The following is a 144,179-nucleotide window of genomic DNA, read 5'->3' as shown; positions in this document are numbered from 1 at the left end:
AAGGTTCTGTTACAAATGCTTTTAACTCATTCATTAATTGGATAACATGCTTGTTGAGATTTACAACATGTAAAGTCCAGTGAGACAGTAATTAAGCTCAAGACTAATGCTTTTGTATTGAATTATGTTTATTCAACATGTTTAACTAAGGAGAGGCTTTAGGTAAAATCAGCAAATTTCAATAATCCTGGATATGCCTTCATCTTCAAGATTGTTAACCCATCCAACCTTTAAGCCCCTTACAGTATTGACTTACCCAGTGCCCTATTGTCTTCTGTCATACATGAAATACCATCTCTTACTATTGTTTCTTTATCAAATTTCTTTCTCCTATTCTTACTACTTTCCACTGCTTCACTGCATTTCTGATTATGAACACAAAGGAAGTGCCCTCTGTACACTTTGGAATAAAACCAGATGAACACAGAAGAGGGGGGAAAAAAAGCCTGGCTGCAAATTAGGTGTGAAGTGAAATAAACAATACACTGTGCACAGTGCTGAAGGACATTAGCAAGGGAGGTGTTTTCCTTTATGGGCCCCAGCAGAAGTGCAGTTGGCTTGGGTGGTGGGTGTAGGGGTCTCAGTTACGAGGCCTCCCCTGTTGTGCTTACTATGCAAACGGCTGCACTCTGCACCAGATTCAACAGCTGAAAAATATGTGTCTTGGTTGACACTTCGTAGGCCTGTTTTCTCTGCAGCACAGAGGATATTGGAATGTGTCCCACAGCTGGAAAACTACAGTAGATACTAAAGTATGTAGGTGTCCGTAAATTCCCCCCCCCCCCCCCCCCCCCCGAGTCGCACACACATTTACATCCTCAATATAAAACGAGTACACCTGCACTACTTGACTACTCCAACTAAATTCTAATGAGACTTTTAATAAAAAAAAACCAAACAAGTTAACTGTATTAAAGACGTGTTCTGAAAACCTCATAAATCATGTTTGAACCTATAATCAGCAACATTCTTTAAGCAGGCACCGTAGCCAGAGTTTTGGTCAGATTTGGCTTGAAACCTTCTGCAGTTGTGGCCACAGATAAATATTTTCAGATTTACAACCATTCATTAATGGTCACAAACATTGTGTTGACCCGGCAGAACATTGTATGTGCTGCAGTGTGCAGATTGTTTGGGGATTTCTGCAGCTCGGTGCCACATCTTTCAGCCTGCTTAGTGAAAGTATCGATTACACTGAGCACATATGTACATCGGGGCTATTTCAGCAGTCACTACTGATGGTGAACTAGGTTTAAGACAGGTACAGGATTTCACAAGATGGTCTTAGAACAATACTGACCGACGACAATGATTGATTGCCTATAAGTCTTCTCTACACACTGACCCAGAAGCTTTTCCTAGTCCAAAATGTAATCTTATGTTCAGCTTGTGCTCATATAAAACTTCAACCATCAAACTAAACAAAAGTTTTTTTGTTTTTTTTAAAGTTATAGTCTATTTAAAACCTATTTCCCCTCAGCCACCCTCCAACCCCCAGAGTTAATCCCAGTTACAGATACAAGTAGCTTTTGACATTGGAACCAATGTTTTACTCATTTTTTTGCAAACACAGTGAATTAGAAATGGCACAGAAAAATTGGTATGTTGGACATGTATAGTCAAGCATAGACTAATGCGTGACAGGTATTTGTTTTATGTTATGTTTATTAATATACTGACCCTACTGACATTGAATTGCAGCTCACAGCCAACTGAGGTCATTTCTGAGCAAGAATCAAGTTTCAAGTAAACTAATTCTCATTCCTCCTTTTAGCCCTGGCTCTGCCACTCATCCTTTTGTGCAAGTGAGATAACAAGCAACTACAGATGAGCTTGCTCTAACACCAATACCCTCCCATTTTCAGGTGTAGAGATGAATAAAAATGTACAATACAACTGCAGTTCCAGTTTGTTACATATGCCAGTTGAAATGGTCCTAAAATATGCTGAGAAATCATTGAAGAGTCATTCAGTATCACATCAGTGAAAGAAACAAATATGACAACTTCACAGCCTAAAGGTTTCTGAGGAACGCTGCACAAACTGTTAAGAGTTTGTTAAGAGCTGCCAGACATCCTGTTGTTAGGTACATGTGTGTTTTGGGGGTAAAGCAGAGAACAGCAGTTGTATCTGTTGGGAATGAAAGTGGGTGATGGGCGGAGGTGGTGGAAGCAGTATTGTCTTAGTGACTGTTTCAGTGAGGGAAACATGATTTCCATATGTGTGATGCCTCTATTTGGATACTAACGCATGTGCTCACACATAAACAACTAAAGAAAAGAAAAAGTGTCCTAAACAGAAATGACAGCGGGTCGCATTGGTTGTTCAGCAGATAACTCCAGAGTGGCAATTCAGAGAGACATCAAACAAACGCTTGCATCGAGACATCTCACCAGAGACATATGGAAAGTATTAAGGAAAAAAAAGGTTTGCATTTTTAGAATAACACCCAGTCTTACAGGACAACCCATCTGGGGAAAGTCAGCTGGGCAGCCATATCAAAGACAGAACGCTCTGTGTACAGCAGCAGCAACACATGGACACACTCTAGCTCTGGATTTAATTAGAAATGTGTGCAGTTACTTAGCCAATGCAGCTCCCACTGTTAACTTAATGGCACATGGTAGGTAACACTTGTTCTAAGAGTGTTCAGACCTCACATTAAATCACTGACAGAACAACACATCGTGCACCCATATTTTATGGCCAGTTTAAGCAACACTGTTTTCCATTTCCTCCACTCATCACTAAGGCAGACACTACCTCTCTTTTTATATCTTCTACTGTGAGCAGGTGTGGGACACAGAGTTGGAGCGCACAGCAGAGGAGTGGGCCGAGACTTGTTTGTGGGAGCATGGTCCTGCTGGATTACTGCCACAGATTGGACAGAACCTGGGAGCACACTGGGGAAGGTAGACAACAGCTATTATGTACTGTAAGAGGGTAAAATGTCAAGTTTTTAAAGTCGGGGTCTCTCTGCGTATGTAACTTGAGGATGTTTCTGTGATGTTTTGTCTTGATCTCGATGACCTTTTGTTTTCTACACTCACTGGATACTTTATTAGGTACACATGTACAATCTAATGCAATCATATACAGCAGCTCTGCCATGAATTCTACTTTTATAATGTTACACTTGACTTAAACCCAGTACAAACAAGCATGTGTCTCAGGGCCTGTCGCATGTTACACTACAGAAATGGTGACGTGCATTTGTTCGTCAACTCACTGTTCTGTAAAATGACCATAAAACAATGACTTGTTTTCCTACATTGCTCTTATATGATAAAGGTAAAAAAAAAAAAATCATGTGTAATGATGTAAAAAGTGCTAGTTACTAGGTCTCAATATGTTCATTTCTGTTAGGTGTTACAGTTGTAACCTACCACTGTAGATGGCATCACCTTAAGCTGCCACACATGTCAGCTAAGTAGAACCACAGATGCTGTTACACGTGTTCATTTGTTTGTTCCTCTCATGTCTCAGTCCTTTCACGGAGCATCTGAAAACACTACTGTTGACATAAGAGACCCTGGTTCCACTTCTAATCATATCACTTCACAGTAAAGATTTCCACTTGATTGTAATCAGATTAACTAGAAACAGCCGGTGTCAAATCTGCTTGCTGTAATTTAGTCACAGGTTTGATTTCCAGTCAGAGGAAGCCTAAACAGCCTAAACATAGGTATTTATATGGCTGTGTACACATTTGAATCATTTTTATAAACGGTGTCTTTTGGAAAGAATAATGTGATTTACAAGGGTTGGTTTGTACTTATTATTTAAATATGCTTAACACTTAAGTGTATGGATGTCGGGTACAGCACAGTTCTTGTACCCGCAGCCTGAGTTGCTTAAATACAACTCCCACAGCTACAGGGACACAATAAGACAATTGAAATGCTCTGTTGAACCTTGTCATCATAGCTCACGCATCTCTCCAGGTATCGTCCACCCACGTTCCATGTGCAGGCTTGGTATGATGAAGTGAGAGACTACTCCTTTCCTTACCCTCATGAATGTAACCCCTACTGCCCCTTAAGATGCTCTGGCCCAGTTTGTACTCATTACACTCAGGTAACTAGGTCTGGATCGTACCATTTCATCAGTATTATAATGACTTAAAGGCTGTACAATCACTGCTGTATTTTAGGGTTAATGTGTGTCTGTCTGACTTGTGATTCTTTTGTAGCTGGTCTGGGCCACTAGCAGCCGGATAGGCTGTGCTATCAATTTGTGTTACAACATGAATGTGTGGGGACAGATTTGGGCCAAAGCCATCTATCTTGTCTGCAACTATTCACCAAAGTAAGTTCACTTTTTTGTCATGTACTGTCACCAATATGTAACAGCACATTACAGGCTCTTTCATTTCAATGTGACATTATTATTTGATAGTGTCGTTTTGTACATTTTAATACTTATAGTTGAAGTTTAAAATCGTGACGTGTCACAAGCCCTTTATTGTTAATGACCTAACAGGGGAAACTGGTGGGGCCATGCACCTTACAAACATGGGACCCCATGCTCTGCTTGTCCCCCCAGCTATGGAGGAGGCTGCAAGGACAACCTCTGCTACAAAGGTATAGTAGGTGTGGGCAAAATTAGAAAGCGTTTGGCATGGATGGATTACTGGACAGGCCTATCGGGCACAGGTCCAGCATCCTCCTGGAATCTCTGTCTACAGGGGCCGTTAACATTTTTGGTTAGAATGCCATACTTGCAAGATCACAAAGAAACACACAAACTATTATGAAAACATGTAAAAGGACAAAACAATGAATGCAATACAAGTAAAAAGAGATACAAATTGACTGCAAACAAGAGATAATCTGACTATAATAAGTATAAATCCTTTAAAGTATAAAGGAGGGATGGGTGACCCTACATGTCAGTGCCTTTAGGCCCTTTGTCTCATAATCTGTCCATGGTTTAATGCAAAACCTGCAATTTTTACCTTGTTTTGTTTTCTTTACTCCAAGATGACAGTTCCTATCCTCCACCAGAGGAAAAGGAAGAAAACAACTTCATCGAGCCAGAGTCCCCCCACACTCCACAGAAGCCCCAGTCCCGTGCCTCAAGGCCGGATGCTCCCAGTATCCCCACCCCGGCCCCTGACATGCCCCCCACAGACGACCTGCAGAAGAATGAATTGCTCAACACACAACAGATGTGTAAGCTTCCATTTGACTGTTTATTCTGGATCTAGTTTCATCTCAAAATTGGGGGGTGTCGGATCTGGTTTTAGGAATGGGAGGTGCAGAGAATGGTATGAATTATAGGACAATCTGTATTGTAAAGAAAACTTTCCTTTTTTAAATTAGGTCAAAACCCAGAAACCTGAGGATAGATGCTTGCTCAGCGCTGAACAAGCAATAATGGATAAAAAGTGCCTAAAAAAATAAAAATAAAAATTGCCTTTGACCGGAAATATTTTTCTTGCAATTTATCTCGAATAACCTTGATCTGTAGCCTTTATCTGTCATCTCCCTGATTAACCCTGACAGTTTCTGAAGTGTGCTTAATATTGCAAGTCACTCTTTAGAGAGAAAGGGGGTCTATTTTTGCATGTTCCCTTGAGTGTATGTTGCTTTTGGCTGACTGAGAGGGGTGAGAGGGGCTCGTTGCGGTTTTCAAATGGCTTCCTTTCTGCAGTGCAAGGGGCCTGGGTTTGTAAGCTGAGACAGGTCCCCCGGTATTGCTTACCACCCTGAACCTTGTTGCATGAATTCTTCTCTTTGGTTCCTGAACATCACAACAATAATCATCTCTGAATTTCACTCACCTTGGGCTTTTTGAAGGTAGTCGTCTGCATCAGTTCCTGTGAAGGCACTGAAATGCCTTTTTGTGCTTGTGTGTTTCAGCTCAGCTTGTGACCTGTGACACTAAACTTCGAGATCAGTGTAAAGGAACACCATGTAATAGGTACAGATAAGATTAAACACACACACACACACACACACACACACAAACATAAAATCACCTAATGTTTTGTACTAATCTACAGGTATGAGTGTCCAGCTGGGTGCCTAGATGCTATAGGAAAAGTAGTTGGATCAGTATACTATGAAATGGTAAGTCCACAGACTGAGTAAACCAAATTGTATTGTTGTCAAAGAACGTGCAAGAATCTATAATGCAAATTTCATGAAATAATTGTTTTGAATTTTTTGCAGCAATCTAGTGTTTGCAGAGCAGGTCTACATGCTGGTGTCATAGATAATGACGGAGGATGGATGGATGTAACAAGGCAAGGCAGAAAGGACTTTTTCATCAAATCTTACAAGAATGGAGTTCAATCTTTAGGGTGAGATGAAAATATTAGAAAACACATCTCTCTAAATTTGTACTGATGATATTTGATGGAGAGTTTGGTAAAATATTCCTAAATTACATTAAGTTAAAATAACGTTGTGTTTCCTCTTGACAGAAAATATCAAAGTGCTAATTCCTTCACAGTTTCCAGAGTCACAGGTTAGTTTGACAACGATGTGACATTGCAGCTATAGATGTTTGTTGTTGCGACTGACTGTGTTTCTTTCCTACAGTCAGAGCCATCACCTGTGAGACCACAGTTGCACAACTGTGTCCTTACGAAAAGCCTGCAAAACATTGTCCGAGGTATGATGTGACTGTGTGTCTCGCTGTTTGCATGTAATTATATTTCATAAAGACTAGACTAGTGTGTATATTTCTAATCATTACCCATGTGCATTTGTTGTTTTTGTAGGTTATACTGCCCAAGAAGCTGTTTAGAAGAGAACCCTCACATATCCAGAGTAATTGGCACCAGAATATACTCTGATGTAAGACCCACTTTATAAAGCTGAATAGGAAAAATCCTCCGAGTTTTTTTTTTTTTTTTTAAGGAATATAGACACAGAAATGAATCAGCATTTCTCATATTCCCTCTTTTATGTAGAAGTCCAGCATATGCCGGGCAGCAGTCCACGCTGGAGTCATTAAAAGTGATGTGGGTGGCTACATTGATGTGATGCCAGTGGACAAACGCAGACACTACATAGCCTCATACCAAAATGGCATTTCTTCGGAGAGGTATGTGATGGCTCATTACATGTAATTACATGTTATTGTTTTGTATGAGTCAGGCTTGAATGTAGCAGCACATACTGAGCTCCAGGGCCATTTGTAGATTTAGCCAAACTAGAAGCGTTTCTTCATTTTCATTTATATTTTACAGTTAAAACCTGATTGCACAGAAAGTAGTAATAAATTAATAAACTGTAAAATACATTTATCATCAGATGATTTTGCTGAGAGATTCCTTCTCAGATGTTTGGAAAAGTGTTAATTTGCTGAGGCTCAAAGAGGAGGAATGAGAAATCAATGGCTCCCAAGTGGAGTGATATTTATCCACTCTGCCCTGCCTTGTTGACCTAATCTTGTCAAGATGCAGTCTGTTCATTACATCTCCCATGCAGTGCACATTAGGGGGTGATTAGCATTCTTACAAATACATTCTTAAAATTATTGTTTGGTTTTTTTTTTTGTTGTTTTTTTAAATAATCCAAAAAGGAAAATAACTGGACAAAGGAGAAATACTTAATGGTGTGGCTCAGATAAAAGGGATGTAAGAACTGGAAAAAGCCAAAACATGTTGAGGAGACAGGATCTCACTAGCACCTGATGCACTGGGTCTTAAGGTTGTGTTAATTTTTTGACAGGCTTTATATGATTCATACAATATAATAATAAAAACATAGGAAGCAGACACTTGAATGTAAATAACCTGATCCATCAGCAAAATTTTCCAAAAGATGATTTTAAAAAGTATTTCATTAAATAAATGGATGAAAGACATGTAACCTTAATGACCACTGAAGCTTTGAAAGGGTACTCTACATTACTTTATTATTCACAGATAAAGGGAATGGTTCATTGTCAACTGGGACCCTAATAGACTATCTGGACCAAATGTAGGGACACAGTCTCTGAGGTCAGTGTGGTTATGTAGACCCCAAACAAGCCGCTTTGGTGCCATGTGCCCAAAATGTAGAAAACAAATGACATCATTGGTTTGTACAGTGGTCACTGGAATGTTAAGATGCTTAATCACTTAATAAAATCTGAAAATGCAAAGCTATCCCAAGCGTAGGAAGTTCACATATTCATAATCACCTTTTGATGTTGTCATTTTAGGCACTACTGTATGTAATGAAACCTAAACCGGACAAACTTTTATTGTTGACTCTGCCATAACTCTACTCTCATTGTCAAGTAGATGTTTGGTGCCATGTCCCTATGAAATGAGCCCTCAGTGACTGAAAGGCAATGACCCCTACAAAGAGATTGTTATTGCTTACAAAAGAACTAATGCTAATCAAGTGGGGGCATGTGTTGAATCGTTGCTGTACTAGTTTACCAGCCTGTACGTGAAGCTGAAAGTGACCCACATGCTCTGTAGTGTGTTGCAGTCTTTTTCCACCAGCTGTGGTCTGCAGAATTAATCGTTAACATGACCTGCATACTGGAGATGAGACACACACACACACACACAGGCATAGTCTCATTTATTCTACAGTCTTCCCTCGCTCTCTTTCTATGAGCCGCTCCCTCTCTCGTCTTTCTTCACTACATTTATCTTTGTCACACTGCTGCGATGCCAGACATCTGTTAGTGCCCATCATTTGTCAGTCCTCTCTAACTTCACGTCTGTCTTTGCTGTATTAACATATTAAGTCCCCTGTGCGTATGTGAAATTGTGTGTTTTTTCAGTTTTCTCAGCCTCTGTCTGTGTCCTATCTGTCATCAAAGTGTCAGACAACACACTGAAGTAAACATTTCAGTGTAAAACCTGAAGTCTGTTTGTGTGTGTCTGTCATCTGCATTTCAGCCTGGGACATGTTCTGACTCTGACACGTGCCACACCCCAGACTGCCTCTCTCTCTTGTGTCTCTCTTTCCCTGCAGCCTTCAAAACCCTTCTGGAGGGAAGGCGTTCCGGGTGTTCGCTGTGATTTGAGTGCCCCGCAGAGTGGCTTCACCAAACAGAAAAGCGCATTTCAACTGTTGAATAGGAACTAATCAAGCCCCGTTGTCAAACTCAATGACTGAAATGTTTATGGCTTTCCTACACTCCCGGGGTTAGAAGTCGTCTCCATGCCGGCCTAAACCCAGCAACAAAGACTTGTCACAGTGAGAACCTGCCTGCACTCACTTGTTTTTGTCATCATTAGCAGGAAATCTGCAAAACTGTAAATGTCTCTGAATGGAACGCTAATATTTAGTTGTACATATCTGTTGATAGTATTATACTTGTCTTTGTGCCATTGTCTTGCCTTAAACAAATAGCTGTGTATGAATACTGATTATAGAAATCCTATGATTTATTTTACAAGGGCACTAATGCTGAATATCGTTTTTATTGTCTGGCACATTTTTACTGGTGCTCTGGAGAGGTGTCTTGTCATATTTTGTACTTTTATAATAATTGGGAAACAGATTGCTATGCATTTATTTTTATATGATTATGCTTTTTATCAATATGATGCTGCTATGTGTTTTTTGTTTTATAATTGTGATTGCCAGTGTGATAAGGTTCTTGCAGATAATGTGGTTTAGTTAAAACTCCCTGCAGGTCGGGAAGTACACTCATCCCTTAGAGTTATCATTTTCTAAATCAATATGACCAACTTCATTATGCATTGTATTTTCCAGAATGTTCCAAACATGTTTTTAAGGTCAAGTCAATACATCTCTCTGACAGTGATAAGCAGGAACAATACTAAGCAATATCAGTTTTATTCCACACAGAATGTTTGCAGGGGGATGGTAATTGTAAACCAGCAAATATACATACTCATCTTTTCTTCCATTTCTCTGCTTTCCTTCAAGCTGCAATCATAATAATGGGCAATTAAATGTATTGTTGTCTCTGTTTCTCTGTGCATGATATATTTCCTACCTCAGATTTTTAGGAAAAGATCATTTTGCAATAAAATATTACACCAAGCGTAATTTTCCCAGACTAAAGCCCTAACTAAGGAAACTGAACCAGTGGCTATCTAGGTATGAAAGCAGAATCTGTTCTTCATCCACTGCCCCAAAAATTGCAATTCCATCAAATGTGATGTTTATTTTAGATTTGCCAAATGTCTTTTTCAGACTAATGTTAGTTTTGGATTTCCTGCTGTAAATCTGTGGTGGCTGTGTGGATGGGGATGTGCTCTATGTTTATTTCTATTCTTGATGTTTCCTTGTACATGTAAGTAACATCACTATAACTCGGACAAATGTTTACATAACTGAGTTATCCCAGCCCCAACACCATAGTGTCTCCGATTCATTTCAGCAGAGCTGTACACAGTTACACATCCAACAAAGATGAAATGTGAGGTCTTGAAAAGAACACATGAACAATATTTTGTAGTTAAGGACTTAATCCACAAATCATCTCTTAACAGTCTACAACTGGAGAAGCTGCACATAACACACCCTAAATGATATGAGTACTTTTCCTCCAAAGACTGTCAGTGTTCTTTGAACACTTCACCTGAAATGGGTCAATTTGCACTAAAACTGCAATGGCAATGAGTCAAATCAATTTTACTCTACTGCAATGGATACACAGCCAAAGCACCGAAAGTTAAATTGGCACAGGGGCCTAGATGTAGACTGAACCTGCTTCCACATATTTTCATGTCTTCTGTTCAGTTTTAGACAATGCAGGCCTGGACTAATGATATGAATGTCTCTGAGAATAGAACACCCCCCTTTTCCAGTTGGTTCATTTAAGTATTGTCATTTATCCACATCAAGGATTTCATTGTCTTTGTTGGTCCCCTGGCTAACAAAAGCTTATCTAAACTTACATTATACGCTGAATATGTATCCAGGGGCCTAGTGACACCTAAGTGACTATAAATGCAATCTTGTTGAAAAATATTCTCTGTGTGGGGTTAGTTATTACGTCTTTACTTGTCTTGTCAAATCCTGAAGAACATGGTACCTGGCCCCCAAAACATATGGAGAACAACTCATTGGTCCTAAACTATGGAACAAGGGAGATATTGTGCTTGTGTGTGTATGTGTGTGTGTGTGTTTCTGTGGGTCTCCAGAAGGTTGACAACTTCTGTTACTATTTTCACATATGGTCAGCATAAGGATCATCAAGTTCAAATATATGTTGTACTTGCTCAAATGGTCATGTACACAGTCATGCATGCTCTGAGACGTCATGTCTACATCGCATCCTGATCATTTGTGATTGGCTGAGCTCTGCAGGAGAATGGGGTTCCGAATGATTAATAGACTGTCTATGTGCACTCAGGTCCTGTGAGAGAAAAGAGAGCGGTATAAATCAGACAGGTGTCAAAATTCACAGCAATGTGCAGGAGATAAAGGCTCTGAAGAATGAAACACAAAAGGATGAAGAGGAGAGTGAAGGGAACATGCAGAACAGAGGAAACTGCAAAAAGATAACCTGATGGACAAAGAAAACATCACCTACATAGAGGTTTGGATTCTTCATCAGTGTGACAGTGGGCAGAGCGTCTCAACTTTTTTCTTACTTTTATATTTGTTTATAAAAACAAATGTTATGAGCATGATAGAGAATAGAAGTTTCATAAGTGAAAGTGCTGCATGATCAGTTTTACAACCTTGTCAAATGACAAAATGCAGTTGGTTTTAAATAATTAAGGAAAAAGTCCAACAAACGTTCATATTCGAAGATTGTTAAGTGCCTTCGAATGCCACCCATCTGACACAAAGGTGCACTGGGCACAAACTGACAGATCAACAGCAACAGGCTCTTTACATCAAGGGGACTGAGCACTGTGAAGACAGATGGGATGAAAGACAAGCTTGCAGCTAGCAGGGTCTGCATGGTGCCACTAGTGTTTTCAGACTGTCGTTTAAAATAAGGAAGGCCATTAATAACCCCCTCATAGTGCTCGGCTCTGCTGCACTCTGGTACTTCTTGCAGAGCTAAATGTGGTGCTGCATGGCAGCAGACTGGCAGGCTGTGTCAAAGAGACCATCTACCTGAGGAGAGGGAAAGAGTGAGAGGAGAGAGGCACGAAGAGTTTGTATGTGCTTCTGCATTCATTTGGGATATATATACTGTATGTGTGTGTGTGTGTGTGTGAGTGTGTGTGTTTCTGCTGTATATTTTGGTTTAATTGTGTTTTTTCACTTCTCACCTATTTGTTTATGTGCTGTGTCTGTGCTGCCTGTCCCACTATGGTTGGATGGGGATCAGGTAGCAGCGCTGCAGTCAGGGAAGCCGTCAGCACTGTGGTGAAAAGTTATGGTTGCCAGTGGTAATGACTGTGTTTCTTCTTGTCAAACCTTTACTTTGGCAGATGAACAAAACATTACATAAAACAGGGAGTGGGTTTTTCCCTTCATGATCCGAAAATATTACATGTACATAGCCACACTGTACATGTGTTTTTGCTGAGTGGCAAGGTGACTCATATAATTATTGAGTTATTTTAGGCCTTGATGCTTTTAAAACAAACCTCTGACAAATCTTAGACATTTGATTTATAATAACTATTCATTACCAACCGCCTCTCCAGTGACTAACCCACCCAAATATAATTTGAGTGAAATAAAAAATCTTAGAGCACGTGTTCACCTGCTCAAGCCAGTTGGTAAGTTGGTCAAATTTATTGTAATGGCAGCTATTTATAATAATACCCAAAATGAATAAACCAGTAGCCAATAGCTGCACTGTTCTATTATGTAAAACAAAACAAAAAAGAATATTCTACTTTCCAACTATATATAAGGGTAATGTTCTGTCATGATCTCTCTGCATCCACGAAATGTGTGACATGGTTCTTTTACTGGTCCATAAGGTAAGAGACCTAATGCTGTCAAACCAGATTTAGTGGTGCAAACTGAATCCTAGACCAAAATAATGCTATTAGAAAGTGCAGCTACACGTCAACAACTCAGACTTGGCCAATGTGTGGTACCAGGTAGTTGCAGTAGGTTTAACAGATCGAGTATCGGTCTGTTTTTCAGTTCAACACAAATAAAGGAGGCTTTCCAACAGAAGAGGTCCCTTTGTTTGATAGAAAATTAGGAAACACGTGAGCTTTGCTGCTTCCAGATTATTGTTTTCATATAGGCCTGCTCCATATTCAGGTGAGGAAACAGTGACTAAATGTTTGAAACACCTGGCAACAGCTTATGCTAAACACAATAAAGTTCTGCATACGTTTTTATTGTGCTGCCTCTCGCTTGCTTACTCTTTCTCGAACACTTACATCTCTGATAATTTAGAATTCTGTTAAAGAACAGCCAGGTCCACTGTTGCCCCGTCCACACATGCAACAAGTATTAACATACAGTATAGTCATCTTAATTCTGTCATGATAGGCAGGACTACAGTCATATCTTAACCAGGGGGACCTACACATCAGACAATCTATTGTCAGCAATTTGCAAACATAAGATATTGTGTTCCCTTTTGTATAAATGGGTGTCACTGAAGCAGTTTTATTTCAGCATGCCACAAGCCTTTCCTAAAACAAGCACTCTGGAATAGGGAAACACGTGCTTACAGTTCTTCTCCAGGATGGGCTGGCTGCCTCCCAGACTGCTCTGCTGTTAGATCTACCGCTCAGAATAAATAATGACAAGTCAGAATCAAACCTGGGCATTTAAAGAAACTATTTCAGATCTTCCTTTTGTGGAGGTGTAACTCGGCTTGCATGGAATATTCTCAAGATACATCAGAGGAGCAATGCTTCATTGCAGACTTACTTTTACAGAGGACTTATACTCTTGAGCTGTCTAAATGGGCAGATGTCTCCTGTTTATCCTCCAGATGTGTATCAGTTAAAAACTGTGTTATAATATATACTTGCACAGTAAAAACAATACTACACCTCAGGAATGTGGAATTAATCTTGACACACAAAGCCAGAGATAACAGAGGAAATGGACTGAGTTTCAAAGAACCCTTTCTATCCAAAGTACAATCAGAGGACCTGCGTGTAAAACAAACACTTGTTTGCAAAGGAAAGGAAAATAAATCTTGAGAAAGAAATGGAACAGAACATAAAATGCCTGGCAATACAACAAGGAACAGACCGAAAAGCTACAAGCAGAACACTTAAAGGTCACACACAAAAAAGGACATGCATGGCAGATGGGCACACACACTGCTTTGGAGTCAGTCATAATAAAACAAAAAGGAAGTGGGAGAGTTTTGGGCTGAGGACTTGAGGGCCCTGGGGTAGTGAAGGCAGAGCACAGAATGAAAAATGAAAAATATAAGATAAAATGGAAATGGAAAAATACAGTTAAAGTACATCAAATGGATTCCCAAAAAAAGGTTTGTTTATATGTTCCTATGCAAGTCAGCAAAACAAAAATCTTTTTGTAGCTGCCTGCAACACAGTAGACAGACTTATGAGCAAGAGCCATATACCAAACACAAATTCATGACAGAAGCATACCACTGCATTTATATTGGGATCATGGTGAAGGTACACTAAGTGCAAAGTATAAAGAACTACAACAAATCAGGCGCCGATGATGGGCCACAAAATCATGGAGGAGGTTGTCCTTGGCTTCTGACGTCATCACTGACCTTTCGTGTATTTACAGAAGAGGTTTGATTTTCACTCTTTTTTCCATGCTCACACATGAGCCGTTGTGAAGCGAGGCCTGAAGGTAAAAGAGTAGCTTTGTCCCTACCTGGATGCTCATCTCGGGAGTCGTGTGCTTCTGCCAAGGCCTGAAGAAGGACCCACAAGCCACGGCCATTGAGAAAAGCACAAGCATCACCTGTTTTATATTAAATCTGTCTGATTAAACAGGCAGACCAATAACCTGCAGCGCTCAAGTTGCTGTCTTAGCAGAAACCGACCCAATCAAATCCAGATCCAATCAAACTTGTTCAAAATGTTTTCAAACTCCCTGGCAGCAAATTACAGAAACATTGTGCACTGAAATCTATGAATCTGCATCTGACGGTATGATGCACTCATATTAATAGGAGATGTAATAAATGTATTTCACAACAAAGCATCGACAAACAGCCAAGCATGTTAGTTTCTCTTTGTTAGTTTTGTGGTTTAAAATGAGTATATACTCAAATGTGTACGTGCTCTGTGAGCAATTTTTGTTTAATTGCAGCAACATCCTACTTATATAATGCTCACCCGATATTGATGAAATTACTGAACATCTTGTTAACATACAGTGCAAACATGAAGCCATTTAAACTGCCTCTTTCAAAATCTTCCCCCTCACACCGCAGACAATATTGCCATCTACAGGGCATACATATTAATCATGTTTTCCTATCCACTTTTTTAAGGAGGAGAGGAGACAACATGTGACAGTGAATGCATAATTGCACAGTGTTTAATGAGATGGAGGATCTGGTGCTGCAGAGCACTAAAGTGAGGAGGGAGCCTGTCCTACAGCCTCAAAAGCCCAGATTCACATGTTCTATACTATGTGCTGCTGGGGTTCTTTAAGCTTTAGACCCCACTAGTTTAACATGTGGTGCTCTGCAGTTGACCCTGACATTTGACCCTACTCTTAAGGGTACGAAAATAAAGGCAATAAGCCTGTGACATTGCCATTAAAAAGTGTTTAAACATCTACAACATACGGAATCTCAGCCACATAACATTAAATCAATGAGTTGTTAGGTATAATAATGTGAAATGTAATTTAAAAATTGGTTTAGAAGGCTGATCAAAATAATTACCCCAAAAGACCTGATATGAATTCATCGCAAGAGCACGAGCTGTAATTTAGTAAATGTCTCTGAGCATGAAACACACACACACACACACACACACACACAAAATCATGGCCCTGACCTTGTTGGCACCCTAGTTTTTGTGTTGACACCTCCTCAATGTTTTATAGCAACCAAACTTGAAGTAAACACGCTGTATAATACGTAAGTTTTTACTTATTTGTTAAATTTGACAAATCTCTGTGATATTCTAGAGCACACACACACACACAGACAAAATACAATCGCAAATATACTGACCTTAAGATACAGAAGTAAAGTCACATAAACTGCTAGTGGAAGACAATTCAAATGCCTGTTGTCATTCTTGTACTGGAGTGGAGTACAGCCAATATTATTTATGTTTTTTGAAAAAGCATGTGTCTTGGTTTCATGTCCTATTTATTAGAAAAGTATAAGCGATCAGATAAGTATGCTAATAGGAATATTATGCTACTAGGTACTATGCTTACTTCAAAGAAAGAATATTATGCATTTTGCTATAGACACAAATGTGTAGTGAAGGCTCACCAGTTTGTGGAACTGAGACGCATATAGGATATAGGGATTCTCTACATTCAGAAAATTAAAATTATCTACGATGCTGCTGTAATGTCTGTGTGAAATGTGACTTGCATTCTGTACTTGTTTGTCTCAGTTAGAGTGTGTCTGAAAACTGTGATGTTTAAGACAAATGTGTTAGAGCACCAACACTGTGATGCTTAAGAAGATGGAGCTGCGCTTGGCATGTGCCATGTGGGTGTCAGGAACCTCAGCTCCTGTGGCAGGACATTATGAAAAGTGGTGCAAGCCCTAGAGAAACTCCTACAGAATGTCCTCTATGCCACAGGCCGGGCGTGACTGAGATGGTCAGTCCAGGACCTGCTGCTACTATGATTATTATTGAATTCAGCTTCTCGACTCGAATTAGCTGTGTGACACGAAAAACTGATAGAAGACATAACAGATGTCTCATCGCTCTTTCTGGAGCTGAGCGAGGAACCTGTTTTATCCTCCATGAGAAGCTGAGTGTGATGAACTGTACATTCAGCTTCTCTCGGTTGCTCTCTGTGAAATGCCACAGCGGCAGAACAGCTAAATCTCCAGCGATCCAGCCCAGGGGTCATCCTCACTGTGACAAAAGATAGACCCCAATTTAGGACACAAAGACTGGGTCAAAACGGCGGGAGGTATAGCCTTTCTCAGAGAGTTATCCATTTCTTTCTCTTCAGTGTGTTCATGCTCTTGCAATAAACTATGTTTTTGTATTTTCCTCTCCGCTTCACTTTCATCTGTGTGCATCTGCTTCCTCATTTACTCTCACTCTCTTTCCTTCCCATTCATCCTCCTTCATTAGCATAATGATCATTAGTGCTGTACCTACAGAGTTTACCTCTCAAGTTTGTTTTCTGACTCATGCACCCAATTATGATTAATGCACAGATCTTACACAAATGCAAATATACACATTACCTCATTTTTTAGGATTTAAAAGGGACCACCGCGACAGGTGTATCTGCTAGATTACGTTGGAAATTAATTTCCACAAACATTATGCTGCCAAACCAATCCTCAGGTCTTCTGATAAATTTTGGTAATGCGAGGAGTCCTTGAAATAGCACTAGTACTAGTACTTAGTATATACTTAGAAATGACTGAAGTAAAGGACCCTTCTGAATGGCCCACTCCTATGACTCACCTTCTACGAAAGGACAGAGAGGCCCTCCAACCATGTCTGCTTTTAACTGTTATGGAGTAAATCACAAACATGCCATGGCCAGATCCTCTGGGAATACACACAACCTTAGCTGTCCTGTACTGTGTGACTAACCAACGTCCTCCTTGCATGGCCAAGGACCCAGTGAGCCCATAACACACCACATCTCTTATTTTTATTCTAAGAAATGTATCCCACATAGCCTCCTTTTATGCAGACACACAATCTTTTCACTCTTGCTTTTTCCTCCAGGCATTGACATTTAATCAAACCCAAATCCCTGTGTGCCTATTAACATATCAAGCTGATATGGGATGCTGTAAAAAGCTTGAGTACAGGAACATTACCATAACTCTGTCTCTGTGATCTCTGTTTTCTCTACACCACCCACATGTAAAAATGCTTACCTGGCAAACAATTAAGCATAGAGAGGCATTTCTCCTCCCCCCCCCTTCAACTCATTCACCCCTACTTATCTTTTTAGAATGTGTTAATTATTTAGCTGTTTGCGCTTGTGAATGTTTGCCAAATAGCACTGAGACAACCTGAAGCAGCTAATGCAAAAGCAATTTTAACATTTCACCAGACCATCAAAATGATTTCATGTTTGTTTTGGCCTCGCCTGTGACTAAAACAATTCAGGGTTTTTTTTTAGGAATGCTTAGTGCTTTAATGGATGGCTCTCCGTGAGGAGTTCAGTCTTACCAGGCTTAATCATCATAGATGTGGAGGGACTAGTGATGCAGAACGTCTATGAAAAATGGCGATAATTATGAGGTCAATACCTAATAAATTGCCATATTTGACAAGAGTTGTTCTCTACCGCTCAGCAGATATTGGCTGCTTCGCTCGTGACCTTGGTGAAGGTCTCTCTGCTTTTGAGTGATTTTTAACACAGCTGACCCTGTTGGCAGCCGTTCATGTATGTCTGGACCATATGTTTGTTTGTGTGGCAGACTGCATACTGAGCTTTCCGGCTTTTCCCATTCTACCTGAGACACACAGAGGCCAAAATGGTGCTAGTACAGCAAGCAAATACTTCCACAAAACTAGGACAGTTCTCGGTACTGACAATCACCAGAGCACAATATTTAGTGGAATGAAAAGACATTGTTGCTGTCAGCATTGTTTTCTTAGAGAGAGGATGACAAGGCAGCAGGAATGGAACGAGGCCATGTTTTACAAAGAGGATTATGAAGACAAAACAACTTTGACAAGTCTGAAATTTGAGGACACTTCCAGGGAGATATGAAGCCTATCAAAGTCAAGCTGTTTGTTGAAGGGGTGGCAGCTTGCTGTTTTCTGTGCCCTTGTGATCGAGATGAACCCACAATGGAAAATTCAGACGCTGAATTTTGCATTTGGATTCGAAAAGCTGACACTTGACTAGCACTTCTTAAAGTTGGAGCTGTCTGTACAAAGCTCCCCTCTTTCTCCACAGAGGATATTTTCTTTAACACAACAAATAAATAAATTAGTATGAGCAAAAGGATAATTGTGCAGAGCTGCAAAAGACAGACTGCGCTGGAACATTCACATCCTCATTTATAAAAGAAAATCTGTTTTCTGACAATGCAAGATTAATCTGTGTTGCTCTTTTACTTTTAGAATAAAACATGGACAAAAAGGACTCTGTGAGGTGGTTTACTGAAAGTAAAAGACTGATGTTCATGTGATTATTTATAGAAGCGTTGCACAAGCCCCCTGTCTTCTTCACCCTTTAATCAACATAAGTAATGGCTGCCCTACACATCACTATACCTGATCCATCTGCTGTCTATTATTTCCTTTTTTCCTTTTTGCTATGGACACGTCTCAATAAATGTTATAGATTTGGTAGGATTTAAAAAATGCTTCTGTTCTTTAAGTTTTTGTGTTTGTTGATTGGCCATCGCAGCATCTTATGAAGCAGTATGGACTGTATGTATGTTCAGTCAGTTTAGTGTAGGAGTAGAAAATGTGCCCAGTGGATATATGGCAGCATCAGCCAATACCCAGTGTCATCCCCTAATTCTTGGCTTCTATAGGAATCATCAGCCACCTTTTGGCACAGTTAACTGTGTGTTGATAACTGTCAATATAGAAGCTGCCTTTACTGGCTGTGCGCTTTGTATAGTCAAGTTTGCTAAAAAATTGTATTTGATCTTTTAATTAAGCACTGGGCTATCTGGTTTTATGATTTAGACATCAAACAACAACAGTTCAAGGCGGCCCTATTATGATGTTCACACACTTGCATTCTCAAATTGTATTTCCTAATTAAGAAATACAATTTGAGATTGAGTCCGGTGAAAAATATGGAAATGATATTCATACACAGGCAGGTAATAACCAAAAGGCAAGGTACAAAATGTGTTGCAAATTAGTCTGAGGACGGAGCTCAGTTGTACATTTGCATATTTTCTATGAACATATTGTTGGGGGAGAATGTCCAATATTCCATGGCCGAAATCTACACATGCAAGGAATTTGCTGATCAATCGGCTAAAATGTAAAATTAATAATCTAGTAATTTAGTCTATAAAATGTTTTTCTAAAGCCCAATATGACAGCTTCAGATTCCCTGTTTTCATCAATACATAGCATTTATGCTCAAAACAATAAATGATTTTAAAATATTTGCCCACTCATGTGTTACCTATTGACCAAAAAAAATTGACTTGAAGATAATAACCATATTATCACAACATTACTGCATAAAAAATAAGAAATAGCAAATACTATGTGATTATATCACTAATTCTGCACTAATAAACCAGTTAGTCACTAATATTTTACACTATTTAAAAGTAATAGCATGAACAAATTCTTGAGTGGGTCATAATCATGGAATAAAGAAAATCTTTATACTATTAGATTAGATTAAGTGAGTATTATGTATTTTACAGACAGGTACAGGAATTCTAAAAGTTGTCAAGTAAAGATTAAAGAAAGCTTATAGTGTACTGAACAGCAACCATCGTAGGTTTTAGACCTACTGGATAATGCTAGATGCTAAAGTTTCACAGCAGGGAATAAATACTCAAACTTGAAACAGTTTCAACTGTCAAACTTTTGAAAAAAAAAACAGTTATAGAGCAAATAGCCTCTCAGTTAGCCATTAAAATGCTTACATTAATTAATTCAACCATGTTTACCTTGAAAAAAATCACATGTAATTAACAAAAGAGTGCTACAAGACAACCACACACATCACACTGCATCAGCCTCGTCAGTTAGAATCAGCATTGTGTTAGAAGAGTCACATTTCTGCAGCTCACAAATCCTGTGTGTCCTGAGCTTATTTCCAGCTTTCTTGATGTGACACCAATGGTTCATATTTTATTTTTAAAGGCCTAGTGCAGTTATGGCTGTGGGCATTTGGCAGTGTGATTTTACAACATCAGTAGAGTAGGCTAGAATTAAATCTGAAAAATTGATATGATCATAAAAACTGCTCCACAAAACTTGTGCCCATCATGTCCTCACTCCCACCCATTCCAGCTCAACCTGGTGTACTTGTCACTTACTACAAAAACACACTGCTTTGAGCAGCTAGCTCTCATTAAAACCCAGCTGGTTTTCTTAAACATTCGTTGGCAACTCAAATCCTGTGGACAACTGGAGTGCCTTTGCAAGAAAACCTGTCTCACTGTACACATCCAACCCTACAAAGATCACTTTCAGAAACTGTAGCTCAGGGGGCGGCTGTAGCTCAGTTGGTAAGACAGTCCCCGATCCCAGCTATATGTCGAAGTGTCTCTGGGCAAGACACTGAACCCCTAACAGCCCTTTCCCATCCCCAGCTGTGCAGTGCCAGTGCAAGTCCGGTAGAAATTGGGGAGGGTTGTGTCAGGACGGGCATTCGCCGAAAAACTGTGCCAAATCAACATGCGGGCAATGACCCACTGTGGCGACCCTGAACTCACGATAAGGTGAAAGGACAAAAAAAAAAGAAGAAGCCATTAATGCAGCACTGTCCACCCACTATTCCAGCATTTCACAGCCGACAAACACAATGCCTTTCTCACCTTCTTCCATTCCATCATTGACTGTCTTTAGTCAGTCCAGAGTCTCCACTGCCATCACTTATTACCACCCATTGTTACCAAACACACCACTCTCCTGTTTTTCTCCAGTTAAATCTAAGTTAGCTCATTTAAATCACCATCCCTTCCTTTCTACACTCATTAACACTCCTGCTCTCCTCTGACCGTGGCCACCTCAACATCCCTATCCTTCTTGACCTCAGCGCAGCATTTGACAGCATTGATCCTTCCATGTCCCATCTGCAATCAACTCTAAACGTCATGGACACTGCACTCTCTGTGAAGACAAGACAAGACTTTCTTTGAGTCAACTACTGTTCCTCCTCCAATGCTACACTCCTTTGAACAGTATGAGGGTCAAATGTTGGCCCCTCCATTTTTATCGGCTACATATTTTCACTTGGAAATGTCAACAGAAAACATGGAAGCAACTTTCACTGCCACCCAGCTTAAAATCTCTACCAAATCCATAAACTTGTTCCACTCCCTCCGCACTCAGTATCTGTCTGGAAGAGATAAAAGCATGGATGCATATCTAATCAAACTCAACAAATCCAAAAGAATTATTATAGGTCCCAAAACACTCACAAAACGCATTTCAAATACCTCTCTCACTATCTACAATGCCACTGTTTCCCTATCTCCCAGATCTGAAATCTAGTCATATCTTTAATGAGCCACTCTCATTTGAGAGCCATATTAACCAGTAACACCTGCTTTATACCATCTCAAAAACATTCCACATATCCAGCCATACCTACAAACTTCTGCTGCTGGAACTCTGATTCATGGTTTTGTCACTTCCAGACTAGACTACTGTAACAGCATACGCTCAACAAACTGTAATTTACCCAGAACTGTGCTGGTCATCTACTCAGTCACTCACTCAAGCTCCTGTGGCCTTATCATGGCCGTGCATAAAGAACTGCACTGGGTCCACATTCCTCAGCAAATACAATCCAAAATCCTACGGCTCACCTACAGAGCTCAGCACAACATGCAACCCCCACCTCATTGAGCTCTTTCACCACCATACCTCCACCCTCACTCTGAGATCTGCAACCTCTAACCTTGTAACACTGCCCCAAAGGACCAAGCACTGAACCTGGGAAGACAGAGCCTTTTCCATCTCAGCCCCAAACCTCTGGACCTGTTTTCCCTTGACATCAGAGACATTCCCACACTCAACAGATTCCAATCAGCAGTCCAAAAACAGCTTTTGTAACTTTGTCCCATCTACTTTTGTTCTCACGTTATTACCTCTTTGCCTCTTATGGTAGTATTAAAGGGAGTATTTTAACTGCAGATTTCAGTATTAAAAAAGTCCTTTCTGTCAGGATAGGAGTTGTATCTAAGGAGTATACACATATTATATTTTAATCATATTATCCTCCGATACCAAGTGTCACACTTCCCATATCTTACAAAAGACAAGGTGAGACAATTCAGCTAATATCATAAAATGTTTTGACATCACATTTGTGATGTGTGTGGGATTTAGATTATGACATAATTCATGTCAAATTACATTTTTTTAACTCCAGACTCCAGGGCTGTCAAAGTTCAATCTAGAGATTTGAAAAATATGTCAAAATATGAGTTGTACCAGAAGTATCCACCTTCATATTTTAATCATATCTTGAAAAACTTGTCATAAGATTGTTGGTAATTACTTGAAGTATCCATCCTATAAGATGAGAGACAATTATGAAATATGCCGTGTGTGTGTGTGTGTGTGTGTGTGTGTGTCTGATTTCGAATATGACACGTGTCATGTCACTGTCTTAATACCTGATTTCAGTAGTAAGAAAGTCAGATTCAGAGATTTTAACGTACAGCACAAAAGAAGCCCAATAGTCATGTAAGTAAAATGTCAGTGGACTGAGGTGAGTAATGTCGCCCCTGACTGTCAGCTACTGTTTTCAGCTGAGTCTCATGTACAGTAGCCTACTGACAAAGTAAAAAGAAAAACGACCTTTAAGTGCACGCATTTCTGTTTAAAAAGGACCCCTCCCACCCACTTCAGCCCACTAGCCCCCACCCCCTCACTGTTCCTGGATGGTGTGGTCCAGGAAGCGCGCCTCTCCTCTCTCCTCTCTCCGGCTGAAGTCAATCAGCTGACGAGTGCTTTCTCCCTCCTCTCCCGGATGGATCGCGCTGCTGAAGCCGGCCAGCCTGCGCGCTGACACCGGAGCAGGTTGCTCGCTCGCCTCCCTCTGGATGTCGGACCGACCGAGCCACAAATAAAAAGATTTGGCGCATCAAACCTGAGGTTACTTTGTTTAATTTGACACCTCGGGCTGGAAGCTACCCGCTTGCCCTCACCATGGCTTCCAACTTCAACGATATAGTCAAACAGGGATACGTGAGGATACGGAGTAAGAAACTGGGGGTGAGTATTGTTGCACTTGCTGTTCATTGCGCGGTGGAGGAGGAACAGGAGGAGGAGGAAGAGGAGTTACAGTTGTTTGCGGTCTTTTAGCATCAGGGGCTGGATCAGGAAAGAGGCTGTAATTTGCTCTATAGGCAGCAGTCCTGCAGTGATCTTCAAGAGTAAAAACAGGGCAGATTTTCCCAATGCAACGTGGACAAATACTTCTGCACATGTCAAGATGATAGTAAAGTCTAAATAACAGCTGGTGTCATGTTTCTGTAGTTGAACATCATATTCCCCTTTTGTTTTCAATGTCGATCCTGTAAGTACTTTGAGAAAGTTGGACTGTATCTAGGTTGCAGACAACTAACACAGATGATATGAACCAGTAATTATATAAGAGTAAAGCAACTACAATTAAAAACTCAAAATATAACGTTCTACAAAAAGAAACCAATAATATCACTTTTGAGTGACTTTTCATTCACAGATTTTCACAGCCCCATAGCAAACCAAAGTCTAACGTGACCCATGGTTAGAACTAACGGGCAGCATAATGGGAATACTGGACATGTCATTTATCATCACACAGATCATCCTATTATCCTGTTATCAGTCGGCACAGCTTTTCTGTTCTTGAACTCTTTTCAGCTTCTTCATATTATTTACAGTGCTGAAAAGTCTTAGTGAAATCCAGCTGATTCGGTGTGATGGCAGCTCCTCAGTGCCTTATGACAATGGATTTTCATTGAGATAAGGGGAAAACAATTGCATGACTGATATATTTTCAATTTTGAGCGCCTTACTGTATGACTCATAAAGCCGTCTGCTTTTGTTCATACTTCCAGCCCATTACGCTAACGGATCAGGCACACTCCTTCTCCTCTGATGAACTGTGATGATGGAGGCTAATAATGTCTGCCTCCTCACATCATCACCTGGTTTCATCAACACTATTCTAATATTGTATTCTGCTGTCTTTGATTACTGTAAGACGAATCGTTGTTGAGTAAGAAGAACCTTAACTGCCCTTAAAGGACTTGGACAACATAATCCTGATAAGTCAAATGAATGCACATGAAACGTGCTGTTGTAAACATGCAAAATAACTCGCCCCTTATGCAGATGGGTCAGTTTATTGACTTCTTTCATGTGCTATTAGGTGGATGCATTGAGAAAAAAAGGCAGGATGCATTTGGAAAGCCCATGACTTTGCAGAGCAAGTGAGGATGCATGCTGTTTTGGCTGTGCTCAAGGTATGGATGCCATATCTCTGCCAGCTCCACGTCTCATCCTGCTGTTTGTGGAGAAAAACAGTTTGTGTCCTAATCGCCCACTCCCTCTGCCCTCCACTGCTTGCTGCTGTTTCATCATAGAAAAGCCATGCTGCAATGGCCTCAGAGGACCCCCAGTGTGGGTAGACAGAAAGTATTTATCTGTCCATGCTAGGGTTAGTTATTCCAAGCCAATCCTTATTCTGAGCCAGACAGAGAAACATTAAATATCTGTATGCCTGAATCAACAGCCTCTGATACATCCCTGTGTTTGTTCCTTTTGTGTGATTACTTTGTCTGTCAGCAACAAAGCCGATTGGCAAATTTTAAAGTGTTTTGTGTTTGTTTTGAGAGAGGTGAAAATCCAAATGTGTAATACATGCGTGGGCAGACTGGAAAGATACACATCTGGGCGGAATGGAATTATATTCAGATTTGGCACATGTCCAGAAAGTGTTGTTTCGTATTCAATTTACAACATGAACCCACATTTATATTCATTTATTTATTTATTTTTAGCATTTGTTGATGACTCAACAGCTCAATAACATTTTTGGCTGTGAAGAGAGACTTCAGCCATCATTATCCCGATATGCCATACAGAGTGTCGGAGCAGAAGGATAACTGGATACATGCAGACCTAGATTCAATAACATGGAAGGGGAGATAGCCGGGGCTCTATGTTTCATTGTCTCTTCTGTTACAAGGCCCAATTGTCAGTTTCAGAAACAATATTGTCATTTATGATATCTTAGTTTCCTTTCTGTTAACTTTTTTTTTTTTTTTTTTTTTTACAATATTCTACTTTGTACAAATAAAAATTTATACAGATTCCTTTTGCACAATAAACCAAATAAAGTCACAACAAAACAATAACATTATTTTGTTATTATATTCAGTTTATTTCTTCACTAACTGATTGGTTTGGTCTATGAATGGCCACTACAAGTTCTCAGAGCCTAGAATGACTTTCAGATTTTCATTTTCCAACAAACAGCATTAAACCCAAAGACATGCAGTTTACTAAAAAAAATCTTCACACAGACCAGCAGATCATCATTATTGGTGATTTCTTTTCAGTTTGGTTAATAATTAATTTAATTCAGCTTTAAGACTTTAGCTTTAAACCTAAATCTTTTTAACACATATGCAAAAACCATCATTAAGCCTAAAGAACTTAAAAGACAGTTTGATGATTCATCAATAGGCAACTGACTAAATGTTTTGGCTTTGCAACTTTTTAGTTTTTGATAACCTGAGCTACAGACTTGGTACCAAATAGACGGTTCAATGCACATCTTCAGTCGTTAGAGAAACTGGATGTACCTTCTCAGGCTGTTTCCTTTGTGATGGTTAGTTAATTTTTTTTTTTAGTGTTTAAAGGTCTCTGAAATATCACTTATCAAAACTTTGAATCTCAGTTGACCTTCTAATGCTGCCACCTCAGTCTCTATTGTACTGCTGTGCCATTTATACTATGCATTATGTTTCAGTAGAAAGTAGTACAGTTGAATGGTTCTCGTTGTGCAGTATGTATTAAAGTGGCCACGCCAACAGAGCTTGGGCTAAACTCATCAGCGTCTGAAAGTATGATTGGCTCATTTCCAGAAGCCATCATGTGTGAAGGTTGGGGCCATGGGGTCAAGTCTGTGTTCTGCAGAGTGATCAAAATGACTTTCCTGTCTTTTTAATCTTCCCAGAACATTGTGGGTTTTTTTCCACAGTTATGAATAGCCATGATTTCCTACATTAAGCAACTCCTTTGTGTTGGCAGAGGAGACAACGGTGCAGTGTTCTTGAATGCCAAAGTAATCTCTCTCTCAGTTCCTTTCTCACATTCCCCTCCTCTTCCTCACCTGTCCACCTATTCTCTCACATCCCACCCCCTGCGCTTCTCACCTGTGCTCCCCACACGGTGTCTGTCTCATCTCTTCTCCCCAGTGTTATCTCTCTTCCTCTTCCCCTTTATCTCCATCACATTACCCCCCTTTCTCTCACCTTTCTCCCCTTCAGTGGTTTGCAGACAGTTGATAGACTGAACACAAAAGCGTCCTATTCATCACCCCATACTGCACCCTCCACAACCTCAACAGGCTATTCCCCCTGACACAGTGCAAAGGCACATACACACAAATTGGCTTGGTTCAGCATTGAGGAATTGGCACACACATGCACCTGACAAACAAGTTAAAAATCTGCTGCCAGAGAGCAGTGTGTGGATTTTAATCCTGTTGCTTAGTACCATACATTTTTTTTTTTATTCATTAATTTGTTACAGACAAACTGAATGCTCATGAGCCAAAAACAAGTGTCCCCGCAAAGAGAAGAACATAAATTCTGTGTGAGAAGCAGCAGCAGCAGCAGCAGCAGCGATATAACTGCCATCATCTGTGTGGTTCTTTCTTCTTTTCAGCGGAAAAAGCCTGATGCTATCGGTGGGATGGACACTTGGAAGGCTGAATAACATGACCTTTGAGTAGTTTCTGTGTTGGTCTCAGTTCAGGCACATGTTTCGCAGGTTTAGGAATACTCTGGTAAATAGAAAAGGTCAGTTCTTGAATATTTTCTCCCCCACCTGGCCAACTTCTTCTTCGAGCATTAGCAGAAATGGTCACTTTAAGTTTGCTGCAGGTGGAATCCTCAGTCTCCCCATTCACAAACATGTTTTGACACTTCAAAGGAGCAGTAGTTCAGATACTGGCTCAGAGATAGATATGTAATTCTTTTTATGGTTTACTCAGAGCACTTCACACACAAAATGTTATTTTACACCACAGTAGCACCACAGCCTTTTCACCAAGTAAATGGTTAAAACATGAAACTCGATAAATACACAAAAATGTTCAGTATGATTAGGAGGCTTTTATTTTACATATTTAAAAATGCTGTTATACATTTTGCCTATTTACATTGAAGATTATTTAACTATGTGTAACATGAAAAGGTTTTGCTTGTAATGAATCCAAAGACATTTCAGCTGTGAAGTAGATTACAGCGGCTAATTGTTATCGCTTCTTGGCTCAACATCTTAGTTTTAGTACATTCTAAAGGCATTTTCAGCGTTGTTTTCCAACATTTCAAAACTATTAAAAAATCTAATTTAAACCAACTATATACAAACTAGCCATCCACCCAAAATTCTGTTTCTATTCAATAAAACTGCAGATGCATCTTTCTGGGGAACATACAGCCCTCCTAATTTTTTTTATCGTTGTGTTTATACACTCCCACCACTTGGTTACAGATAAATAAAGATTGAGGTCCAACTTAATTGAGGAAAAAAAATTACATGTTTATTTTTGTTTAAACTACACAACAATCTCTCTCTAACCCTAATCTGAGTGTTCTACCCTTAACTACACTCACGACTCTGGAGTCAAACTCAGGTCCATAGGATGACAGGCCCACTCTTTGCTACCTCATCACCTGTCCCAACTACATCCTTTTCTTTGCATTGCTAAATTTAACACTTTCCTATTCATTCAAAAATATGTTGCATTGAAAAATAATAATCCAAAGTTATCTGTTTCCAAACACCAGACCTCAAGAGGTAGCAACTAGCTGGTGAATGTAGGTGTATTTTGATCATGTCAGTTTCTGTTTAGTTCTACTGTAGTTATTTTGACCAGTGTGTCACATGGTTTTAGGTGAGATTTTATTTATTGGACTCATTTCTGTTTTATTCTAGTTTATTTTAGTTTCAGTTTTAAGTTCAGATTTTTGTGTCCATTATCAAGGTCAGTGAGTGTACCTTTATTTTGTTGGACAATTCAACAAACTTTTGTCCTCTGTTCTTTTAAATGCAAACTCAAATACAGTTCAAATCCACAAACGTAGGTCTTTAGAATAAATAAATACATAATGTAAGAATTTTATATTAATACACTGCTAATGCACTGTAATTTGTAACCGCAAGAATGAAATTGAAATGGACATAATTGTACTGCACCGTCGTCTAAGTGCAGTTATGAGGGTGCCTTGGCCAAAGTAGAACATTAAATGTCAAAGTAGAAAACACATTAAAAATGCATTACGTCTGGCTCAAAATGAGGAGGAGTGAAAATACAATCAGCCAGAAGTGTGGATGTAAACAAATAATCAGTAAACCAATAATCGGGGCTACAGATGGAGAGTTTAAGTTATTCATCATTCTAATACAAGGATATGATTTGCAAAAAGAGGCTACAATCCATTAATAGATTTACAGAAGTTATTTGTGGTTTTAAAATTACTTTTTTTTTGTTTTTTTTTTTTTTGTTTTTTTTTTTACAAGTGAGCAATTTCACAATCTTGGGTGAGCAGTTTGTTTTAGGACAAATAACAATTAAACTACAAATGAAAAACAACATCTGTTTGAGCACATTGAATGACATGGTGTAATACTCTATGGATCCTAATTATGAATATGTACACATAAGATGAATGTAACATCCATTTATCTATTTATCCATCTTTTCACTAAAGGCAAAGAAGCAAACAATGTAAATACTGCAGTTGGAGAACAATCTGCTTGGAGCTGAATGTCATACAGTAGTTTCAAACTTTAATCAACTTGTCGAGTAACAGGAAACTACAGAAGCCGAGAACGGCTATGGATGCTATTATATTTTATTGGGCCGTTATGTAGTGATACCGGGATAATTATCTTGTTATCTCAGGTTAACACCTTAGTTTTATATATATTATTAATATTATTGCGGGATAATGAGAAAAAAATGATACAGTTCGCTAAGTTTTTAGATAATTTTTGGCAGTGCACCAAATCGACAAACTGCCACTTTTCTTTCTCCGAGTGTGGAGAGTATGTGACCGTTTATGTGCAGCTCAAGTCCTGCCTCTCATTCATCAGCAGTAGAAGCTTTATCCACATAGATATAAATTTAAAAAAAATTTCATGGTAGAGGCAGCAAATAGCCCAAAGGTGCAATGACTGTGAAAGCCAAGAAAATAACTTTTGGCATTAACCAATAATTGTTGTATTTTTATTTTATTTTAATATTTGTTTATTATTGTTGTTGTTGTTCTTCTTCTTATTATTATTAGCCTTCTAGTCTTTCATGTCGAACAAGCACGCCGAAACTGCTCTCAAGCATTTCAGAATAAATTGGGAATTGCCGAAAAACTGCTAAAAAAGATTTAAGGGGGTGTTGAGGCACGGCATTAATGAGCCTCTGTAATCTGTTCCTTTGGCAAAACAGACAATAAAGTGTGAGGCGAGAATATGAGTTGAGGTGTATTGTTGTGTATTGTTTTTTAGCAGCTTGGTGTCATTTGCACGTGATTGACCCTAATCAAGGTACATGGTGGGTTGAATTCAGCCTGCTCTCTTCACAACGCATTATCAATATATTGATGTTTGCAGGACATTTGTGCTGTCCGTGGGTTATGGAGATCAGAATTTGAAGTGCATGGCTGTGTTCCAGAAGATCATAATAATAATGTCAGAATAAGAAAACGGATACACTTGACAAATGTTTTTAAAGTTGTACTTGACAGCACCACAGTGATGTGAGAGAGAGTTGGGGGGGTGGGATCATTCGAGCCCTTTTTATCTAGGTAGTCTAATAATTTAACCACCATTGTAAAACATTAATACAGTCATGTGGAATATCAACTAGCCCATAGTCCATGTTGAACCATATCAAAATCACATTTTATTAAACAGACAACTAGGATAAGGTGATAAATATGCTCTACTGTGACAGAGACTATTTGGATTTTGTACAATTATCTCGAGAAAACGAGCTGTGTTTTCCCGAGATATTAACTCGTTATCATGAGAAAACAAAGTTGTTGTCCTAAGATAACGAGATAATTATCACGTTATTGTGAGATAACGGCACAAAAAAGATGAAAGCATCCATGGCTATTCTCAGCTTTGGTAGGAAACTGCAATCATTTAATTAATTATTTTCCTTTATTTTAAGCAAACATTCCCCCGAAAATGTCTGACTCATTGTTTATGAATTGTTGTTTTTCTCTGTTTTCTACTATTAATTAATATTGTTTGCTTTTGGAGAGATGGTCGGACAAAAAAAAGCTATTTGTAAAAGTGACCGTTAGCTTTGGGAAATTATCTTTTTTTTTTCACTTTTTTTGATATTTCACAAACAGTTCAATAACTTGGAGATGAATCTGCAGATTATAATCTTTTTTGGGGAAGACATAAGGTCCAAAGCATATCTTAATGTGGAAAGCCACCAACTTCTTTAGACTGAAGAAGCTACTTGGATGAGTTGTGAAATGTGTCAAACAGACAGAAAAACATCCAGGGACTCAACTTCTAAATAACAGTTGTAGACTTAATTTCATTACACTCTTTGGTTTGTCGATTCAAGTCTAAACACAGAATAATTTAAATTCTGTCCTAACTTTTAAGGCATTTTGACTTCAGCATTTATTTTTCAAGCAACAATAGTAAGCAGCGTCCAAGGTATTTTTTAAATAATTAAAGGCAATTTACCTCTGAATAAAAGCCAATTCAGTAATTCAGTAAGGATGACTCAACTTAGATCAAACAATTTAAAGTCCTGTGAGAAAATGCTGGATCTAATAAGGCTGCCATTAAGGGGCAGGAATAATGCATACTGTTTGTTGTGTGTTGTTTCCAAGCCTGTTTGTGAAGAGCTGATTAAAATTTAAATGTATGTAGATAGAAAATATACCAAATAAATCATTTATTTTACATCTTTTATAATTGAATCTGCTGAGACGAGAAGACAAGAATTATTACTCTTACGGTACCGTTCCAGGGCCTGAGGCTCCTCATCTCATCTATGTCACTGTTAACAGTAAATATCATTTTTTTGGTCTCTTTCAGCTGTTTTTGACTTACAAGTGGATATTTGTGTCCAGCAACCATCGCCCTTTACAGCCTGTTTTCTAGTGATGTGTGGGCTGGTATGTTCCCCCCTCGTTGGCGCATAAGCACCCACCTAAGCAAATGCAAAGAAGTGCAGAACAATGTGTCTGTTGTCCGCAATAAGATTGGATCTTGCCACTTCCGTGCACTCACCATTAACAATGACAGATCAGCCAGAACGGTGGATGTCAGGGGAGTTTTCATCCCAGGAACTGTACTTTTCAGTGGAGTGTAGAAACGACACAGTCAGCTGTCTCAGCTGCTCTTGGAGCAATTGAGACTTCCAAGCAAAATGGATAAATGTGACTAGTGTTGTGCAAAGAAATCAGATTACATCGTTTAGAAAATCATTACATTCGTACATCCCGTGGCCATGATTATCTGTGGTTTTCATTTTTCTGATTGCCAAACAGAAACTAAAACTGTAGCGGATAGGAATTTTTTAATATGCCCCATTATTTTCCCTGTGCCTTGTGGTTGCATGTAGCCTATTTTGAGCACGTAATAGATCTTTTTGGAGTGTGCATTAATTCACGGATATGCAGGGCTATACGTTGCGTGGTCATTTCCTTTTGGTTTTCATCAGCTTCCTCCATCAGACAAACACCTGAAGACAAATCACCGGCTCTTATTGGTCCTGATGAATTGCATCTCTAGCAGGATATGGGAACAACAGCCCAATAGCCGTTATTCATGGTGAAAAATGTGCCTCTATTATATGGTCGCTTTCATAAATAAATCTCTGCCTGGACCTCACTTGAACATTTCACATCATTGATTCCCGCTGTTCCTAATTATCAAAAAAGCTTTTTTGTTGTGAACAGGGACAAATGTTATCATTAGTAGTTACTAATGTCTAAAACAGTTGATTAAGTAATGCAGCATAAAAAGACTGAATGCTAGTAGTGCCCCACCGTGACAACACACTCTCCCTTTGCCCTCACACAACGTAATGCTCTTAAAATCCTGGACAGAACTTTAATTTCAGTCCCCCTTTTTTTTTCCTCTCCCTAGTTGTCTAGCTTTTCAGTTCCTCTGCCTCAAATCAATTCACAGTCATGTTACACTAAGTCCCAATGTTTTCTGATGAGCCGCTTTGTAAAGTGCAAAGATGTCTAATCCCAGTGGGGGAGAAGTCACAGCTCAGTAGAAGAGGACTCTCTTCATGGCTATTTAATCTTTCCATTCCCAGCAGACCCTGCATCCTGTCCTGCTGCTGGTTAAATAAAAGTGCAACAGTGAGCAGCATTAAGATCAAATACACAAAATACAGTGCTTTTATTTAGCAACATTGTAGCTACATTTCTTAATCAGAAAATTGTCTGATTAGGACCAAATATACCACTTTCCGACCTTTTTTCAGGTCTGTAAGGATTTAAGAACCAATCACTGTCTGTACTATCAGTAAAGTTTTGTCACAGAGACACTTTGCTCCACCTGCTTCCTGACAATTAAACAAGGACAGACTGTAGACTCACAACATTTACTCAAGCTGTTAAATAGGGTACATTTCAGCAGCAAGCCTACAGTCATTAACATACTGGATGTTTCTGCTGAATTACTCTAAATCCTGCTACTGTTGTCGGAAAATTGGTCATACATATGTGGAATCTTTGGTGTGTTTCCAGGTTTAATGAAGATGGTTTAATTAAGTTAGAGAAAACAGTTCAGTTGTTGAGCTGATTCTCCTTATTGGCTCTTATTACTCATGTTTGCTGTGTGATTTTTAAAATGTGATTATATTTTGTTCCATATTCAAGTCCATCTGATCCACATATTTCACCTCCTACGCAGGGCTCCGGCTTCACAGTTCTCTGTGGTATTGTATTGCTACATTGAGCAGACACACCAGAGACTCACCCGTAAAACATACCAGGCATACAGGAATCTATCATAGCTCTATTAACACTTCTGCTTCATCCTCCTCTCTTCACCTTCCTCCCCTCATTAATCTACAGACCAGCTCTCAGGGCCGTACCTAAGCTCACTTTCAGTTTGTGTGTCTACGTGTGGGTGTGCATACACAATGTGGCCATTGCGCTTATGTGTATTTACAAATGTATGACACGCATGGTTGTTTTCATGTGGCTCTGTGTGCAGAGCCACATGAATTGACTGCTCCCACAGTCAATTTAGTTAATGTAATCAGGAAAAAAGTATTTAGTTGTCAAAGCTGACAATCTCAATTCTAGTCAATGTATCACAAGTGCAAATTTGTAAAAAAATAAAAGTTTAAATCACAGACTATAATGAGCTCTTCCCCTGCTGTTACCTTTCATCAGCCTGCTTACCAAGCACATTCAGCACAGTGCGTAGCTAAAGATAGCCTCAACTGTGTGCATATGTGTGTTAAGGGGTTTGTCTTTGTGCCTGTGTTCTTAATCAATGCAGTATTTGGGTAAACATTATTAAGGTCTTGCTAAATAAAATGCAAATGTTACACCCGATCTGGTTTAAATGCCAGCAACTAGCATTGTTGATTAATTGAAATTCACCCAAGCTGTCACTTAAATACGTTTTTGATTTTGATTTTTATTAGCACTAATTGTTAGCCAATATGCTATTAGTTGGTGGTTAAAAAAAACATGACCTTGTTGTATCATGTAAATGACGAGGGAAAAGCAGTGAGTTCACGGGAGATGTGTGTGTTTTCATTATTTGGAGATGAGTTTGTACACTCTCCTGCCCTGACTCTATCTTTCCCATAGGACTGTTTCCTTTTTTTTTTTTTTTTTTTTTCTTATAGCAAGGAGGCGATAGTTTACCTCTCGCTGAGCACTGGGGTGACACTTTGGTACCTGCTCAGCTCTTCATGAAACACTGCAGCGGACTCAAGTCACGTTGCATGCAAACCCTGCCTACTTTTTAATTTTTCACTCCATTATAATAAGCCCAAGTGTGGGCCATGGGAATATGATCTCCTTTCTTTTTAACAGCTTTTAATATTTCCCTAAGAATTATTGTTCAGGGAATGAATGTATAATAGAACAAAGAGAAGTTAATATGGCAAACTTTTGACCCATCATGAATCACTGTGGGTGCCTAATACAGCAGCAGATTAAGATTTAACTAATTTAACAAAAGGAAGCTTGAAGTTGAGAGGAGCCATTGGGGTCAACATTAACTGGTGTTACAGTACACCCCCTCCCTCTCCACTCATGCACACACCTCCCTCTGGTTCCCTCCCCTCTTATGTTCTCATTTCAGAGAAATGTCTGTTGGGCGAAGTGATAATTGCATTCCTCAATGATTTCATGCTGAGACACACAGTGACACTGAATCGCAGCCCACTTATTCCAAGGGAGTGTGTTCTTTGGGAGGAAATGAGACAAAAACAATATGACAAACTCCATCGGACCCCTTTCTTTGACATAAAAGTGCCTTTCACTTCCTTGCGCGCGCACACACGCACGCACATACGTGTTTATCCCCTCAGCGCGCTCTTTTGAATTTCAGACCAAATGTGGCTGTTAGTTCCAGGAAGCACAAATCTCTGCTTTCTGGTTGTGAGGGAGTAGTTGTTGCAGACACAGAACCCGCTGCTTTCCCAGCTAAGCATATCAGAGAAGCAGCCTGTACATCAGTGAGCGAATACCTCTTTAGAATTAATCCTCAGGGGGGGAATGGCTTTTCCACTGCATGGGGATTACTGCTTTTAGGGCCTCTGATAAAATTCAAATAACAAACACTTACACAAAGTGTCCTGGAAAACGTTCAGTGTTTTATAATGCCCTGTTGAACATGCAAATATTTGTGGCTCGTTCAGATTTACTGTCTTTATTGATACGATAATAATGTGGTCAGCTAATGGTAATTGAGCTATTCAACTGGTGGTGTTGCATCATGGCTGTGGGCAGGAGCTTCCTTTTATCCTCTTGCTTTACATTCTCTTCCCACAGAGGCTAGTCGGTCACTTCTGAGGCACCGCATTCGGGTTTCCATGTAACAGCCCCTCACCTGTTGGCCTAGATGCTAATTTTGCTCATTTGGAGGCCGCTGGCAGCACAAGCACCAACATACTAAAGTGTAAAATGAGGCTTTGCCTACAATACAGATGGAGTTTTGTGCATTCAGACCGTTCTTCTTCTTTTCTGCATTTAGTTCAGTTTAACATTCAGCCAGACTAGATACACTGTGGTGAACAACTCATTTTAGACCTATAAACAAAATAACACTGCTTTGTATTGTTGCTCTGTGTTTATGGTGGTCTCAGTATGCTTGTCAGCAAGGGTATTCTGGCATAGCCAGATCCTTCTTTGTCTGCGTGTTATTGTCTGTGAACGCTTCAGCCTTGTACATGGATTAAATGGAAATTGCTCTGTATCTGTGTGCTGGGGATTGCTGAGTAAAGCTGTAATACATAAAGAGGTTTGGATGAGGGATGCTTTAAAGGGCAGACAATTGTCATAATGGTGACTAAAAGTTAAGTTGTTGCATCATAAACATGTTTTACACTTGCACCCAGGTTCACAACAATATTGCAAACTTTAGCCAACAGTGCCAGCTGTCCAATGTTGGGACACATGAGGTCAAATATGTGAAGGAATAACCTTAACACACTAGAGCAAGCAACATAAAAACTGTTGTGGTAGATTATGGGATTATGATTGCGGTGTAATCCTTTGTCCTCTCCATTCCTGTAAAAACACAGTGTTTCCTCTCTCAGCCTTTGTCAATTTGGCCCTGTCCATGTCCCATGCTTGAGGTGGATGTATCTAAGCTGACACGAGCAATATGCCACCCTGTTTACACCATAAAAAAGTCCCCCCCTTCTTCCCTCCCTGCCCCATCTTCCTACCTTGCCCACTCTCTCACACCTGACCTACATCTCCTTCAGAATAATTTGGCTGCTATTTTTGTGCAGGGCTTAAAAAAAATGCTCTGCTACAGTAGCCGTGATGGCTGGGTCTGCACAGTGTGTGACATGTTAACTAATGTTTTCCTGCTCAAGGCATCACTGCTCAGCATGGGTCAGACATCCCCCTTGTCTATCTGACAGTAATAGGAAACAACAGTAGAAATATTTCCCAGTGCTCTCTCATGTTATTTGCATGATAATTATAAGGAGGTTTATTTTAAAGACTTTGTGAGCTTTACATGTTGTTATATTTGAAATTTGGGGTAAGGGGGAAAACAAGTTGGTTTGAAATAGACAGAAATTGCAATATACTATATCCTCAATGCTCTGGACAGTCTATTTAAAACCCAAATTTATCATAATTCCTAATTGAAGGCCGCAGCTAGTTGACTTTATGGCTGTGGCCTATCCCGACACTCTACTTTTGCAACAGCTGCTTCCACCACCTCATAATTATTTTCACTTCTCCACACTTTCTCTTAAGTAAACTTTCTTTCTCTCTATTGGCCTCCTTTTTCTGTCTCTATATTTTCTTTCAGGATCTTTTTTTATTTCTCCTTCTTCCTGCCTTTCTTGTGCAGTCTTTTCATTTTGGGTACATTGACCATTTGGTTTTGGCAAAGAATCAGCTGGAACCTGTTGCCCATTATATTTCATTCCACATTGTGACTGAATTCTCCGCGTGTAATACCACCCAGTCACAGCTAAGGCCTTAACAAGTAAAATAAGGGTTACTAATAGTGTGATATTACATTTCTGCACCAGGTTGGCTCATGAATGTTTGATGAGAATATCCAATCATGCATAGACACAAGAAGGAGATGAGGAATGGGAGAGGAGAAATTTAGAAGAGACAGAAGGGCAGAAGGAGAGACTGAGACAAATCAGCCTTAGAGAGAAAGTGAGGAGGGTGTGTGTGTTTTTGTGTATGTGTATTTGGGATAGAGTAGGGGGACCAGTGATTACTTGCTGCTGAGGTAGCACTGCATTACACATGAGGATTTGGAATGGCCCAGATAAAGTAATCTATGATTAACCGGGGTGCGGCTGGTTCGCTGGCCTGCCAACAGCTGTAGTCAGGGGTGAATTACAAAATTATGGGATGTCTAAACATTTTAGATGCAGTGAAAATTTATTTCAGTACATAGGCGAAGAAGGTTGTGTAGGATTGGAGTAATGTATGACATCAAAGGTCACAGTTGACAGCTAGGAAGAAGAGTGACAGAAGGAGCAAGGCTGCAATTAAGACAAACTTTTGTAGCTGTTGCATTTGGCAGCGTATAGTTGAGATGGTAGAACAGTCCCGCGAGGATTAGGGGAGGGGAGCCAGAGGCTGGGGTCGTGGTTGGCGGAGTGATCGTTGCAATGATTGCTATAACAACTGTCTGACGGGATAACAAATCAAATTATAAAGATGGACACAGTGGCACAGACCCCGCCGCTGTCTGAAATTGATTGCCAGCACCAGGAGCTGATATTGCCGGGCCTGGTCTGTCATAGTCCATCAGGCGTCATTATCACCAGGGGAACACTAAACCTTATGCAGAACTGAACAAGGAGGAAGATATGCACTCTACTGCTTGGAGTCTCACGCGCGCGCGCGCGCGCACACACACACACACACACACACACACACACACACACACACACACACACACACACACACACACACACACACACACACACACACACACACACACACACACACACACACACAACAGAAAACATTACAAGCAGGTAGAGAGTCTTTATGAGCTGTTAGTTATTTAATATTTTCATTGCAAGGTTAGCAAAGACTGAGAGCCGAACAGCCAGCGCAGATGGTTTAAGATTTATGGTGATATTTCATGTTTAACTATTGAACTGCAAAACATTGCACACGCTGCAGTGTCACATTTGATCTTGTCAGGTTGTACTCAGTGTGCTGCTTTGAGCTAAATGCTAATGTCAACATGCTGAGATGCTTTCATGGTTGTGTGTAGCTTTGTGTTGACCGTTGTCCCCATCCTAGTTTAGAGTGACAATGTGCTAAGACCACAGCTTATGACTTTTACAGGTTTTGTGTGTGGACATATATATATATATATATATGTGTGTGTGTGTGTGTGTGTGTGTATGTGGGGCCAGAGGAAAAGTGAGAGAGTCACTAGGATTCATTCTATATTAAATATCGCTTTCAGTCTGAATCAAAGTAGTGGCCCAACCAACCAGCATTATTTTCACTTTAGCCAGCTGCTAGCTTTGCTAAAAATACCTTTCTATTGTTCAGGATCTTGTTAAAAATAGCTCTGTTCTCCACATGCTAAGAACCAGTTAAATGCAGTGTGTTACCATCATGACTGAGTGTTGCAAGACCAACTTGATTAAAGTGCTCTCATGTTTTGTATTTCCAGTAAGTGCAGTAGCAATCATCTTTAATCATACTTTGGAGGACAAGCGAATCATCAAGAGGTTACAAACCTTTTCCTCATTTGTCCCCCTTTTTTATCAAATTTTTGAAGAATAATAATGCATCTGCGCCTCTTGGGAATTACAATTGTGTTTCAATACTCACTAGGGCTCCAGAGATTGTAACAGATGGCTATTTTTATTCTGCTGTGTGATTAGTCATTTACCTGAAGCAGGCTGTCATTGGAAATCATTTTCATGTCTTTAGACAGTTCCTCAGTTCATCCAAATGACGAGTGATTCTGCCAGTGGGGGGAATAGGGTCCATATTTTATTGAGAAGTGAGACAGTTTCTCAATAATACCAGAAGTTTGATAATGCTCTGTGAAGTGAATAGACTTTATGTTTGAGGTCGTTTACAGAAAATGACTGAGGCTTCAGAGGTGGCTCATTACTGGGGTTCACAAGGACTTTATAAATTCTCCAGACTTACTTCCAGTCCTGCTTGTCAGAAACACAGTTTGGACGTTAAGTAATTTATAGTTAAATTAAATGTCACTACATCATCACTACACAACACAACATATTATTATATGTTTATCATATGTATTATATGTAAATTTATATGTAGACAGATAAGTTAATTAGAGCGCATCTAATAATCTGCTTCCATCTGTCTGTCTGTGATCATACTTTGGCTCTAATACTTCTTTTATCCCCCTTGTACAACAGTCTCAGTATGGTTGTCTTAGTGGAGCTGGTTTTGATGAACTAGCTGCACCTTGCCAAGTCTCTCCTGAAGTGTTTTCTCTGCTACAGACGGACCTCCCCAAAAGTGAAGGGATTGCCCTTGAAATGTTCTCTCGCACGCTGCTTTTGATGATGCATATTTTACTTTCTATGTGCTATGGTTCGAAGTGTTCTTTAATAGTGTTGACACACACACACAAAGATCCATTTCAGAAGTGAAGGATTGTCATTTCCGCATCTTGTATAATCAACCTGTTGACCTTTCTTAGCTTTTGTGATGCCCTACCCAGGGCCATTTCAGTGGGCACAGGTTTATGAGTTTCAACCTCCAAGTTTGTATGTTAAGACTTATTCTTTCCTGTATTCTTTCAAGAGAAAGCAAACAGTTGATGCCACAGTTCTTCTTGGAAGCTTTCGTGGATTAGGAGCTTAACCTTGCTTTTTCTAGATATAGAGTTTTGCATCCTAAGTGAGGAGTTTGGTCTTTGTCTCACCTGGCTTCTCAATATTTTTGCTTCAGAAATATCCCACGTGGCTTTTTTTGCACAAATCTTGGCATTTGTGTGTGTGTGTCTTCCTTTCTTTCATTTATACAGCCTGGATTTGACCAGTGATTTCCAACTAGATTTAACCCCACTGTAACAAAATAGAGATTTTAAAAGGAAAACCTGAACCTGTTTGCGCAGGTTGAGGGTAGAATAGCAGAAGAAAGGGTCTTAACTTGTTTTAAATTCTTTAGTTTACTGCTCGAACTTAATTCATCCACATATTTTTTAGAGGTTGGAGATCTTCCTTATACTGTACCATACTGTTGGAAAATGTTTTGTTTTTTTAATTTTAATTTTTTTATATAGACACACTAAGTGCAATAGGGGTGGCAGTGGCTCAGCTGGTAGAGTGGACACCCACTGACTCTAGGGCCGGAGGTTCACACCCCGCTCTTCTCGACCACATGTCCAAGTGTCCCTGGGTCATCCCAAGCCGTGCAGTGCCGGTCCAAACCCTGGTAGAAATTTGGGGAAGGTTGCATCCGGAAGGGTATACGGTGTAAAAACTGTGCCAAATCAACATGCTGTGGGGACCCTAAACTTATATAAATGGGGTCAAGCCGAAAGGACCAAAAATAAAAAATAAAAATCACACGCAATGTGCGACATGCATGTGCCTGTACTTTTTCAAATGTTTTCTTCTGAGTTTTGTCCAATCAGCTGAAAAAGTCACACACTACCACCTCGTACCACTGCTAATACTCTTTTCTCTTTTTTCCAGTAACATTAAAGTTGTCAGTATGACTAAGGCTCAAACTGGAATAAGTTGGCACATGTGTGATGATTAGCTTCAAATAATATTACTGTTTTAATTCACACACAAATATTCTGTTCATGCACAGAAATATATTTAATCAATCCTAATTCTATGATTCTGTTAATGAAGTGTTAAATATTAATGAACCCAACCTCATTTAGATTCCAGTGGCCCTGTGGGTTCATCCCACCTCTGAGAATTTGAATAAATACACAAAAAATGAGTGCCTTGAATCTTCATAAAAGGCTTCTCTTTCTGTTGATCCTCTCGATCTGCTGGGTTTTGTTGTTCACTGTTCGACCAGTGAATCACACGAATGATGTCCTTAACAGGTTTAAATGTGAAGGCTACATTTGACCTGTCAAATAGTGCTGAGATGGTCCTAAATGTCTGTGTCTCTACACAGGTGTGTGCTGAGTGAGGGCTGTGTTTTGGTGAAGGAGAAACTCTTCTCTGGCCACACTCATTATTCAGACTCTATGATGGAACCTGCCAAGACTCTAGTGCTTTTATGTGGCCTGCTGAGAAGCTGCTTAAATCGGGCAGAAACAGCACATGGTGATTGGACCTGCTGCCTTTTGTTTTACTTATTGTATAGAGCAGATACCACAAGAGAGAGGAGCAACTGTGACCCCAGGATTTGTTCTTTTAATGTCGTCCTGTCCACACGAACTTAGCTTTTGAACTTAGCTTTAGTGGGACCTGATCCTAAACTGGTTTAATTATGCTACTCATTTCGCTTCACACAATACTTATAGGCCCTGATGGAACTGACCATAACTCTGTATAATCTTTGACTATGAACCAAGCGTCAATATTTAGCAGTTATGACTACTTTAATGTTTGGTGTTATGCTCTATAAAATAAATTAATCATTAATTTATGTAAAAAGTCATTTACAAAACTAATAATAATGGTTATATAAAACACCTCTCAGTGTTGTTTTTACTGCAACTATAGTATTGATGATTTTAGCTGGATAATATTTAAATCATCATAACCGTTGCATTTCTCTGTTGTTTTGCCCTTTGACACCCCTACCAACGCCATAACCAGGATCTTCTCTGCTACTAACTATTGGCTTTCAAAGCACCTGGCCAAAGGGTTCTTGCCAAATTCTGGACTGCGGGAGTGTGATGTTTTTTTAATTAATTAATTAATTTATTTTATATATTTATTTTGCCAAGGGCGGTAGTGGCACAGTTGTTAGAGTGGCCACCCACTGACCATAGGGTCGGAGTTTAACGCCCTGCTCTTACCGACCACATGTCAACCACAAGTGGCCCTGAGCAAGACACTGAACCCCCAACAGCCCATCCTCATCCCCAGCCATGCAGTGCCAGTCCCATGCATGGTAGGAATTGGGGAGGTTTGCATCAGGAAGGGCGGTCTGTTGCCAAATCTACATGCGGACAAATGATCGGCTGTGGCGACCCTGAACTTACAGAATAAGTCGAAAGGACAAAAAATATATATATTCATTATTTTTGCCAAATTCTGTGTGGTTAAACTTTGACATATCCACTTTGTGTTTTTATCCAAAAGAGGAGTTGAAAAACTCACTTTTTTGTATTCCAACCATTCTGGCATTAAACGAGCCACACGAAAAGCAGCAGAGAGTCCCACTCATGTCTGTGTAATTACAATCAGTGTAAGAGCGCCTGTGAATAAGACCCACCAGCAGAGCAAGAATAGGACTGCCTTGACAAAGCATTGACAACTGTGGAACAGGAAAAATTAAGCTCTCTCCATTCATACACCCAAGTTCTTATTATGCACTAGCTATCTAACTGAGCTTGCTTTTGTACCAATATAATTACTTAATCTGTGCACTCCTAGGGTGAATTACTTTTTGTGCAGAAAGCAGGCTGCATTGCTTTGACTCCAGCTCCCAAAGGAGAATTGAGGCTAGCTTTAATTTTACTTTTTTAAAGTCGCAAATGTGGTAATGTCCATTGTCAAAGGGGATTCACATCTAATCCTGCATTTATCTCATAGCAGCAATTTTGTTTCATTTATTTAATACATTATTATGGAAATAAACACGGTATGTTCAATTTGGTTATTCCCTTCTTCTTTAAAGCGTTTTATGGATGGGGTAGAGAATGATCCACAGTGCATTAAAGAGTGTGGAGAGGACTATTCTGTGCTGTTTGCTGTTTATAATGGGCCCATCAAGGCAGGCCGATAAGGACCTAGGGATCCACTCTAGTCAATTACTACAAAGTGCCAAGTTCAACTCAGTGGGCCTTTTTATGAAGTACACCAACTGAGTAAACAAATTAATCGTACGTTCATGGTTTCCCAACACAACCATGTGGCCCAGGGCAATCATACATCAGGTGGAGTGATAGTGGCTGTCTCCACCAGGAAATAGAAGGGTCGTATTAAAGATAGGCAACCACAGAGGACTCATGAGTTGTTGGCCATCACACGTATTCTACTTCTCAACCACGCTGTTGTGTTTGTGTTAGGTTTTTATGCCTTGACACTGGTTGAATGAAGAGGGAGAACGTGTTTTGGATTATTGGATTTTTCAAATGTGCTGAACATATTATAATAGAGCAAATAGCGAACAGCTCCAACTACACATGTTGCTGAACTAATAAATAAAGTATGGAAGAAAAATAGTGAGAGGTGTTTTTAATGAGTAACCCATATTTGAAAAAACAAAGGTTAAAAGGGACACGCATGTATATTTAGTGAACAGTTGAAAAAGGAGAGAAATTAAAAGACTTGTGGTTTATATGGTGTGTGTGTGTTTATGTGTGCACTTGTGTCTATGCTGTAACCTTGAAGTTGTGAGACAACCTGAATTTTTGTCATCTTCAGTTGGTGTTTTGGCCTGACTGTTCTCTAGTAATCAATACAATGTACAGAAATCCACTGGACCAAAGAGAGACCTCTGTGTGTGTGTGTGTGTGTGTGTGTGTGTGTGTGTACGCGCATGTGCAAGCACATTGTGTATTTTGTGTGTGGCAAAATAAAGTGAAAGAGTGTTAGCTCCACAGCCTTTAATAAGGCATTACTTCAGGTTGGAACTACGTTATAATGTTGTTAAGCTTATACAGCAGAGCACAGTTTGTTCAGAGAAAACACTCATTTAGTGATTTTTTTTAACACAGTTGTGGGACAATATTGGATTGTGTATGCACACATATTCTAAAATGCAGTTCAGTGCCAGCAGTTTCAGGGTATATTTACCTTGACGTACTGTACATAAAACAGGCCATGTATTGACAAAGAGTTGGAGAATATTAATTAGTAATTTTCAAAAGTTATAGAGTTGGTTTATTTACTAACCCACATTCCTCCACAGCAAAACATGTTTACAAATTAAATATCAATTTCTCCTACGTCTGTTCTATTTTTTATATTCACTATGCTGTAGAGCACTTTAGGTAGACGGGGCTTTAGGAATAAGGACAGATTTCTAAGACTTTTTGGGAACTAGATTCATAGCCTATAACGCAAAAGTGAATCAGAGGAGACAGACTGCTTTCTGTGTTATTTGTATTCAATTTAAGCTCGCTCGCTTGCTTGGTGCTATTGCTTTAACTTGCATGTGAGAAATTCATTACTCCCACTGTTGAATATGGCCGATTGAATCTTATTTAAATCCCCAGCCCTCCATCGCTGTTTTGTTGTACAAAATACCCTATATATGCATTTCATCAAAGTTATTTATTAGAGGATGTTTGCTTTGATGCTTGGTGTTCTTACTTAAAGTGGACTTTAGTGGTTCAGTAGTAAGTTAACTGATATCTCTGCTATAACTGCTTTAGAATGGCAGGAGTAGATTTTTATGTTCCATTAATTTGACTTAGGCTATAGTTTCCCTGGTCTGTTATTTTGTGGTCACCAGGTTTCAACCTCTATGGACAGTCAGGTTGTGTTTTCCCGTAGTCTCTATCTCCAGTTAACATAATGCATTTCTGTGCTCCGGGGGAGCTGTGTTTCAGTAACAAGGCTGCCACGCTTCTCTGTTGTCAGATCTTCCGGAGGTATTGGCTGGTGTTTAAAAAGGCCTCCAGTAAAGGACCCAGACGGTTAGAGAAGTACCCAGACGAAAAGGCAGCCTACTTCAGGAGCTTCCACAAGGTAAAAACATGGACGAAATGCCAACAGAAATTAGTCAGTGTAGGCTACAATGAAAATACTGTTGTATTAATCTGTCAGTTGTTTATTGATTCATCAATTCTTCTACTTATAAATTGTCAGGAAATGGAGGACAGTGCCTATCACATTTTCAGGATCTTTGGCCAAAAGTCCAACACCCCAAAGTTAAATTTACTGTATGAAATCAAACATTTGTTTGGACATTTTATGGACCAAACCAATGAATTAAGAATCTAATGGAATTTGGAAATTAACAGAAAATAAATTAGACCCACATAAAAGAAATTATAGTGTAAAGCATTTTTCTTAAGTAAGGGTTCATAGTGCATCATTGTAAAAATGTGTTATATGCACTTTTATGGATTTTAGTTTTTTGCATGCTATAGGAGCCATGTTTCACCAAACCATGAGTTCATATAAACTACATAAAAATGTTGTTGCTAGTTTCTAATGTCAGTCAGTCGTTAGTATCAAGATAATGCTGAAGGCCCCTTAATTAAAAATCATGAGTATGATTCATAAGGATTTGGTATCTCCTTGACATTTTGCCAAACCACCGCTACACAAGTGTTTAATGTGAAGCCTGATGTCTCTGATGATGGATTTGACAAACCATGTGTGACATAAAATCGTGAATGTATCTTGAAAGTTTGTCTTTGTCTTCTTGATTACCAAAAGGAGATTAAACAATGTACGTCATTCACTAGAGAACATGATCTGGCTGAGTGCTACAGACATCAGCATGCAGAACACATTTACCAGAGTTTCATTTTGCCATTTGGCCAGCTGGTGGAATTAATTAGATTCAGCTAATAAAATCTGATGTTAATGGTCGCCCACTAGAAATGGGAATCTGGGAAATGTATTTAGGCTCAAAATGAGTTCTTTTAGATATTTTAGAACAGTTAAAAATATTACATCTATGGAATGAATACAGTCACTAAGCTGAGTTACACATACACATACAAGAACCTAATTATTAGCTCCATAAACAGGAGAAAGTTGTATCCACTGGCCAAAGATGATGGAGTTAAGGACCCATGAAGAAGACCCATTTTGTAACTTAATCTAGTCCTCTGGAGCCTTTTCCCTTCCATTTGAAAATAATAATCCAAAATAATATCCCTCCTTAAACTCTATCAAATACCTAAATTATAACTCATTATCATGGTGGGGAAAGTGTCTCCCTGCCTACTACATCAAACTGTCACACGGATCGTCCTGTGTGGCTTTAACCCCCCCCCGCCTTCCCAGAGGCATCTCATACTGCCAGTGCTATAGTGAGCGATGAGTGCACACATGCACCAGTGCACCTGGTAATGCATCGCCACAAAGATCAAGAAAGGTCCCATCTGAGGGCTTCATTCAACGCTGCAGTGCTTTGGGAGGAAATAGGCTGCACTGGTAGCTGATTTACAGAATCAACACAAAAGAGGATTGGCTTTTTTTTTTCTTCCTCTCTGTATCCCCCCCTCCCTTCTCTCTCCCACATTTTCCCTCTCTCCCTCTCTGAGCAGTACTCGTCCACACAGTAAGACAATCCCTGAATATTTTTAGTGATATTTTTAGCCCTCTGAAAAAAATGTTTTTTTTTCTTCTTTGCACTTTTGCTTTCCGAAGCTCTGACTGGAGACAGTTAAAGTGGAAAGATAGAGCTGTGTTTACATGGCTAAATACAGTATGTGCATACGGAAATGGAAATAACCAATAAAGCTTAGACAGACATTATTTCTTAGCCATGCGGGTCCTGTCAGGTTGCTGATCCACCACTTTTGTTTCAAGTGAACTATCTCAACTTTACTCAGACCTTCATTGACCCCAGAAAATTAACCCTAATGACTGGTAGCTGGTGCCACCATGAGGCTCCCATTTTTGGTTCAGAGTGTAAAAGGCAAATTCATGAACACGGTAAGCATAATAATATCAGCATATTGGCAAGCTGATATTAGCATAAAACTCACTGCCATGTCGTAGTTCAGCCTTACAGAGCTGCTAGCATGGCTGTAGATTTCAGTCTTCTTAATGAGCTTAAACCTGCACCTTCGAACAAAGAAGAATCAACAGCTGGAGAGGACGGACCAGATGAGATATGGAATGGGTCTCATTGCTGATGATTCACTTTGCTTGGACTCCTGCACCTTATGCTGGAATTGCCCCCAAAATCTCTCCCTATTCCACACAGCTACACACACACACACACACACACACTTACGCATACACAGGCTAAAGCATGTTCATTTACAAACTAAGCACAGAAAAAGAGATGAGAAGTTGGTGGAATTTACGTCTCAGAAATTCCCAGTTTTGATACTCGTTTTGTATCAGTTTTATGTATGACTAGTCTGCTCGAGGGCAAATAGCTGCATACTGTATTTTCATAAGACATAAAAACCTAATTTCATCTCATCTCTTATGAAACATTTAGATACTATCATTGTAGGACATGAGAAATGAAAACGCTAATGAAAATGTATCCTATCTTTCAATATCCACGTCCATCTCCTCTCCCATTTTTAATCGTTTTGTATTTCCTTATTATACTGTTGAAAATGCTGCTCTGAAGTTGTGCACATGACTTGAATGCTGAGCAAAGGATATCCGACAGAGGCAAAATTTATTATGTGTAATGTTATCGAGCAAAGAAATCTGTGGTCCACATATAGTGTGCGTTATTAGGTCTGCTCTTTTAACCTTAAACAGTCAAGCTTTACTATACGGGCAGTGTGCCCAGCTAATTCATTCCCAACAGTCTGGCAAAGGGCCCACAGTTAGCACACAATGGACTACAATAATGTAATGGGCCTTATCTCCCAGATAGAGTGAACACAGAGAAGACTGTTGAACAAAATGGCCTGTAAATGCGGGTGATATTCAATTAAATGTAATCTTCTCTTTTTTCCATTCATGATCAATCTCTTGGTAAAGTGATTTGGATGTTTTTGATTGCACCCCGCTTTTATTGACTGGAAAAACAGTTTTAAGTAGAGCCACTTGAATACTGGATGCAGAGTGGAGGTAGTACTCACACCAGGTCACATTTGTTCATAAAGTGCTTTTAAAATAAATAGCACTGCACTACATACTACATACTCCCGCTACACTGCAGCAGGGACCATGCTGCAACTAGCTGACATTGTAGATGATTTGTTACGTGGAAAGAGCTTTTTGTCAGCAGCTGAATAACCATAGTTATTTATTAATCCCGTAAAACATGCCACATTTCTGTTTTACTTTGCCATCCTTTATTTCTCTATGATTGCACTTTGAGCAAAGCAGTTCAGGATGACAATTAGGCTGTGATGCTGCTGCTGACTGCTCCCATGCTCTTCCACCCGCCTAGGTCACTGAGCTCCACAACATCAAGAACATTACCCGGATGCCACGCGAGACCAAAAAGCACGCCGTGGCGATCATCTTCTTTGACGACACATCCAAGACATTTGCCTGTGAATCAGGTAAGTGCTTTTTTTTCTCCATTAATTTTTGGAGCAAGGGAGTGGAAAGCATTTATCTTTAGGATGCTTTTCTTTCTCTTTTTTTTTTTTGCTTGCAAGGGAATGCATATGGGTTGGTAGGTGTCGGATTAGGACTGTAGGGGTGGAAAGTTTGCCAAGAAGTGGAGGAAGATTCAGCAGTGAGAGGCAGAAAGAAGGAGGTGAAAAAAAGCAACAGAGTTGGAGTTTAGCCAAGTGATGCTCATTTGCCGCTATATTAAGAAGTGGGAGGATCTGTTCCAAAATATTGATTTTCATACTGCAGGTATGAAAAATGATATCGGGTATCATTTGCGGTATGTTTCAACCCAATTATGGACTGTGAAAATAGAGATTGCTTCTAATACGTGGACGGGAAGCCAAAGAGGCATATGATCAGCACATGTTTGCTTGAGATGCAACAGTCCATTTTTAAGGAGAGAAGCTCTCTCTAACCTCACTACTTTCCTCTTAACTCTCTTTTATGCCCAGAGCCTTTCCCTTCAAACAATCGTATACAAGCTTTATCACTCTGTGTCTCATGACCTCCCATAGTCCTTCGCGTTCTAAAAATGCTTTACATTTACAGCCTCACTGCTTAGACAATAAAGAAATATGTGACATTGTTTTTGTTTTCTTGAAAATTAGGTCTTTTGCTGCCTATTAAGGAGTTTTGTTATCGTAATTAATAATTAAAAATGTATTGCAGAGCTGATTATGCCAGGTCCAGCTGGGTCAGGTTACAGGAGAGCTCACCTACATCGGATGCTAACTTGGCAATAAGCCTTTCCACCACAGCGCCATGTCAATGGGAGCTTGGATCTGAAAACTGAACCTGGCAGTTGGAAGTTGGAAAGCAACCCTGAAACTTATTTCAGGGCTTCTATCCAAAGAAGCCAGACAATTTTGTGTTGGCTGTTTTTTTTTTATAAGAAAAAACAAGTAATTAGGCCTCATGATGATCTTCTGGTTTTATTTTTAAAAATCACACTTTGATGCCTCCACCCAAGCAGCACCATGTTGTTCAGTGTGCTGTCAGTGAAACAAGGAACTGAACTAAAGACAGAAACATTTTTGACAGTTGTGTGCTTTGGGTGCATCTGTCAGACATTCACTATAAGCAGAAATCAGAGTGTGACCTGCAGATTGAGCAGAGAGAGATATGAATAGAACAAAGTGTGCCAACTTCTTAAATTACAAAACTAAATCCGGTCCAAGACATTATGAAAACAACTTTATACATATCTCTCTGCATAACCGCAGCCCGCGGCAGAAAGAAACACGGAGGATCCTGACTGTCTGCTGATTTGATTTCTGCATATTCTCTGACTCCAGCCCCATTTAAATTGTCTCTTGCATGCTCAACCACTGTGGTTCTCTGTGCTATCCTGTCCAGAGAGAGACCTCTGACCATGTTTCCTCATGCATGGCACACAGGCTAGCAAGGCTGCCTCTGTACGGGTGAAGTGTTTGTTTGGCTGATTTTCCACTCAGTGGCCTTAGCAGTGTGGGAGTTTAGAGGTACTTAAAGGCCATAGTCACTCTGAATGAGAAAAGCTGAATCTGGGAAGACATGAGTTGGGAGCTAAAGTGCACAGCAGGATTTGCCTATGGATGTGTGTGTGTGTCTGCCTTTTTTTCTTTCTGTGGCATGACAATGAAGTGCTTCAGGCAGCAGCAGACCTTTCCTTCACCCTGCAAAGTTGTACAGATCTGTCCCATTGGACACTACAGTTGATGTGACAAACAGGCTGTCTCACAGCGACTGAATGAAGGGACAATACCTCCTAACACGCGTATTACACAAGCATGTATTGACTCAAAAGAAACAGAAAGATGGCGGCATTTCCATAGTTCCATAGCTGTGTCCGTACACACCACTGGGTATAGTTCCATATCGCAGAATTCCACTGGGTTTGGTGTTAAGGAGGTTCACAAAGATAAACAACTCTCATTTCATGCCTCAGTAGCTCTCACCAAAAGCTCACACAAGACAATTGTACATTGTAAATAAAGACATTTCTGACTTAATGTAAAGGATAGTTGGTATTCACAAACAACAGGCTGTCACCAAAACAGAATGGGTTCCTTAAATAATTTGTCTCCACTTAAAGCCAGCAATTAAAAAAAAAAAATCAGCTTTATAATGAAAATCCTTTCTCTTTTCAGTGCCTGCTAACATGTGTGGTAGATGTCACTTTCCCCAGTTCTTAAACTCACACTCATGATCTGATAACAGTTATCTATTCAATGCAAAATCACTGAAGGAACTGGGTGGGCAAAGTACGTCATTAATGCTTTGGACTAAGTGAAACCAATAGATGTTTTTACCTTAAAAGCTTCCAACAACACTACTTGTAATGTAGCAGTTTATTTTATGACTACATTTCTGTAGTATTATACAGTCTAATGTCGTAAACTATGTCAACGTAGTGTATAAAATATTCTACTTTTCATCTGTATCTGCTGTATATAACTACATTCTCTCCATAGGCATATATATCTATAAAAATAGATACGATTAATTTTTCTTCTTTGCAAAATATTTTTGAATCTTTTGTCCATACACTAAATATAACCACTGCCAACAGCCTGTTAGCTTAATCAGTCTCCTGTAAAATGGCATTGTTCTTTTCTGAGTGTCAGATTAACAGATTTGTTCATCTGTTTCTACTAAACTGAGACACCTGGCTGCTGGTGGATGATGGATTCACATGTAACACAATGTAACATTGGTTTTGATTTTCTCATGTTTGAGTAAACACACATATTACAAGAAAGTTAATACAGCGTGAAGTTACTTCAGCCATTCACAATTTTTGAAATATTTCATTTCGTTTCTAGACATTAACAAGCTATAACTAAAATGCTTTTACAAGAAGGGGAAAAAAACCTAGTGTGTACTGTACAAATACTGTACAATGGCTTATAACTGTTATTGTACAGCTTTGGACTGACTAGTGGCGAAGGAGGGAGCAGAAACCTTGCATGTATCTGTCATTGGCTGTTGCTGAACCCATAGTCTCTTTTAATCTGCAGTGAATCAATCAGATTGATTTTTCTTCCCCTGGTTACTGTTATCTGTATTCATGTCTTGTACTGTACATGCAGCATTTTATTCAAAAATTCATCGCGTGAATTATGTGCATGTGTATGTGCATGTGTAAACACAATAAAGCTAAAGCAGTTGAGGCAATATAATCTGGACAGTATGTTTTATTATGTCTGCAGTGTTCGATATGGAAAAGGTGTGTGTGTTTGTGGTATTAATATTGTGCCGCTGTGTGCAGAGCTGGATGCAGAGGAATGGTGTAAGCTTCTGTGTGTGGAGTGCCTGGGGAGTCATCTCAATGACATCAGCCTGGGAGAGCCAGACCTGTTAGCAGCGGGCGTGCAGCAGGAGCAAAACGGTGAGTGTCCAATTTGTTCCTGCTAACACAGACAGCCATTCGGGGTCAATGTATCTCATTCAGCCCACCACCAAACAGATAGTAGCTGCAGTTTGGGTCCATATGTGGTAATGCAGTGGAGCCCTTAGAGGGTTGGAAGAGCAGATCAGCCACTGTCCATTTAGGCCTGTCTAATAAGGGCCATTTTTGTCAATATCTTATCTAAAGTCTGCTGTAACATTTTTTGGTATCATTAGCATGTTAGTTTAACGGCAGAAGTGCATTTGAAAGCCTGTGAGTTCAGGGAAACCTGTGTGTCTGTGTGCGTGCTTGTGACTGTGTGTGTAAAGCACAGGTCACAGGCTGTGGTCGGGGCTCTGTTCCAAGCCTAATGAGAAGTGCTGTGCATCACTGGCTTCCCTCATAATGAAGCTTGTCACAGAGATGGATGAGATTATGGCTCCTAAAGCCATGTGAAATAAATGTGCTTCCCCACATATTCCACTCACAGGAAATGGAAATGGGGGGAAAAAAAAGAACAGACAACAGGGTGCTGCTATCACAGTGGAGCTCATTCTCTGTATAATTTGTAAACTCGCAGAGGAAATCGAAAAGGCAACAGGCAAAGAAGTGCAGTTTAAAGCTGTAAAAGGGCAAGTAATTGAAAAGAATCTGCCATCATTTCAACACATTTCATCTCACTGCAGCGAAAGTGAATACAGAATAAAGCGAAACTGTATCCTTTACCCAAAACTATTTTGGCTTATTTATTGATATATTTTATTTGTTTAAAAAACATATAAACAAATCAACATTCATAATGACAGTATATATATTTACATTAAAAACTGGATCGTTAAAAACAAGTGCAACGATCTTGGAGTATTGTTTGTAACAGATTCTTAAAGGAAAAGCGCGGGATAAAAGAGCTGAGCTTTAGTTTGTTGCATAAGATTCCACTCATTTGCTGCAGAAAACAGAAAGGAGGTGCGACCAAAGGAGGTACGGGCTCCTGGAATGTCGAGGTTAATTAAACTACTGGAATGAAGACTACGACCAGCGTTATGAATATTGAGAAGTGAGCATAAGTATGAAGGGGTTTTACCAATGAGGGTTTTATAAATGAGCAGAAACCAGTGAGTCTGTCTGCGGGAGTGAAGCGATGGCCAAGGCTTCATCTATTTAAGATATTAATACATATGTTTTTGATTTGGCTGCGATGAACTAGCTCGACTTTAATAATGCAGCTCTGCTCTCTTTTCATGTGACTGTAGCCCTGCTGTTTGGTGAGCATAGAAAGCGTTTACCGTTGTGTTATGGAGACAAACTGAGCCAGCACCTCTCTGCCGCCTGTATGAGTGACTGATGCATGAGGCCTGGGCCTCAGCAGGGGCCGATAATTAGATCAGAGTTCATTTTCAATGTCCCTAAAAATAAGCCTCACTATGACATTGCCGTTTTCTATCAACTGCAGATATATGGCTTATTTTGAATCATTAAGCGTAATTAGTGAGAACCAATTTAGATTATGGAGAACTGTCTCCCTCTCTGTCTGTGTGACTCAGAGAGTTAGTTTAAGGTGAATGAACTGATTCACCCAGCTCCGTGAAAAAAGGATCTGTGACCGTGCAACTTCAACGATTTAAACAGTTACATCCCAAAATGTGCAGCTGATTGCATGTGGCTTCACTTTTTACAAAATAAGACTCAATGATTTTCGCGGAAGTTGTTAAAACCCCTGCTTCCGTAAGCTGCTCTGAATACGTCCGGCTACTATTTGGTTTCAGTACAGAAAAACTAATAAGTGATAGCTATGAAACACCATCATCTAAATGTGTTTTGTCTTCCTTGAAGGTTGATATCTATTCCCTGAAAACTCTGAAATTGTGTTTATCGTCTTAAACGCAAATTGACGCCAACTATGAGAAGTTTAGCTCAACACAGGTTGCGAGCAGGTGCGGTCTACCAGGACCTCTATACCGAATGCAGTGGAATGCACATGGATGTTATTTTGAGAGCTCTGGCAGTACTGAAAGGCATTTTGTCACTTTGGACAAAGCCTCTTTTCTGTTTCCAGGCTTTGTCCTAAGCTAAGCTAAATAGCTGCTTGGTGTACAGATTGATTTACCTATTATCCTCCCAAATAACTCCTGCTTAAATATTTGCAGACACAGAACAATGTACTAGATGAGGAAACTGTTTTATCATAATTTAAATAATGTCCTATTTTAACACTGGTAAAAGTATGTTTTTGCAGAGTTTAACATTTTTCTTCACTCTTGTTCCAGTTAAATTCCACAATATTAAGTGCAGTGTGAATCTTTCCAGAACGTTTCAACGTGTACCTGATGCCCACCCCTAACCTGGACATCTACGGGGAGTGCACCATGCAGATTACGCATGAAAACATCTACCTTTGGGACATTCACAACGCTCGCCTCAAACTTGTCATGTGGCCTCTTAGCTCCCTGCGCCGATACGGTCGAGACTCCACTTGGTTTACTTTTGAATCTGGAAGGTGTGTGTGTGTGTGTGTCTGTGTGTGCATTCACATTTGTGCTTGTGTTGTTTGTGTATGTCAGTGGGATTGAAATATTACCGGTGGGAGGGGAAAAAAACTTTTTTTTTTAAATTGTCATAAAAACTTTAACAAAGCAGGTCTGGATATCCAAAACATCCCAGGATATCAACATTTGCCGCAGAGCCCTTCAGGCAGTAGTGTGACAGGCGCCTCTGTGTGTGTGTGTGTGTGTGTGTGTGTTTTTGTTCTAATACTGTATCTGCTTGCTCAAGTGTGTGTGTGTGTGTGTGTGTTTGACTTCAGTGAGCTGTTCCATCAATGTGTCTCTTTGTAAATGTGCATTCAACAATACACATTTGTAAGAATGAGCATGATCAAAGTGTGTGTACTTCCCTCTGTCTCTGTATGTGTTCTTGGAACAGGATGTGCGACACAGGAGAGGGTTTATTCACCTTCCAGACGCGGGAGGGGGAGATGATCTACCAGCGGGTCCACTCGGCCACGCTGGCCATTGCTCAGCAGCATGAGAGGATGATGGAGGAGATGGAGAAGAGCTCCCAGGTACATTTTTTGTTGTTTATCTCATACCCACTGCGGTGCACAACTAATCCAACAAGTTATGCACGGCAACGGCTAATAATGAGTGCGGGTGTCAAGACAGCATTGTTTTAGGAATAATTACCTAATGTGTAAATATTGTGCATGTGGCAATACACAAAAGCCCTGTGCAGGTTTTTGTACAAAGAATACATGCACATGGACACAAATTTAAAAAATAAAAATATCATTGTTTATATAATGTTGCTTTTGTAATGCAGTTGTTAGTTTTTTGTTGTTGTTTTTTCACTTAGGCAGATCAAACAAGCTTATCATTAAGGCTGTTCTCTGGATTAATTTTAGAAGTCAGTGAACACACAGGCAGTAAGTCCTGATTTTCTCTGGAGCAAATGAAAATACACAATCCTCTGTAGATATTTCTGTCTGGTTTCTCCTGAATGGAGATGAGAGGAAGTCACTCCATTGTATACACGTATTTCAAGCAAGCAGGCTTCTTAAGTGCATGCAAACTGTGTTTTCCAACCACCGAGAAACAAACCGGTTTACTTAAGTGCATGCGAAAGCATGTCTCAAGTCACTGAGGTGGGAGTCAAGCAAGTTATGTTGAGACCCTGCTATAGGTCAAGCATGTCATATCATACGAAACGATGATGATCTACTGCAGTTTCCACACTTAATTCAGTTAAAAGACACTGGTCACAGGAGGCATTGATGTCCCCCTCCAGAACGCTCACACACTTGGCTCTTAACATCCAACTGTTGTTTCGCCGCCATTTGCTTCCCCTACTTTTGGGGGTAATATTATATACCTAATAAATATGAAGTATAATAAAAACTCCTCAATATCTTGAAAAATGCAGACATTAAATTTTATTAGATCTTTTATCAGTGTTCGTGAAGCATATCTGGACTCGAGTCTCTCGGAGAAGTGCTGCCGTGGGCGAGGAGCCCTCTCCGACACCCCGTGGTCTTGGCCTCCGCTCCCTTCTTACATCACGCTCATCCATCCCTTCCTTCCTTCCTCCCTCTTTGCTATCATCTGTATTTTTTATTTATGTAGGCCTGCCTAGTGTTTGATGAGCCTTGACCATATGGCCCCGCTCTTGGACCCCCCCATTTGGGAAAACTTCCAAATGCACATTTACCCTCGGCTCTGTAAATCAGATGGGTATCTACACAAAACGGACTGCTGACATTTGCAGAGTAGTTGAAGTAGCGTAGCTACCACTAAGTAAATGTATATTTCTTCAGTAAAATATTGACATATGTCATACATATCATGTTGTCTGGCTTTAGTTTCACCCTTTAGGCAAAAATCTAAAACACATCATCCAGTGGCAAACACCATGATATAAGACGAATCCTCTCTTTCCCTCTGTCACCCACCAAACAGCTATTTAAAGTGGAGACTTGCCTTTTAACCGCACTACTTATTTATTGAAATACCCCGAGTTATTAGCCCTGTGGTGAGTAAGTGACTGAGAGTTACAAAAAGTGAATGACTGACTGTCTGTTTCAGATCCACTCCAGAGAGATGCTAACCAAGTCCATCTCCCTGCCGCGCAGCGCCTACTGGCAGCACATCACACGTCAGAACAGCGTGGGAGATCTCTACAGTTACCAAGGTACAGGCACAAGGTTATTAATTATCATTCACAAGTTGTTGCTGTTTCTTTACCTGCCTGTGTGAGTAGTCATGTGTGGGACACTTTGGAGAAGGTGAGGGACAGACAGGTGGAGAAACAGCAGAGAAATATATTGTGTCCTGCAATGATGAAAGGAAGAAAAGGAAAAATGGCACTTTACATTCAGTGACTCTCATTGCTCTGGAACAGGTATTATCCTGTGCCAGGAATTACAAAGTGAACTAAATGATCCTTCCTGTGTTTTTACATGCTTACGTTAGCTGTCACATACAATCAACTCAGCCAAGAAAACAAAAATATCTCCATCCATTTGTTATGGTCTCGGTCTCTATCACTGGACAAATGCCATGAAGTATTCACAAGAATAACCCTTCATATACAGAACTCTGACATACCATGAACTGCGTGTACATTTTGCTTTTTCCTTTTTTTAACTTTTTTTTCACTTTACCTTTTGTATATTTACAGTTTAATATAAGTGGAGTTTTCCCCTCTTAAATGTGCCATTTTTGTAATATTTCTCTTTCTAATTTGACATGGTCTTTTGGCCCAATCTTTGGAGCTTTGAGCTTTGATTTTCTGAACCTGTGAATGATTGACCTTCTTCACATGATTCACAAAAGGAAATTACATTTCTTTTACTAGAGGCAGGCTGCAACAACCATTTAAAAGGGCACAGATGTTTTTATTTGATGTCTTTTTTTATTTGTCATGTATCGGTTGTTGCATTTTAGGATGTTCATCACTTACTGATGTTATAATTGCTTTAGTGGAAAGATTTTTTTTTAATGCAAGTGAGGTTTAAAGGTAAAACAGTGGTTTCTTCTTAACATTCAGGCTCAGCACTGTTTGTCCTCTGTGTGCACTTAACATACATATACATGCGAGAACACATGTGCGTGCTAGTGTCTAGATGTAGACCAGAAGCAGAAAGGTGATTAGTGAGCTGATGAGATTACTCTCTGTTCATGGTATTAGTTGATTAATAGACTTATTGGAGGATTATGGGCCTTTTGGCTTTCACTGATAGAGCAAAACAGAAAGCCAAGCAAAGATGAAAGCTGCACTGACGTCACACTTCTCTTTAGAAAAGCTTTTTTTTTCATTACCATTTAATTGTGGCCTGATAAGCTTAAAAGCAAAATGTTCCAAATATTACCATGTTTTTATTCATACAGTATAACAGAGAAGCCTCCACCTAAGGGTCATTATTTATAGGCCCACTCTCTGTAAATTCTTCATTTAAACTCTTCTTTACCAAGCTTTGGTGAGCAGAGGAGCTTCTCTCTCATCCATCACTTTGGCATTTCCACTGCTCCTCCCACACTTTCTCCGTGTGTCTGTCCAATTTGGAACAACCTTCCACCTTCTTGTGCTTATACACATTCAGCACCGCCATTATCTGCGCTCATTTCCCATGAATAAATTGAATGCATCAGCGTGTTTGAGGACACAGCAAAAGGTCTCGTCAGACAAGGAGGAGGACAAGGTGATTCTGCGAGTGACAGGAGTTAAACTCTTGTTGGGACACGGGATGTTTGGACTGTGAAAGGCATGTCAGGAGAAGCTCGCCCACGTCAGGTGCTGGGGCTGCTTTTAACGTAGCAGCAGCCCGTTTTCAGATGACAATAGCCGTATACAGTAATTGCATCGATTCCTCGTTGGCGTGTGTTATGTGCTGCAGGAAACGAAGCGGTTCTCAACCTTTTTTGTGTGACGCACCACCACAGCTATGTCAGATAAACCCAAGTCCCCCTTCAGTGAAACCACACACCATGTTCCCAATGTTTATTTCAATTGGGTTTATCAGTTGATGTGACTATTGATCTATATATTGAAGTGGAAGATTTTCATACAGCTGTTAGTATCTGGTCCTTTTTGTCAAGTTTGAATTTGCTCTCTTAGCACCACCTCTTTCAGCCTTTCATAAATGTTCAACAGTTTAACTGTTTAAACTCTTTACCTACCGCTTTAGCATTTATTTAATTACTTCTAACATTTTTAACTATCTATACTGTTTTAGCACTTTCAATTAAATGTTCGAGCACTTTATCCGTTTAACTAAGAATTTACATTATTTGTTATTTTTAGCAAACCACTTGCTTGTTGTTTTTTATGCACAAACACTGGTGTTCAGGTGTTAAGCTTGTTTAGTATGTGAATACATTTTCATAAATCTTAGTTCTTGTTTAAACTAAAAAGTTTTTTCAAAGCGGTTGAGGTAATGCACAACCCATCCACATACACTGACAGATGCAAACACGGCCTTATCTGGGATCCAGAGTTTGTAACTGTGGAAGATGATCTGTATCCGAATAGACGTAAAGAATCAGGAATTTTGACCATGATGGCTGGCTGTGTTTGCTCTTTGGCTGTATCACTGTGTGCATGATGAATATCCAGTCAGCACAGTCAATTTGCTGAGTCATGCTCGGGTGGCTTTCAAATACCCTGCGGGGGCAGGGGAATAATTAAGTAACACACTTTCCTGTCCCGTTGAGGTTTATTCACCTATTTGTTTATTTCTTTGCCTCAGTTAGGGGACCTGGCAAGTGAACTACTGTAATTCCTTTTTATAATATGAATCATATCTGCTTTTAATTTAGCTGGAAATGTCTCAAAAATACATCCCCAAAGCCTTGTTTTCCATAATTGAAAGTAATAATTGTAAAATGTGTTGTGTTTAAAAGAAACTGAGGGATGTGGTGTAGAAAGCAATCACCGCGCTGTGTAGGCAATCACCTTTCTTATAAACCCTGAGACAGATTGTTTTAATCTCCAGAAACTATACACTAAGACAATGTAGCTACTTCATGCTGCCTCCTCTTCTACCCTCCTAATGTTATTCACTCTTTTGCATTTGAGTGGAACCGAGTTTTCTAATGCATCGAAATAAGTGCACTTTAAAGTTTTGGAGTAGAAAAAGCAAGGCGCCACGCCTGTTGGAAATGCCTGGAAATGGTTCAATTACTAACTCTAATATTGGAATGGAAGAGGGACGAGGATGCTTGTCTTTTTTCTTTTTTTTTTTCTTGGACCCTTTTTTATGTTTTTTTTTTATTCTTTTTTTTATTTTGTGCCTCTTTTCCCCCCACTCTCTCTCCATTTCGCTGTGTTTCACAGCTTAGTGATGTAGCATTAGCAATTCTAATGGAAATGAGCCCTGTTCTTACTTTGATCGGCTCGGAGTGATACGAGGGGATGTTACAGAAAGGGAGCAAGTATCAAAGACACAGAGACAAGATGATAGGAGAACGGGATGTGATAACGCTATCCGATCTGCAACAGGCACAATGGAATATAGTAGATGTAGATGCAAAATCTGAATGCCATGAAAAATTCATTTGACCAGGTAAAATGGAGTTCAAATGTTTTAGTGTCTTTCTGGTGGATGCTCGGGAATCTCGGTTAATCTCGGTCATAATTGTGCATATTCTGAAGGCAAAATGAAATAAACTAACCTAATCTTAAGTGTGAACTGAGCCAGTATATTGCTGCTCCTGCATGACTCCACGAAAGACTCGAAGCTGCATGTCAGCACTCTTGCATAATCTGGAGTTTGTGGTATAGGCACCCTCTCTTTCTCTGGTTACAGCTGTTACTAGGAAGCCATCTGGGTTATCGCACTGTGAGGGAAGGAAGGTGCTGAGGTGTGTGTGTCAGCATGCGCACATTAAAAGCTGCCTGTGTGTCTGGGGCCAGCATTGTACCTGTCGTTGTGTATGAGTGCCCTCCCTTCCTGTCCTGTCTGCTCTGGCCCAGCAGCTGCCACCCCAGGCCAGATAGGATGACATGACCTTCCGTAGTAATGAAAAGGCACTGACAAATCATTGTCTGCCTCTCATAGGAATAGGAGAAGAGAGGGTGATGCTGACACCATCCTCTTTCTCGCTGTGTTTTTCTTCTTCTTTTTTTGTGCCTACAGTCTACATTTGTGTCCCCTGTCCAAAAGCGTGGCACTCGTCAGGGCTCTGGCATCACACAACAAACACCCGTGTTTGTAACCAAGGAGATGATGAGATCTCCTTCGCTCTCTGTCTGCAGTGGGCTTCCTGCCTCTTTTTTTGTATTTTTTTTTTTTTTCCTGAACCCAAATTGGCCTCGGTTGAGGAGAGGGATTGTCTTGGCAAAGAAGTGAAAAAGATATGCCTAGTTGCGCACCAGTTAGTTCAGCAATCTATTAAGTACAGCAGTGAGGGGAGAAAAAAACTGTTCCCCCCCCCCCCCACCTTTTTTTTTTAACCTGCAGTGTTTTTTTAGAACATGGACTGAGCCCGGTGCTCTGGCCTTATTTCATTTTTCTTTGTTCCAGGGAGTGGTGGCAAGGACTTGCAGGCAGAGGTGTGTGTGTCTGTGTGTGTCTGTGTGTGCGTGTGTGAATGACTCACCTGTTATGGTTGGTACTGTTTTGGTCTCATCCTCCCACCCACACCTGCCCCTCTGTGCTTCCTGCTGCAAGCTGTTCCCTTAACTCACACAGGAAAATGCTCTGTTTTTCCCTCTCAGTGTCTTTCTCTACTTTTGCATCAGTTTTCTTCACATTATTATTTTTTTTAAACCAGACTCCATTATCTCTCTCTGTGCCTCTGACATGCACTCGTACCTCCACTTGACATTGATTGCCCTGCTGACAGGGTCATGTTTTATATTCCAAGTTGTGGTGCGTCTCATGGTCTGAGCCCCCCATTCCCTTTATTGGCAGCATGACTGGCACCAATGGCTAAACACACAGCTGAGAAAGTGTGTGTGTGTGTGTGTGTATGTGTGTGTGTGTGTTTCCACTATTATTCTGAATGATTTGCACAGCTTAAAATCACATTTGCCAATAAGTATTTGAGCACCAACAGCAGCAGAGCAAATTATCTGTTTGTCAATTTTGTCAGTATAGCCAGGAAGAAAACAAAGTCAAATTTTAATTTGGTAATCAAATTTTAGTTAACCTCTGTAGGCTTATTGATTTAAAATGTATGAAATATCTCAATGCAGCAACTTCTCCTAGATGGCTAGATGAGTAGGTACCATATATAATAGGAGGAGTTGATTACAGTATTGTTTAGGGTTTTGCATCTCCTGAAATATGGCCTTTTCCTCTGTGGTCAGTGCATGATCAGCAGCCCACCAGCCACTTTATCATCAACCTACTTCAGCATGCACATCTCCAAACAGCATCCTAATAAATTATTAATGGCCTCACTGTTGCACAGAGCATCCCTCCGCCCACAAGCATCCATTACCCCCTTACAGTGCAGTTAACCAATATGAACTTCAGAACAAATTGCTCCAATTAATTAAAATTAATGTGGAGACAGAGAAAGTAGGGATTGAAAAGACAGCAGTCAGTCTGTAAAGATGAGGCAGTGACATGAGGTTGTTTCTCTTACTGTTGCAAAACTTAAGGCGTATAACTGTAATCAGAAAGTTTTAAAAGACCATTTTACCTAAATACAAAAAGCTAGAAATATTTTTGTAATCCTCATTTCCTTCTAAAGTCACCAGCATCAACAGAACCTAAGCAACATGTTCAAACAGGACATACGATGGGAGGTAAATGTTGTGTTTCGTTCCTCTGAACAAGCTGTTCCACTGACTCTTTCTTTGCTTCTTTTTTTTTTTGCCACAGAAACTGGCCTGACAATGACTTTTATCCCCCGAGCACAGACATTCTCCAGCTTTTTGTCTGATGAGCCAGAAGAAGAGAGGCAGCACCAGGAAGTGGCACCATCGCCCCTTAGTGGCTGTGAATCCAGTTGCAGCCTGAGACCCCTTCAATGACAGAGAATTGCGGAACCAAAACTGGACACTTGACCCACTATTGTAGAGAGGATGTAGAAATATGTATAGTGACTTGTGTAATATATAATTTCCTTGTGATACATAAACTATAGAGTCAACTGTAGAGCGAGTGCAGTACACGGAGAGTTGTCTTGACAAGAATGATGTCCTTTTTTTTCCTATGTTGTTTGACAGCAGCAGTAGCGTCAAAGATTGCACCAATATTTCTTTATGTAGTTTTAAAGTGTTTTATGTTGTCATTTTGCTGTTAAAACAAGCATGAACCCACTTTCTGAAATCATCGTACTGAACCTTACAAGCAGTTCAAAGGACTAAACTGAGATCTGCTGTGAAACAGTCGTAAGAAAGGATTTATTTCCCAAAATGATCAAAATCACATACAGCTCATTGCACTAATGTGCAGCTTCAGCAACGATTACAAAGAAGTTCCGCCATTTTTGACACCTAATCTACACACACATTATTTCCCAAGAATGTAAAATTGATCAATGCTTTAACACAAAACCCACTTGATTCTGATGCCAATGATGAATCAGCACAAACCTAATTTGTTAGTCACCAAAAAGGAACAAAAAAAGTTTCAGAACTGTGCTTCAAAGGTATAGAAGTGGACTGTCACTCCTGCCTTGACTAGCAGAGCAATTTGACTTTAATAGCTTCCTCCCTCTTCTCCAGGCTCATATGCAGGATTTGATAACTAGCAGCGAATGGAGAGAGACGCTGGTGACTCAGTGGGGTTAGTTAGGCCAGGCAGAAGTTACTTTGGTGAGCTCAGCCCTTGAAATTTGTTTATAGAAAACGTTTTTTGACGGCTTTATTTCCTCTTGTAATGCCACTACAGAAGCGAGAGAGGTTGTGGCTGACGTGTTTTATTTATACTCCATGGTGTCATTCACAGTTACTCACATCACTTTCAGTAGTGTTTTTCTGCTTTCTTGGTCACTGTTAGAAAAGAAGATTGATTTCAATCTTGTCTTAGCTTAACACAAATAATTCAATTGATTTTAAATGTGTTACTATCCACCCAAATTGCAGCTGTCAAACCACAATGTCATTTTTCAGTTTAATTTAGTGCGTAGTTAGTGCAGATTAGCTAATAACATACACTGACTACACGACATCTTCGTATCGTACTTGCCAAGAAAAAAAGTGCATTTCCCAACATGATTCTGTCTGTTACGACAAATTAATGTTTACCTCATGTTTTAAAACACCTGTTTCGTACTGTAAATGATCTTTTTAACGGTTTACAGTCCTCAAACATTCTTCCATTGGCCATTGTCACTAAAATAGCCAAAAGCAGCTGAAATCACTTATATATAGCATGTGAGTGAAAGGTATCACTGAAAGAGGGACCGCTGTGATCATTTTCTCCAGTGAGAAGTGCCTTCAACGCAGAGTGTAAGAGTTGCTGTGATCTTTAAAGCGATGTCTTCTGGGCTACGGTAGCTCTTCAAAACATGATGACAAGGTTCAAGTGGATCTCGTACACTGCAGGTCCAGCTGTGAAATGCCATGTCGTACTGGTGACAAAAGCTAATCATATTTTCCAGAAAGTGGACTATGGCCCAACACTTACTTGTGACCCTGTTTATATTTTTATGCTTTTTACACCAAATATAAATGACTACCAAAACAACACTCTTGCGGTGGTGGTCTTTGACAGTAACTAATGCGCCCGGATGCGTCACCTAATAAGGAAACTAGTCTGACTGTGTGTCGCATGATAGCAGAAGCTACACAGCAGCAATGAATGTGGTCTGTGGTACTGTTATCTGCTGTATGGACAGATGTGAACAGTGATGGGTCTCAGCTTTTCAGTCACCCGAGAGGCATTTTAAACCCAAGTGTAAACGGGGTCAGTGATTCATCTTTTCAAATACCTGCAGTAAATGCCTGTGCTTATTGGAGCATCTTCAAGAAATGTATGAATCTTTCAAATCCACCAATTAGAGTATCGCTGAAATAAAAGGATTTTATGTCATTCTGAGACATGGGCTCAAATCCCATATGTTTTTGGTGTTGCTGATGTTTATTTTTATAGAAATACTGTCCATACTTGAATACAGAGAACTGGATATAAAACTTCATGCACTTATTTTGTGACTTTGTTTAATATTTTAAGAGAACTGAACCTTCTTATCAACGTGAGCCTCAAAGTGCTCAGTTTGGGCTACAGTTTTGTGCTAGTTGGTCAAGTGTGGTTGATACCTGGAGTGCTGAGCTGAGCTACATAATATGACTGGAGAAAAAAAAAATTGTCAGCAACATGTATCATTTGTGATTTAGTTAGGTTTTTTTTGTAGCCATTTACTTGTAGTATGACATGCCATCATACTTGTTTCTATGATTGTGTTTGTGTTCTGTTATTGTCAGGTTACATGTTACTAGCACTTTGAATACACTGAGTGTAGGAATACAGTTTTACTAAATGTACATATGTAATGTTTTTGATGATTAAAAAGGGTAATAAATTGAATGTTCTATCATGCGCTTGTGTTTTTCTTGAAGTTCCATGTATGGCTGGATGCATTTACTTCCTCTATTTGTCTCTTCAGTCTCACTACGTCCAGTCAGAAGATGCATAACCCTCCGCATAACCACCTTTTGGTCCTGATCACACAAACCAGCTTTTACAACTATAAAACAAAAATGTGGCTTTTTGAATGGAATAACTAAAATACACATGATTGGGAGTTGTAGAGGAATTAATAGGCACTTTTAGTTTCATTTGAAGAGACACGCCAGCTTTTCACATTCTGTCTATAACATAAAACATCTTATCTCAAGTAGTAAGTAAACCACTGTGGATCATTGGATACATAGAAGAAGTTTTCAATCTGCACTTATTCTGTTGTTTCAGTTTCCTCTTATCACGCTCCTGCACACCAGGAAATAAGTGAGGAACCAGCTATTACGCAGTCTTTTATTTTTACCATATGAAGCCATTAACAGTCACACACATCAGTTTCAGTAATGCTAGTCACACAAACAGTATAACAACAATCATACGCAAATTTACAGTTGCAGAATCTACTGTTGTGTCAGGAACAGCAAGACGATGAAAGGAATGTATAAAACTTGTTATTCCCAACTATATTGTCCTTTTAAGTTCCACATATCTCTTGTTTTCTAGCGGAAAAGCCGCATATCCATTACTGCTTCTGCCACTGCCTCCATTTCTATGGAGATAAATTATTCACATTAAACATAGACAACAGAGAGCCTAACAGCAGTAGTATAAACTTTAAATATTGATTTACAACAAGTAAATCAAGTTTAGAAAATATAAAAATAATAAATAGAACTTGCGAAAATTGTGACAGTTTATCATAGTTTTTTTTTTTTTTTAGCAGACTTTTATAACAAAGAAAAATAAAATAAAAACATTTATCAATAAACAGGAGATCCACTGAGCTATAAACTAAAGCACAAGATTAGCTAATTAGAGTTTAGCTTTCATAATAAGAGTGTGTGGTAACCAGAATGCAGCCATCCCAGACAGAAAGCCCTTTGGGGAAAGGAACAGTCTCAAGTGATGGTACAGTGCTGAGCGACTGCTTTTCTTTTCCGTTAGATGATTAGACACTATTGTCAAGCTTTGAATGCAAACCAGGAGGGATGAAAGTAAAAGGAGAGCAATTACACAGGCTTTTGTCAATCGTTTTACTCGGGGGTTAGGGAAGTGAAAAGAATGATTATACAGGCTTTTGTCTGCTCTTTCTGCTTGACAGTTACTGTCAAACATTGTTTTGCCCAAAACAAATATTTTCTCAACAGTAATTATGCAGTACATACCACATTTAATTAGAGGGAGCAAGGCTGGACCCAAACAAAGCTGTCAGCTCTCTGAGACTTACACAACCACCAGCTTGTTAACTCATTTCAAACCCCAGTATGAGTTTTAATTAGTGTCAGTGTTATCCCTGCAACACATTAAAAATTCAAATAAATAACCGTAATCAGTTGTCAGTATACTTTTGGCAATGTCATTTTTGCTCTTATACACATGAATCTGCTTTGTTGGTGGAAAGCTGAGGGCACACTGACAGCTGGGACAGATGAGAGCTTCACATTCACATTCAGCACTGTATCATATTTATGTAGGCTCATTTATCATGAGGCTGATGTCTGGCTTGGTGTGATCGCACAGTCGGTAGGTTAGCGTACACAGGGCAGTTTCTAATCTGCCTGGACTTCTTTTTAACCCTGGGACACATGGGGATGTTCTCATAGAAGTTTGGCTGTTGATATGTGGTAAAGTCAATTAGTATTTAAGGGGTTAGACAAGGACATATGGCGTGTGAAAATGTAATAGCTTATAGTGCAGCAGCTTGGCAATGAATAATAAAAAGTCCCACTAAATGGGGTTTAAAGCCTCTAAATCTGAAATATGTTTTGACAGCAAAAAATGTCATTGTCACACAGCTGTTAAAAAAATCATTAAAAGTAAAAGACATTTTATTCAATATAAATTTACTCAGTGTAATTACGTATTACATGTTTTTGTTTAAAAATAGACAGACTATAAGGGAAATATCGGTACTGCTACAAGGTAGAATTAAAATACAATATTACATTTTAAACAAATTGAAATTGTTTTTCTGAATTTGTATTAAATTTTGACAAGCTGCTGTATTTAAGCTATTATACACTGTTGTTGCAAAGCAGCATTAATTAATTCCAGAAGAATAAATGACATTTGAAGACCTGATCTAATCTGACAAAAAAACGTTCAGATTAGAAGATCAATAATCAGATTAATACGAATGTGCAATGCTACTGTAATTAAGAGCATGTCTGATGAGAAGGTAGGGGAGTGTCTTAAAAGTGTCAAAGGTAAACATAAAAGTGGATATAACTAAAAAAGCAATGCTTACCTGTCTCTGAGATGGGTGAAGTTTGACTCTGTACTCCTCTCTCATGCTCTTCTTCCTTCTGGAGACAAAAATAACCAAACTTTAGTCCTGAAGATGCTAAACAATCACTAAAGCTCTGCATTCATTTCCATCACCGTACAAGACCTTTTAAGCAGGAAATATCAAGACACGCTCTCTGTGTGGTTGCATACCTGGCTAATAAATTCTGATAACAAAGATTAATTTCAGAGGGTTGTTAACTAAAGATGCATGAAAACATTGTTTGGGATCTTACCTGTGCCTCACTGCTAGTGTGATGATGGCAATGAGTAGAACAAAGCAAGCTGCTCCAGCCCCGATGTAAATATACATCATGAACAGAGACAGGCTGATTCCAGCTGTTTAGAAAATGAGAGAAAATCATGAAAAAAACTGCAGTAGTAGAGATTAAAAGACATGTGGAAAGAGATGGGGGCATGACATGACATCAGCACAACAGTCTGGTTTTATTAGCAAAAATAGTAAATACATTTTTTTCAGACTTGCTACAAGACTCAGTTGCGTCAGGTTAATGTGCACTTGCAGCGTGCAGGAGCAAACTCTTAGATACACAACCACACACGCAGAATTCACAGCCTGTGCTTTTGTGGCTTCAGCAGGTGTTTTTCAAAAGCCCACAGTATTGTGTTTGATAATGTGTCAACGTTACACTGCTTTATCATATTCATTACGAGAGAGGATTATGAATCATACACGTACAGTCCCTCTGGGAAATATTCACACCTCTGCTCTTTTTGCCACATTTCTAGGCACTGAATTAAATGTTAATGGATTAGGGGATTTCACTTTGTGAGATCTAATAAATTTTCAAAACAATTCTAAAAATATGTTTTCAGCTTGTCAATCTGTGTTAAAAGTACATTACAGGTGAAGGGGGTTGAATACCCTCTGAAGCCCCTGTACACAGCAGCATGACCTTTGTACCTGGAGCGGAGATTGTGAGCAGCACGGTGGTGGTCTGCTCCCCTGCATCTGTGCTGAATCTACAGCGGTAGAAACCACCATCTTCCTGCTCCACACCGTTCAGACGCAGACTGACATCCAGGATGTCGCCACAGCTGACCGTGCCCCTCTCACTGTAGTCCTCACGCACCAGGCCCCCGTCCACCTTCTTACACACTCCGATAATGAACGAGCGTTGGCCATGTGGTATTCTTTCCAAAATCACCTGGTAAACTGTACCATTGGTCTTGTGGTTACAGCCGATGGTCACGTTGTCGTTCTGCTCTGCTACCAGCTCCATGTCTGCCACGATCATCTTTGGGGCGGAGGCCTCTGTGGTATTGTCTTCCTCTGGGGGTTCATCTGTAAACGCAGGAAGGCGGAGGACACAAAGGGAGTAACTTGTCAATAAAACATTTTTATTGACAGCAGCGGGGGTGTATTCTTGTAAGGCAGCTCAAAATTTCCACCTCCTTTTTGGATCTGGAAATAAAAGTTATGTCCAGATAAACACTTAGAGTTATTTGATAGTCAAATTTGATGTTAACTGCTTTACCTAAATCATCCACCTGAATGTTTCTGGTCCAGGGTCCTTGAGGAAAGGTCTGAACAGAGCACTGGTACATCCCGATGTCCTCATGAGTAACGTTTCTAATGGAAATACTTCCATCCATGGGTGCGGCCCTCAGGAAGTCTATCCTCTCCTGGTAACGGGGAGAAAAGGACGTGCCATACTCTGGATGGAAAACAGCTATTGGATCCCTTTTTGGCTCTTTGATCCAGGACACCATGCTGAGGTTGCCGTCCCAGGGGCACAAACAGTTAAGAACCATGTTTTCCTCCAGACGAACTATAACGGCCTCTTTGAGCTGCACAGAGACTGGACAGAGGGTTTTTCTGTTCATGTATCTGCATTTTGACAACGTCTAGAAATCATAAAACCTTTTCCAAAACGATACTTATTCGCATAGATGTTTCCAAAAAAAATAAAAATCAAGTTTTTAAACAACAAATTATCAATTGTTTATAGTTATATCTCAATGTTTAACTGTTCAGAAATCCTCCATTTATAATTTATAATAATTTACACCTATGCAGCACTAAAGGCTCAGTTTTCCCTCTAAGCTTCTCTAGCTGAAGATTACCACAACCATTCACAGCTTTGAAGCCATCTCTTGGGTAATGGTAATTAGGCAAATTTGAGCCAGTACACACAAACAACACTGACAATAGTCAGTGATCAGGCTTCCAAGTTTCCAAAGCCTTTTATCCGAGCTGAATGACAACTGATTTCAAGTCCAGTGATGCCCTTGGGAGAGTACTGGCAGGTTTAGAATATTGTCTCAAAGTACTGCAAATCTCACATGATCTTCTACTTGTATCTTTTCACCCAATTTAAATGAAAAGGAAATGTGTAACTAAGAATCTTTCCTTTTAAACACAGTCAAGTAAATAAAAATCAAATACAACATCAAGAGCATCCTGAAACAATATGGTGAGCCTAACTTTCAATGACAGTTACAATAATTATGTGACTCATTGTCTTTCATGAAAAGTAATTATTAAACACTTTTAAAAAATATTCAACTCCATACCTTTGAGAAAAAGGAGAGAGAGGAGTACCACAAAGTACCAGTGGTCCTTTTGTACAGCTTGCATCTTGCCCCACTGTGGGAGAATGAAAGCTGCATTGATGAGACGGGTGAAGAGACAACCGAGCTGCACTTCCTGCTAGCTCTCTGTCTACAGAGAAATACTCGAGCTACTAGGGCTCACTTCTTGGTCGCCCACTGTCAGCTTGTTCTACACAGAGAGCCACTGTATCACAAGGAGTGGGTAACTGCATAATGCTGCATAGTGGGATCCATACTGAAGGTGTCTAAATTATGTGAAATCTTGCATACTGGCAAATATAAATACATGGTCGATAATCCATTTGAATTTTGAAAAAAAATTAAATTTAGTGTATAAGAAGTTTGATTTAATTCTTTCCAACTATAGCAAATGGTAAATGGTAAATAGTCGCTTATATAGCGCTTTTATCCAAAGCGCTTTACAATATTGATTCCCATTCACCCATTTACACACACACTCACACACCGATGCTGGAGGCTGCCATGCAAGGTGCTCACCTGACCACAAAATTTAGGCATCACCTGATACTGATGCTTACATTTTTCAGCTGTTTCAGACACGGTGAATTGTAGCCAACTCGCCACTGAAACCAAAAGTTTCATAGCTGTGGTTAAAATTAGTGGTACTATCCTCTTGGTGTTTGCAAAAACAAACAAAAAAAATATCTTAATCTAGGTTATAGTGTTAAGCGAATGTTAGTATGCTTTCTAACTTGCTGAATTACATGTAAATACGTAAAACCTTGTAAAAATCAACACTGTTGCATTTTCACTGAACAGCAGGCAGCTGCAAGCAATTAAGGTTAAAGGTTAAAGCACCACTGTTCACAAAGAGGCTCTGAGATATTGTTGTGGCTTAGCTAAATATTTGAAGTTGCATCTAATGCATAAAGAATTTTCACCTCAAGTCAGATCTCCAATTATCATATAACACATCTTAAGTATTTAAATTACAAGTCCCCAATTTTAATATTTAATTAAATGTTATGTTCTGACTCCACTGAATCATACTTTGGATTGATCTTCACAAATGTATTATCATGTATGAGTACTGACAGTTAAGTTCTGCTGTTTTCATTATCCTGAATGTTCTCATATTAAATCATAACTTAATTTATACCTAAAAATGGGAGCCACTTGCATCTGACAAGTATGTGTTCACTCCTAAAAAGGTCTATACTATAAAACGATCTGCATTAGTGCAGGTTTGGCTTTAAGGAATTGCTCTGACAATAGTTCCAGATAAATTTAAGCCAAAAACTGGACTAAAGTCAAACTACATCAGCATTCTAATGTATAGCTCTACATATGAAAACAGGTTCCTGTCCTAACATCATGATTCTGCTAATCTTGTAGTTTCCTGTAAACGTGTGGTGTCACAAACTAACCCAAGGTGGGATCCTGTGAGGACTCTTGACACTACCACAAGTCTTTTACAAACTAAAACTGCTCTAACAAAACGAAAGCATGTCTACATTGTTAGACTAAAATCAGAGCGTATAAGACGACATGGAATATCTGTGACTTTTAATATCAAAATTGACTAGGGTTTGATAGAAAACATGGTACAAAACAACATAAATACAATCAGTTATTTAACAGCTGAGAAAGATTTTCAAGGCACTTCAACAGGTAGTTAGTCATAGGCTTCTGCTTGTTCGCTGCATCTGCAATTTATTGAGAGAAAAAAAAAATCTGTAATAACAGGACATGTAATCATAACGATCAGACTAGTTACAGAACAAATTTTCACTCATCAAAGTGAATAAATGTACCTTTCTTAGAGATGGAATGTGCCTCCTCAATTCTCAATCGGACAGATGGACACTTCAAAGTAGTCTTGGCCTTTAAGGGGAAATACGAAAGCCAGATTAGGAAGAGTTGTATTGACAAATGTGAAAAGGTCTGCAGTAGAGTTCATAATTTTACTTTAGAATCGGTAAATAAAAAGGCTGATCATGTGTTGGTGAAAATACAATGAAGATATATGGCAGATTTATTTGTGTAGCAGGCACAGCTCCAGTTAGACTGAAGACACGGCAGAATTTAATTTGACACATATCACTAGTAAACTCTACAGTAGCCAGTAAATGCAGTCACCTAAATTAATTTTTTATGCTTTGGCAAATGCGTGTGTGTGTGTGTACCCTCTGATTGTTATGAAGCAATGACCAAAGTGCAGAAGCTCCCATGCAGCGGTTTTCTGTGTCTTTACTTTCCAGACAGCTGAACAGTACCGTCATGGCTTTGTCTGGGGGGTGAACAAAAAAAATAAAATGTCATTTCACTTGATCTTAATAATTCAGTGTCCCAATACAGTCACTATCTGGGTATCATTCCCATACATCACACATTTAGAAACTACAATATGTCCATCTAAAACATTTCTTGTAAAATGATTCATGCACCATATGCACAACATACAGGAAATGTGATCTTTCCACAGGAAACAAAATAAAATTACATGAGATATTCCACCCACCTCTGCCCACAACTCCCACCTGCAGCTTGCACTGCATAAGGGGGGATACAGTCTGTCTTGTAGTGTTTGCAACTTCCTCCCCCTTCACTTAGAATCATCTTCCTACATCTGCAGCACTTTCCTAACTACAATGTATTCAGAGTTTCTATTTAATTGTCTTTAAGTTGTTTGTTCTAGTTCTAAATCTAGCCTCTGCAGAAAACATTTAGATTTTTATGAGGAAAAAGAAACCAGCTCAAACTGTCAGCAACATATTTTTGATAGATCTCATCAGGGCTATTGACACCGAAAAAGAAAAGGACATCCTTCAATTCCTCATACGCCTGCACGAGATTAGTAATTTTACGCCCTATTTCCCTTTCATACCATTGGCAATGATGTGCGGCTTGTTGGCAGGGCAGAAGCAGAGGTTGTGAAGGGTGAGCAATGCCTTTCGCCGGTGAGGTGCCAGGTCTGCCAGCAGTTCCAGTGCTCCAGTCACCTTAAGCACACTGTGCTGGCCATCCTCTGTGAATGAAAGACTGACCAGCAACTTCAGCCAAATGCCCAGTAAGCTCCCACCACCACTGCCCAAAGATGTGGCTTTTCCACTGCCCATCTTAGGCACTGACACACACAGGAAGGCTTGCAGGAAATTATGCTGAGAATGACAAAAAAAGAAGGTAGACAAGGGACATTTGATCATGTTTTGGATTCATGTGAACAGATTATTAGAGACCAATTAATATAAGATCTACTGCACTGGTTTAGATAAGATTTGGTACAGTGCAAGAGAAGCTCATTTTTCCAACGCTGTATGTCTACATTAAATCAGCAAATATGATCACTAAGTTTTCATCCTTACTTTGACTTAGTTATGAGACACTTGTTGCGTGCAGTGCGCCTCACCTTTTGCAGGAGACCTCTGCAGTCGCGCGACATAGTGAGGTTGGCCAAAACAGAGAAGGCAAGCTTCTGAATGGGGCTGTTGTCTGGGGCAACTCCTGAGGCCAGTTTCATGACCAAGTGCATCAGAGAGCCACTAGAGGAACCTTTAGATCCTGGTGCAACACCAGGTCCACTACCGCATACAGAACTGCATGCTGGGAAAGAGGAGCTTATTAAAATGTACTCCAGTACAACTTGGCCATAATAATAAGGACAAACCATAATGTCCTCAGTAATTTAGCAGCCTAAAGCTTTTTTTAATCTTAACCACCTGTACATTATCTTCACTATTCCCGGCTGTCACTGAGTGAGAAAACAGCAATTATAGACAACGGTTAAACACAATGATATCTTTGTGCGGCTAATTCAATATTCAAAAACTTTTATTAATCTTAACTTTATTCATTATCAATGCAAGGTAACAAACTGTTCACCCTTATAATTTAGCATTCTAATGGCGTTTCTTCCAAACAAAAGTGCAAAAAATATTATTATTGGATTAAGCTTAGACTTACAATTACCAACACCCAAGCAGTGACTTCATTCAACTTAATTGGGAAGTGTTAGTCAAAACAGTGAACATCTTTGTTATCCATCTGGAAGCTGCATGCTGTATTTCACTCCTACCTGCTCTTACCAGCCAGTTGTATCCAGAAAGGTCAAACATAAACACAGTGAGACACTGCTCTTCTTCTTGCTGGAACTTTCTGTTTATCGTAAAGCTGGCTAGCTGGCCAGACAGCAACTCTAGCAGCCACAAAAAATAAGACTGACCTCTTGGGCTGCATGGTTGTCTGCCCAATATAACAAAACATCTCCACACGCACAGCTCAGTTTGATGTAAGAGCTGTCTGGTAAAAATAAAAATGATGAAGATATGTGCAAGCCTTATATGCTAGGTGAGCAAAAACGATTAGTAGAGGCTGGAAAACAGTCCTCTTAAAACAGTGTTTACACTAAAATCTGTTTAGTCTTTTAACTGACTTTTAATTTTCATTCACATTAAAAGCTTACTGCCTGACTGACCACTAATGTTTTAACCTCGGACCTGAGGGAAAATATTTAGTGCTAGCCTATGGCTAAAATCTATTCTACTACAAGCCCAATCATTCCCACTGCTGCATAAAATCAACCACGCAACATATAGGAATAATCAGTGTAGAACAAAACTTTTTGCATGTGAGTGGGAGTAATTTTCCATGCTGTTACTAAAATATCTGTAGAAATGTTAGGTGTGGAGGAAAACACCAATCTGACAAGAACTAGCAGTGCAAACAAAGCCTTGAATGAAGGAGGTAGACTGAAGATGAAACATTCAGTAGAAACGTAGCAGTCTCAGGAGACAAATGGTAGCCTGAGGGTGGATGGTGTAATACTAAGCCTGGCTGCATGCAGCCTGAACACAACCTGCTGTTCAGTTAACCTTTAGGGAAATACTGTGCCCAACTTCACTGATTTCTGGTGCTTCACAGCTTGAGCTTATGGGGGGTCTAAAGCGAATGAGTTTAGATCAGAGCACATGCCCCTGCTGAGGAACCGGTGCCAATCAAACAGCTACACATACAGACACATAAATAGACACACAGTACTGCACATGAAACTTCCTCTTTCTCAACTGATAAAACAGATTTCTGTTGCACAGTTGCATATGCATGCCCACTCAAACTGGCCCAAGTTATCACGAGCAGTTTATCAAAGTTAAGTTTTCTTACTCTTACCTTCCTATAAATCTCCCCTTTTCGCTGCGCAAAAGGCGTTTTTCTTTAAATCTTTTGCTGCTCTCACTTCCAAAAACATGACTCTTACGACATTTGTATGACAGGAAAACCAAGGTGTTCAAAATAACATGATGCTCTGTGACTACCCACATCATGTCAGCTTTGAATACAACTGCTATACATACAGTCAGGATCTGGGGATCAAGCTCCATGTCTGTCTGACACTGTGCCCATTGTGACTGACAGGCAAGCAGGCTCTGGTCTTATACAGTAACACACAATGTAGTTCAGTGGTCACTGAAGAGGACAATGGGGCTCTTAGTGCAAAGTGTGTGTGACTCAGTCAGATTGCTAAATGCAGACAGAGGCATTGGGCAGGCACACACCAGGCACAGTGCCTGCACAAACACACACACACAGACAAAACAGACACACACATACAGACCTGTGGTGCAGTTGGCTGTATAGACACACAGAAGCTCCAGCACTGCCTCCATGGTGGGGTTGTCCAAAAGCAACCAAGGCCAAAGAGCATAAAGTGCCAGTGTTATGCGAGCATCTGTGGCCACCACCTACACACAAATACAGATGCATATACACATACCCACACACAGCACGTGAATAGTTAAAGAGTGGCTTAAATAATATACTGAACATTAGAGAAAGCCTGATTTAAACAATAGCACAGTTATCAGTAATCAAATATTTTCAGAAATGGGTATTAAGTCTAAGGTGTTGGGGCGGCAGTGAGTGGCCGCCCACCAATCATAGGGTCAGAGGTTCGCGGCCCGCTCTTCCTGACCACATCTCGAAGTGTCCCTGGGCAAGACACCGAACCCCCAACAGCCCATCCTCATTCCCAGCCATGCGTTGGCGGTATTTAGTCTAAGATAACCCCCAGTGACTGAAAGGCCACTCAGAAAACAAAAACCAGCTAATAATTTCTATAAGCAATATAATTACATGGTTTAAGAAACCAAACTTGCTGAGATATTAGCAGGTCCATGCAGATTTTAGCAAATCTCATTTACATGCACAGCATTGGCACACTGAGGTTCAATTAAAATGCAATTAGCAGTGGGGAATTAAAAGGCAGACACAGAGGCTCACTTTGCATTCATCGTTGCAGTAAAGAGCACCTCGCAGGATCTCCACAGTCAACTTAACTTGCTTTAAATAGCCCTCTTCCTGATAGAATAGAAAGACAAAACAAAAAGCAGTCTCTTTAATAGGCCCAAGTAAAAAGAAAAACCTATGATTGCACCTTTACTGTTCATAAACAGTGACTCCATTTTTATAATATTTATTCAGAGAGCATTCATGTTGAGTTAAGATATATCCAATGGAAAAAACATAGGGCAACAGAAAAACTGTTAGGCTGGAAATTTCCAGACAGTCTCTGTTCACCTTTTTGCGGTGTGAAGCTTTGCTGGGCCGGACTGACTCCAGGTGCAGCTGAGAGTGAGCCTGCTTCAACTCTTCCACACAGCTGTCGATTAACCCACCTAAAACACAAGACATTTAGTCGCTATGAATAGAACGAAGTGATCCAAATAAAGTTTTTATTAAGCTCAACTAGATTGAAGATTGAAGTTATACATCATAATTGGAAGAAAGTATGCAACTTAAGACATTAGTTGAGTAACATAATTCAGATAAATTAATTTTTAATTAAAAAGGAGAACTTTTAACTTGTCTTACGGTTGCCTGAGACTTCAGCAGTTACCTTTGGATGCATGATTTTGAGCTGTGGGACTGCACGTTAGGAGTGTCATCAGAGCTCTGGCCGTTAACTTCTTTAAAGGGTCTTGAAATGTCCTTTTCTCAAAACTCTGGTATCAAAAGTCAAAGACAACCAATGTTCATAAATACCATCAAAGCTTTTCCACAAGCACATACATTAGGCTGCATATCATGTGCCTCAATCTTCCTCTACATACCTGCAGTAACAATTCACACAGCTTGCTGGCTGAGGGACTGTTCAAAATGTCCGAAAAAGCAGTAGCACTTGTAGAGTTTAAGGTTTTGACCCCTTCACCTCGACTTTTTGTTTCCTCTGTGAAAAGTGTACAAAGAAACTGCAGAGCCACTGTGTGCAGAAGTGGTTCTGCAAAATTCTCAGTCACACAGAGGGATAACGTTCCTGTAGAAAAACAGGGCAAAAATATAAAATCCAATGTCTGAATCTATTGTCAGGTGGATATTTCTCGTTGACTGAGGCAGTGTAACTAATGGAACCACACAAATAATTTTAATGTGAATGCAGACACCCAGATACAATAAACTTGTACACATGGGCATCAATACACGCTCAAAGGTTTAGCATTCATCTTATACTGGACTCATCAGATTTCCCTGCTGAGCCATTAATCAGAGAGGAAGAGTTGGACGAGAAGAGTAGGGCATAAGGACAGGATGCAATTATCTTATCTGAGCATCTGTTCAGGACAGATAATACACACAATATTGATTCGACAAAAGTGTGAATGTGTGTGAATTTCTTTTCTATTTGTTTATCTAAGTTAATGCATATTTACACCTAAAATGTTAATCCTGAATACTTTGTGAGTTACTGCAATCAGTATATTTACCATGACTGTGATTATAGTCTATTATTTGAGGGAAAACATCATTTTACAGTCTGAGTTTATACTGCTAAACTGTAGTTAGTAGTTTAAATTAAAAACCCAAATAATGTCTAAACTACAAAACCATAATCTATACATTATTATAATTATTTTGCAGCCTAGCCCAGATAAATACATTTCGTCACTTTAAAACATGCTTGCACACACAAAAACAGAGCAGAGAGCATCTGTGTACCTGCAAATGTCCACCAGCGTCTTCCCAGTGCAGCAGAGACAGATGGATATGCTGCTGAGCTGTCCCTCCTCACCAGAGTAGCCAGGAGCGTAAACACGTCTGCCCAGCAAATACAAACCCTGTCTCGCGTACCTGAATCTGAAGAGAAAGTCACACATTTTTTGACAATGTCAACAAAGCCACACACAGATCACACTGTAGAGCATAGTGCACAGAGAGTAGGATAAATGCCTCAATACTGTGGGACTTGCATTTGAGACACTGTGGATTATTTTTCAAAAAACAAAACAGTGAGAATACACCACATGTGATATTGAAAAAAAATTAATTGTGGACAAATACTCTTAATCTTCATTTATTAAAATAATTATTTTAATTTGAAATTATCATGGGGTTCTGACCTAATCCTTTGGTGTCCAGCATAAGCACTGCAACCAGAGTAGTCAACAGCTGTTTCAGGAAGTCCATCTGGCCAATGAGCTCCTGGCTCACCATGACACATGTCTGCAGCAGCTTAGAGAAACTGGCCAAGAACTGAAGTAGGGTGAGAAGCTAAAAACAAACATGCACAAGCAGAAATCGAAGGAGATTATCTACATATTCATGGGAACACACTGCGCAAACGACAGTTATTACATAAGAAAAGATGAACATGGATACAGGGTAAGTCTAAGTGATTCAATTTTAAAACCAAATTTTCCAAGCTGCAAAAAAACTGTTATTTCAGTCTAAGCTTGTTATATATTCCACCCACACTGAGTTCTTGAGGAGCCCTCAGACAACCTAGCGCTACACTAAAACAGCCCACGTTTTTGTAAAAAAAAAAAAAAAGTCATAATAGCAAAAAAATAAATAAAAGTAAATAAAAAGTTAAACTCTTCAGAACTGTCTATCGCAGCATTTCTCACATGGCTCTTGATATCTTCTCTTTCTCCTGGTAGAACATTGGGTGTCTTCAGCTCTGTCAAGCATTTTTCAATGGGTCCAATGTCCACCAGACTGAGAAAGAAAAGAACATGAAGGAAAAAAAGGAAAGTATTCATGAGAGACTAGATAAAGGGGAATGGGACTACAGTTAGGATGAATTTTCTATTTAATAAAATTTACACTATTTATGCCATAAAAAAATACTTGTTACTATAACTCAAAATGTAGGTTTTAAGATTTTCTAATACTACCTTCAACCAGAACATTTTATAAAGTATTATCTTTCCTTCAAACAACAATTTGCCCAAAGAACATACATGTAAGATTTCAGCACAACAAAGCTTTTACACTGTACACATTACTTGTTTTAGTTTTATTTATTACTTATACTTTAGTGAACTGAGCGTATTCATGTGCACTGATTACGTGGCCTACTACCTGGACAGGGCTTGAAGTAGCTGGTGTTGTCGAACAGCAGTGAGGGTGAAATCTGGCAGGATGGCGAGCAGGTTAGTCAGCAGGCCACAGTGGGCAGTCAGCAGGTCAGGTGTGACCATGACAACAGGTTCCACAGACGATGGCTCGCCCTGTCGGGAGTCTTGGGAAGTAACTGAGTCACGGGTCCCTGTGTCACTCTGGCCTGTTAGTCACATCAATAGATAGCTAATAAAGAAGCACTGACATAGGTTCACACTCTCACGCTAGTCTGTGACTACAGCACTGTGGCCACACAACACAAAACATCACACTGAGGTAACATTTCAAAATTGTAAATGTAAGATGAAAATATAGAAGTGTATGCAATGCTGTTAGTTTATACCGAGCAATAACCACAATGAGTTCCACTGAATCAAATGGAACATAATAAAAAGCTACGGTTGTGTCCAAAACTTTCTATCCATTTTATTTTATTTTGTCCTTTCCTGCTTATCCTGTGAGTTCAGGGTGGCCACAGCGGATCTTTGTCCGTGTGATAATTTGGCACAGTTTTTACGCCGGATGCCCTTCCTGATGCAACCCTCCCCTAACGACCCTCTAACGGGCTTGGACCAGCACCGCAAAGCTGGGGATGGGAATGGGCTGTTAGGGCTTCAGTGTCTTGCCCAGAGACACTTCGACATATAGCCAGGACCGGGGATCGAATCACTGACCCTGTGGTCCGTGGACGACTGCCTTTACCAACTGAGCTACAGCCAGCTGTTCTATCCATTTTGTTTAACATTGCAAAAAGAGTAACACAAAGAATTTTCCATAACATAATATTTAATGTCCCAACAGCAAGTAGAAATGTCCCTTCATCATCAGAGGCGACAAAAATGGTCAAGGAGTGCATTGAATATTATGTTGATGTAAAAAACAATGTTTTGTTTTACTCTGGTTGCCATTTCAATGTTAAAGTGATGCAATTTTTCTCATTAAGCCTATATATGGTGTGAAGAAATAAATCCTGCAGTCTTAGAACTTTCGAATCACAGACTCCACAGTACCTTGAGCCATCAGTCTGCTAGCAGGGGTAATCTCTGTGATGCTGAAAGGAGAGAGAGCCTTAGGGGTTTGTGGCCCTGAGCCTCTTAACTGTAATCAACAACATAAAGATGTAAGAATTTATTTCATTATTAAGTCGATCCTTGGATTGTGTGTGCATCAGAATGTACAAGAGCATTGCTGACCACAGTGCTGGATGTGGAGAGGGAGCTAGAAGGTCTGCTAGAGTTGATAGTGGGTGCAATTGGGTCAGATTTCCAAATCCATAGTGAATTCTCAGAATCTAGAAAAGCATGTACACATAATGACACAAAAAGAAACAATACAAACCTTTTATTTAACAATTAGATGGTGTATGCTGTCAAAGTAAAACTCCTTTCTGTATTCCTTCATGATATTAGTACTAAAGACATGAATAAAAGAATCACAGCCTACCCAGTGAAGTGCTCTCCTGATTGCTGCTGCCAATGCTAGTGCCAGCACGAGGTCGTAGATGAAAAGCGTACCTGCCATTGTAACAGCTAGAGGCAGAGAGAGCTACATGCTGGAAGTACTGACAGTGGTAGAGCAGAGCCTGGAGTGCGGGTAGACCAACCAAAGACACACCAGAGACCTCATCATGGACACATGGGTGCTGAAAAAGCAGAGGACATATGCAAATATCTCATTATGAATTATTCTATACACATGAGTAGCATTAACCTTGCACAGAGACAAAAGGAACAAAGATGAAAAAGGTGTAGGAATAGATTGGGAAGAATGATAAAATCCAACTGGGTAAAAATTCTTAATTTTTGTCACTCAAAAAAAATATTTTAAACAAGCCTTAAATTGTTTTCTGGTAAACAACTACATTAGAATTTGTTAACAACAAAGCCTTGCTTTAAGGAAAAGACTGTCTATCTCCTTATGGGAAAGTCAGTTACACCAGCAGAGCAAAAAATGCTGTAAACGTTGAAATACGAGAACAGAATGCAACCACAAGGGGGCACAAGCCAGCATCTTCTTGTGGCAGTCCCAAGTCTGGATAAATGCAGAGGGGTGTGTCAGGAAGAGCATCCGATGTAAAACACATGCGAGTCGTGACTTCCAAACCGAATTGGTCGGAACCCGGGTTAACAAAGAACGCCACCGCTGCTTTTGACCTACAGGGTTCCGGTGGAAGTTGGGTTACTGTTGGTTGAGGAAGGAGAGGAGGAAGGCATGTACATAGGCAGAGAGAGAAGAGGAAAACCAAGAGTATAGGACTGACAGTAGGGACTTTGAATGTTGGGACTATGACAGGGAAGGTTAGAGAGTTGGTTGACATGATGCAAAAAAGGAAGGTGGATATACTGTGTGTCCAGGGACCAGGTGGAAAGGTGGCAAGGCTAGAAACTTAGGAGCAGGGTTTAAATAGTTTTGCCATGGTTTTGATGGGAAGAGAAATGGAATAGGAGTTATTCTGAAAGAGGAGTTTGTGAGGAATGTTCTGGAGGTGAAAAGAGTATCTCCATGATAGGTTGATGAGTCTGAAGCTGGAAATTGAAGGAGTGATGTTCAAAGTTGTTAGTGGTTATGCCCCACAGGTAGGATGTGAGTTAAAGCATATGAGGAATTGTATGCTAGGTTGGACCCTAAGGAGCGAGAGGTGCATTTGTACAGGTTGGCAAGGTAAAGACATTGAGATGGGAAGCATGTGCAGCAGGTTAGGGTGATTAAAGAAAAGGATGGAAATGCATTGACAGATGCCAGGAGTGTGATGGGAAGATGAAAGGAGAACTTTGAAGAGTTGATGAATGAGGAAAATGAAAGAGAACAAAAAGTAGAAGAGGGGACTGGTGTGGAGCAGGAAGCTATCACAGTAGCAAAGATTATTAAGTGAGGAGGGTGTTGAAGAGGATGAAGAGTGGAAAGGCAGTTAGTCCTGATGACATACCTGTGGAGGTATGGAAGTGTCTAGGAGAGGTGGCAGTAGAGTTTCTGACCAGTTTGTTTAACGAGATCTTGGAGAGTGAGAGGATGCTGAGGACTGGAGGAGAAGTGTGCTGGTGCCAATTTTTAAGAACTAGGGAGATGTGCAGAGCTGTGGCAATTACAAAGGAATAAAGCTGATGAGCCAAACAATGAAGTTGAGGGAAAGAGTAGTGGAAGCTCGGCTAAGGGCAGAGGTGAACATTTGTGAGCAGCAATATAGTTTCATGCATAGAAAGAGAACAACAGATGCAGTATTTGCTTTGAGGATGCTGATGGAGAAGTACAGAGAGGGTCATGGGGAGTTGCATTGTGTCTTTGTAGATTTAGAGAAAGCGTAAGACAAGGTGCCGAGAGAGGAGCTGTGGTATTGTATGAGGAAGTCTGGAGTGGCAGAGAAGTATGTTAGAGTGGTGCAGGACATGTATGAGAGCTGTAAGACCGTGGTGAGGTGAGCTGTAGGTGTAACAGAGGAGTTTAGGGTGGAGGTGGGTCTCCATCAAGGATCGGCTATGAGCCCCTTCTTGTTAGCTCTGGTGATGGACAGGCTGACAGATGAGGTTAGACAAGAATCTCCCTGGACTATGATGTTTGCAGATGACATTGTGATTTTTTAGTGAGAACAGGCAGCAGGTGGAGGAAAATCTGGAGAGATGGAGGTCTGCTCTGGAAAACAGAGGAATGAAGCTTAGCCACAGCAAGACAGAATACGTGTGTGAATGAGAGGGACCCAGGTGGAACGGTGAGGTTACAGGGAGCAGAGGTGAAGAAGGTGCAGGACTTTAAGTACGACTTTAAGTCAACGGTTCAGAGCACTGGAGAGTGTGGAAAGGATGCGATGCAAGCAGGTTGGTGTCAGGTGTGTTGTGTGATAAAATAGTATCAGCGAGAATGAAAGGAAAGGTGTTCAAGACGGTGGTGAGATCCGCGATGTTGTTCGGCTTAGAGACAGTGGCACTGAAAAAAAGACAGGAGGCAGAGCTGGAGGTAGCAGAGCTTAAGATGTTGAGGTTCTCTTTGGGAGTGACGAGTATGGACAGGATCAGGAATGAGGACATCAGAGGGACAGCTCATGTTAGATGTTTTGGAGATAACGTCAGAGAGGCCAGATTGAGGTGGTTTGGACATGTTCAGAGGAGAAACTGTGAATATATTGGTAGGAGGATGCTGAGGTTGGAGCTGCCAGGCAGGAGGTCTAGAGGAAGAACAGAGGTTTATGGATGTAGTGAGAGAGGACATGAAGTTACTTGGTGTGAGAGAAGAGGATGCAGAGGACAGGGTTAGATGGAGGCACATGATTCGCTGTGGCGACCCCTGAAAGGGAACAGCCCACAGGAAAAGAAGAAAAAAGAAGTAAAAATACTAGAAAACAATAAAGCCGTAAAAAAAGTAAGAATAAATAAAGATTACTTATTTGTCATTTGATATACAGCCGGTGACAAAAACAGAGAGACAGAGAGGAAGAGAAAAAACACTTAATGGACTATAAAAGCTTTTTAACTAGCTGGGAGAGTTGCTGACCTGCCAGTTTGAGTCCTTGGCCTCTTCTGCATTGGCAGGCATAGGCATCACCAGCAAGTTCTGCAGGATAAATGCAGCCTGGACACACAAGCCCCCCCACAAAAAGACACACATGAGTTAGGATCAACAACAGTGCCATCTGGCTGTATTTTGGTGGGAATACATATAAGTTTCACACTTGAAGAGAGGGAAATTCTCTTTCACTGTGTTAAATGTGTGTGGGAACTGTAAGCATCAAAAGTGAAACATAATTTTAGCTAAAGCAACAAAGTGAGTGCTGACATATGACAATGTGCAGCAGATAGTGATCCTTTGTCAATCGTCTTGGGAAATAAAAACAAATGATGTGTATTTTTGCATGTAGGGTTCAGTTCAGAAGGATATTATTTATTTATTCCCTATTATCAATAAGAGTAAACAATTAAAGATATGGGTTGTTCAGAAAACTATAGAGCAGAGTTGTAGTTATAACACTATACCTCTCGGCGGACCATGCTGCTCTCCTGTTGATCCAGAAGGATGTTTAGCAATGTGCCCCACAGACCACCACTGATGTTCTGACAGCTGGCACACAGAGCTTGGCACCCACTGGGCACCGAGGACAGAGCTGCACCCAAACCTATACTGGCAAACCTCACCTGACACGAGAGAGCAGATGTCAATTTAAGTCGAATATGCCTAAATGTTTGAGGAGAGAAAAAGATAAATAAATATAGAAAGAGAAGGATGTGGGACAATAGGCTCCAATGTAATATATATGCAGACAGCTAATTTTATGGGACAGCCTATAGAAAAATAAAATGTGAATTTGGCGGCATAATACTTGAGTGGGACTAAAACAGGTCATGATAAAACCTACTCTGTCAAGGGAGTCTCTTTTTATCTGAGTTGTGAGATAGCTTTTTATGGAGAAAGAGAATGTGGTACAACTAGCTGTCAGGTATTTCTTTTAATCTGTTAGTACCCACACAACACTTATGGGTTTTATTTTGTCCCAAACAAGTGCCCAGAAACATTTTGTGACATAAAGCTTTATAAAGTAAAGCTGTAGAATGAACAGAACAATTCTGAATATGTACCACTATTTTGTCTACACTGTACATGTACTTCTTATTTACATATAGGCATACGTGATAGTGAAGGTCAATTCAAAATGATGTGAGGCTAGAGATTTTTTTACCTCTTGATCTCGATCCACCCATAATGGGATAAGCCAGGCCAAACCCAACTGTGAGGCACTAGCTTCTTCAGCACTTGCCCCATTTCCCAAACACCACTGGGAAATGAAATCCTAGGGCAGGAAAAAAAAAAAAAGGAGCGAGATGAAAATCCTTGTTCTGGAAGAATTCCAAGTGTTTTATACTGTGCAGTTTAGTGTTTACTGTCTGATAGAAAATAAGACTATTTAATATTATTTATATACATTTAATAATTGAATGTTATGTTTGTTATGAATGTTATATGTTGTATATATTTTATATAGATATGATCAGTTTTGCAAATCTAATTGAACAGTCCGTCTAACCAGTTCAGCACTCCAAGAACTGTTGACACTTACTTTGTCCTTATTCTCAGCCATCATTTCATAGGACAGGTGAAGCAAGCAGATAACAGCACTTTTGGTTACACCCTTCCCCATGAAAGACATGGAGTTGCCTCCCCAATCTACATAAAATGAAGAGATGACCTACACAAAAGACACAGATTATATCAGATACACTGAATTAAAGAGCAATCACATAGATTTTCATCCTGAACAAACGTAGCTGACAGAACATTTGAATTTGATAGGTGGTTGGCAAAATTTCAGTTTGCCATTTAAAAACCAAAAGCAAAATGGTTTGACTGAACAAAGACTCCTCCATCAGGAATGGGATCTGCACTGTAGACCAGATGAAATGAAAGGAGCCTGCAGGTCTTTGGGGCACTACAGTCCCGGGAGCACTGGATGTGAGGTAGGTCAGAGGGTTGAGAAGATGAGGTATCTAATTGTTATTACAGGGGAACAAGAAGCTGCTACAGATCTTGTCTGGAAACTTACTGAAAATTAACCTTCAATCTTCCCCTAATCTTAATTTATGTCAGTTAAAGCTGCCCAATAATACAAAGTAAACACAAAGAGTTTGGTGCTGTGTAAACAGGATAGTCTATTCAGCAGGGGCCATCATTCCCCCACCAAATAAATACAAATTTGGACACCTCTGTGTTTAGGACTACTGCGCAAGCTGGTCTACGCTCAGTTACGTTATTGTTTTATGAGTTTTTGAGCAACTTGAACAGATGGATCAGGCAAGGTTGATTAATCTCATCAGCATCTTCACAGTATGGCATATCTAATCAACAATATTTGTACCTATTGTGATTCATGTCCCATAACTGCATTTTGCTTGGTTTTAATTAATTCCTCAGAAAGTACTTTTTGCTTTATTCATTTCTGTAGACAGGGTAGTAGGCTTGCATATGCATGCACAGAACTTCAGAAACATGCCAAACACATGCTCACACATAAACACACACCTCTAATAGCCCACTGAGATACTTAGAGCAGAGGGCAGTGGGCTCCAGATCAGGGCAATGGGAGCTCCAGCCAGGCTGGGCAGTCAGGCTGACCATGCCCTGCAGTGTTCTCTCTAGGCTGGGAAGGCCATAGAAACGTGGGGCGTCAGACACCCGCAGGCTCTGAAGCAAACAGACTGCCAGCTGGCTCTTGAAGGGGCCTGCAAATGCCAAACATTGCCTGGACCGACAGGAAAGGACAGAGTGAGAGCGGGAATCAAGCAAACCAGGCAGATGGGAGGGTACATAAGATGCAAAATAAATAAATAAATAAATAAAATTCAACATCCATTTTAAAAACTAATAATGCTGATGGTTAGCATGCCAATTCCTTATCATATACCTGTGGCTTTTTATGTTTCTGGCATTGACTTTAGTGTTCTATTTGTCCATTTTGTAGTCCCACAGGAAAGCTGAATACAGTATTACAATAGAAAATATTCACCTTTCCTTATAAAATAACGAATTCTATTTTCATTTTATATTTTTACATATAAAAGATTATTCATTATATATGTAGGTATATATGTAAAATACATATCTCTAGTAGAAGAAAGGTGTTAGCACAGGTAACTGTGCCTCTGCGGACATAATCAATAGTCAATGCAGAAATCGTTTTTTTCCTAACAAAATTATAAAGAAATACATTAATTGTAAGAATCTGAAAGACTCCTTCCATTGTATTTAATAATCATCCTACCTGTCAGTGGTGTGTCTGAGTCTGAGAAGCAAGGTATTAAAGAAGCTAGTGAGTTCTCGCTGAAGTTTCTGCCTGACATGGTTCTTCTGTTCCTCTAGTTCCCCTGGGCTCTGAGTTGAGATCTGCATCTCCACACCAAGCAGCAAATTAAGAAGTGACATAGTCTCCTGGATAATTTATGGACAAAACAACACAAACAGTTTTTTAAAATCTTTTCTTTTTTTTTTCATAATTATTCCGGGTTTATCTCAATTATAGTAGTTCTTTGCTCATCTTTTTTTTTTTATGCAATTTTCCGATTTTTTACATGTTTTTGACAACTTATTCATGTGTCTATCAATTTCACTTTACTTTTTATGACTTTGTGTTCTCTTCTACTGTACAAAAAAAGAATATGCATATCTATATGGACTATTAACTTTAGTGGTTTTTGAAGTACTAATAGCAAAATAAAATTATGTATTCTACCTGTCAACGAATGAAATTTCAAACAAACCAGTGAAGATCTACAAGAGGGGGATAAGTATATTTGAGAAAGCTCCTCCTTATCACCCTACAAGACTTAGATGCTGAATTTGTAACAAAGCATCAGACTCTGTGCAGATATTTAATGCAAGTGTAGGGAGTGACAGATGTTCCTGAAACAGCTCAGTAATTACAGAAAAGTCGGAGCAAAGCAGAGCTGCTCACCCCTACCAGGCATGCAATCTGAGTCTGTTTTAGCTGCCAGGGGAGGGCTTATTGTTTACACACACATTAATGAGAAAACCAAGGTGAGACTGATTAATTCCTAAAAGTAGCACTTCCCAATAAAACAGTGTGGTGATTTTTCTCCATCAGCAAAAATATGAATCCAACTTCTTCATAATAGTTCAGAAAATAATATGTGCCTCAGGTTTTAGGTTGGATGGCGTGATACTACATTTTGTTCATTATGAAACATTAATGTATTTGCCTGGTGAGGTGTGGTTTATTTAAGTTTTAATTGTGGTATAGGTATATAAGCATTTTTGTTGGAGAGCAGAGTCTATATAAATACATAGTGAATTTCTGATCTATATCACAGCCATTAAGTTACCTATATGATTTTACCACTTACTATTGCTAAAATAAAAAATAAATAAAAACAAACAAGAAAAAATATTACTTTAAATATCGCACTAAAACGGGTAAATTCTTTGTACTTGTTTGAGAAGCAGCTCCAGTATCCAGCGCAGGTCTTTGTCCTCTGGGTCAGGTGCAGACTCAGTGTGCATCTGTCTGAAGTAGGCATTCAAAAATGCAACAATGCCCACCAGCAGCCTCTCATCCTCAACACAGGCTGGACGCACCTGAAGAAACCTGCAGGGAGGAGGAGGCAGAGACTGTGACAATAGAGAAAGAGAAAGTGGTTCCAAGGGAAATCCTCAAATGTAGACTGAAAATAATCTGGAACTGTTTTCATTTTCTTATTATATTGTAAAAACAAACAAACAAACAAAAAAAAACCCATTGCACTGAAATATACACTATGTAATAAACATACACTGCCTATCAAGATATTCAATCCCTTTATATCTTCCTCTTTTAATTTTTTTCCAATGTTGAATCATGTTTGGCACATTTAGCTTTTTGATCCTTTTTTATATCATACTGAAAACCCATTTCTAAAAATGTATGCCAAATAATTTAAAGCATAAAAAGCAATTCAGAATTTAGAGTTGGAAGGGGCCATTCACTCACAATCACTGTGCAACCTGACAGAGGTTGCAAAAAGGAATGAGGGAAAATGGCTGCACCCGGGAGGCATTAACAGGGACGATATCCTATGCAATGGCCTGTTTATAACTTTAAAGTATATTTGGGCAGAATGGTGGCAATTAAAAGGGAAGCAAAAAGACTTAAGAAACATTCAGTTTAAATCAAGGTTGCGAAATAAATAAACTATTTGTAAAATATATCCTGTTCATCATTTTTGCCCAGGAAAGCCATAATAGTCATATCAAAGCTCTTAAAACAGAAACAGTTATAGTAATGCCACTGTTTCTAAATAAGACAAAAGCCAAGGACACAATGAGCTCGCTGAGCCACAGAAAAAAAATGTTTAAAGCAAGCTCTGTTCTCTTCTATACCAGCAGTATATAATAGCAATATAATAGCAACCATAAAACCCTTAATCATTTCATTCATAACCTTTTACAAGACATATTACAAAGTTGTTTATCAGCAAGTGAACCTACAGTGTATTGAATTCAGCATACCTTGTCACTGCTGTCTGCCAACTGAGGGAGTGAAGGGTGTCTGTACAGCTGTGGGTGGGGATGTGAGGGACGGCCAATCTGTCAATAAGCAGGTAGAGGCTCAGCCTGGAGAGAGCAGAGGTCACTGAACTGTGTCCTGCTGCAGTGACAATGGCCTGGATGCAATCCTGCAGTGCAGTGGGAAGGTGCACTGCTCGCAGAGACAGAACCTGTGCTTCTGACAGCTTTAAGTCAGGATGATATCTGTGGGGAACAAATTGTTAATGGGTTTAAAAAAAAATTACTTAATCAGAATCAGATGCATACATGACTATTGATGTGCTGACAAGTGTTGTGCAAGTGGCATCTTCAGAAGCATACTAATGATTGCATTAGCAAGCATATTGGATCACCAATGTGGAGAGAAGAGACAGTTATGAATCATCCAAAGGGAGATGTTTTCTGAAAATGAAACATGCAGATGCAGCTACAATTATGAAGCAATATCATCAAAAACTGTCATAAAATATGAAGAATCATAAAAACTGCCCTTTACACAAAATAGTCCATGACAGATGCCTCTCAATTTTCCCTAACTAATTTATCTTGAATAGATAAATAGAAATCTTCTCCCTAAGATACAAGTAAAATTTAGTTTCATGCAGACTGATCCATTTATAACATGCTTTAAACATCTTTGTTGTAATAAAGTTGGTTAAAACTGTGTGAGAGACATTCTCATCTGTTTGAATTAGAAGTAAATGGAGACAGATGAAACACAAGATTCCAGGCTTCTGGAACTAATTCTTCTCTGCAATTCTTCATAAGAGAAAATGCTGTTTAGGACTTATTTGTAGCATGCAGTTTCCACGGTTAAAACGTTCTTTGATTATTTTTCTGGTCCTGTTCTTCACATTATAAGAAAATATCACAGGGTTATCCAAAAACAATGCAAAATATCTTGTAATTTATAATAGGTAGATTAATACACTGTAAATAGTTTTTTTTCTTTTTCAAACAGGAGCACAATATCAGAGTACCTGTTAGTAAGAATAAGAAACATTAAGGTTCTTACTCAGTAATCCTGGTAGAGGCATCAGGCAACTCCTCAAGAAGGTTGTCTATTCCAGAAAACCATGCAGTATTCCAAGCCACCTGCAAGACTTGCCGGGCAGGTTCCAGGGTCAAGAGGTCAGAGGATGGAGGCAGGACACAGCAATATGGACTAACAGCGTGATGACTCCCTGCTTGGAATGGGAGGTTGTACCTGGGAATGAGATTAGGAGAAGAGTAAAACGTTTGTGCTGTTGATGGGGTGAAAGGAGCCCTGCTATGATCTCCAAAACCTCAAAGATAACCTTACCTCCGAACTACTGTCAGTGGTAGGGAGAACGATGCGAGGTTCACATCTGTGCTAGACTTGCCCGACCTGATTAGTCAGGGAAAACTTTGTAAATCAAAGTACAGCCTGGGTGGATATTTTAAAAGCATGGTTAAGACAGAAAAACACTCACCATATTTCAATGCTAGCAATCTCATCAAATAGCAGTAAACTCATTAGGACAGCAACTTCACTTCCACTGGATTTGTTCTGCTTCAATATCAAGGATGCTGAAATGAAGACAACATGAACTTTGTATCTTTAACTCATGAATGAATTAAGAACAAACAATAAAAAGAACATTTTAAAATCATGTTTGGCATCTGGCATCTCAATGAAACACATTAGTGCTTTTAATTACGTTATTCCAACAATACATTTGTGGGCTATGAAGAAACAGAAAAGTACAAAGTACTTTTGTATAAAACCTGTCAATACTGATCCAAAAAGTGCAGTGATGGTGCAGCTGTTATAATGTGTCCCCTAATTAATTATAAGGTGCTAACATTTGTGCTACATATGTGCCAAGATTTTGCATCTCTCTGTGTTTCACGAGCTGTAGCACTCCAGATAAATATTTAAAATAATGTAATGTTCCTGAGATCCATGGCAACAAATTGCACCACACTAATATGTCACTTAGTACATAGTGACAATGTGATTAAAGGCTATGCATCAATAGATATGCTGCCATCTTTTTTGAAAATGTGCCCCTGAGCTCCACAACACAACATGTATAGCTGTTACTTAATGAGTTGTCTTGTGAATGTACCCCTGAGCAGTGTGAGGAGCAGGAGGTTGTGCTGTGCCAGGCTGTGCCTCAGAGATGGATCAGCATACACCAGCTTCCTCAGGATACATACACAAGACTCCAGCAGGCAATCCAGGCTCTGGGGAAAACAGCAACATACGTACTCTGTGTTTAATTGCATGGAAAACACAAACGCACATTCTCCTTCTGTCTGCTCCTGCTTAGTCTCTGACACATACAAATGGAAAGAAACTCTTTAGTGTCACTTCACATAAGCAAAGCATACATTTTATGACTGTCGCAGGCAGTGGGAGAGTTGGGATAAACACAATCTGCAGTAATTCCCATTATGCATACTTGTTACTCTAGGTGAGACAAGTCATTCTATGTGGACCCCTTCCTCAACCTCTGTGTAGCCAAACATGCTGGACGACTAGCAGCTTCTTTTTCAAAGCCTGGGAATGATCAGCGGACTGCAGTAACTAGAGGGTAAAACTCACTGCTGACCAGGGCCTGTCTGACACTATTAATACAGGCCATTTCATCCTTCTATCATGCACGCCTCAGTGGACTTCCTCCATATCCTCTGGCAACTCATGTACTTACAATGAGCACATAAGCGAGGACATGTACAGAAATGTGAGCACAAGTGAATACAGACATACAGGGTTGGTTTTATTTGATTTCAACAGACATTTGTTCGGAAGACATCTATTATCTCTTTAACAAAGCCAGTTTTTTTTTTCCTTTACCTTGTTGCTGTTTACACTTTCCATAATGAAGGAAATGACTTTGTCTGTTATTCCGAGATTCTTCAGCACTGGGTGCACTGCTGTGTCTGCAGGGACATAGGAGAACAATTCAATATGCTGACAATAAACAACTGCATAATCTGCAACTATTTGCTTTTCCTGCTTGCCTAAAACATATGGTGGTGGGAAGGCACTAGCTCTGTTGCTGTAAAACTGTTGTTTTTATGAGGGTAGATCTTTGCTTTATCAAACTTACAAAGTGGGTGTTTCATTTTTATTTTTTTTTTTAAGTGCATGAATCTAAAGACCTAATTAGGCTTTTCCAACTTTTTTGAGATTGATATGTTTCATGGTATTTCATGCCTAATGTCAATCACAACTTAAAAAATGTTTTTTCTTTAGCAACTGCAATCTGCATTCTTAGCAATAATTTCCCATTTACAGATAAGGGGTACAACACAGAGGACATTTCATGGGATCAAATCATAAGCAATTAAAAAGGAGCTCAAGTTTCACCTGTTTATGCCTTTGAGATTTAAATTAAATGACTTGCCATGTCAAGAGAAATACATAGAAGCAGACTAAACATTTAGCCTGGCAAAGCCAAGAGTAAAAAAGTGTATTAGAATACTATAATAAATTAGTTTTAAAAGGATTTTTGATGGCAACTTACTCTGGAGCACTACGGACAGCTGTTCGGCAGCCGATCTTCTCAAGGAGATGTCAACATTGTCTGAAGACAGGATAGAAAATAGCTTCTCCACCAGCTCCACCTACACATTTTATACATTTTAAGTAAGGACTTATACCTGTATGTGCACTGATATATGTGTGTTCTTCTTACTTTGTTAGTAGACTCATACCTTGAGAACAGACTTGTTGCTGGTGTCCAGGGAAATGTCTAAAGGGCTTCTGAGACAGTAGAGATTAGGCAGTGAAGAGATCGTTGCTTGATCCAGGTCTGGTCTTGCTGTTTTGGCCTCATCAGAACTACTTAGGTGGGGAAGGATTTGTTGCACTGCCGTTATTCTCACACTGCTTGAGTTAAACAGAGTGGGGAGTGCAACATTTCACTGACAACTCAAAATATAAAACAACTTATTTATGTGCTAAACCTGCATTTTATATGCATTAAACCACTGAGACGTGGCAAAAATAGTACCTGCATTTCATGTTTGTTTGTTTTTTTACAATCGCATCCAAATAATTATACGTTGTCAAAAAAGTGACTGGCAGAGTAGACAAATCTATTAGCTTTTGCCAAAATTTACCAGCGCTAGCTCCTGGCCAGTGTCTGGTGTTAATTTCCATCTCTATCAATATTCATAGACTGGGATTGAGTAGCTGTTTTACACAGGCATCACAGCTTTTGGATGACTTGATGAGAGCATTACCTGACAGCAACAGACAGTGGGAATATGTCCATCACAAGTGCTTAAAAGCAAAATATTCATAATCTCAGGAGACCCAACATCATTTTCGATTTCACACAGAAGAAGCATCCCATCAAGGAGTTAGACACACATAAACACACAACTCTGTTATGCACACACATCTAAGAAAGGCCATAACATTCAAACAAATCCAGAGAGACACAAGTACAAACAATGTAACAACAAAGACCCTGAGCCCAGACTCACACGGGATGTTTAGTGAAAAGGAGTCGGAGTGCTGCTTTAAGCTTGACTGTACTTGGAAACATGTCACTTGCCATGGCCGACATGTCACTTATTAGTAGGATACAGTTTCCCAGTGACTCCTCAGTGCTGGCATAACCCTGCAACACACACACACACACACACACACACACAGAGTCAGACTACCCTGGCAGACAATGGAGCAAACATTGGGGAATTCCAGCTAAACAGTAAATAAAATATGCATCACTTTGATTGTGGGTGGTTTCATTTTGAGTCTAGTTGACATGGCGGGCCCATCACTGAATGGTCTCTCTGAATTAAATCACACTTGACAGCCTAGTCAAAATCTCATGTATATTCATGAAGAATTTCCAGGCTTTCTGTTGCCTGAAACTGAACAATTAATAAAAGCTTGTTTTTCCCCCCAAAAAGGAAACAATATAACACAGAATATGTAAATGAGAAAATAACCACATTTTTCTCACTGGCAGCTCAATATGCAGTTTTTGTCGTTCAAGAGCGCTAAAATTGCACTTTTGATCATAGTTGTTTTGATTGTGAGGAACATTCACCACTTCCCCTGACTCAATAAATACAATGTAATAACTTCTAAACAAGATGCAGCTTTATGAGCTCTGCAGTACAATTACAATGCAGCCTCTACAGAGAACACAACACCTGTAATATGGGCATGACCGGGTAAATTGCCTCAGTGAATCTGCCCCACGTTGATGCTGTCATCATTAATCGTCCTTTGAGCAGGAAGAGCAGGATATCCTTGGCAGCAACGTTCACCTATAGATCACAGGTAAACTGATGAATTCACAACAGCACTCCTGATAAAACGTTTACTAGCAGATACGGAAAGTGACAGACTTTCTGAAACAACTAAATTACACGACATTAGTCAAGCCTAGAAGTTTGCATGCATGACCTTCAAGTAATGTAGAACACACACAGTACACAAAAACCCCAGTAGTTTTACTCTCATGAGTATGCGTGTTAATAGTGCAATTATAATTTTAAACAAAACCTTATTCCTAAATACATATCAAAGAGACACCCGCAGTACTCTGTACTGTAGATTTGCGGCAAGTACACCTACCTTATCTGCAGAGTCTTGAAGTCCGAATGAACTTATTTCATATAGTACCCTGTGGTGAAGAAGAAAGTTGACTCCACTACAAGATCCTGGTTCCTGTCGTGACACATTCTGGATGCCAAGGCAGTCCTAGAGGTGCATGTAATCACACCAAAGCACATCATAAATTATCACTATCCTCTCACTTGTCCATGCATAAAGGATTTCAATTTCACTCTAAATGTAGCCATTCAGTCACTCAGTGCTTAGTAAAATGAAAAGAAGCCTGAATTCAAATGTTAAGTGATTTTTTTTTATTAAGCACAGTCAAAGATTAGTGATTCACCCCTCTTCATTCTACTTATTTACATATGGATGTCCCACCAAAAAATAGACACACTGTTACACAGACACTGTTACACAGACTATAATATTAGAATATAATATTATATACTGCCTATATAACATGGCTTGCCCTGACCTTGACTAGGTTTAAAGTGCATTCGTATGTTTCCGTCTTGACAGGCAGTAAGGGATGGGCCAGCAGCTTCAACAGAAGTCTCTGGCTCTCTGTTTGGAGGAGTGGACTGGAATGATCAAACTTCCACCTAATGACGAATGACCAAAAGTTGCATAATTGTGAATGTAACAAAAAATGTACAATTTTTAAATACAAAGTAAATATAGTAATAGTTTGCGCTGTATAAAACTAGGATTTTTATCTCACAGGTAAGAGGAAATGTGAAGACATTCCTTGACAATGGGTAAGTGCTGGTGAAATGGGAGGCCATTTATTGCCTGGTCTGCCAGCTCCAGTAACTCCAACCAATTCTTTTCTCCCTTGATAAGGAAATACATCAAGAATTTAATAAACCTATTAAGGAGTCATAAACTTATAAGATTGTGTTACAACACCACCTAAATACGACTCATTTGTACAGCAGCATTTCTTTAAAGAAATCAACAGTCAGTTATATAGCTATAAACAGTAGTTCATACCTCAGCCCTTGCCTCTTTGAGGAAGTTGCAAGTGGATTCCATCCAGAGGGCAGCACGAGTCACCCTGTTGTAGAGGTCATGGTTGTCTGAGTTCACCTGCTCTAAATAGGCTATTGCTGTCTCTTGGATGCTGGGAAATAAACTTCCCAATGATGTATCCAAGCATAGATAGAAAACAGCTGTTGCCATGCTTTCAGGGAGATTGTCACCAGCCTGTCAAAAGGTAAAAACCCATTTATTTACTGTTTATGAAGTTGCAGCAAAATGATAACAAATATGGTCACAGAGGCAAACCTTCACCTTTTCAGGAGGGAGGATGGTCTGTAGGAGTTTAATGGTGATTATTGCAGTGCCTGTGTAGGCCATTCTGTGGTGAATCTGAGAGCTGTGGGGAATGTCTGCTGAATAGCTCTGATGGTAGATGAGGATATCCCCCAATAGTTCCATGCAGACTTGCAGCTTCTCCTTCTAAAATACAGACACACAGAAATGTAGACAAAAGCAAAAATGCCACACAAGCATGTGTGCATGTAGTGGCTGGGAGCCAAGAGAAAAATTCATTCTAGGGGTAAGGAATTGACTGTAATCAGATTTCAGGGTTATTTTGGGATGAGATACAGATCCACCCTATCTCCGTTTGAATAAATTGGAACAATCTATTCTCAGCCACTTTGTTCTTGGAGCAGAATATAAACAATAGAAAATAAGCACCAGCAGGGGGCAGTAGATGCCCTGTGCATTGCCATGGAAGGCATGAACTGTTTGGTCCATTCCCACAGGAAAATCCTAGAGGTCTGGCACACAAAGGCTGCTCTCCACATAAAGATGACAAAACAGTTCTCAGGCTGCAAGGCTCTGGACATGTATTAAACAGCAGAGGGCCACAGGGGCCTGGGCTTGACAAGTGTATAAGTCACCCTGCAGAGGAACATACTCTTTAAACAGTCAGGGAGTATAACATTTTATTTTTTTATATATACACACACACACACACACACACACACACACACACACACACACACAAATAAATAAATATCATTGTGTGGACTTTGTAGACTTTTACTAACTGAACAGTTCTGTAATTGGATAAATTCAGGGTACAGATGAGAGTTGTGAATGTATGTGTGAGAAGCTTCTTGTAACCAGCAGGAAGCCTTTGTAACCCTTATATAATTCATTCAGCTCAATCCCATGCCCAGAGTTCTCCTTGACAGTTGAGTACCATATGCCTGTGTGTCTCTAGCAAACTGTCTGGTGGCCAAATCAGTTGCCCTTTTCAGTGAAGTATATCCATTCATCTACATAAGAGGCTGTCATGAGTTGTGTTTTGACTTGCCAGCTCCATCCCCACCAGGCTGCGATCGTCCCAGACCAGCTCACAAACACTGTCCCCAAGCAGAAAGATGGCATCGCACAGCAGCTCCACAACATGATGGAACAAATGCATACCCTCTGAGAGATGAGAGAGAGGAAGAGAGAGGAAGAGAACACAAACATGGAAGATTGTTTTCTTTGTGTATGTGTGTGATAAGATTAAATATTTGCTAATCTAATACAGTCAAAGTATGTACGGGGAAACTAGAAGAAGAAAAAAAAACAACAGTGAGTGGAGTGTTTATTTTTTTAGATATCGTCCTTTCCTTAAAAAAACAAAACAAAAAAGGAATCCTACCTCTCTTAAGAAGTGGTATGGCATGCTCCATGGTGGCAAGAGTGAACTGAGCCAAAGTTAGCTGCTGTAACTGCAGCTCCAGCACATCCTCTCCACCCAAGTCAGGAAGCTCCAAATGGGCCAAATCTGCAGGTGAAGGCTCCGCGGGCTGGATGGGTGCTCCACCTCTGTGCGAGCTGCCACTGGATGAATCACAGACAAGAGTGGAAGACAACTGTAAATTCATGATCTGTGCTTAGACCGCTCAAATACAAGTGGCGAACAAGCTGTATAGCGATGGATCATAAAAACTAAATAGGCCATCATGGGAATCAGAACTGATATTTAAAGACTACATATCAGCCGCTAGAGGGCTCCATGTATTATTCATATTCAGAATAAAATCCTACACAGCCTCACATCATTTACCTTCTTGTGTGGGCTGCTGGTGTCACTAGTAATTCTGTCTTTATCAAAGCCCCAGAAAAGCCTACTGTGCACACATTTCCAAAAAGTATGACTCTCTTGTTAAACATAAGGTCTGATATACAGAACTGGCAATGTAGGTCGACAGTCTAAACAGACTAACATAATACCATTTGTGTCTGAGGAGTGTGATCGAAGCCAAACCGAGTGAATATGTGCATTCACTCAACGTGATTGGTAAAGACATGCAAAAGAAGTTTTTCATTATCTCTTTTTTTATTTGTTTGTTTTTTTGTTTTTCCCCTATGTGCACACACCTGTCAGAAACTACATCTCCATCTTGGCCATCTCCTCTGGCTCTCTGGCCAGTGCGTCCCACTACAGAGGGCCGGGGAGAGCACTCTGCCAATGGGGAGGAAGCCTGGGAACGCTGGGTCCCCCGCACATCATGGGAATGGGAGAAGGAGGAGTTCTGGGACACTGGCTCTACACAGTCCCAAAAGTGAGGTAAAGCAAATAGAAGAGGCTTGTGAGAATTTTGTGGTGTTACGTTTGTGGTGTGATATTCCCCTTGCAAGACATTAGGCAGAAGGATTAGACAGAAATCGTTCCATTTTACTTTCTCACACCTACTTTAAAAGAAAAAATAGCAGATGTATATTTAAAAATGCAAAACAAAGGGATTCAAATTTAGTGCCTCTATGCACACAGGCGATTGGTACTTATTACCATAAAAACACAAACTGGACAAACAGATAAAAAATATTTTATAAAAAAAAAACAAAAAAAAAAAAACATCTGATATCACTCTTGAGAAACACAAAGATCTGTATATAATCTAATTCATATTGCATGCTACCTTGCTTTGTAGAATAGAAGCCTGGATCTTGATGAAGGCGCAGTCTCCTCCTTAGCCCTGCACAAAGATGCCGCAGGCAGGAGAGAGCCTGCACGTGTACGTATCCCACCTCACCTTTACCTAGACCCACTTTCAACAGGGACAAAAGGTTCTGAAAATAGAATCAGGAATCAAAGGTGTTATTTAATTTTGTTCATACTGAAAGATTTTTACAAGCATAATGAACAACCAGTCATTTGCGATTGTAACTAATGATTTGATGTCTCTAAACCAAAGTCTTTTAAATTATCTTCATAGCCCTAATAACTTAAATGAAGGGCAAGTAAAGCCACAAGAAGCCAAGTGCTTATCCATACAGATTTATTTTTCATGGTTTGATTGCATGGTGACAGTATGGTAATACTGCACTGAGATTAATGTAAAAGTATGGATTTTTTCATAATCAAAATAGTAATGTCTTAATGACCCACTTCTATTAATGGATGCCTGTAAATTCCAGGATTAGAAGTCACCCTGTCTATCATCCAGACAACGATAACTGTTTTTACAGTTCCCTGATGTTCAAGGAGGTGGAAAAAGCAAACTCCACCAAGGACCTTTAGTTCCTACAAGAGATATACAATGACCAACTATATTCTCAGAGCAATCTAATACCTAGTCAAGCAAACTAAGCCTCCAGAGGCCTCTACAATGTTCTGCAAGATCAGGGCCAAAGAATTATAAATTGGTGTATCGTTCAGGGACACCATTTGATAGATTATTTTTTTGACAGTGGCTTGCTTGACCATTCCATGAATCCATTACGGGATAGTCACATAAGCCAATTAAAACAATTAACTTCATCTAACTGATGTAAATGAAAACGAAGAACAAAAAAATGTTCCGATGACATCTTCAATGACATCTTTAATTTTGACTCTTTAGACACCAATATTGTATCTGAGCCACAAGCTACCTTTCTGCCAACGTTTCACCATCTGAAGGCTCCCAGAATTTACACAAATCATACAGCCTTTAAAGTTAGAATAAGACCACTGACCACTATTTGTATGCTATGTTCCAAAGTTGACTCAAATTATTATACACTCAAGTTTTTGTGCAAACATTTGAGATCAACGTAAACTTAGTTGACACTAAAACAGAAGAAAACCCCGGTACCTATACAAAAACCTGTATACATTCAGACAACACCTATTACAGATGGGATAAAACTAGTATAAACATATTAAAAATTACAGTACTATTGCGAATACAAGAAGATGTTGTGTACCTTTACAATACTGGGCCTCTGTAGGAAAATCTCAGCAGGAAAGTCCTGCATAATAACATCACACAGAAGTTCACATGTAGTCCGCACCAATTTGGGGTTGGTGCTCCTTAGAGAACTGTTTTAAAAGATTTTAAAGAGATACATTAATGCTAAGCGATTTAACTGCTCTCCAGAGCCCTGTGAAGTTGTATAACAGATAAAATATATTTTACATGTTTAGCTCACATAGAACAACAGTCATGTACCAGATTCTGCTAATTTTCAACTGTATTTTTAGTAGGCACATATGGATATAGTTATACTCACAAACCTCTTATTGGATGAAAGTATGTGTCGGTCTGTGTTTGTCAAAGTGAGCCACGGGAAGACAGAAAACTTCAGACACTTCACAGACTCATGCACTGTAACACACAGAGCAATAAAGATGTAAAACTAAATCCAAATTTAAATGTACGACTTTAACTTTGTGGGGGAAAAAAAGATGAAACCAATCAAAATGAAAAAATTGCACATTAGGTTTTAAAATATTTCAAAATAAAGGTACCTGCTACTTTATGAGTTAGTACTTCTGTAGAACCTTGAATACTCCTGCGGAAATATCCCATTTTATTAAAATCTTCTTCAGGTGAAATAACTGCAAGGAGTAAACCAGAGGCCCCAGGTTTGTTAAAAAACATTTTCCATACTGCAAACATTTCATATACATATCTGTCTGCAAAGTAAAAAACAAAAAACAATAAAACCTATCCTCTCTCACATCTCTCCAATGTAAGATCCACATTCAGCAATTTGTACATGACAGACTCTAAACACAAACAAATATTTGGCTCATGTCCACCACCTGTTGAAGTTGTCTTGTGCGGTCTATGTGAGTAGGCCACTATATGACTGGGGAGTAGCTCAGGTAGCTGGAACAGCTGGTCTAGGGTTCCGCTGATGACAGCTCGCAGTCTGGGCTCTACATTTGGAGACAGTTGCGTGAGAAAGTCCACCACCCCAACGTCTCTCAGCATCTGGGCTGCACTAGGATGCTGAAAATATAATGTTGAGTGTAGGTTTAGAATAGAACTACACTTAGCATGGATACTGGAATCATTGCATTTAATCACCTGCTGATATTTCATACACAGTGCACTGTGTACGTAAAGTGAAGGCAACTTAATCCCAGTACGCCATTTTAAATTATACTGTATATTGAGCCCTCCTCAACCAACTGGTTAAAGTCTGGCGAACTCTCTTGAAGAAAGGCTTGTGGTCAAGACCAATTACACTTACTGTTTTTCAACGTATTGTGCCCACTGATTTCCAAAGGATGTTTAATATTTATGCATTCTTGCTTAGTAACGTTAGTGTGATCTACCTTTGATAATGTTGAAAGCAACTCAAGGACTTCCTCCTGCAATGGCACCTCGGGAAAATTAAACCACTCCAGAAGATACACAAACAGCATCTTTTCTTGGACAATGTCGGAGACAGAAATCAGGGAATGGTCCAGCTTAGATATTAGGCTCTTCAGTGCTCGAACTCTTATCTCCACCAAAGAGTGCCCTAGGATTTATAGAAAACAAAGTGTTAAGCTGGGGAAAAAACAATATAGCAGAGTTTACTACTTTTAGTTTTTTGCTAGCGTATACTGTGGTTAGCTAGCTAGCATTAAGTTATCTAACGGTGACTGTACGTTAGCTAAGCTGTAGAAGTTTGACTGTACTGGGGTCATTAGCTACCTAGCGTTAGCACTGATATCTATTTCCACCCTGGGTAGGATTACTAGAATAGTGTGACCTTACAGAAATCGACAACAAATGAAACCAACTAGTTAGAGCTTTGCTAGGATTAGCTAGTTGGCATACGAGTGGCTACAATCAGTTAGCGGAGGTGACTGGCTTTTGTTATCCTAATCTTAAATTCAGGTAACGTTACAGTCAACCTCCTCAGCTACATTAGCTTGTTTAACAGTTTAACCTACCTATTTTCTTGATAACAGAAGATAACTCCATGTCCCAATGGGAGGTTATATCCAGTTTTGTGAAAAACAAGTAATAAGAACTGAGTGAGGCTTCTCTATACGTTAGTTATCTGCCAGTGTCATGTCAACAACATCTACCCGGGTTTGTTTTCAACGGCCCCGCCAGCGTCACTCCACTTCCTGTGCTGAAACCAGGTCGCGTTCAAGAAGCAAAACGGTGTAAAGTCAACTAAATAGAGAGACTGCAGACGCGTTTACAAAACCTCTTTACAGTGGAAATTCAATAATAATTGCTTTGAAAAACAAAAAAATCTTTAAACAGCCTACCAATTAAAATCCGGGGCCGGAATTTCCACAGAAGACAGAGACATATCAACCAGCCATCTGCATGTATCAATCCAGCTTTGTTGCAGATCAAGATACTGCAAAGATGTTAGTGAGGAAAAAAAATAATCATTTTCCATTGCTGACATATTAAGTGAAGATCTGACAAGTGTTACCTTATTCTTTATTAAAAACAATCTTAATTTTAAGATGAGCATCCCTCTTAATACAAGTACAAGCATAAGTTCTTTTCATAGTCTCTGTTTAAGTTAATTCAGTTGCATGAAATTTCACACTTGAGATGCGACGTGGATATGATCAGCCGACAGGGTGATAATTAACTAACTTAGCAAATGATAATTTGATATGATAATAATATAATAACACACCTTCGGGAAAATTCCGAAGGGATTTCAGCCCATAATTAATTTGGCTCCGTACTGTACCTAGACTCTTACTGTCACCTCGTTTGAGGCTGCAGATGGCAAATTTACTTCCATGACTGTTTTACCTCAGCAAATGTAGATATATTTTACCTGTACTTGACATTAGATAAATGTTTCTGGTATTCTTTCACAACAGAATATATCCTTGTTTTAAAACCTTATCTATCATATTTACTTAAACCTCCCCGAGATGCTATTTTTATATGGCTGCACTATCGCACTATATGGAAATCAGTTTATATATATACATTCAGTGAGGTGCTCCATATGTGTTGTCTCTTCATCTTGTGCAGAATTTACAATAAAGTTTTGTGGGATGGAATAGAGGATGTCTGCACAACATGAGTTGTATTGACTGACCTGCCAAGGGGTGCATTAACCTTTGGAGGTAAAAAATGTATTCCAGTTCCCCTGACCTCTCATACAATATATAGGAGTGAGTTTTTATGAATGTTTTTGACATTCTACAGAAGTACTGTGAGTTCTGACATCCAAACGACTAAGGTGGTCTTCTTTACCTGAAGGAGAAATACATCGCCCTAAGTCAGACAAGGAGCTCTCAGTAGCGGTTGAGTTTGCTCCAGACAGTACATCACATTTTTTTGTTTGACAGCCTCTGTGTGTCTTGGATCATTTGTCAGCATCAGCTGCAGACAAGAAGCAAAACTTCACTTTAAATAAATGAAAACATGGAGTAAAGTGTATGTCATTCAGACCTGTACCATTGTCCATCATGTGTATGGTATGCTTTTCCAAACAGAAGTTCTTTCAGAGATATATATATTTTTTAAATTTTCTCTCAGGGCCTAAAGACTGTAGATTTTCCTTCATTTATATTCCTTGTGGTGATTTTTGGGATTCGTGTTTACATATATAACTTAAGGTTATAATTTGTGTTTTGTATATTTAAACTATGACTGAATTTTTAAAATGTTTGAACATTGTAAATCATACACAATATCGTTTTTAGCATTTAACATTGCTCTAATTTAGGCAACCAAAAACCTCCTCTGACTGTTGGTGAATGAAAGCGTGATCTATGCGGGAAATTATGATGATTTAAATCAGCATAATCTGAGATTTACTTTCAAAGTATCTCAGTGAATTATGAGTTATCATGTGTTTAACTATACTGACCAACATGAACAAGAGAAACACTACTGATGAATATTTTATTTAGAGTTAGTTGGCACAGACTATTATCGTTACACAGTTAATAGATTTATAATAAAAGTTTATCTGTACAAATATAAATTTTTTAAACAGAGAAGCTTTATACTCGCTGCAAAATCACGACAAATTAGGGACTGTTCAAAAAGTATTGGGGCAGAAATATGGTTTGACTTCTTTTTCCTTTTTTTTAAATCCAAACCCTCTGCAGCATTATTATTGCTTAATAATACTTAACAAAGTCAAATTTTAAGCACTTACAACAATGTAATGTAATTTATATCTTAACATTTTAATGGAAATTTTATTTTCACAATAGTTACCAATGTGTGGAATTAGCATTTTCCACATCTATGGCAAACATAAGAAAACCATATATAATATATAAAGGCCTATTGTTTTAATGGTGGCCAACTTTATGGTACATTTAAACGTTTTTACATTTTCTGTTATTTTCTGTCACACTAAAGAGATGAAGCAAACCCTAATCCGTTTCACTCATTGCTGACATACAGTAGACCTATAAGCTGTAACTGTAATATACAAGATGCCTTCAAAATAACTAGCATTTTGTTCCGTACACAGTGGAAATACTATTGCATACACATTTTTAAAGGTTCCCAGGTGTTTTCCCCCAAATTGTCAAATTACCCCAAACTAGGACAAAAACAAAACACATGGCCCCTTCCTTTTCCAATCTCATAATTTCTCCTTGATAGAACCTTTAACATGACTTTACATGAAATGTGAGGTGAGGATAGTGAAGTGAACTATAGGTAGGCTTATAGTTATGATAGGCTTACACAACATGAGCAGATTTTTCACAGGGGCTGCTTTGCAAAGGCTGTCACCCTTAAAGCATTTCATATTTAAAACAAGGTCAAAACAGCTAATTAATCGCATCATTACTGGGATTGGTCAAAATGCAGCACCCCATATGGTAAGAAAATACAAGAACATACTACCAGAATTCATAAAATCAAGGGTGACGATACACAGACCTAAAGAACATGAGCAAGCAAGAACAATTTATTCGATGTGGTAACCAGGCAGCCAATTGGACAGCGCTCAGGTCTCTTCAGCTGAGTCATTACATTGTGTGTGGACACAGCTGGTGTAAGAGTAATTACTGCATTTTTAGCTAGGGAGGGAAAAAACAATACAACTGACTGATTTATCTACGGGTCACTCCTTAATTGACCCACAGCTAAGTAAATATGCTGGAATGAAGCTATGAGACAGAAGTGGACATAATTTTTACCACAACTGCTCAGACTATATTTTGAGCCTAACCCATGATACTCCACATTCCTGAAACAAACCAAGTTCTCTCGCTGGCCCTGTCAGTGTGTGATATGCCTGCTGTACCCATTTAACTCCGCTGGGAGTGTTAAAGATAAGAGGGTGGGCACTGAGGGGCCCTGGCAATCCCCCTTCGACATAAAGAGTCAAGTAAGAGGAGTCAAAACTCAAGCACAAGACATTGTGTGAATAATTTCTGGCTGACACAGCGTTCATTTGAAATGAAGGTGAAACTTAGTGCTTCCCCACATGTAGAGGTAACTCATTAAACAGTGTGGCCTGCTCCATGTGTACTCTGTTCCAACTTTGCTGGAGATTCAGTGTTTCGAGTCGTGCCTGTACATAAATTTGTAATTCTTTTGTAAACATTTATCTTGAGAAAAAGAGATGCTTGAGAGGCCCTCGTTGTGCTCTGTGGTATTTAACGGCATCATGCAGATAGTCTATTCAATTCCTATTAAGCTATTTGAGCAAGATGTTGTTTATGTAAAATCTACACAGGCTGCTATTAGTAACTATTTGATCTGTGTTTCACTTCGTGACAAATCAGACTGGTTTATGCCCATAGCTGAATGTTTGCTTGTTTTTACTTCCTGCCACCAAATATCAACCACAGAAAAGTTTTTGTCAGATCTAATTTAGCTTGTAGAACCATTATATACTTGCTTCCGAATGTCCTTGGTGCTATATCTAAGAGCTGCCACCCCTCCTCTCCCATCCTCCACCAGCCCTTCCCTCCTGTGCCAACACATCAAGTGAAGGCAGCTTGATCAACCCTAATAGGGCCTGATAATTAGAGTCTTTGCATAAAGCCTGTCTGCACGCAGCTGCCCTAAGCAGGTTGGGGATGGACTGCCATACACTTGACAGTGTGGAAAAAACAATGTAATGTTCAGTATATGGTCCAAATTAGCCTGGCACTGGTAAACACAATCTACTTTAAAACATTACTGACACTAATTAGGTAACCAATGTATCATTTCAGAGTTCAGGTTTTAGTTGCAGTATTAAATACTTGAAAATACTTGGAGAGCTAATGTTGTGTTTTTGGAATACAAATTAAAAGGCAAGGGCTCTAAAGGGCTGAGCACAGCCAGCATTTAAGGGAAAAGGGTGAAGTGGTTGATATTTCCACATTTATCAGATATGTGGAAAATAGAATCCTGATTATTGCACAGGGGAAAGGTTATATTCTGTATACAAACTGAATGGTGGAAATCACAAGATAACTAGCAGAAAATGTGAAGGTGAAAAAATATTCTTACTATAAGGTAAATTGACAAACCCTTTTTTCAATTGTTGGCTTTAATTCCGAACTGAACAAACAAAAGCAAGCACAAGTTTGAATTTTGAGTGGTTGCAAAACATTGAGTAACTTGCCCTCCATGTCATTTAGTGTCTATTGTATAAATATGTATAATGTAATATTGGTAAAGAGAAGTAAGGATAAGGAGAAGTTCACAGCAACACCTTGCTCCATGACTGGGTGAGGACAACCACATCCCTCTGCTTTTGGCAACTGCAGTTGCTTTGCTCAAAGCATTCGGTAATTGCTCATATAGGGAGTGTCAAGTGCTTTTCATGTGATCACAAATGATTTAAAATTAATATTCTTACCACGTGTCTCAAACAATAAAATGAATTATTCCAGTTGTAGTTGTACAACGCTACCCACAATTTAAAGAATACCGAAGAACTTCGGGGCAATTTAGCAATATTATCTTGGATTGGTGAAATAATGTCATCAAGATATATTGAACGATCGGTTTGTTTAAAAGCACGATTCCCCGTGTGGGTAAAAGAGGATGCTGTAACTGCTGTGTGTTTCCGATTCGTTACTTCTGAAGCCGCCGCTGCTCCCACAATTCAACAGGCAACAAAGGAAGAGGCCGTGAGTTGCAAACTGTTAGCCAACCCACAGAGGCAGATGTTACCTTCTTGTGTCATTCCAGTCGGATGCGGTAACCAGTACGTTTAGAGAAGTACCAAATCCGCCCTTACGGACGCTTTATGCTGTCGACTTGGTGCAGAAATTGACTAAAGGGAAGATAATGTTTTCGATAGCAGACGCTAACAAAGCTAGCTGACTGGCTTAGGTAGCAAGATAGCTGACATTAGCCAAGCTAACATTAGGCAACAATCGTCAAGGAACAAACAGCTTTCAAGAACGCGTTATAACGCTACAAGACAAATGCCTCCAACTGTGGCTTATTTTGCCGTGTAAGAGGAGTAGAGGCAACGGGGTAAGAAACGACACAAAGCAGTTGCACATGTTTTACAAAGTAATTATCGGATTAGAATATGTACGTTGAAAGTATGCATGCTAACAAATCAAATAATGGTTGTTAGCTTTAGCGTTATTCCATGTACGCTATCTCCTAAAATAAATCGGCAAAAGCACTTTTTTGTGTTTTTCGTTTAACAATCGAATTGCATCACTTAAAATGTAGCCGGAGCATTATTTTTTTTTTCTTTTTTTTTTTTTTTAAATAACGGTGTGATTAAAGGCACAAGCTAACAACCGTAGCTAAGCTACAGTCATGCTGTTGTGTCCGCAGGCCCTGCCAGGTCAGGGCAGACCTTGCTATCGCTTCTTTTATTAATAACGCGCACGGCGTCTGTTAAAAGTTGTAGTAGACGTGTATGTTATGTGTTTTAATCATATATAAAATATTGTGTGAATCGTACATGTAAAACTCGTCAAATGAGCTGCCTTTGTTTTTCATAGCATCAAATGAAAGGTAGTGGAACTTGACCCATCCAACTGAGTCACCATTTTCCTGCACATAATGGTGAGTAATCAAATTGTTGCAGTCTTGATTATTAAGCAGCTTTATTTTGTTGTGTTAAGTTTCACATTTCTATTGTTTGATATAGCAGCATGTTGCATCTTATTCGAAGAGAAATATTAACAGTGAGGGAGAAGTGTTTGGATTGAGATATAAGAGTATCACCCTTTTTATACACAGGCTGTTGTAAACAATGCAGCAGGGCTGTCCAGCTTCAGTGTTCTCAAGATTGGCTGCTTTCTTTGTCTTAAATGAAAAAAGAGACTTTTGTTTGACTGTTGGATGGAGAAATGTTTTATGACATTACATTGGACTATCTTATCTGCTTATAGGTCAAATTATAATCTAAGCAACATTAAATTTATAATGATACTAATAACAAGGCTAGTTGCAGCCTGCACAAATGGCTGTATTTGTTGCATAATTAATATCTTCTGAGTGTGCTGTGAGTTTTTATTTTTTCAATTTTGTTGTTAATTTACCTAAGTCAATACTGTAGTCACAAAGCGTATGGTATTTTCAGGAGCAAAAATGTGGCATATCTGTAATCATTTGTTTATATTTCTGTAGGGCTTGATGGTGTCGGTGTATGCATGACTTGTTTCATGTGGCCTGATGGGAGGACGCTGTGGATAGTACTTTCATCAGGATACCAGAAAAGCCATCACATGCCCCCACTTTGGAGGGCCTGTCAGAATGAAGAAGATAAGCCTTAAGACCATTCGCAAGTCCCTCAGTATAAAGGGCAAAGAGGAAGGTGACTTTGTCATGCTCCAGCAGTCGTCAATGACTACAGAGTTTTCTAAGGAAGAGTCACTTTTTGGGGGCTGCTACACCAAAGAGCTCACTGGCTGTGATCTTGGTGGAGAAGAGGACAGAGTGGGGCAGAATAAGGGCCGCTCAAAGACTGAGAGTCTGATGGGATCACTTAAGAGGCGGCTGTCTGCTAAGCAGAAGGCAAAAGTAAAAGGTGGTTCCTCTGCCATAGGCTCTGTGGATGATGATGACACCTTCTCATCCTCTTCTGTGCCCATCAGCTTCAATGAGGTAAAAGCCCAGAGACCCCTTAGATCTGCGTCCTTACGGAGTCACCATTATAGTCCTTCGCCATGGCCTTTGCGGTCAGTCAACTCTGATGAGGCATGTATTAAAATGGAGGTAAAAGTTAAAGCCATGGTCCACTCTCCTGGCCCTAGTCCAAACTTAAATGGTGTCCGGAAAGAATTTCACGATTTCCAGATGGACGGGCTCTTTCAGGACCAAGCAGAATCCCTAAAGAATCTTCAGCAACCACAAAATGGTGAGCTGCATCTGAATATTGATGAAAATGACGTGCCTGTGGTGCTTGGGTTAACACCCCAGGACTACATCCAGTACACAATGCCTTTAGATGAGGGAATGTACCCAGAAGGGTCCCATTCTTTCTGCATGGACAGGTCCTCTCCAATGGAAGTGGTGACTGAAGGAGACAATGGGTCCCTCCATGCAGACCAGGGACAAGAGGAACATGAACTGGTTAGTGCGATGCCTGCAGATCTCTTCATGGAGAGCTCTGTTACTAGTCTTCTCATTGGTTCTGCTAGTGTGATGCTCCCAAGTTCTAGAGTAGAGCTCCCGCCTCCCCTGTCTCCACTCCTGCCACCCATGACAAGTAATGGACACATCCCAAGGACATTTTCAGGGTTCAGCTCTTCAGATAGTCAGGTAGCTGAGAGAGTAAGACACCACCTCAACTTTGACCCAAATTCAGCTCCTGGGGTCAGTCGTGTATACGACTCGGTCCAGAGCAGTGGGCCCATGGTTGTGACCAGCCTCACAGAGGAGCTGAAGAAGCTGGCAAGGCAGGGCTGGTACTGGGGCCCTATCACACGCTGGGAGGCTGAGGAAAAGCTGGTCAATTTGGCAGATGGCTCATTCCTTGTCAGAGACAGTTCAGATGACAGGTACCTGCTCAGCCTGAGCTTCAGGTCACAGGGCAAAACCCTCCACACCCGCATTGAACACTCTAATGGACGTTTCAGCTTTTATGAGCAGCCTGATGTGGAGGGACACACATCGATTGTTGACTTAATTGAACACTCTATCAGAGACTCAGAGAATGGAGCTTTTTGCTATTCCAGGTCTCGCTTACCAGGGTCTGCAACCTACCCTGTCAGACTAACCAACCCAGTATCTCGGTTTATGCAAGTGCGTTCCCTGCAGTACCTTTGTCGCTTTGTCATTAGACAGTACACAAGAATAGACCTGATCCAGAAACTGCCCTTACCTAACAAGATGAAAGATTATCTGCAGGAGAAGCACTACTGAGGACACAGACAGGACAGTGATATTAATTTGCACTTTTGTGTTCAGTTAAGAGATTTAATCAAGGTTGACAGAAAAACCCCAGTTTTGAGAACACTGCTTCTGGTGGCTCTTGATATGTGTCCAGGTGACTTTGTCACTGTTTAGTCCTCCATTCCACTGTTCTGAGGCTCTACATGCATAAACATCAGCCAGCACATAATCTGTTAGAAAAACACAGTGAAGGTATTACAGCCAGGTTACCTGAGTTACATAAATTAGGTGCAAACTTAAAGCATGGATTGTGACGTATTATTAAGCATAACAAGAGCAAATTTTCAAATATTTGCTGTCTGAATTGAAGTTGGTCCTGTGGGAAAAATTTAATTCCAACCTGTATTTATAAGTTTTTACACACTAAATTGTACATGTCAAAGATGACATAAAGATGATATTTTTTTTGTTTTGTTTTATTTTGGCAATTAGATTTTAAGCTTCTAGCAGACTGACAAATTATGATAAGCTTTTGCATTTTATTACTTGTCAGATCATCTTTTTCAGCATGATCAGACAAGAAATTAAGAACACCTTTCGGCATTCAAAATGTGCAGTTACACAAATAACCAAGGCTTTGTTTTATCATAATAAGTGATAATGGCCAACGTATCTTTTTCCCTCTGAAGACAATCCTAATTTCATTAAATTGCAATTAAACAACCAGTTTTGCTACTTTTGAAACTCAACTAAATTTCCAGTGTATGCAGTTAATTTCTAAAGTATTAACATAATGTGTTATTATGACTGATGTTATGATAAATTACAAATGCATATGTACTTCAAATCACAGTGATTTGTTCTTTTTTTTAATTTTGTTTTTTTTACTTAAGACTGCACTGCTGTGCAAACATGGACAATTATAGAAATGGGTTTTTATTAGTCAAACAAAAATGTTACACAGTAAGATATCTTTAAAATGTATTAAAGCCCTTTTAGGTTCACAAGGGTTTTACCAGGTCCACAACATTTTGTTGCAAATGGTATCCAAAATTTGCCAGTCTGTCCAAGGCTTTAAACAGTTCAGTCATTTAGCTTTAAATTGTGTGGCTGCATGCAGCCATTATAAAATGTGCAAACCTAAAGGTACTTATGATGCTGGATTTTATTGTTTTGCTCTTTGTAGTAACTGCATCAAGGTGATGTATACAATGTTTAAAATATATTAACATTAACAGTTACATTTGTCTGCATTAGGAATGTTACAAAAACTGCACTGCAGCTCAGGCCTGACAACTTTGTCACTATCTGTAATTCTTGCATTTGCATGCAGTAAAGACTTAAAGATTGTCACCTAAGGACATTTTAGAGCTACACTAATGAGAGAAGGTGTCAGGTTAAAAAGGTGAAAAATGTTATGTGTTGTTTAGCGCATCTCTGCATAAAAGACTGTTTTATGCACAATTACCCTGCAACTGAAAAGCAGACCAATTGTCAATTTACCTGAATCTGTTTGTAGGGATGGCTGTTTTATTAGTCCCTTAATGCCAGCAAATAGTTGGACCTATAGTGAGAGCCTAGGTGAATGGATTTAAGAAAACCAGGGTTAGCTCCTCCTTACCATCCTGGAGTGATGGCAGGTTTTTCAGCATATGAATAAGGTTCCTTTACATCTTTTGGTGTCATGGCTTTCAAAGGCATTTTGCCATTGCTTGTTTGGATGGTCCACTTGTCTCCACAGAGTTGCACTACTCCACAGATTGTCTTTACTGGGCTGTTTGTGCTGGAGTGGAAGAGCACACAGTATGCTACACAAGTGCTTTATATGGATACTTTGACAGGGAAATTATGTTTTTACATTATGAATGAGCATCTTTTTTTGACATCAGTGTCCTTAAAAGTATTTGGAAAATGGTCTCTTGGACATCGTGGGTTGATAGTGCATAGTACTAGTTTTAGTTAGCTGGAAATGTTGGTGTCTGAGGAAGTTACCTTGAACCTAGCACAGCAGAAATTAGGTAGGAATTCAAATGATGTTGCATGTTTTAAAGGTTTGAGTTGAATAGGAATGAAGGAGCTAGGTTGTGTGTTTGGCCATGTAGAAGGATGTGTGTTTCTGTCACAAACATTGGCTGGACATTTCTGTGTACAAAACTGTATTTTTCTTTTTAGAGTCTTTTAGTGAGTCTTTTGTGACATTTGCCATCTGTGGGATGGGACCATACAAAAGGAATGTATGCTTATTTTTTTAAGGGATCCGTTTTTTTTTTTTTTTTTTTGTCTGCAGACTAGGTTCAAAAAGCATGAGAATCATACAAATTGCAGACTTTTTTTTTTTTCCAAAATTGGTGCACTTGAATATTCTCCATTGACATGCGCATCCTCGCCTAGTGTTGTCCTTCAGAGGGCGTATTTAAAAGAAGAAAAAAAGAGAATTGAATTCATGCATCTGTCCGTATGTGTTCATATAACTGTTTAGGAATTGAGATTGTTTTGTTTTTGTCATATCTGTTTGTTATAAAGGGTAAGGCACCAGCACCATGTCAAAGCCGTTGCTAATGTTATGCTAATGGGCTGTCTAAGAATGGGATCACGGGAAGAATATGGATCTAAACTGAATTTTTATTTTTATTTTTTGGGTGCGTGTATATGTATTTCAGTTGAAATGTGAAATTAATATGTGTTTGGGTTTTTTTTTTTTTTTTAATTGTATTTTTATTTTAGTTTACAATTTGTCATGGAATTTTTACTAGCAGGAAGCAGTTTCATATGGTGTGGCTGCTGTGATTTATCTTTATACTTATTTAGTTAATTATTAAGCATTATTGCCTTCAACATTTGATTCTAGAGGTTGATGCTTGTTCGGGCTGCTGAAGCATTTTGAGTAATAACAGCTGTTTAGCACTTAACAAGCTCCAACATTTCTTTTTGCATCTTGGTGAGTGAAGGTGATTGTTTACAGCATTATGTTTGGAAATGCCCCTCCCTTCCCCCTTTTTTTTTTTTTTTTTTTTTAAACTCTCTCACATGAACATCTTGGTACAATTTGAGAACTTTTTATTTCATTTTAATGTGTTATACACATTTGTGCTGCTTATGGATATGATTGCCTTAGTTGTATTTAACAGTGGGGAAATAGACTGTCACCATTGTAGATGTATGTACATGTAATGACTATGGTTATCACCTTGGGAGAGCAAAGCAGATTTGCAATTTGTTAATGACCATAGTCAGTTAAGAACATTAGTAGCGATTAGTAAACCCTCTGTAGAGTTCCGTTCATTACAGTTTACATTGGTTGTCAACTATCAACTTTCCAAAGTAGATGGTCTTTTTGTATTTTTCTTTTAGGAAAAAAAATCAACAGTGATTTATTGCACATTTTGGATACAGTTCAAGAGTTTTTTTGTATCTGCCAATTATAAATTATAAATAAAAAAAATTATATTCTAAAAATCTTTTGTGTTTAAGGATTTTACAGTTATGTTCATCACCATCATGCTTCACATTGGACTCAAGACTACATCAAATACCCATTATACAATTTGTATCATGCTGCAGCTTGGAGCCTGAGATACACTTGACAAGATCCTGATCATGCTTGCAGCTGTGTTAATAGATGAAATCATGGAGGTCTTAAGCAAATTCTTTCCACAGTGGCTACAAATTGACAGCTAATCCCAGAGCTCTGGTTGCCTAATTTACAGAGACAATGAGAGCAGTCTTTAAATACAACTGAGTGGAGCAGAGACTCTGGGGAAAAATTAGCAGCAGTGCTACTAACTGCGCTTTACCCTCACTTTAAGTCGGCACTGGAGAAACACTGAGTTCTTGTGTTGGGGTGAGGGGTGGGCTGGGGTGCAATGTTGTCAGGGTTAGGCTTGGATCCGCTGAAACACGTTCTGCATGATGATGAGGAGGTAGGCTTTGTTAACTGCTGTGTCTGACAGGCCTCTCTGGGCATTTGAGGTGAAGATACACAACTGTTTACTCTCTGCCCGGTTCAGAATGATTTATTCATGGCACACACTGGTGGTCGCATGTCATATGGAGATGGCTCCTTCATAAAAGGACTCATCTCTGCCTTCCACTGTTATATATTTTTTTTTAATTTGCAGCTTTTCAAACTGTTTATATTCAGATTTTAACGGGAGAAGTTTTACTTTGCTGGAGAGCGCACATGTCATTAAATTACATCTCAGCAGTTTTGGATTTGTCTGCAAACGTGATATTCGCCTTACTCAATTTGCCACCCCTTACCCAGGATATTGCCTGCTTACCCAGAGTGTTTCTCTTGTGTGTGGTTGTTTTTGAAGGGGAAACACACTTGACAAAATGTCAAATCTGGTGCTGTTTCAGCAAACATTAAAATGATGCAAGTAAAAAATAAAGTAACACATCAATGGAAGTTTTAGCGTATTTTGTCACCTCAGGTTAAGTCAGAAATGCATTATACATGGCCTAATATTGGCCTAATATCCCATAATATGAAAATGGGGGACAAGGTGGTTAAAATGCCAGTTACTTCACTGTTAGGTCTGTATTGGCCCACATGAACCCTATGTGGCTCAGGATGTGCAGTTCAGTCCCTTCTGCCAAATTACTAAATGTTATATAGTTGGATAATGAAGCATTTTGGCTCCACAATGTATTAAACGTTCATTCATGATGTGCTTTAATTTTAGACATCAGTTTGATTCCCAATAATAGATTAACCCTCTTGGAAATACAACCGCTTTTATTCATTGTCCCCAATTTTAAGAACCTATAAGTATTTGGGGAAAGTAACACAATAATAAATCAAATCAAAATCTTTTTAAAATACTTGTTTTCAAAACTTTTGTAGTCAATGACACAAGTTTGGGACTTATAGACATCACTGCTTGCTGGTTTGGACATGGTAAATATCTTAACGGTGGCTAAAGACAGCAACATTCTTTTGGTCTCTTGTCTCTTCTGGCCAACATTCTCTCTTTTTCCCCATGTCTGTTTTTGTTCTCTGTCTCTTTAGCCACCAAATGCTCCACTAGGTTCACCAGATGGTCACTATCCGTCTGTTTGCCACTATACAAAAGATATTCAGAGGTGTTCATTGAATACAGTGGCCTCCTGCGCTTAAGAACACTGGTGAGAGTGAACAAAAACACAAACGCTGAGAGTTGGTCAGCTGAACAATGAAAGCTAAAATTCTGGAAAGCTGAGGGCAGCTGTGGATTTAGATGACAATTTCCTCTAGGCTTCCTCTGAGCGGTGATTCCTCTGCCTACTGTCACATTGTTTTCACATTGCTTGTAAATTTAAAAGTCCCAAACCCAAATAGTCCAAGACAGCCAATGCACCTCTAACAGTGCAGAATCTCGACCCAATGGCAGTGTCATTTGTGAGCAAAATTCTTCTCAGTGTGGGTCTTAGTTTGAAACTCTTTGCTCTGGAGAATCCATCCATCACATGTCTGTTGTCTCAGATTGATAATCCATTCCTGCCATCTGGTGCACGGCGTGGGGCACCCATTTTTCACCGACAAACAGGGATGATGTTGACAGCTTGAATTAGCCAGCAAACATATATATCGCTTTAAATTGTCCTGCCAGGAAAACATCGGTGGGTCTAGCTGGTAATGATAAAGCCGAGGTCACCTGCTGGCAACAGATGTCTTTCAGCCCAGAGCGAAAGGTTCAGCTCAATTAATGCTTGTGATCTCATGCCAGCAGTGCCACACACCACAGAGACCTTCTCTTTCTCCATCTATCATGCATTAGATGCCTCTGAACCCCAATTAGCCCTGTTAGAGACGGGACTGCCTTCATCGTTTCCAGGTCTCCACTGAAACAACAGCTCATCGTGGTAGTCGCTGTGTTCATTCTTCACAGTTTCCTTTGTATTCATGGAGAGTATGTTTGTTCAAGTTCGGCTTGGTAGCTACCACTTTTTGTGTCTCAAATTGTTGTGCTGCATGTCTCCAGATCAAAACGCCTTTTATCATAGTCCGCTTCCAATAGCAACATCTCTTCCACAACAAGCAAAGACAGAATTTAGCAAACAAAGTGGATCTGACTGTGAACACAGAGTTTCAATTGCTCTCTCAGGAAAGAACAAGTACTCCAAGAATCTTGAGAAGTGAGCATCGTTAATTGCCAGAAAATGGCAGCTCCAGATGGCCTCAGCTCCACGGTGTCAAAGAAGACGGCCAGTTTGATATTTGATTGATAGCCCGACAAGAATCAGTCCTTTTGTGTGGGGTCATTCATGCTTTATGATTTATATGATTAATGGGTCTATATGTTTGTCTTTCAGCTATTATGCTTCTCTTTATGATATTATTTGACAGCAGGAGGAAATGTAAATTAGCTACCAGGGTTACCTATAAATGTATTTTCTTTATAATTATAAGGGGCATAGGCACACACGATTGGAATAATAATAGCATGCATGAAGTATGTGTTTGTGTGTGTGCTCGTGCAGTGTGCAGTGTGCATTGCTTGCAGTATGAAGGCCAAGGGGAGTTGTAAGACGTAATTATGTCATTTAAATGACTGACAGCTGGAACTCGGTGGCTGTGGAGTAACACAGACTAACCACCTTCGTCCCCTCTTTGCCCCTTTGTGACAGTGACAATGCACTTTCATCCCCCAACAATTTGCCCACCTCTCACGTGGGAGAGAGGCTTGTACAGATGTGTTGTGGTGGAGGGGAGAGGAAGTGTGAACAGGTGGCAGCCATCAGGAAATGGATGGGGAATGTCTTGAATGGGAAACTTGCCTCCATTCCTCACGGCGTACCTGGGTGTCTGCCCTTCACCAGTGGTCCAAGAGACACAGCGAGGATGGGAGAGATGAAATGAGAACAGGTGGTGGTTTGTCGTTTAACGAGGAATGGAGTTCCCCTGCAGATCTGCGAAAGCACAGCTAACGGTGCAGTATGGACTACACCTTCACAACAGGATCCCCACCCTACTGCTTGCAGGTCTCAATGGGTTTCACTCTGTTATACAAAACTAGAGAGCTTCACAGATAGTTCCTCACTGCACAATTGTTTGAGCAACTGTGGCAGTTGGAAAGAGAAAATTTAGCCAAGACAGAAAGTGCACTGGCAGAAAGATGTGTAATTAATCACATACCTGCCTCCAGTCAAAGGCCATGCCGCCACAATTTTCTACTTTGATTGAATTACAGTCACAGCCTCTACTCTTTGAACTGCCACTGTCCCACAAGTGCTCACTCAACTGAGAGGTTGTATGGCAATTAACATGTCCCCCCACCTCTGAGTGCGCGTCACTCAGCAGGGCGCCGCCCTTCCCTGCGTTCATATCCAGCTAATTTTCTTCCCCCGTCCTTTCTCATGTAGCCCTAATGTGTCGCCTGCATTAGCTCAGGTTCTTTCGAACCTCTGGTGAGATGATCAGCTCTGTCTCGTGCACATCTCTGGGACATGACGCCTCTCTCCCTCACAGCTAGTGTTGTGACACGTGTTGTGACTCTTCAAATTGAGCCTCAGTCCATTGTTGCTGTAAGAAAAAAATCCTAATTCCCTTCGCATATGCTGCCATCAGTTCTTTATTTGAAAACATTTACAGGGCAATTAAGCCAGAGTTGTAATTTCTCTTCTTAGATGTGATATTTTCCCAAGCAAAATGGTTAACCATAATTTCTAGTCTGTGACAGGGAGCCTCATAGATTTCATCTCCTTAGTCACAGCTTCAAGGCTGCTGCATTTGATCTAATCACTGAAATGTCTGTTAATTGTGCTGCTTTACATCATTGGCTGATGTTCATCAAAATATCAAAAGCAAAATAAAATGCTTAAGAGCTTAGCAACATCTAGGGAATAACTCAAATCATCTGTGTTTTCTTTTTTGGTTACCGATTCATTAGAATAGTTGGTTTATTGTTCACTGGCCTAAACTGTTTAGAATCTAAACATATGTGTTAAACCTAATGTCCTGCTTCTTCTTTAAACATGCTCACCCCTTGCCAGCACTGAGGGGTTGACATTTTGACAAGTTTGTTGTTTGTACCTTTAAACCTTGATTACATTATCTCTGCTTCCACGCAAAGCAACATTGGAATACATTAAAAGCTCCGTCTCTAGAAATAGTAAATGACTGAAATAGGTGAGAAACCGATTTGTTGTGGCAGCCTCGGCTCCCTTCTCAGTTCTAAAATCTATTAAAGTAGAAAGATTTCTTTTTTGAACAATTCCCAAAACCCCTGTGATACTCAAAGGTGATTTTCACTTTCCCACAGGATGTTCTTGGTGTATTTACATAGCTATAGAGCAGAATATAAGATGAAAACCTGAGATGCAATTAAACCTATCCACCATGAGCTCCATTAATAATCGAGGGTAACCTGGACAATGCTTTGATCCCCTTAAAATATAGTGTTTATCCGCTTTATACACAGTTTCTCCCCTGTGATGGAGAAGATCAGAGGGACGAGCTCTATCTCTAACATTGATGTAAATCTGAAGCAGCACACATGGGTAGCTGGCTTGAAAGTGGGCCTGGAGGGAAGTCTTTCAAAATTAGATCCAAACTGAAGGAATTGTGAGGAATATTTGCCAGCGCTAGATATACAGCATGTGCGTATCCCTTCACCAGCTGATTTCTTGTTATTTCCATCTCATGTTTGGTTGTTAATTAGCACTCCAGTGCACCAGTGTGATAGTGCAGAGGCTTGTCGAGAGCTGATTTGGTTTTACAGTATCAAACTTTTAGAGCTTATTGGAGGCAGAAATATGTATTACCTGAATCCTAAACATGCCTCAGGTAATTTGAGTTGGGTAACTCTGTCTCCTCACTGGTTATATCAGCAAATCTTACCGACGCTGTCTCCAGCTTGCCATTTATTGAGTCTGTCTGTCTGTCTGTCAGCGTGCCCCTTCTTTCCTGAGCTCCTTGCAGCCATGTAGGCTCTGCTTGAAATCCTTCAATCCCATTAGGCTTTGTAAATATTTCTGTGCCCAATGTCTGCCCTGAAAAAGTCAAATAGAGAATTCTCGTCCTGAATCTGTCCTTTTCCCTTCCTACAAAAACAAACAGTAGCTTGAGAGAAGAGGAGGTCCCTTAAATACACCTTCACCACATAAAGACACTTAATGGAATGTGGCATAGTAAATGAATACTGATAATTCATAATTCAGCATTAGGTTTTTAAAGGGTGACTCCCAGTCCTGTAATACAGTGCTCCCGCGATTGTTTCCAGTTTGTAAATAATGTAATGCAGTCTTAATGAGTAAAAGTGGCCATGGGCCATGCAATAGTAATGAAGACTGGGAGCGGGCTCAAGCAGGACTGAAATAATTCTGTTTGAGGAGGACGGTTAAATATCCAGAGCTGTCATTAGACAGATCTATGGGGAAGTGCTCGGATAAAAGAATGTGTTCCTTTATTTATTCATTTCACAAACTGTCAAGTGCTCTTAAGACTTTGTAGTTTGTTTAACGTCAGTGTGCAAATGGAAGAAAAATGCTTTGAGTGAGGTTTGATGGGAAATATAATTTGCTAGTTGCAAGCCCATAGAATTGTTTATAGGAGTGCCTGATTGTGCAAAAAGAGAAAAATTACTTTTTTTTGTATAGTTGGCATTTATGACTCGGCACAATGCAGCTCGATTAAATAATTAGAGAGTAGTTTATTTGCACGGAGTAACAGCAAATTGTTTTAAACTGTTATCTTTAGAAGCCCTTCATCTCTCTTCACACAGGTCTCAAAGGTCAAAGCAGCCTCTTGAATCAAAATCAAAACCACTAAATGTTGTACTGATTGAGCATGATGAGGAAAATGAGTGTTCCTGAAAAGGGCGCCTCCGTGTTTCCTGTTTGAGTGAGAGCCTTAAGAGATGTGAAGTGGTCTTTGTGGTGTGTGATGTAATTTCTGAGTAGGAGAAGAAAAAATAAAAATAAACACAAACACACATACAAAAAGCACATTCATAACCACTTTGTGTGAGTGTGTTCTGCGATACATCCCTGAATGAGCTGAACAATTACATTCACGCTGCGTTCATGCAACTTATCTCCATGAAAGACATCAAAAAACCTTTTTTGGTTAAGTGTGTCAGTCTGACTAAGTAGCTTTAGCCCATGCATGCCTGCTCCTCCTACTGAAGTGTGCCATTCAATTTTAAGTGTAAAAAATCCTTCCAAATCCCCTCGAGAAAAACAGCAGCTTAAGAAAGGTTAACGTTCACTGTACTTGCTTCCTCCACTCTGTGTAAGATTATATTGGAGCATGTGAATTATTTCTGTCATACAAGCTGTGAGCCATAAGGACACGAGATGAAGGGACAGCAGGACATGGCCTGCATGTATGTATTGAGAATGATCTTTTTTTTTTCATGAAGCTGGTGCATTAGTGCTAATAAAATAATATTGTCAAATAATTAATGTGATAAATAAATAGCAAAAAAAGCCTTAAAAATTAGCAATATTGTCAATATTTGTGAAATTGCGTTCCTCTTTTACCAGCTACAAAAAGGTACTTGGCTCATCATGATTTTTGCATTATGCTACATGACCCATAGATGTCCTTGTTCAGCAAGTGATTCTGCTCCAGTGCTGTTCTAAAGATAAGTCACCTGTTTCAGGAATAAAATGAAAATTATATATACATTTTCTCGAGCAAGTGACCATATATTTAAATGCTGGAAATAAAGACTCAAAGGTTGTTATCAGCATGCGATAATACTGTATTTCTCTTTATCTCTTCTTGTGTTTCCAAATTAGAGCCGGATCCCTAAAAAAAGTCTACTTTTTATAGATTTAAATGATTAGATTGTGTGAACCTCTGGTCAAATTGATAGTTAGAACTAATTTACATTTTACAGCCTGTCTCCTGTGTTAACTGTGTGTAGTTTTTTTTCCAGTTCTAAATAAAGAAGTGTTGCAAAGGGAAGCCTTTTGGAAGCTGCAGTGCAGACTCATCTCCTCTGTAGCCTCTACAGAGGTTTCTGGTTCACCATCTGAGATACAAGTTGATCCAAGAAAGCACAGGCAGCGTCTGACTTTGATTCACACATTATAAAAACAAAACCAAGGAAACGTTTATTAACAACACCTGGTTTCATTAAATAATTCCAAGATGCCTTTAACAAATTTTATTAACAGATATCATTAATGATCACGATTATTAATCATTTTCACTCCTCCACTCTTTATGCAAGTATTTTTGTGTCACATAATCTTCTGTCTCACAGAATGTTCCGTGATCTACTGTACGTATGTATTTAATCCTCTGACAGGGCTGAAGTGTCTATAAACTCACATTTAGAATAGTAAGTATGCAGTATGTAAGTCTTTTGGATCTATGAATCACAAAGGTAAAAGTCTGTCAGCTCCAGTGTTGCAGTGCCTAGGTCTTAACGAGGGAGGAGACAAGAGGAATGTGGAGCAGACGTGGGTGGTATTTAAAACTACATATAAATAAATAAAAGGTGAAAATAAATAAATAAATCCTACCTGCATCACTGAGCTGATAGCTATCTCCTGCAAGATGAATCCAAATAGAGCAAAATAGGCAAGCTGCTTAATTTTCTTGGTGTTGTGCTTCAACTCAGGACTGACGGATTTACATTCGACATGTTCACATTTTTTTTTAACCTGGCAAAATTAGCACTGCATTGAATGCGATTGTGGCAGTGTCATATAGAAAAATATGTTTATGAGCGGTTTGTGGCATTCACGTGAAAAAAATAATAGTTTTGAGTATTTCAACATCGATAGACATGTGAGTTTTCTTTCCCTCATCACTTTAGAGAATGGATGCTATGAATGCCGACACTGAAAGAGTAATTTTCAGCTTATTATTCAAATTGAGCTTTCAAAAAATATAAAAGGACCCCAAAAAGTATGGATTTGCAAAGCTGCTATTGCCTGCCACTTGTACAAGAACAGGAAAGTGCCTTTTCATTGTTCGTTTTGCAGCAGTTTCTTCCTCAGAAATGGATAAAATACCCTTGTATTCACCTGTACAGTTCAAGAAAATGCAGTCATGAAAGGCTGTAGTTAGAGAAGGTGGAGAATGAATGACATCCTCCTATTCGCTGATGTAAAAGAGCAGGTTTTGTATGAACGAGTGTCAAAGTGGCACAATACAGCAACAATAAGGAGCATTTAATAACTTAATATTTCTCAGCTACTGTCTCTGAGCAAGAAAATCCAATCGGTTCAATGAAGCTGCTCTGTAAGCTGACAGTGATTCTACGCATAAAGTCTCCATTCTGAATGCAGGTGACGTGATTACAGCAGGGTTAGTATGAGATGTAAAGGTAGTGGCTAAAATGAGATGCGGGAACAATCAGATTTTAGGTAAGTTTAAGAGTTGGTGTTACTCTGTCAACTTATTGTCACCTTCCTGTTTCTGTCTTATATGAAACCAGTGATGGACAGAAAAGAGCTGTGAAGACCCGCTGCACAGACATCTAAAGTCTTGTCCAGCCTCGGGTCTTTAGATGTCTTTTCATCCCCCATCACTCTCCACCCCTCCCTCCTGCTTCAACCAATCCACTCAACATGCCATAGTGCCTCTCAGTTTCACCCACATCCTTCACTGGGTCTCCAGTAAATCATTCACAGTGCCTATGAAGCGTATTCACACCACTACAGGTTTTCACCTTTTAGCTTTTTTCTATTTTACAAAGTTGAGCAGGGCTTGATTTATTTTTGCTTTTCGTTAACACTGACTTTCATGTCACCAATCTACACATAACTATTATTTATATTTGCATCTTGTAAACTGTGAACGCTTTTCTGATAGGACTTTGCTTTGATGTTTTCTCTTTGACTTAGATTTTTGCTGCCTTGTACCTCACTTGTAAGTCGCTTTGGATAAAAGCGTCTGCTAAATGACTAAATGTAAATGTAAATTTCTGTAGTGCACATAGTTGTCTTTACAATCAGAAATAATCTCTGTACTATTAATGAATCGTGTGACTACACACGTGTTGAAGGTGATACTTGGCAGATATTTTCACATAATTGCCCTGATATTCTGGTTCTGGCTGCTCTGTATGTGCTGTAAATTTAAATGGTTATTGTCTGCTTTGCTTTAAACAGCTTTGCTACATCAACTTAAAATGTAATAATATGGGTCCCCTGCACCCAAGTGAGGTTTGGTGGACTACCAACCTCGTCAGGAAGTATTAAAAATAAGGCAGAAGTTGCTAATAATGTTAGAAGCTCAACCTAGTGATAAGGATGGTTGGGTTAGGCAATGGGATCAAGTGGTTCTGGTTAGAAAGCCAGCGGCATCCTTAATAAACAGCCTCAGAACTGTAACTTCCAGAGAAACTTGTCAACTTCTCGTCAAGGTTATAAGTTGACCATCTTTTTGCACTCTCTGATCTTTGCATGCTGCCAGGTATCGTCCCCCCAAGTGTCCAAAAATTTATTTGATTTTTATAACACTATCTCAGTTGTTGAAAGGTATTGTGTAACTCAGTTCTGCTATCAAACCTAAGTTGCTAACTAACCTGGAGAACAGAGACAGACTGATAATGTGGACAAATGGAAATGTCAAAAGATCACTAGACCCAACATTGTCAGTGGCCATCAGACCCAGTGAACTGGCCTGTGCTCACTTCACAGTGTAAACGTTGTTTCCTGCTTCAGTGTTTGCTTCACAATTTATAGGGTCAGTCATAAAGAGCCCTATATCCTATATAGCATGTTTTCCTTTAAGTAATACTAACTCCACACCAAGTATACATATTTCATATATTATGTATTAATATATTATGCCATGCCTTTCAGGTAATAATTTGTGAGAAAATTGAATGAGAAAAATAAAAATATGGAATAAATTTGAGAATATTTGAGGACGGCCGTGGCTCAGTTAGTATAGTTGCCGTCTACCGATCACAGGGTCGTAGGTTCGCGCATCGCTTCTCTGGACAACATGTCGAAGTGTCCCTGGAGGGGACACTGAAACCCCAACAGCCCAGCATCATCCCCAGCCACACAGTTCCAGTCCCACGTCTGGAAGAAATTGGGGAGAGTTGCGTGAGGAAGGTCATCCAGCATAAAAACTGTGTCAAATCAACATGCTGACAAATGATCCCTGAACTCACAGGATATTTCTGTCATCATCTGACTGAGAGACTCATACATTCCTTCAAGAATGAGATTGCATGTGCTCCCCATGCTGTGTGCGGGTCTGCTCTCGGTACTCCGGTTTCCTCCCACATTTCAAAGACCTGCATGTCAGGTTAACTGGTCTATATACTGGGACATTAGAGTACAGTTTTCAAACAGCATAATATCACAACAGAACTGTCCCAACTTTTATTTGAGGACAGCAGCTGATATTCTTCAAATAAAATGTGGGAGATATCTGTTGTGATATTATTTTGTTTGAAAACTTGACTCTAATGCTTGACCCACAGTCTTTGAGAACATATGTGGCAGTGTAAGCTGAGAAGAGACACAACTGTACTATGCAGAAATACAGTACTATATTGCATAACACTTTGTGTTATTGATTGGAAACAAACAACAGAATCTGTGTATTGGCACCCAGTGACCTCAGGCTTCTTTGAAAGTAAACGGGTTGTTGTACCTTGTTAAACTAAAAATCTATATGTGCACTCAGCATCCACAGACACCTTGCAATTTATAAGAGCAAACCTGTTCTCTGTGTCGGGCAGTAACTGGTGGATGGAGAGACAGTAAAAAAATAATAATTCTTTGCTCTTCTTTAGCTTATTAAGAAGTGAGATCATATCACACCACTTGATGTCTGTCTGCGCAATGCTGATAAATAACAGGCTCATCTTCAGTGGTGATGACAGCAATGACGTATCTTCTGAAAACTTCGGTGTGTTTGTGGACCATCCGTTTTACAGTCAGCTGAAAACAATGGTAAGAGCCAAGGTGAGCTCACAGAGCCCTGGGAAGCTGTTGGGTGACAATGAAAGTTGAGTTTGTCTGGACTCTAGTTGTTAGAAATGAATGGTACCACAGAATCATAGCATTAACCTCTGGCTGATGATGAGTAGAGACAGTTGAGGTTTATCACCAGCACAGCTTTAAAAGGGTGAGGGGTTAAGTTTTGGCATTATACTACCAAACATTAAACACTACTCTGAGGGGAAAAACATTATGGCAGCACTAAATAGATTAATTAGTCCAACTGTGGATCAGGAGGTAGAGCAGTCGTCCACCAATCCTTGCTGTTTTGGATTATTGGTTCGATTCCTCCTGTCATATGTCAAAGTGTCCTTGAGGAAGAAACTGAACCCTATGTTTGTTGCTCTCGATGAGTGGGTGGCAGCTCCCCCGTCCATGTGTCAGTGTGTGTGAATGAGAATCCGTGTAAAGCACTTTGGGTACCAGTATTGTAGAAAAACACTACATAAGTGGAGACCATTTACCATTTCTTGATTTTATTCCCGCAATTTTTACTTATTTTTTTGTCCTTTCGGCTTATCCTGTGAGTTCAGGGTCGCCACAGCGGATCATTGTCCGCATGTTGATTTGGCACAGTGATGCCCTACCATATTTCTACCAGGCTTAGGCAGGCACTGCACAGCTGGGGAGGGGAATGGGCTATTGGGGGTTCAGTGTCTTGTCCAGAGACACTTTGACATATAGCCGTAACTGGGGATCAAACCACCGACCCTGTGGTCCGTGGACGACTGCCTTACCAACTGAGCTGTTCCAGCATGGTTAGCCTATTAAAAACATTTAAATTCCCCTCAATCCAGCGTTCACCCAATCACACACACTCTCACATCGATGACAGCACAAGGCACTGGCCTTCAGTGTCCTGGCCAAGGACATGTTAACATATGGAGAAGCCAACCCTGCATTCGTGGGACAATCTCTCTACGTCCTTATCCACAGCCAACCAGAAATATGCAAACTCCCAACAGTGACCAATTGTAACCAGGCAGCATTTTATTGAAACTGAGTCATTTTCATCAGTTAACCAAAAATATGCATTTGTGTGTTGTTTTTCTGTCTCTGTGTAGCACACTGCCTTTGAGCTCCAGAAGAAACAAAGAAGCTGCGTAAAATATTGATCACACCACCCTTGTCCTGGTCAAATTGACAGTTCTACAACCACGCTCAGTCACTTTTCCCACAGGAAACCTCCCTTTCCTGCTGGCTACTTCCTCACAGCAGTGTGCAGGGTCAGCAACACATCAGTGCCCATGGAGCTGGCAGCGATTCAGAGATTCGTCCCGCTCAGGGAGACCTCGTGAGCAAAAGGTCCGCACCTGAGCACGAGCCTTGGTTGTTCAGCCCAAGATCACATTAGTGCGCACACACATGGTGTTACAGGAGCTGCTTCTCTTTATTACTCGCTGAACTAAAGAGCAGCAGGAGTAGAATCACTGGTTTCTATTGCAATGATTAGAAGGTTGTGCAAGATTTGTCAAAACATTTTTAAAAAAGGTTGCAACAGTGAAGTCAATCAGCAAAAAGACCAATCACATTGCAATTTTTACAACAAAGATGCAATGTGAATGACAATGCGACAAACTCCAACGAAAGTAAAGGTCATGAAAAGAAGATTTTTAAAATTACTTACTCAGCTCGTGCCAAAGTTTGTCAGTTAGAATTGATTTTAAGTTGTATTTAAAGTCTCTTTGACTACTTTTGAACAACAATTTAATTCTAGCCACAAGGAACTACAGATTTTAAACAGGTGACAGACCAAACCGTCGACTGGGCCATCGTACACTGTTGGGCTGTCAGTCAACAACTGTGTCTCTGGATTTCGCGGTGTGTCGCCTACCTTTGGCACCGGTCAGACCCCTGCTGATGGCTTTTCAGTTGATTGTATGTAGAACTGGTAACCAACCCCTCTTCAGAGCAAAAGAAGAAAAACTGAAACAAAAAAAGCAAAGGACATAGTCAAAAGGGCTTATAAGTATCGTCATATCACCTTAACATTATGGAGATGAGATGATTAGAGAATTACTTGTGCTCCTGCCTGAGTTTATACAGGATTAGTGTTAGGGTTGGAGCCCAGACACTAGCAAAGTTGACCTGGTTATCCACGTAGAACCAAACTTTGGAGCAGAAATACAAACAGAGAAGCACAGAAAAGAAAAGTACAGTTCATAAACAAAGAAACCCTGATATTTTAGAGATGCAGTCACTGGAAGACTTCATAAAATTGTATTGTGGACTGAAATCTGCAGCATAAGTGAAAATATTTGCTTTACTCTAAAATTGTATTGTCTAAGCTAAATAATGTTGTACAATGTTGTAACCTAATGTTTGTGGTCAAAAGCAAACCTATAAAATTCTGTAAAACACCAAAAGGACAGAATTTTGATATTAGGCCTGTACAGAATATTTAGAGAACATTTAAAGTGCCTATTACTAAAAGAGAACTAAAAGAGAACTTTTCAGTTTTTCTACTTGCTTTTGTTTCTAAAATGTCAAAACTTTGAAAGCAGAACTATCCAAGGTCATGTTATGAAAATACAATGGGAACAAGTCTTTACCTGCCGTTTTGGTGCCTTAAAATTATATTTTGGACTAGTTCTGGTGACATGGTGTGAATTCACGATTTCAGTGGTATTTTCTTTGTCGATTCAATTTAAAACTGGGGCTTAAGGCGAATCCCAGCCAACTGTGACTTTGTGCCAGTGTAAGTTTCCCTGCAGGAGTGATATGCACAGAGCTGTGCTCTTATTTGTTCAGGTGTGTTGATAGACATACTGGGAGCAGAGCAGAAGAGTGAAATAATAAGCTGGATTTATCCAACTGACACTGGGCTCCTTGGGAACCGGAAATAGTAACCTAATTATGGTAGAAAATGTAGCATCTCATGATGTTATTATATGTAATCTTATGATTCAACTATGAGGATGCTCATTTATAATTATCTATAGAAAGGCATAATTAGGGCAGAGCTTTTCCATGTATTCAAATACTTTGATATTTCTCTAATGCACATTTACTGCTTGTTACTTATGTTGTTGTAAAATAATTTACATATATTTACTTTCCACCCATTATGCTTTCAATCTCAAGAAAAGAAAGGTGTAAAATAAGTCAATTTACTGTATGTAAGTTTAGACTGACTGTTTTCTAAAAAGCTGTACAGTTTAAAAGCATCAGGTCCAAACAAAAGCAGCCATTTTGTACCATGCTCTTGTTCCCTGTTACTCATCTTTGTCACTGACAAACCTGCTAATCCTTTGACCTGTGCAGAGCTGCGTCAGTCGCTGTGCTGCAGGAATCCAAGGTATTCTCCACGGTACCAGCTGGTGCACCACTTGTGCCTGTTTGATCCTTTGGCAGACTCCCCATCCTGTTTTAAATGTATTTTTAGGATATTAGAGAAAATGTAGAAGTGAACATGTTGCTCACAGTTATGTTGGGTAGATGTGTCATCTTACTTCTGCTAGTTGTTCCGTCACTTGTCATTATTTTCTCTCAAAATGTTTGCAGAGTAAAACACATGCTTTGGGGTCAAAGTTGTTTATCTGTGTGTGTCACGTTCCTGGTTACACCTCAGTGCGTGGCCAGAATTAGGAGACTACAAGTTGAGGTAGTTTGTGAACTAAAAATGCGTTAATGCACAGTCATTTGACTTTATACCAGTGCTGTGCTTATAGAATGTTTAAAGGAACAGTTTAAGTGTCAGGGTTTTTGGTTAAGGGAGGGACCAAGTAAAGAGACCGTGAAAGGGATTGCAAATAAAGGGATTTTATTGACTGAATTAAATGGTGAACAGGACCAGCACACGAAAGGAGTTAACTTGAAAACAAGAGGGGAACAGAATGACCAGAATAAACACAACTAAGGGTCAGGGAATAAGTTAGACTAGGAGAAGAAAGAACTAACAGAGGCTACTGGGGTAAATAAGGCACAGATAAACGTTAAACCACTAGAGCACATAAACACAAGGACTAAAGGGAGGCAGTCACAAACAAACTCAACATAAGGCACTGGCAAACTGAAGAGCACACGAGCAAACCTAAACATGAAAGAAACCCGGATAAAACAAGCGGAGAGAAACTATGGACTAGACCAAAATACTGAATTAATCAAAAGGCAAAACCTCAGACCAAAACCACACAGGAAACACAGAGTCCAGGATACCAAAGTCCAAGATGCAGGAGTCCAGATTTCCCAAGAGTTCGAGAAACGTAAGTTTCAGGCTTTACCAAAAGTCCAGAGTCTACTGTGGAGTTGGTGAGGGTATTAATGACGACAATGATGCCCGCGATGAAGACAGTGCCCGCGATGAAGACAGTGACCACGATAGCAGAGACCACATTAACAATGACGAGGATCTGGCCGGGGAGTGAAGGGAAGACTGAACTTAAATAGAGGGTGGAACAGGTGCAAACAATGAGGGACAACGAGGGCAAAGCTGGGGAAAAGAACCAAGGACAGGAAGTAAGGAGAAGGGGCCACAAAATAAAAGTCCAAGGACAGGAAGTGCAACAAGACCCTGACATTAAGACTTCAGCTTCAGCATGTCATTTAACAGTATTTATATGAAACTGAATCGTGCTTTTCCCTTCAGATATCCAGTAACAAGATTGCAAAATAGATCATCTCCGGTAGAATGGTTATGATGACACCAGCTTCTTGAATTTCAAATGAATGGGTGTATCTCCAAAGTGTTTACCAATTGTCCTTTGAGGTGGCTCAATCAAGACCAAATTCAGCTGTGATGCATCAAATTGACATGCAAAGAGTAAAACAAAGTTTGGTGTTTTTTAAATCCATTACTGTTAAATCATTTTGGAGAATCCTCAAAATGTGATTTTATATAGTCAAGTCTTTGCAGCTCCAGTAATTCTTGAAGGATGATGGTAGGATGAACACTAAAACATGTCTGCAAAAAGCTGGCAATTGGTGTTTTTCTGTCTGCTAATCCTACACAATATTGAAGAATACATAACAGCTCAAGCCCCATTTTTTTTATTACGTTAGGAACGATTTAGCAGTGAAGATTGATGTGGAAGTATGTCACAGTCTCTCTGTCTTCCTCTTCTCCGTGTTTCTTTCTCTTTGTCTCTCTTTCCTCATCTTTGCCTTCTCTGCTTGTTCCCGTGTTCCAGCTGTGGTATTGTGGCACCTCATTCACGTTACCTGGTGTCACAGTCTTGACTTCCCTTCCCTTTGTTAATCGACAGAAAACAACATGGCTGTCTGGGGACTCTGCATGGCGTAGGGACATATTTTTACTGCAGCAAAATACGGATAGGAAAAAAAAACCCACAACAACAACAAATGATTAAAGATGATGCCTCTCACACTCTCACACTGTGCACAATGATAAAAGGTGCTCAGATATCTCAGTGACAGGTCAAAGCAAAGCACATAGCTAATTGATGCTGCCTTAGAATCTCACTGCAGTAGAAAGAAACACTTGGCAGTTTCACATCGTTAACGTGCATATTTATTCTCCTGGATACAGTATACAATTCAATTCTGTTATAATACTTTTAGTCAAGCAATCACTTCCATTAAGTACCTGCCTTAAAACAATGAAAAAGCGGTCATTTTCCAGTGTGTTATGTTAGGTTGGATTTAGACCTTCCAGTTGAACAAATATTTTGTTTTGCTCAAGGCGATACTTGCTGTCTAAATCAGCCTCTTTTTTCCAACTTGGTTTCTGATTTCATGAGATTTTGACATTTGCTCTCTTGACGACTCAGAGTCAATTCCAGGGCAACATCATTTATAAACCCACAGGAGTCCAAAACATTGCAGACACAGATTAACAACTTGAGTGGGAAAAGGTATTGGTAGTTGAGATTCTAATGGTCTCTCTAATGATTCATGAAAATGGCAGGGTCATTCAATACTAACTGCTGTGGTAACACCACTAATGGAGAATAGATCCAGACTAGATGCCTTGCCAGTGTAAAATGGATCTGTTACAGAATAAAACAGAAATATGAACATTCACAGCCCTGCTCAATACTGCATACTTCACGGTGGTACATTTTCCATAAAAATGTGTTTGCAAAAGCAGATCAACAAAACAAATAGTTAGGAAAATCTCATAAATGGCACATTCATAAAGCCTAATCACAATATAAATATTTTACTTGCAAACAAACCCTGTGGCACAACCTTAAGATGCAGCTAATGTGTGTGTCTGTGTGTGCATGTGTGTTTGTCTTTACTGTGCCTGTGTGTTGTGAGAGTCCTTTCAGCTGATTAAATATGTGAATATATAAAAATGACAATTCTCAGCACAGCTGCAGATAGGCGGCAGGTCTGTTCCTGAGGGAACTGCCAAGCTGTTCCTCCTGCATTCAGCTCCACGCGTTGTGCAGCACGAGGACGCTCCAGCGCCATTGGAGGGGACTCCATGTCATTTGTAGAATCTAATTTTTGCCCATAAACACAGACCACTTGGCACGTTCCTTATGCAAAAAAAGGAAAGAGATGATCCCAGAGGGCAGTGAAGTGTTTGGCTTTCAATTAGCTTCTCCCTTCCTCTTTTGGCTTCACCATTTGCCTCTGTTTGATTGTGGTGATGGTGGCAAAGCGGTCTTGGCCACCTCAGTCAGTCTTCATGCAAACAGGTTTTTGTTAGAAGTGTTTGAGTGGGATGCAAGAGAGGCAGGTAGAACAAAGGAGGACGGTGCACTATATCAGTATGAGAGGTCAGGGGGCCTTTCTACTAATATAGTGCACACTTTCTTTTAACAAATTACTCACAGGTTTTGTTAGGAATAAGGCTTCGCTCATGTCATGCTTGCGTAATGTTTTTTGTGCTCTCCTCTTGCCGTGTTTGCCATTTATCTGCAGGAGCTATTGCAGATACAAGACAAAGTGTACCTTTGCTGTCTCATAGTATTACTAGTAGAAAAGATTGGAACTTAGCCCAGAGCGTTTCATTTGTATCTCCAAGAGAAGCAACTAGACAGATGTTATTTACAATACGACAATTCTGGTTTTGGATGTTTTCCTAGCTGACAATGGCATGGAGAAAGGCTAACCATGTCAGAGCAAACGTTTTCTATATCTCCACACTGATTTGATCCGAAGTGGAAAGTAGAAATATTGAGGCGCCCAAACGCGGATGACAAAATGACCCTAAGATCCAATTTATTCAAAACCATCATCAAAGATCATCAGTAAACAAGTGTTAAGCTTGTTAAGCTATTTTTAACCAAGACTATTAACCTCAACCTGTTCAGTTGTATTTTAATTAGATCTATTAATTACTTATATTTTTTGATAGAATGACTTGATAATAGTAACACTCTGAAACCAGAAGATGCTTAATTTAGCTTAGCATAAAGGCTGGAAATGGGAAAACAGCTAGTCTTACTCTGTCCTACACTTCCAAAACTTGAAATAAACCAAATAGATCTACAAGTTGTAGTTCTATGTGAAGTTATAACAAACAAGCTATAAGCTGTTAATTAGTAGGCTTTAGAGACAAGTAGAAGGATTTGCGTCCAGTTTCGTCAAAATGTTGAAGTAAGACGTGAACCTACACTTTCCCACAACTGTTGCCAGAACTTTATTTGCACATCGAGGACTGATATTTTAGCTAGTGAGTGGGCCCTGTACCTTTGAGGTACAGTGGAGTTGTGCTTCAGAATTCTCAGCTCTCCCACCGTTCACACACACTCCCCTGCTGAGCCTATCTGCAAGCTGAGCCCCCACCCCCCTCACACACACACACACACACACACACGCACACACACACTCATCGGCTCCTCCACTTGCGTCAGGCGTGCCCCTGAATCGCCTCACCCACTCTCTCCTTGAGTGTGTGTCAGAGCTCTGCCAAGCCCCTGTGCGTGCACACACACACACACACACGCACACACACACACATACACAGAGGCAGCAAGGGAGAAGAAGGAGGTCAGTGGGTCTCCTCAAACACAAAGAACCTCTTGAGGAGAACTGACTAGTTTACACTCCACTCAATTACCCGTATTTGATTATTGGCTTCTCGTGTGATTGTCTTGTGGAACTGTTGGTGAAAGGCAGTCTTTCAGCTCACCCAGTCACCTCCCTCTTCTATATTCTTTGTCAATATTCATTTTATTCCATATGAGTCTGAGTTTGTCTCATCTTTTTCTCTTTCTTATATCGTCATTATTACCTAGCAACTACCACCCATTTTTACTCACAGTAGTTTCACTTCTTTTCATCTGCTTCTTCTATTTTCTTTCTATTTTTCTCACTCCCTTGCCACAGCTAATACATAGCACACAATCTGGCACGCATGCAAAGGGCTAGGTGTACGAACAAATGCTGCATGAAGAGATAATACTTCTTAGATAAGATGTAAGCAGTCTCTAATTTTTTTCCCTCTTGCACACATCTATTTCTTTCTCTGTGCACAATAAAGTGATGTGCTGTAGCTATTAATATGACACAGTATTGTATACGACTTGTAAGCTCATCTTAAACTGCACTTTTCTGAATGGCTGAATGCACTGAATAACCTTTTAGTATTAGGGCTTTCATCAACAAGATATATAACATTTTATAATGAGCACACTAAGCCACAATTAAGTTGCTATTCTCCAGAGTTTACAAAGGATTTCCATGGTTGACAGATTTGTAGTTGTCGGCTCCTGAATAAACTTTGAAAAGGGGATAAAACACTGGGTTAAAAATTGTACTGTGGAGAAAACGTCTGTCCTATATCTTTATGAAAGCCCTTAATGCTTTACCACCTGCCAGTGTCTAATATACTGTAAATCCTGGCTTGATTTTGTGAATAAAAAAAATTATATGCAATATGTCTTGAACTCAAATGGTGCAGTTATGTTTTTACATATAAGGGTATATTGAATTTTTTTTAGGAAGCTCATATTATATGAGTGATACAGTAGTAGAGACATTGTAAGACATACTGTAGGAAACATTCATTCATAAGGAAGTTGGAAAACCAGTAAACTATAAAAATCATTTCACTAGCAAAATTTGTCTATGGTGTAAATCTAAATAAGAGCTTGTTTATATGAACACAAAACAGATCTGAGGAGAGTCTCATCTTCCGAAATACCTTTTCATCTATGGAACACAGACTAACACGCTGAAATCTGTAACATCCCACCTGCTCAGTATTTTAAACATGTAGCTTCAGCTTCTTTCCAACGCATCAAAATAGTTGGTAGGCTGTTATCATACTGACTAATAATTGCTAAATACTTAAGATGTCTGTGCTAACAAACATGAAGCAGGAATCAATGAACTACACTTGCACATTTATGTGATTATTAGCATGACAACAAACAGCAAATGTTTAACATGAAATTGTTTTGTTGGTGCAATTCTTTATCACTTTCATTCTGCGTCTTATGATAAGTCTTATGATAAGATTCAAATCTAGACAAGGAACTAGTGAACTTATTAATATGTTTTATTGTAAACCTTGCATATTTAGTCACATTTAATTGTAAGGCTGTGGATGACTCCTTAGTTATTCAAAAACGAGTTATTCAAACAAAACTGTTTATTGATAAGTTATTAGTATAAATTTCTATTGGTTTATTTGTAATTAAATAGAAATCGATATTTTTTAATTGGTTCAATCCAAACTCATTTCATAACTTGACATACTGTATCTACATTACACCAGTTGGTGTTCACAGAGTTCATTGTAGGGTTCGGATTCCATCTTTTCAAACAGATGAATAAGAATATGTCACGTATATTGGCAGCTTTATAAAATGGTATTTGTCGTACTGGAGTGCACAATAAGAAGAGGTGGTTCTAATGTTTTGGCCCCCTTATTCATTTTATATATGACAGCCACTGTATTAAATTGCATTAAATTGCACAGGTGGTCATAATGTTATGCCTGATGAGTGTAGATGCATTTTATGTAAAATGCAAGCAATATTTAGAGATCTTCGAAATGTCCTGGTATGAATGTGAGACCAGCCACTGGATTTACTCTATTTTCCTTCCAGCTATGTGTTAGTATTATCTTATGCTCTTCCATGAAAGCAGGTAGTTATTATAAGCTAACACTAACTAGCCACATTGATTAGCCATCAACACTTGCTGAGAATTAAAGTCACCTGAATCATCATTTAGGCATAAAAACCTTTCATACAGGTTCTTGCTTATTAATTATATTCAGACAGCCATCCAGTGCCACAAAAGATGAAGTGAATTCACCAGATCTTTACAACATTTTAATAGCAAATAAAACTGTATTGCTGAAGCATTAGACTGCAATTAGTGACCCCATGCTTTAATAAAATCCTGCAAAAAGTTGGTATAACTGAATCTTGCATCTCACAAGGGAAGAAGTAAAGATGTATTTCACACATAGCAAATGCTTCCTTATCTATTATTCATTATCAGACTGAGCTGATTTTTTTTCTGTCTATGCATCTATGCAACCCGATAAAGGACGAGAAAGTATGATAAAGTATAGCTCCACACATCACACAGTTTTGTTTTTCCTTCACTGACAAGCAAAGTTCACCGAATTAACCCCAAACCCTGCTGAGCTCCCCTTTGACAGGGGTGTGGCACCATCACAGAAACAATATCATCCTCAGTATATTCTGTGGTTGAAAAAAAAAAAAACTAAAAACAAAAAATAAAAAAACACTATCAAATACCACATGCCTGACAGACCAGGAACCCATAGGCTTCTACCCCTACCCCAGTTTTTTCTTGTCTTCCCCACCCTCCGCATGTCTCTTTGTCTGTCAGTCTGTTGCTCTCTTTCTCCCCTCTAAACCCCCTCCTTCTTCCTTCCTTTTCCACCCTCTCTTCTTGTCACCTGCCTTCACCACCTACACAGCAGTCAGCGGTACATAGCAGCGCCAAGATAACACTGAGGCCCGGACAGTCAGACACCTCATTTATCAGCTCATGCTCTAGTTATTCACTGTACAACCACTGCAATCCTACAACAGGCTACTTGATCATCTTAGTAAAAGTAGAAAATAAAATCTGCACTATAAGAAGTAATTAAACCTCATCATGCAACATATTTTAGCTTTCAAGTAAAAAGAATGGTCAATTGTATGTGGCTTTGACAAACAATTCTAAAAGAAAAATCTTTCATGTCAGAATGGAAGCAGTCTCTACGCAGCATCTCTACAATCTTATCTTAACAATCTAAAAATATAAAGCTGAAAATCTCTGAAGTATCTCTGCTGCTGAAGTTTGTAACCCCTTTAGAGGGGTTGTTGCACATTTTCGGTTTGGTTTGCTCTAGTCAGATTTAGGCAGGTGCCATAATACTTCCATTCATTAATGATGATACTTATTAACTAAGAAATGTTCTTATCCATCCTCTGTCTTATGGTTTTCAATAATCTTTTCATTGAATTGACTGAAATGTTGTTTTGTCTTTAGGGGGTCGATTTTGGCCAGGATACTGATTCACTAACTGGACCTTCCTGATACGGGTATATTTTTACTACCGTCCTTTAAACAAATTCACTACACTGAAATGGTCTTCATTTAACCATCTGTGTGACTTTTGAAACCAACTGGCTGCACCAGCAGGGGCAGAGCTTGGGGGTTGGGGTGTTAATGGCTACCCCCAAAATTTGCCTGACCTCCCCTGGTGCCACCCACTGTCAAGGTGGTAAGTACCCGCTGCAGCATTTCACTTATGTTAGCAAAGCTAAGTGAAATGTAGCGTAATTGTTTGAAACACAGGATGATGGAATATCAAATAGTCTAACACCCCCCCCCCACCCCCCTTCTCAGTGTTCTCTTGATATTCAAATAAAGCTAGTTATTAGGGAGTTTTGTACCATCTAGTCCTCAGACTAGAAGTGTGTGCACTGCATTCTATCAGTATGCAAATCTTTTGTTGTAGAGGTCCCATGGTGTCATAGCTGTAACCTTTTACATAAAGAGAATTATCTGTGTGAGTGGAACAGTCAGTCGTTTCTGATATTTCTCTGCTATGGAATTACAAAGTTAGGCGACTGTGCAGTTACTTGCAATAATAGGTTTGGGGATATCGTGAAAATCAATCCCTAATATTTGTGGCTAACTTAGTGTGGATGTAAATTCACACAAAATGGGTCTCAACTAAAATTTTTGCTGCACACGCTGTTTTCAAATGCCTTAATATTTGAATGCCAAACAACATTTGTCTCTTTTGATAAGCTGCCTTTATATCTACATATAATTTCTAAGGAAAACCCTATTAAGAGTTAAATATTCAGACTGCTAAGTCATCCACAGCCATATGTACATAGATGACCTTTGACATTCATAACACTCTCAGGATCACAGAAGTACCTCCTATAATAATGCTGCTGCTGAAGTTGCTGGATTACAAATGATTATATTATCTATATACACTGTTGCCCATAGAGTTGGAATAAAATATTTTTAACCTCTTCTCATGAACTTTTCGCGACAATGTGATTTATTCTTGATAAAGTGTATTATCTTCTCAGAACTTTATTGATTAATCTCTTTCAAACATATCACAGTGGAAATTAAAACACAATTAACCTTTGCAAAAAAAAGAAGAATGTGTCTGAAAACAAAATCATACCAACCTTATAGGTAACAGTGTAGTATACACAATTATCACATATAAATGTATTTTTTCAGTAAATAGTAAAGAGACCCACAAATATAATTCTTTTTTAATTCTATTATATTATGGTGACAAATACAACCAACTCTGGGCACATACAAATAAATGTTTTTGTGCATTGATCCTAATATAACAATAACAATGTTCTTCCCTTTGTTGTACATGTAAATCATTATTGATTGTATAAACTCCCAAATATCATAGTAATGTCTGTTCTCATTCAATCTCTCATTGACCGTCTCACCTGTTATGTTAATGCCCTGCATATTTGTTTTATGTGTGTTACACATGGGATTCTGACAAACCAATATATATGTTAACATGTATATTGACTAGCTGTGAAACCATGCATCCAAAATGCTTACTTTTAACAAAATGTAAAAAAAAAAAACACTGTGACATTCAAAATTATAATATTTCTAAGTCATTTTTCTCTTCACTTATAATAAAGCATTTAATTCTTTGAATTTATATCAGAGCAGGGTTTACATGGTGTTTCCTGGACAGCTAATTCTTCCACAAGGTGAACTGTACAGAACCTGGACATGATGTACATCATGAACCTGGATGGCTCACTTAAAGTGACATAACTTTACACATGATTCACATAAAGTGAATCATGTGGATTGACTCCTCCAGACTTGGTTAAGTGTAATGCCAAAATTACACTGGGATTTTTATGTTGGGTTCAACATTGTTGTCATGTGTGACTGTGTTAAATTGTCTGTTATGCAGCTTCGGTGCCAGGCCTCAAACGGAAAGATGCCCAAAATAAATAGGGCACACGCAGTCTTCTGTGTTAGGTGACAGATTGGTTTAACAGGAGGAACCTGCACCTACCACAGACTCAGTCTGGTTCTTCAGCACCCCCCCAATACCCTCAATCACCTAAGTCAACTTCTCCCACATTCACAGTCCCACCCTCAGCAACACGGCCTTGTCCATCCATCCATTGATTTGACAGGTTATGAGCAATCTCACTCTCTAATAGAGGCAGCAGAGAGGGCAGTTCCACAGTAATGTTATCAAATCTTTTCTGGAGGGATGGGGTCATTACTCTCCTGAAGAATAAGGGAAGTATGAAAGGGGGGTAAGAGGAAAAAAAGGTAATTTTTATTTTTGTGTTGGCAATCATGGACAAGTCTTGAAAAGGGACGGGTGACACAGTAGATACAGTGGCAGACATCATTTAGGTAGGAAGAAAAACTCTCAGAGCAGCTACAGTATGATTCTGTTAATAGGGGCGATAAAACTGAATGGACACAGCAATCTATGTTTGAGCTGAGCAGTGAGGCTTTGTGAAACCCCTCAGGCTTGTATCACAACAAACACTGCGAGGACAAACACTTGTAAAGTCTCACTAAGATTGCATTGACATTGCTTCCTCTGCTGTGGGTTCACTGCCTTTGTACCAGGTCTGGTGTCACGGGGAAAGTAAATTTACCCACAAACCCTCTGTCGTGAACAAGTGAACCTTCATTATTGCAGATTCTGTCGACCCACAAATAACTTCACACAAGAGACAGAATGATTGATACTCTTCATCATCTCTCCCTCCCCCCCAACTCCCCTAATTCAATTCCAAATAACTGCAAAGCTGTGTCACCCATACCAAGGTATACTCACCAATGGAGCTTTGCTATTGATCCACAAAAGCACAGAACCTTATGCATTTTTCCAGACAGAATGAAAAGGGCGTAAAAAAAACAGCAGACTCTATCTTTGCAATGCTCAGCACAGAGAGAAGGGCACTGGAAGAGCAGGGAAGGAATTTCAATAATAAATGTGTGCAGTGTTATACCTGAGAAGGGAAATGGACACACATGTAACTTGCATTGCGCCTTTCACGAAGGATACATCCTCCCAGATAAATGTTCTTAATTTTAGCTTCACATTATAATGAGTCTGACCCCCCTTCGTCAAACACCCGCTCACAGAACACACATGCACACGCAGCTTCCCAGCCTTCATTTCTTCATTTCAGTGTCCTTTTCCTGAGGTTACTACCAGTCAGCATCCTTTTCTACTCCTGAATAGTCATCATTTTTGTAGCCACAGCGGTATAATCGGCCCCGATCAGGAAGCCCCCGGACTCTGAACGAAGCACTTTTATGCAGAAAAGCCCAACAGCTACAGTCTCATCTTTATGTTTTCAGGAGAGGGTGGGTGGTGCGAGCCACACACATATAACACAACAGTGTTGATGGTTGCTCACAGACCCTCAAGTCTGTGTACAGTAGGGCTTCAAATTTATCACATCAAAGACATAGCAAATTGCTACATAATTCAGTTAAAAAAAATTCTGCCAAGGCTGCACAAAAAAGATGGGAGAGTGGGGTGCGGTGTGTTTGTGTGGGGGGGGGTGGTCCTAATTTTGCAAGAAAATTAAGCATTTGTTGCACAAGAGTATTTAAAGCATTTTTGTTCACGAGGACAAAAGTTTTTACTGCTTAACAATAATTCGGGTTCAGCTATGCTTTTCCTTCTGCGCGATGACCACCTGATTTCATTTGCTGCTCAGTGGAGATGACAGTTCCCATGATGCTCTGCTCAAACAGCTTAGCTCAGCAACCAGGAAAACCTGAGCCGAGACTCCAAAGACACACCCAGGAATACAACATCTGGCTTAGTCCCAGTGTTCTTATCTGTCCCACCGTATTCATTCACACAGACATTCACCCGGCAATTTAGACTTTGTTTTTGAATTCGATCTCCCCTGACATTAGGGTACAAACTTAGTTTATGATGGAGCCGTATGTGATTTAATATTACCGGATGACATAATGCATTTAACAATGCACCCGGGTAAATATTATCAGTGAGGAATGGCTCATAAAGTGTCATCAGTCTGCGGTAGGGACGCACAAGTGTGAGATTAGCTGACGTCAGAGATGAGTAACTGACCTGATTAGACCACTTTGATAAACAGTGAGAGGATTGTCTCTCATACTCACCTCCTCCTTCTACCTCTCATTAGCTCCCTGAATCACACTGCATGAGAACATTTACTTATATTTGAAATCATCCCTTCATACAGGTTGAATTAGTACCAGAAGAAAAAGAAAATAGGCTGCTTGGAACAACTGATTTTTAATGCCCCTAACATACTGTAGGACGAGGGTGAACATAAATGAAAAATGCATAATTCATATTCCCACAGAGGCATCTAAAAGCGTGGTTGCTGTGCAAGAATGCCTCGCCCATGCACAGAAAGGTGAATAAAGACAAAGCACACCTACACAATTTATTATCAGTTTTATTGATTTTCTCTTTTTGAGGTTGGGTAGGGATGTCGGCAACTATATTGTACCCACAATCTATTTTTTTCCACTTCCAGAATAAGTTATGTGTAGCAAGTCAAAAGCCTGACTTAGGCAGCCAATGTTTTTCCACATTTCGTTTAAAAGGATGCACTTGAATAACAATGAGGGCGAAATGACGACAGCAAGGAGTCAGATTTAAAAAATGGAGTGCAGAAGAAAAGAAACATTACCTCCTTCTTTCATCCCAATATGATTTATGACACAGCTGGAGAATTACATGTAATGATTCAGCATGTTGATCAACGGTTTGTACAACGGTGCGTGATCCAGAAATATTGCAGTGAAACTGAGAATAGACAGCAATGCAGATCAATTACTCCACAGCTCCACATTGTGCATTCTAGCACTCTACCTGCAGCTACAGTAAAGCCCATACCCTCACCGTGCTCTCATTTACATGCAACCAAAATTTGCATTAGTCAGACACGATGTGCTCACTCATATTGTATTAAAAATGAAAAATCAATTCTGTGCATTTTAGAAGACGTCTCAGAGGGAAAGAGAGGGGAGTTTTTCAACCCTTATGTCATATTTCAATATCGCAGTGCGACTCAGAGGAAAGGCCCACCAGGAAGACACCTAAATAATTAAGTAGTGACTTGGTCACAAGGTTCTGTAGCTACAAAATGAGCAATTACTTTTTTCCTCCTGGGATCGGTGGCCATTTATGGCATTGGGTCAAAGGGGAAGACGAACTTCATGGGACAAACTAGCATCAAATCGCTCCATTACTGATTTATTATATACAGCCTGGGCTGATCTGAGATGGGAAACCTTTGTATGGACAGTGTAATGCCATTAAATATAGCCCCGGGCATCCATCATAAGACTACAAAGACAAGTCTATAGAAAGCTAATGTTCCTGTTGAGATATCCACATATTGTTTGCTGGTCATGAACCTGAAACACCATTGACCCTTGATTTCATGTAGCCTTTAATTTTTCACGTTTTTTAAGTCTTTTCAGAGAGTGGACCAGTCAACAATGTGTGCACAGGACACTTTGTTTTCTCTTTCTTTTATTTTGGCTCGCAACACAGCTGATTACAGTTAGAAGACTGAAAAGGTCACCCATCTGGTGAGTGGGGTTGAGTTGATGGAGAGAAATGACTTTCTCATTTTGACAGGTCACAGGAATGAAGGTGAGGCTGAATTAGAAACAATAAAACCTCAATTTGCTCATTAACATACTGTATGCTTTAAGGTAATTTATAAATGATGATCTCTTCAGTGAAGAGGATTGTGATGTTTGTTTTATAAGACATATCTAGTGAGCAAAATTGGGAAAAAAAAACTGTCAGCAAGAACCAAAAGCAGCCGAGAAAGAAGAGGCGTCTCTTTGTCAGCATTAGAACCGGAAAATCCAAACGCAGCCATGATGTTACATAACTGTTTGCACTGAATTCAGTACCTAAAAGGATGAGGAATAAAACCAAACATAAGGTGCTATTTAATCCACCTTGTAAAACATTGTAAAATTAGGCATCTCTTTTTTAAATACGGAGGAAGGAGAAGGAAAAGACCTTGCCCCAGCCGTACCCACCCACCTCCCTTCACTCACCTCGGGTGGTTTGAGCATGTTAATGTGTCTGCAGTGACAACGATCTACTACCTTAATCAGAAGCAAATCGTGTTTTCAATAATTAGCTGACAGACAAAAAGGAGCGAAACCTCATTTTCCTACGAGACTTGATGTTGCTGCATGATCAATATTGAGAATGTCTAATGGCAAACCTGCTTGGCTCCAGCAGGAAGCCAACTTTTATGTGGAATTAAAAACATGTCAGACCTATCACATGTTCGGCTTCCCTCTCCCATCAAATGCCAGGTGGTGAAAGAAGAAATCATCCTCTGCAAGATTTTGGTATAATTTTACTTTACAACACCAAAGAGTGTCATTTAAACAAGCATGATGCATGTTTTAATAACATACTAGCAATCATCTCTTTCAAAGCCCTTTTATTTGATATTAGCTCTGGCTATTCCGGGCGTTTGCTGTTCTCTGGTTGTTACTTCACTGTGGGCATCTGTTTCTTTATTCCATTCAGCTCCCCAGTTTACACTGCACTTTTGCCCGCAATGACAATGCTGAGTGTTCATAACCAAAAGTGACAGAAACCCCTGTAATCCAGTGTGTAAGACAGCTCATAAATGCTTATGTGTATTTGGTGGATATCAGCTCCTGATTAATGCAGTGGTCTCACAGCATGATGGCAGAATTATATGGTCTCAGAGTCGACATCCAGGAAAAAGCTGTAGTGATAAAGAACTAATTAAAGATGGTAAAAGGTGAATATGATTTTGGGGATCTGTAATTGGGCACATGAAAGATACTGGCAGGGTGCAGAAGCCGCCGCTGCTGCTCACCCTTATTAGGCTCTAATGTGAAAGTTAATGTATTTCAAGCTGGTGCCCAAGCGCCTAGAGGAGGGCTGTGGCATGCTCTCCTATGTCCCTCACAGGGTGGGAACTCCACAGGGCCGTTTGTAAGTGCCAGGAAGACCGCTTCCTCTCCTCAGTTTTAATTCAGTGCAAGAGCTCTGAGAGACAAAGACTGAGTTCACAGGAAATCAATTGCAGTAAAGTATTCTGCAACAAAGAGCTGCAAGGCTTGGGATATTTTAAGGAATATCCCAAGCTTTACTTTCCTGTCAAGAGACCGAGTTTCTGTAAAATACGAATAG

General features: G+C 39.6%; 5 protein-coding genes across 15 annotated transcripts in view; 3 read left to right on the top strand and 2 right to left on the bottom strand.

Moving 5' to 3' along the window:
- The window catches only part of crispld1a (cysteine-rich secretory protein LCCL domain containing 1a), a 12,967-nt gene extending 3,070 nt beyond the window's left edge, over positions 1-9,897 (top strand). The window contains exons 3-15 of the mRNA XM_067486929.1: positions 2,794-2,912; positions 3,945-4,077; positions 4,193-4,308; positions 4,483-4,583; positions 4,983-5,174; positions 5,865-5,925; positions 6,008-6,074; positions 6,177-6,307; positions 6,431-6,474; positions 6,549-6,621; positions 6,731-6,806; positions 6,923-7,056; positions 8,931-9,897. Coding sequence (XP_067343030.1) covers positions 2,794-2,912; positions 3,945-4,077; positions 4,193-4,308; positions 4,483-4,583; positions 4,983-5,174; positions 5,865-5,925; positions 6,008-6,074; positions 6,177-6,307; positions 6,431-6,474; positions 6,549-6,621; positions 6,731-6,806; positions 6,923-7,056; positions 8,931-8,982 — 1,299 coding nt within the window. The 3' untranslated portion in view covers positions 8,983-9,897. The remainder of the gene's footprint in view (positions 1-2,793; positions 2,913-3,944; positions 4,078-4,192; positions 4,309-4,482; positions 4,584-4,982; positions 5,175-5,864; positions 5,926-6,007; positions 6,075-6,176; positions 6,308-6,430; positions 6,475-6,548; positions 6,622-6,730; positions 6,807-6,922; positions 7,057-8,930) is intronic.
- A 13,660-nt stretch (positions 9,898-23,557) lies between these two features.
- On the top strand, positions 23,558-65,429 carry dok6 (docking protein 6). 2 transcript variants are annotated; one of them, XM_067486055.1, is made up of 8 exons: positions 23,773-23,872; positions 45,285-45,392; positions 48,751-48,865; positions 52,174-52,293; positions 54,601-54,790; positions 55,216-55,354; positions 56,871-56,976; positions 62,618-65,429. In XM_067486055.1, exons 1-8 carry the CDS (start codon positions 23,807-23,809, stop codon positions 62,767-62,769), a joined length of 996 nt encoding a protein of 331 aa, XP_067342156.1. In that variant the 5' UTR covers positions 23,773-23,806; the 3' UTR covers positions 62,770-65,429. The 2 variants fall into 2 exon arrangements, with proteins under 2 accessions (XP_067342155.1, XP_067342156.1); XM_067486054.1 differs by lacking the exon at positions 52,174-52,293 and having other exon boundaries at positions 23,558-23,872.
- A 273-nt stretch (positions 65,430-65,702) lies between these two features.
- Positions 65,703-70,492, bottom strand: cd226 (CD226 molecule). 3 transcript variants are annotated; one of them, XM_067486051.1, is made up of 6 exons: positions 70,247-70,492; positions 69,208-69,531; positions 68,634-69,014; positions 67,945-68,047; positions 67,671-67,728; positions 65,703-67,034 (listed from the first exon to the last, which is right to left on the bottom strand). In XM_067486051.1, exons 1-6 carry the CDS (start codon positions 70,308-70,310, stop codon positions 66,900-66,902), a joined length of 1,065 nt encoding a protein of 354 aa, XP_067342152.1. In that variant the 5' UTR covers positions 70,311-70,492; the 3' UTR covers positions 65,703-66,899. The 3 variants fall into 3 exon arrangements, with proteins under 3 accessions (XP_067342152.1, XP_067342154.1, XP_067342153.1); XM_067486053.1 differs by having other exon boundaries at positions 65,703-66,716; positions 70,247-70,483; XM_067486052.1 differs by having other exon boundaries at positions 65,703-65,972; positions 70,247-70,481.
- A 1,305-nt stretch (positions 70,493-71,797) lies between these two features.
- Positions 71,798-102,555, bottom strand: rttn (rotatin). 7 transcript variants are annotated; one of them, XM_067486044.1, is made up of 49 exons: positions 102,373-102,554; positions 101,767-101,954; positions 101,248-101,437; positions 100,951-101,040; positions 100,717-100,807; positions 100,407-100,521; positions 99,137-99,287; positions 98,595-98,763; positions 97,873-98,054; positions 97,537-97,652; positions 96,501-96,668; positions 96,201-96,413; positions 95,929-96,041; positions 95,683-95,809; positions 95,226-95,351; positions 94,799-94,915; positions 94,121-94,257; positions 93,344-93,518; positions 93,154-93,253; positions 92,481-92,566; positions 91,750-91,867; positions 91,111-91,207; positions 90,960-91,025; positions 90,672-90,863; positions 89,618-89,860; positions 88,562-88,718; positions 87,378-87,544; positions 86,639-86,858; positions 85,680-85,808; positions 85,302-85,412; positions 84,601-84,759; positions 84,122-84,199; positions 81,083-81,281; positions 80,833-80,930; positions 80,650-80,737; positions 79,601-79,802; positions 79,144-79,234; positions 78,637-78,787; positions 78,236-78,373; positions 77,353-77,555; positions 77,139-77,244; positions 76,820-76,917; positions 76,523-76,600; positions 75,858-75,984; positions 73,656-73,849; positions 73,134-73,407; positions 72,433-72,536; positions 72,061-72,130; positions 71,798-71,952 (listed from the first exon to the last, which is right to left on the bottom strand). In XM_067486044.1, exons 1-49 carry the CDS (start codon positions 102,401-102,403, stop codon positions 71,873-71,875), a joined length of 6,723 nt encoding a protein of 2,240 aa, XP_067342145.1. In that variant the 5' UTR covers positions 102,404-102,554; the 3' UTR covers positions 71,798-71,872. The 7 variants fall into 7 exon arrangements, 6 of the variants coding, with proteins under 6 accessions (XP_067342145.1, XP_067342146.1, XP_067342148.1 ...); XM_067486045.1 differs by having other exon boundaries at positions 93,344-93,515; XM_067486047.1 differs by lacking the exons at positions 73,656-73,849; positions 75,858-75,984.
- A 4,807-nt stretch (positions 102,556-107,362) lies between these two features.
- Positions 107,363-114,136, top strand: LOC137104848 (suppressor of cytokine signaling 6). 2 transcript variants are annotated; one of them, XM_067486607.1, is made up of 3 exons: positions 107,363-107,582; positions 108,343-108,406; positions 108,974-114,136. In XM_067486607.1, exon 3 carries the CDS (start codon positions 109,100-109,102, stop codon positions 110,708-110,710), a length of 1,611 nt encoding a protein of 536 aa, XP_067342708.1. In that variant the 5' UTR covers positions 107,363-107,582; positions 108,343-108,406; positions 108,974-109,099; the 3' UTR covers positions 110,711-114,136. The 2 variants fall into 2 exon arrangements, with proteins under 2 accessions (XP_067342708.1, XP_067342707.1); XM_067486606.1 differs by having other exon boundaries at positions 107,363-107,857.
- The last annotated feature ends 30,043 nt before the right edge of the window (positions 114,137-144,179 follow it).

Source organism: Channa argus, chromosome 19 (genome assembly GCF_033026475.1).
Source record: "Channa argus isolate prfri chromosome 19, Channa argus male v1.0, whole genome shotgun sequence".
Taxonomy (NCBI): Eukaryota; Metazoa; Chordata; class Actinopteri; order Anabantiformes; family Channidae; genus Channa; species Channa argus.
The sequence above is the reverse complement of the archived record's forward strand: the minus strand, read 5'-3'. Positions and strand labels throughout refer to the sequence as shown.

Excerpts from the sequence above, each read along its gene's own strand:
- dok6 (XM_067486055.1), top strand. The coding sequence starts at position 23,807 with ATGGCTTCCAACTTCAACGATATAGTCAAACAGGGATACGTGAGGATA. Across the intron at positions 45,393-48,750 it reads ACTTCAGGAGCTTCCACAAG|GTCACTGAGCTCCACAACAT; the intron begins GTAAAAACATGG and ends CCACCCGCCTAG. Across the intron at positions 55,355-56,870 it reads AGATGGAGAAGAGCTCCCAG|ATCCACTCCAGAGAGATGCT; the intron begins GTACATTTTTTG and ends TGTCTGTTTCAG.
- cd226 (XM_067486051.1), bottom strand. The coding sequence starts at position 70,310 with ATGCAAGCTGTACAAAAGGACCACTGGTACTTTGTGGTACTCCTCTCT. Across the intron at positions 69,532-70,246 it reads CTCTCTCCTTTTTCTCAAAG|TCTCTGTGCAGCTCAAAGAG; the intron begins GTATGGAGTTGA and ends CCCTCTGTCCAG. Across the intron at positions 67,729-67,944 it reads ACACTAGCAGTGAGGCACAG|AAGGAAGAAGAGCATGAGAG; the intron begins GTAAGATCCCAA and ends TTTTGTCTCCAG.
- rttn (XM_067486044.1), bottom strand. The coding sequence starts at position 102,403 with ATGGAGTTATCTTCTGTTATCAAGAAAATAG. Across the intron at positions 86,859-87,377 it reads CTCAGACACACCACTGACAG|GCAATGTTTGGCATTTGCAG; the intron begins GTAGGATGATTA and ends CTGTCGGTCCAG. Across the intron at positions 84,760-85,301 it reads GGGTGGATCGAGATCAAGAG|GTGAGGTTTGCCAGTATAGG; the intron begins GTAAAAAAATCT and ends CTCTCGTGTCAG.
- LOC137104848 (XM_067486607.1), top strand. The coding sequence starts at position 109,100 with ATGAAGAAGATAAGCCTTAAGACCATTCGCAAGTCCCTCAGTATAAAG.